Genomic DNA, 103449 nt, shown 5'->3' with positions numbered 1-103449 from the left:
ACTAGTAGTACAATGCTGTCCACACAAGCAGCCAACCAGCTGCCCACATGATCCCACAAGCAGGACATACATGAAACGGGACACTCTGGCCCACGTTCCCCAGCAACTGGTGTACACAGGCGCATTGCCTCTGACCCTGGAGGGAGCATCCAGCCATCAGGACTAGTAGGACTGATTTCCAGCTCCTTTTAAAGCCTCTACTTCCTGGCCTCCGCCATTTTATTTTATATTGCCTTACTTTATATTATATATTACATTTCTATACTGCTCAATAGGCCAAAACTCTCTGAGAAGTTTGCAGCAAGGAAAATGATAAAGTACCACATAAGATACACTATGAAAGTATTAAACTATGGGATCAAAGAGAAGCAAGAAGTCAATAAAGATTGAAATAAAGTTAGTAGAAATGCAAAGATTAAAGTAGAATAATGGACTTAAAACAAAAGCAGAAAGACTAAAATGACTGGGAAGTGGGGAGATCTTCCCTTGGCACCAGAGAGAGGACAGTGCAGGCACCCAGCCAGCTTCTCTGGGAAGTTCATTTCACGGCCAGGGTGCCCCAATGGAAAAGGCAATCTTTTGTGTAGGATGCTGGGAGTTGCAATTCAATTCCAGTTAGATTTTTTTCTCCTGCACTTGCCCCAAAATGCTGAGCTTTGTTCCCAGAACCTCCAAAAGAAATCCATTTTACCAGAAATATTCCAAGAGCTGTCTGGGGCAAATTACTAGAACCTTAACCAGGATCTACTGACTTTGAATAAGACTTTTTTTAAAAAAATGAGGAAATGCTAAATGGTTATATCCCTGGAGCATGCGGGCATAAAAATAATTTGCCACTGGAAGGCACCTTTTACAAACTGCTGCTTTCCAGAAGTTGAGACCAAAATTCCCAACTATCAGTTATGCTGGCTGGGGTTGGTGGAAACTGAAGTCCAGAACTTCCACAGAGTACCAGCCTGAGGAAGGCTGTATGGAGGAAATTAGTAAATTAACAATCAATACATTAACAGTTCCTGCAGATAGAACCACCAAATAAATGCATGACGGAGGAACGCAAATATATGAACCAGCACATTAAAGCCGAGGAACAACCTTAAACGCAGATGACTCATCCTACCCACAACCCAATCTTTTCACTAGAAATTTAACTAATCTGATTGCAGATATTTGTTTCCACAGAAACATCCTAAGGACACCATGATCTTCGGTGGTTTTTGCAGCGGTTTGCCAAAATGTGTATACCCATTTTACAGATTTGACCAATCTGCTTGCTTAATAGTGAAAAGCTCTGGCTTTCCAAACAGGAGCCACCTTTTCAGTTGTCTCTGGGGGGCCAAAGATGTTCAAAACAGAAGAGATTTTTTTTAAAGCAGTGCACGAATTCTGTTTAAATAATTTTTAAAATTACCACTTTTGAAAAACACAAATGTGTAGAAAATTCATTTCAGTGCAAGTTATGAAATATGAAAAGTGTTGGCATTCAAGGGAATATTTCAAAGACCCGTCAGGTTCTGGGTAAAACAGCCTCCTTGGTCATAGTGGCAGAAAAATAAGTGGCATATAAGTTGTTTAAATAAATAAATAAATAAATAAATATGCCAACGGACAGGGTTTGGGTTTTGCGGAATTGATGTGACAGGAAAAGCAGAGAGAGAGAGATGAAGCCACTCAGAGCAGACTGAGGGGAGGAAACCCAGGAATGGAATGAAAGATCAGATTACACAGGAAAATATTGTCAGAGCTTCGCATGCTTTCCCATTTCTAGCACCAGATGCAATGTGCAACTCCACCATGAAACTGGGACACCCACATTGTGGGATTCTGTGCATAGCTCTGATCAAAGAAAGCACATCAGGAGAAAAAGCAAGCAAGGAGACCAAAGTGCAGCATAGTTTCCCTGTGAAGAAAAGCGAAAATACTGGGGGCTTTTTGATTTTAAAAAAAGCTGAGCAAAAGGCGGGCATGAACGAGGTGTATACATTAGTTGTGCAAAAGTACATGTGCATTATAATTAGCTGATTGTCTATTCAAGGTGTGTGTTAATATGCATCAACTTATTACACCTGCATGCTTGTAACTACAAGCTCATTAGTTCATTCCTCTCTGACTTCACCTTGCCTTACAACCCCGTCCCATAAAACAACTGGGAGGATGAGATAGGAAGCAGAAAACTTTCTTTAAAGCCAGTTATCTCTTTCTCCCGTTCGCATTCCTTTAGATGGGCTTCATGACTTAGTTATTGGCTTCTCTGTTTCTCAATCACTGAGTAACTTCCTTCACACTGAAGTGGAAAATTATCTTTTTCCCCTCCTTTTTATAGAAACTTTGACCACCAATTAAAAAGGTATGGGCTGAAGAGTAAAGATCGGCGTTCACCTGAGGTGGCCAAATTCCAGGATCTGCGTGGCTGCTTCATCCTCCCACAGAACCCACCGGGAGCTGCCACAGAAAAATGTTCGCAGCAGCCACCATGTTTGCCAGCAGAATGATGCTCCTCAGGTGCTCCTTCTGGGATCCCTGAAATAGATCGAGTGCTATTTCATGTAAAGCGAAATGCATTTTTGGAGTTCTCTGTCACAGCTCTGAGGGATTAAACAGAGTCTGGCTCAGTTACTCATGAGGGCAGTGACTAAGCTCAAGGTCAGAGGCAGGGTGCCACTGAATGATGCTGTCGTTTGCCAGAGGCAAATAATGGAAAATCCATAGCAAACAACCTCCTGCCCTCCAGATACTTTGGACTACAAATGCCATGAGCTCCAGCCAACTAGGCCTATGATTGTGGGTATTGCAGTTGTCATCTAATACATCTGAAAGGCAACTGACAGCCCATCCCCTCACTAAGGGATTCATGTTTTCCTTGTAGGCTGCCAGGCACTTTGGCCATCCTGTGTGGGGACACCGTTGCTGCATAAGTGGGCCCTCGGGCCTGATCCAGCAGGGTCCTAGCAGCTGAGGCCGGGCAACGAATTGGCAAATCCCACTTTCAAATCTCCCTCTCATATGAATTAATGAGTTGGCACTTATTTCAGGCCTCCAATCTTTGCTAGCAGGATGAAACTGACCTTAATAAGAGAACGTTGGTGCTTTGAAGGCTAGGAAGGTGCAAATACTGAGTTTGGAGGTTCTAACGTTATTATTTATTTATTAAAAGTGCATGGTGTGTTGTTGGATCTTTACCCCTCGTGACTGCAAAGAACAAGGTCAAAAGTGAGATGGAAAAACTGAGCAACCTTTACAAAGCCAGGGCGAGTCTGGGCAGGGCAGAGATCAGCACGGTTCATTGCCCTCTGCTGTTTCTTGCAGGATGCAGAAGCAAATAAATAAATTAGACAATGTTGTCTCCACCTGGCAGAATTCAGAGATTGCAGAATGCAGCTTTTCCTTGGATATATGTGCAGAAAATTTTTGTTTCTATTTACAGTGCATCTTTGGGGAGAGAGGCCTGGGGCTCAGTAAGAAATGACATCTTTGCATGTAGAAAATCCAAGCTTTATCTCCAGTTGAAAGGATGAAGTAGGAAGTGACGGAGAATGATCCTTCTCTGCCAAGAAACATGGCTGGTCTGAGTGTCTGATCCAGGATTTCTGTCTAATTTTGGTACAATAAGGCATCTTCCTATGTTCTTATCACCCAGCCTTTGGAAACACACACACACACACACACAGAACAGAAGTGATGCAATTTGTGAGACAGGAGGTCAGCCTACCCTTTGGCTGAAAGGTTTCCATTCTACAACCGAATACTCCCAAGTTGCTTGAAATTCACACAAAGAATTGAGACTCTTTTCCTTGTAAACTTTATTATTGAACTAGGTTTCACATGCGCACAAAAAGGACAGACACATATACACAGAAAAACATTCTAACTGGGTATTTTCCAGACATAAATAAAGTGCACAGATTTGGCAAACAGCCGTGTGTGTGTGAGAGAGAGAGAGGGAGAAAGAGAGAAGGCTTTTCTGCCCTATTTCAATCAGGAAATTAACAAAAGCAGAAGGGAGGAGGGAAGGTTCATCAGTGCTACTAGGATTAATCCTACCAAGAAGCGAATGCCTTCTTAATTATGCTCTAGTGTTTCATATGCTAACAGGCACAATGTTCACGGACAAAGCTGATCCACCTGGACTGACTCGCAATGTTGGAAACCTTGCCCTGAACAGTACGGACGAAAGGAACTACAACTTCTAGGAACGGTTCGAAGTCAAGATGGAGGACAAGATTCCAGGCCTCAGGCTGAAATGTCTGCAGAGGAGAGACTGGCTGTGGAAGGGATGTTACAGGATGCCATGTCTACCATGAGGGGAGGATTGAGCCACCGATGAGCAAGGATCTGTTCCATCTGTGGGTAGAGAACAGCAGAGACACTGATATCACCTGTCCAGTGAGGGCGTCCCGCAACCTGATGTTCACTTTTCTTCTGACCTAGCTCAGCCTTCCACATTCTTCCCCCATGCCATCATAAAACCCCCTAATGCACTTCTCCTGAAACGTATTACCCAAAATACCATTCTATTCTGACTCACCTATCCCTAAAACACCTCTTACCCAGAGCCACCGCCTGCCCATAATGCACTTCTATTCCACCTACCCATCACGCATTTCATACCATCCTAAGAATCTACTTAGGGAAGGGTGATGGCGCCCCTTCTCCCAGCTTGGAGAAATCCTTTTGGAGCTTCTCACAATCCCGCTTGCTTTTAACCACCCTAAACAGCTGGGTGCCATCGGCAAACTTGGCTGCTCCACTGTGGCTCATGCCCCCCTCATTTGCTCTGGGCCCACCACCCACGATGCACTTCTATCCTGACTCAGAGAATTTCAGAGAAGCCATCTCAGGCCAGCAATTGAACCAGTCCGGAGGACAAATGGGAAAAAAGACCAAACTATTTTAGCTTGCAAAAGGGCTAAGCTTTTGGAAAGGAACGTCAACTTGCTCGGACGGGGCACAATGGCACGAAACTTGGGAAAAGATTGGAGGTTGGAGGAAAGGAGGGGTAGCTATCCTTAGAGGCTGTGCAGCAGCTGCTGAAGCAGACTGAATAGTTGATTCTGATTTGGACGAGTGGGAGCAGAGGTGGCTGAAAATGTGAGGCTGCAGCAGTGGGAATCGCACCTGAATGTTCAACGGGCCTTCTGAAATGGTGGGGACATCAAGAGGCAAAAGCGAAGAGGAGGAGGAATTAGAGATCTCAGGGCTACACACCAAGTGAAGAGGAGTTTCTGCATATCTAACCCATTCCAGCTGATCTGCGGGAAAAGATGCTCCTTGAATCTGAATGGGAAGCCTCCAAGAAGGTCCAGATTTCAACTCTCTAATCCATCAGATCAGCTTTATGAAATGCTAGAACGGCTCAGCTCTTTTGTCGCAATGATTTGTGACACAACCTGCCCTGTGGCCTGAAACAAGACTGGCTTGCTTGTCATGTTTTACATAACAGAAACTAATTGATTAGAATTATTTCACCATGACTCATGTCTGGTGGGGCAAGGAGCCAGGGCAGCTTTGGACACATTTGTCCTGAATCTCCCCAGTCCATAATTTGTTTCCCTTTGAGCTTCTGCCCACGACATTCCTACATCCCCATTATCACGGACTTGTGGAATCTGCCCTTGAGTCTCGGGGTGACTCTCCAGACCACACCAAATCGCTTGTCCGTCCTTCCTTCCTTCCTTCCTTCCTTCCTTCCTTCCTTCCTTCCTTCCTTTATTTATTTATTAAAACATTTCTATGCCGCCCCATTCGCCGAAGCCTCGGGGCGGCTCACAACATAAAGTAAAATACAAAAATAACAATATAAAAATAACAATATAAAATGAAGGACGCCAGTCTTACCTGGATGGTGATGAACTTCTTGTCCAAATCCTCACATTCCTCCACTCCCTCTGTTACACAGAGAGTCACCTGGTGCTCTGGCTGAGGAACAAGGCCCTGTTGGTACTGCTCCATCTCTGCAAGCAGAAAATGCGCAAGGTCGGAACTAAGAGGCCTGATTCAAAGGATGAAATGGGGAACGCAGCGGCCCCACAAGCCAGATCCCCTTGAGCTGTCCTCTTTGCTTTTGGCTGCCACCACGGAAACGTCATCCCTTACCTTAGAACAGCCCTGAAATAAAACGTGGCCCTCAAACTGCGTCTTTGCATCTCAGATCCAAACTATCTACAGCAGCGGCCCCAACCTGGCGCCTCATCAGGTGCGTTGTCTGCGCGGACGCCTACTGCAGCTCAGCAACAGTGCTCACCTGACTTGAACATCCGTGCATTGAACAACTTCAGGTAAGTGTTAGGCTCCAGTTTGCTGTGGGATTGGGATTTGTCGGTTCTCCACCACAGGATATTGGCTCTGCCTCGGCACTGGATAAAGATCCCTTCCTGGTTGCTGGCAACCATCACGCCTCTTTCGAGATCCTTCAGCAACCGATCAATGGTCTCCTTCTTTTCAGAGCCCTCCATGAAGACCGGCTGGGGCAGGACTACACGTGTCATGCTGTTTGTGGGAGCTCCTGGAGGGGCAACGACGGACGTGATGAGGAACTCGCCTTCTGGGAGCTGGACTTCCAGCATCAGCTTGCCGCCGTAGAAGATCGAGAGCAGGACACTGGAATCTCCTGGGAACATGGGGGCGAAATGGTTAGTCGCTCGCAACTGGAGGCTCGCTTGAATGTATAAAAACAGCAGCAGAAGGCAGACTGCAGACTTCTCCCCGGCCGGAGCAAACTAAGGCTGCAGCTGGTTGCAGCCGTGGTGGGTGGAAACAGCCCTGCCACCAAAATGATTGCGTGGAACAAGTGATTGCAGGAGGTCCAGCACAGACGGCATTAGCCACAGTGACCCATGCGCCACGTGGCCACACACTGTCTGTCTCAGACGCATGTGCCAACCAGCCACACTCTCTCCGTCTCATACAGACCAGGTTTCCCCAACTGGGCACCCTCTAGATGCCTTGGATGACAACCTCCATCATCAGTGGTGGCCGGGGAGCACAGGAGCTGAAGTCCAGTGGATGTGGAGGGTGCCCAGTGGGAGAAGGCAGCTTTTGAGAAGGACGTTTGCTCTGTGACCTCACCTGTCCCCACAGTGGTGGCAGTGATGGCTTCTGGCAGCTGCGACTGGAGATGACTCTTGGTCACATCTGGTGCTGATGCAACAAAGGAGAGAAGAGTCAGGTTAGGTGAAGCACAGCGCTGCTCCACAGGGCTAAGATAATTTCTGCTAAAATCATACATTTCCCCAAACCCTGCCAGAAATCCCCTTAATACCAGAACGGATGGCAGTTAGCAAATCGGCACATTATTTGGTGCTTTATTCAGGGACGGAATCAAACTGGGGTCTGGATCAAGCACGGTAATAATAAGAAATTCAAGCATGGTAATAATAAGGAATAGCATGCCTACAGGCATGTGCAGAGTGCATTTCACACACCATTAAAAAAATCACACATTCCTGAATTCCTGCCACCCACAATGGGTGGCAATTTGAAAGAGGAGAAAGGTCACCCTGCACATGCTCCGATGCATCCTCTTTTCCCACCTGGTCACTGAACCCACAGGAGAAACAGGTGCTGCCATACATGCAAGAAACCCCACATCCTGTTGGTTCCCCAAGGAGAAAGACTGCAATGGCATCTTCTGCCCCATTCCTGGAATGCAAATATAGCCTCCCTGAAGCCGGAGTCCCACCAGAAGTGAGGGATCACAGTCCGTACAGTGTCGGCTGGAGAAGTCTCCCTCAGCACCTCATGCAAACAGAGCCCCTGCTTACAGGGAAGGGTGAATTCCCCCACCTATTTCACCAGGCTGAGGGCTGGATTCTCCATTCTGGTTGAGTGTGCTGAACGTGTTTGGAATATGGCTAGCCAGAGTCTCTGATCCAGAGCTCTCTTCCTGCGGGAATGGAAAGAGAGAGGAGGATTACACTGGGTTACACTCTGCCCCAAATTTTGCTTGATACTGTCCATCACTGTCCCGTCTTCCTCATGCCCAGTCTGTTCATAAGAAGAAATGCACACAGCTCTAATTATCGTGCTAAAAGCTCCCAGCCCAGAATTCAACACAGTGACAAGTTAAGTTTCTGTCCTCACTTAATACACTGAAGTTCGGACACACAACATGGGGTGAGCAACCTGACCCTTTGCCCAAGGACTAACTGTAAGCATCCCCTTCATGCAATCAGTTCAGATCTCTAGCATTATAATTCATCATGCTGCCCGGGGCATATGGGAACAGTAGTCCCCAGTAAGTCCCAAGTTGCTTACTCTGGCCCAGGTGCTGGACTGATCAAAACGCAATAAAATACAACTGGCATGCGAGGAAAACTTAACCTACATTTCTACCAACTAAATATTATATAATTAGTTGGCGGCATTGAAACATTTCCCCAATTCTCTCTGTGAACCTATAACTTTCCCACCCACACAATCTGCACAAGTACCTAGCCTAGATCAAATGGCAGAAAAAATGTACTTTATCAGAATTCGGGATTTTGCAGCTGAAGAGACGGTGAAAAGAAAGCAGAGTGTGCTTAAAACAACCAGCTGCAGTTGTGCAGTTCACCCTCACACCTCAGCATTGTTAAGCAAGCTTCCCAAGGTCCTGAGCCGTCTCATCCTTGCTGCTCACCCTTTTCAGGACTGGCAAGGAGCCAGGTGAGTGAGAAGAGCTGGTGGCGTTGGCGTCTGTTTTCTCCGAGGACTGTTCCAGCTTTAGCTTTGGTCTCCTCTGCTGTTTAGGTTGGTTCACTTGGAAGAGGACAAGATGCGGACAGGATATCAGACTGAGCTAGCTCTGCACATGTGTCTCCTTCCCGCATATCAAGCCAAATTCCCTCCCAGGAAGACTCTGACTGTGTCTGATTAGCACACTTTTCCCTCTCTGGTTGCACTGCAGAAATTACTGATAGGGCAGCAGGCAGGAAAAGATGCTAACTGCGGAATGTTTCACTTCCTCACCAAACTCTGAATCCGAGAAGTCTTTGGAGGGAAGCTGCAATGGTGAAACTGGTATCAAGCCAATCCTTTAGCAGGATTGGTGATGCCACTCACGGTTTGGTACTACAGACTTGCAAATCAGAGCAGTGTCCTGCTTAGGCAGCTTCCGGCACCCTCCAGGATATCCAGACCTATGCTGGCTAGCAATGGTGGGAATTGTAGTCCAACACTACAGGAGCCAAAGTCGACAGGGACTTTCTGAAGCAGGTGCAGAAAAGCCAAAAAAGGGGAAAACAGATCTGCCCCTCACCTACACGCTGCTCGGAGAACGGCACCAGCCGATACACTTTGTATGGCTCTCCAATATCCAGCCGTGAGCGATGTTTCATCTCCTCAAACTCGGGGCTCTTGCTCAAAGCACAGCGGACACGTGTCTTCCAAGTAGCAGGATCCAAGCGCTCCCCTGGCTTGTACTTTCCTTTAAATATGGCCCAAGCCTAGGGGAAAAAAGGGGAATCAGAGCTGATCAAATGTTGCTAGGACCGAACCAACATCTCAGAGGAATCACCTCCTGCTGGGAATGCTGTTTCAAAGCATGGCCCCCTCACTGCTTGATCTGCTGCTTTTCCACTTGCAGGAATTCTCCCATTCCACCCACAGGAAAGTGATCTGTCCTATCTTCCCAACCTGTAGGCCAAAACCCAGGCTTAGAGAATTCAGCCTAAGTCACAGATCTCTTAACCATCTGGAAGACCAACGAAGCAGGAGCGGCTGAATTCCTCGAGGTAGCTTTGGGCCTTCTGACATTTTAAAGTAGTAGATTCTTTCAATTCCATGGTCACATGCCCCTAACACCGCCCCATTCTTGTGGTTTCATCAGGAATGCTGCAGATCCACTACCTTGAAAAAACCGGCATCCTCTTCATGATGGAATTCCTGCTTGCCGGCATGTTTCCATGGGATGCGGAACATGGTCTTGGCATCGTCATCCCAAACCAGTCCAGGAAAATTCCCGCTCTCCACCTGCTGCACAGTCCACTCTCGCAGCTTCCGGGTGGACCTCATGCCCCGCTTGGCTGTTGCCATCCTTGAAGGAGAAGCAGAGCGCGTTCAGCAGAGAAGAGAAAAATCGGCTGGCCTACTCACGAGGAGAGCCAAAACAATTTGATGGGAACAAAGTGTCCAATTTTAATGCACGATTTTCAGTGCATGACTGCATTTAAGAGGTTTGTTTCCACAGCCATTGCGAAGAAGGGCAAAATAAGCAGCATGGAAAATATTGAATTTTTATCATTGAATTTGAGAGTCCCCCATTAGCATCACAATCTCTGGGCAAAATATGGTTGGAAGTCAATCTATGATAAAGTGAGACACTGCAAAGATTTGGTAATCATTAAGATCTCCGCAGACGGAGGCTGCAGCCAAGAAATTAAAAGACGCTTGCTCCTTGGGAGGAAAGCTATGGCAAATCTAGACAGCGAACTAAAAAGCAGAGATATCACCCAGCCGACAAAAGCGCATATAGTCAAAGCTATGGTTTTCCCAAGTTGCAATGTATGGCTGTGAAAGCTGGCCCATAAGGAAGGCTGTGCGCCGAAGGATTGAGGCCTTTGAACTGTGGTGCTGGAGGAGACTCCTGCGAGTCCCTTGGACCACAAGGCAGTCAAACCAGTCAGTCCTAGAGGAGATCAACCCTGACTGCTCTTTAGAAGGCCAGATCCTGAAGATGAAACTCAAATACTTTGGCCACCTAATGAGAAGGAAGGACTCCCTGGAGAAGAGCCTGATGCTGGGAACAATAGATGGCAATAGGAGAAGGGGACGGCAGAGGATGAGGTGGCTGGATGGGGTCACTGAAGCAGTGGGTGTGAGCTTGAGTGGACCCCGGGGGATGGTGGAGGACAGGAAGAGCTGGAGGAATGTTGTCCATGGGGTCGTGGTGGGTCGGACACGACTTCGTGACTAACAACAATAGCTTAAGGTGCCTCAATTGCAAAAACAAACATTTTTGGCATGCTTTTAAGAGGGCTTTCCCACATTTTATCCTACCTTTTCTCCTTTGCAAGGGATTCTGGGCCGCTCGAGGTAGCTTAGGCTGAGGTTCATATAACACAATTCCCACACTCAAAGGTCAAGTGTGTGCTGTTGCTGAACTGTGGGTGGCTGCTGACACACTGCTTTTCCTGTTGTTGGGATCCAGCCAAGGAACCAAAACATGGTTTGTTAACCATAAACAACCCATGAAGAGAAGCCACCATTTGTTGGACTGTGAACTGTGGATTATTTGAGGTTAACACTTTATTATCTGGCTGGGTTTGGATGATACAATAACCCAGATTGCAATGACAACACACACTCAACTCATATTCAACCCTTAAGTGTGGTTATTTGTGTCTGTGAAGTGCCATGAATTTCATGGCCAAATGGGCAATTAGAACTCAAATCTAGAGTCCCAATACAACACCCCATTATCTATTTATTTTCAAACCTACAGGCTGCTGAACAGCCCTCTAAGGGCTCTTAAATTACATATTACACAACCACTTCTCTAACTTCCATTTTCACTTTAAAACTGTTTACATCTCAAGACAAATGGAAATACAATGTAATAATTGCAACAGCATCTTAAACTTTTGTAACAGTATCCTAGGATAGAAAAATGGCTGGCAACAACCATCCAAATCCACCTAAGCTGTTGTTAGCCATACTGATTGATTCCGCAGGGAACATGTGGACAGAATGTGCGGATTTATAAGGAATAATTATGGGTACAGTTGATTAAATACAGAGGTCAAAGCGACTGAAGTCTTGCCTTCTTTATTTGGCATTTTTAACAGCACTTCTCAGGCACTGCTGCCTCCTGTGGTCACCACAGAAGAGTAACAGCACAGATGCTGAAGAGCGATTCCTCATCTCCGCGAGATGAGCAAAACTAAAGCCAGCTCTTATCAACTGCAGATTTAGAAGGGGTTTAAGGACAGTAAGTGTGGAGAGAAACGAACTTTTTTCCAATTCGGGCAGCTCTCAATTGGATGTCGCCACTTCAAATACAAAGCCTTTGACTCAAACAAAGCACTTCCATGAAGCTCAGACACAACCGGCTCCTGAGGGAAAAGGTTAACGACAGTAGAAGATGTTTACAGCAAGCACGTTTTCCATCCGGGGTGAATATCGCCCCCAAAAGCGGAGTCTGGGCTTTGCAAAACTTTGCCAGCTGTCGAGGGAGGGGAGGGGAGGGGCGCGGCGGGCCACGACCTTTGGACGTCCATCCGGAGTGTTTACCTCGCTCTGTCTACTGTTTACTTCGCATCCAGCCCATGTTTCCCTATCCCTTGACACATTTCAAACAGAGGGCAATCGCTCTAAGCATGAACGCCACAAGCCGCCCGATCCTTTGCAGAGATTCGGCCTGCTGCCTGCAAGGCTACAAGCCGATACATATCCCGATCCCCCAGATTACGGGTGGGATCCGATGCATTTTGGGGCAGAAAAAAGTCCCCAGAGAGACACTGAGCAATGCAAGGGGTTTTTCGGATCAACGTGCGTAGGGCTGGAACTTTTGCCCCATTTAACTCGAAGGGCTTCCTTCTGAGCAGCGAGACAGCATGGGAAACGGCTAACATTTTTAGAATAGCTTTTGCACGCCCCGGCGCTCGGGGGAAACAGGAAAGCGCCGCCAGAAGAACAAAGCGGCAAAAGAAAAACAGAGAAGAGTTGGGCGAATCCTAAGGAAAGGAAGAAGGAAGGATCAGCCAGGCCTAACTTGGGGGCCGCTCGGACGAGTTGCAGCGGAGCTCCCATCATTCGCACTGGCCCAGCTGGCTGGGGAAGATGGGAGGTGCAGTCATCAGGCCAGCGGAGCTCCCATCATTCGCACTGGCCCAGCTGGCTGGGGAAGATGGGAGGTGCAGGCGTCAAGCTAAAGAGCGCTCAAGTGTGGGAGAGCGGCTGAGAAAGCAAACGGGGAGAAGGCAGCCGCGGCTCGAGAAGCATTCGCGCATTTCTGCTGCGCGCGGCGCAAAGTCTTTCGGAGCAACAACTCTCCCTGCCCCGAGCCCCCCACACCCGCCCCGGGCACGGCGGCGGCCCCCGGGGACCCCCTACCTGAAGGCACGGCGCCCCGCCGCCCGCCGCCGCCGCCACGGAGCTTCCTCGCGAGGAAGACTGCCGGCAGCGCCGCCCCGCCCGCAGCGCCGCCCGCTCGCCCCGCCCATTTCCCCGGGTTCCGCCCATTTCCCCGGGCTCCGCTCCCTTTCCCAGAAATCAGGCGGCCGCGCTCGCTCGCCCGGCCCTCCAGCAGGGGGCGGCAGAGCGCGGGCGGAGCGCGGCGGCCGCGGGTTCGAGTCCCCGCTCGGGCCGCCCGATCCCGCACCGAGGCGACCTCGCTGGGCTGCCGCGGGGATTCCGTGGACGGGGCCTCTGCACGCGGAGCAGGCAGATGAGGAGGCCCTCGCAGCCCCAGGCCGGGGGTCGGCAATCCCCGCCCGCACCTGGCCCTCTCATGCCTCTGCTGGGCTCCGTCGCGCAACATGCGCGTCACAGCCGCCTATGAGCGACATCCGCCTGCACCTGATTTATTGCGCTTGTCGACCCCGGTAGGCCAGCCATGGATAAATGCAAGAAAAGAAAAGTTCCAGAAGGAAACAGAGCGTTTAATGGCGCGTGGGCAGATTCCTTTGCTTTCACAGCTGACGAGGCTGGTTTGCCAGTGTGCTTGATCTGTGGTGAGAAATTGGCAAACAACAAAAAGTCGAATGTTGCAAGGCATTTCCAGAAAAAGCACACAGCCTTTGCTGAAAAATATCCGGATGGAGATGAGAGGAAAAAAGCCATTTTGGACCTGATGCGGAAGGTTGATCTCAGCAACAGTCACCTCAAGAAGTGGATTAAGTCTGCAAATTCAACTACTTATGCTAGTTTCGTGGCCGCTCAGGAGATAGTCAGGCAGGGGAAGCCGTTCACAGATGGAGATTATATAAAAGAATCCTTCATTAAGATTTCAGAACATCTATTCTCGGACTTCAAAAACAAGAGTGAAATTGTGCAGAAAATCAGAGATATGCCTCTCTCTGCGAAGACCGTCGAAGACAGAACCGTAAAAATGGCAGAAAACATCAGCAGACAGCAAATTCAAGACATCGATTCAGCTGTGGCGTACTCAATCGCCTGTGACGAGTCCAAAGTCAAAGGTGGTATCGAACACATAGCGCTGTTCTGCCGATATGTGAACTCTGCAGGGCCGCAGGAAGAAATGCTCGAGTTGATACCACTCGAAGGCCGGACACGGGGGGAGGACATCTGCGAGGCTGTCTTGGATTATCTAAGAACCAGAGAAATAAACACCACCCACCTGGTGTCAGTGGCTACTGACGGGGCACCGAGTATGACGGAAGCACAGACAGGCTTCGTGGCGTTACTGCAGAAGTCAGTGGGGAGAAAGCTGCTGACGTTTCACTGCATCCTGCACCAAGAGGCTTTGTGCGCTCAAACATTTCCTCCGGAGTGCACAGAAGTCATGAATGTTGTCATTCAGATTGTCAAAAAAATAATGGCAACCGGTTTAAATCGCCGTCAGTTCCGTTCGCTACTGGACGAGGTGGACAGCACGTATTCTGATCTCCTGTTGCACAACCAAGTCCAGTGGCTGTCCAGAGGGGAGGTGCTGAAGCGCTTTGCCGCGTGTCTGGAAGAGGTGAAAACTTACCTGGGCGGCAAAGGGCTCACCTTTCCTGAGCTGGAACGGCCAGAGTGGCTGGAAAAGCTACACTTCATGGTAGATATGACAGTGCACCTGAACACGCTCAACACAACTCTTCAGGGGAGAGGAGGGACAGCCCTGCACATGCTGGAGGAGGTGCTGGCATTCGAGCGCAAGCTGACAGTGCTTGCCAGAGATTTGCAGAGAGGCACACTGTCTCACTTCCCCTCTTTGCGAGAGTTCAGACAAGCTCACAATACGATAAATTCGGCGTATTTGCAGTCTGCCATCACCGCAATGCAAACATCGTTTGGGAAACGATTCTCTGAGTTCAGGGAGGAAAAAAACACATTATCCTTCCCCGTCACTCCCCTGACCATCGATCCATCCCTGTTGAATATGACTGCATTTGCAGGTGTGAGTCAGCCCGATCTTGAGATGGAGCTGGCCGACATAGCCGGCAAAGATATATGGGTGTCCGAGTTCAAACGCTTGACGGCTAATCTTGAAGATGTCGCCCGTCAGAAGGCCATTCTCGCTCAGAATCACAAATGGAGTGATATTGAAAACCTTCCCAAACGGGACCAACTCGTGTTCGAAACATGGAATGCCATCCCCAACACTTACATGAACATGAAAAAGTATGCATTTGGAGTCCTGTCGATCTTCGGATCTACATACGTATGTGAGCAGGTCTTCTCCAACATGAACTATATTAAAAACAAACATCGCTCACGCCTGACAGACGACAGCTTACAAGGTGGAGGTGACGTCTTACAGCCCTGATGTGCGGACGCTGTGCGCTGAGGTTCAGAAGGAAAAATCACATTAACTGGGTAAAATAAATATTTTAATTGGCTGTTATTTTGCAAATATATATTTTACATTGTTCAGTGAAATAGTCCTTTTTTTATTCGGGTTGACAGCTGACTGCACCCTCCAGTACACGCGATAAAAGGAGGACAGCACACAGAAGCAGATGGCATTTTTGGTTTGATGCAGGTGGATAATTTTATGTTCGGCTTTTTATTTCATAAATACGAGGAGGACTCAAATAGACATCGAGTATTTTATTTGAAAGTAACCTTCAACCCGGCGTCTTTTTTTTGGAGTTCAAAATGTTTTTGTTGCATGCAGTAATAAAAATTTGATTTTTCTGTAGCAGTTCATTGATTTCATAAATGCAACACACTATAGTTTTTTTATACATAGCATAAAGGGAAAAAACAATATATGCAGTGTTATCTTCATTTTACATGTCAAAAGGGTTTTGCTGCTCCCAGTGATTTCTTTTCTGTGGGAAATGGGTCCAAATGGCTCTTTGAGTGTTTAAGGTTGCTGACCCCTGCCCTAGAATATAGGATTCCTGTGTTACTACTCTGGTCCCCCCAGCTCTTTTCTGTTGCCTGGGGATGGTGGGAGTTGTAGTCCACCCAGGTAGGTGGGTGAAAGCTGAGCTACCTATAGGGGCAACAAAACTTTCAGGCTCAGTGAAGAGGTAGGCAAGAAAGCAAGTGACTGGGAGGAACAACCCCATCCATTTGAACAGGCATGTTCCCGGAAATGTGAGTTTTTGAGTCACATGGGGTCCCTCTTGCTATCTCAAGGTGAAAGCGATCTGTCCGACAACACAAAAAGGGGCAGAACAACGCCACAGCCGGAGCTGAAGTGCGGCAGCCTCTGTTTCGCTATCTAAAATGCTGAATTCCAATCTGCCCCACAATGGCAATAAATAACGTCCAGTTTCCCCACAGATCTGCGGCACAAGAAGAGAAAATGCACCAGTTACTAAATGCTCTCAGCTCACGAGAAGACGGTTTACCCTGGAGCCCTGCGCTTCCAGCTCTTCTATGATTCTAAGTTGGGAAGAGCATCTTGTGCTCAGCGAAAGAGTCTCACACAAGTTGCTTTTTTAAATCATGGAACCTTTATTTGGAGGTATTTTTCCCTAAGAGATATGCAGCCTCAGAGAAGAGGTAACAGACGAGAAGGGCACAGATCGGGAGGGGGCAGACCTGAGACTACAACAAGAACGTCTCCAGTGGATCACAGAAACAATGCTGACTCCTTTCAGTCCCCACAACTGAAAACCCCACCATGAAATCTAGCTGTCCCTTTTTCTAAAAAGCTCTGCCTGAACAGGATTCTGCGGAAGTTACAATCCTCCTTTTCCCCTCCCCAACATTCACTGAGACTTTTGTTCTCACAGTGATGGGATTCGGGCCAGGATGTGGCCAAGGAGACCGCCAGTGGCTGGGGGGTGGTCTTAAGACGGCGCTTGGACACCCCAAATCTAGTGCAGCTTTCAAACTGTTAAGTAGGGTCCCCAGCCAGAAGAGGAGGAGAATCCTCTTCCACTTCTTGAGGACACAGGCTCCTCAAGAGGAGTGGATCACCGGCCCCAAGACTGCTTTCCTTCCATGCTGCAGGGGACACTGGCGTCCTGTTACTTCCGCCTGCGTGGAATTTTCGGGCCTAGAGGCACCTCTTCCCTGAGAATCTAGGACAGGAGGCAGGCGAAGAAGGAGAAGTTAGATAAGCTGGAGGCACCATGTGTTTCCCTGCCTTCAGCCCGGCCAGCTTCCCCCGCTTTCCCCAGCTGTGGAGAACGCGGCATCACCTGGACCAAACGCCCACGATAAACCTCCTCCTCAGCCGCTCCTTGAGCAGGTAGCTGCTGCCCAGGCAGGTAGCGGCGACATGTGTTCTCCACTTCGGGCAGCGTGTACAGCACGGCCGGGTCCAGGGAGTAACTGTTGATCAGGTTGACCAGGTACTCCTTGTAGTGTGCCCTGGGGGCGAGAAGGACATGGATCGCTGGCACACGCACGCCTGACTCACACACACATCTGTGGGCGCTTCTCCCCTGGCCAAATTTGCCCTTGCCATCCGAGGGCCGCCTCCGAGAAAGGCAAGTGTCCCGCCTCCGAGAAAGGCAAGCACAGTGAGTCTTGTGCAACAGGGCCTTCTTTGTGGCAGCACCCCAAGCGCTGCATCCTCACTTTACATGAGGGGGAAAGACAATATAGTTCTGCTGGGCTTCTAATAAGCCAACGCCACTCTCCGTTTCTATCACTAATCCTGGATTTCAAAATGCGTTCTTTTCGTAATTTTATTTTATTTTGAAGTGTAATAGTTTTATCATCTCTGTCACTAATCCTGGATTTCAAAATGCGAAGTGCGTTCTTCTTTTCGTAATTTTAATTTATTTTGAAGCGTAATAGTTTTATCATACATTGCCTCCAGTGCTCGATGACTGGAGTGGTGATCTAGAAATATACTAAAGGCCAACACCCAAAAATAGGTATCATAGAGCTGAGAAAAGTCCAGAAAGGCAGCTAAAATGATCACGGGGCTGAGGCACACGGGGAAAGCTAACAACCTCTGGGATCGTTTAGCTTAGAAAAAGGTGAATAAGGGGCGACGTGGCAGAGGGGTGCAGAATTACATGTGCTGTGAGAAAGCGGTTAGGGAGAGATTTTCTCTCCCTCTCGTAAAACTAACATCGCACACAGGTGATGCCTGGGAGACGCAGGGCAAAGACCTCGAGGGACACGAACTGGACAATCCCTCTTGCACAGGATGGGTTGATGCCCCCCATAAAAGCTTGATGGTTTTAAACCGGAAGCAAGAGAGGGAATTCAGGGGGGATACCTGGATGGGTAGCCAACGGCTACTAGCCCTGGGGGTTTTATGTTTCCATCAGCACCAGAGTGAGGGTGCCTATGCATACCAGGTGCTGAGGAACTTGGGCGGGAGGGTACTGTGGGAGGCCGGTGTCTGAACAGAGCCACAGAATCGTAGAACGTGGCATTGGAAGGGGTCATGAAGGCCACCGGGTCCAAATCTCTGCTCCAGCAAGTCAAACCGCCCACTCGGGTGGCTGACCAGCTGCATCTCGAATACCTCCAGTGCGGGGCAGCACATGCTTTCCCTAGGAACTATGCGGGGGCGGGTTTGATGGAGCAATTCTCCCAATGTTCTTGACCCTTTGCATGTTTAGATGCAAAGACGCCTTCGGCATCCAGCGTGTCCCAGCTAGCTCTACCCATCTCGACGTGCCTTCGAGCGAACCTCGTGTAAAGAAAACATGCGTTACCCTTCTCCCAACCCACATCTGCTACACGTCCTCTGTGCAATTCTCCTTTTCTAGAAGCACCAGATCCTTACATGTTTCAAAAGCATTTTCGGAGGACTGCCCAAGCCCCCAGTCTCTCCGAAAACTGGATACTCACTCACAAAGCCCGGCGTATCCAGCCTGAGTCTCCTTCCCGCAAGGTTCGTCTTTCAGGCCCATGAGGGTTTCTTTCTGCTCCATGACGCGGCATCCACCTGAATGGGCAGCGAAGGGGGAAAAGTCTGTGGATGCCGAACGGGCACAGCACCTTCTCCGGAGTATTGCATTTTTTTAAAAAATTATTTTTCCCGGAGTTTTTATAGAAATGCTCACAAAGCACAGAATCGGTGCCAAAGAAGTTTTCAAAATGCTACCCAAAGTCTTAAAGCAAATGTAACTGTTGAAAACTAATGGCAGGTTTCGACCAACAGAACGCACAATAAAAGTGAAGTTCAGAAAAGGAAATAAGTTTCTACAATGTTTGCCTAAAAACAGGGTTTGGCAAACAGAATCGGGCTATGAAGTTTGGAGGATGGAAAAAGCAGCTACTCCTCCAGGAGAGGAGGAAAAATCCCACCCTTGGAGGAACCACAAGACTCAAACTGTGCTAAAATGGACCTTTAAGGACAGGAGAAGCAGCCCCTGGTTTGCCTTCTCCCCACAATATGCCAGAATTCTTTGTTAAAAACCAAGGAGGAGTAACTGAGTTGGCCCAGATCCGTCGCTCAAGATGAGGGGAATGAGAAGGCAAGCATCCTCAGCCGACCATGAATTTCCCAGAATCCTTTGGCAACTCACCTCCAGGTGTGGCTCGGGTCCCAGCCGGGGGATCCGTGTTGAAGACGATGTTGTTATCCTGGAAGTGGAGGGGGGGGGGGGCATCAAGGGTGAGTTCCGAATTTTCACCTCAGACACCCCAGGATTGCCAAACCCCAGGATTAAATTCTCTCCTGTGCACGACCAGCCCCACTGCCTTTCCCCAAACCACCAACTGTTAGTGCTTTCCCCGTTTTGAGCCCTTTTCTCCCGCATTCTCAAAAGCCAAAATGCCTTTTCTAAGGAACGGTTATCGGCAGGGAACATTTGCCCTTCGGGGCACCGTTCCTCAAATGCAGCCTTCCATGAGCTTCTCCGAAATGGAATCTGGCCCTGAAGTTGCTTGACGACCAGAGACAGTTTTGCCTTTCTTCCCCTTTCAGCAAACACCCTGTGTCCCTGCCCATCACGCCAAAGTCCGGCTCACCTGTAAGAGATGCTGCAGGCGTGGAACATTCCAGTCCCGCAGGTAGAAGAGGCAGTCGCGGGGGTGGTGCCCATGGAGGGAGCGCCGGATCGGACAGTCGGCTATCGGGCATTTCTGGCGAAAATGGATTGAGCTAAAGTGAGGCTGTGAGACAGCTCAACGATGCTCAGCTAGCAAGTTTATTTGACACAGAAGCTTCATCACAGCCCTAGCAAAAGCTTAGGAAGGGCCATGGGAGACAACCTGAGGGATGGCTTGTTAAATTCTGGGTGGTTCAATGTGTGAACGCAGCCACACTAATAAACCAGACAGCCTGTGAAGAGAACCCATGGTTTGTGAATTCTGGGGTGTTTAAACTATCATTATGTGCGAACCCAGAACCATGGGCTGTTTGTGGGTTGTTTTCCTGGACTACTGAAGCAGTGGAGAAACAGGTTTTATCATGGAGAGCATTCTAGAATGCCATGAAAACATTTTGGGGAGAGAGAAGCAGTGGGTGAAGAAGCAGGGGACTGAAAAACCTAAGGGACGAGAAAACAGTGAGTTTGCTTGATTGTAGGGCAACAAACCATGGATTATATAAACCATGGATTAGCATTATTATGAACCAGGCATGTAGCCAAAGTATTTGCCTGCTTGCTGTTGGAAGTGGGGAAAAGCATAATTCTGCCACTTTCTGGACTCCGTGCACGAAGCCCCCTTCCAATGCTGCCGATCGGAGACATACAACTGGGTTTTTTTTCTGGGGGTTGGGGTGAGGGGAACAAAAGGAAGTAACAGAACGGTTTCCCCACAGCTTCCACCCCACCTGAGAGTCCTTAAGAAAGACTCGGTTGAATTCCGTCTCTGCCTGTAGCCATGGGGTCCTCATTTCCCCAAAATGGTCTAATTCTCAGAAGCTGCCAGCCAGCCAAAAGCTTCCACGCAGTATCCATGGAAGCAGAAAGGGGTTTACATTCTTTTTTAAAAAACATACACACATACAATCCAACACATTGTATTTTGGAACAATGCTTTTCCTTCTTTTTTAAGATCTGTGAAGTTTGCTATAGCACAATCAAGACGTGCTTGAAATCGAATGCACCCCAGAAGACTTGGCAGGCTCTGGCTGGCTGCGAGTGAAGGGGTTCCAGTCTAGCATTCCTAGAGAGCGCCAGGTTGGGGAACATCCCCACAGCAGCTGCCTGCCAAGGTGGAAATGAATTTTGAACCCTCCTGTCCTTAGCCAGTCCTCATTCCTCTGAGCATGCCTGCAGAAATACCGCCCCCCCGCCACACCCCTTCCCCTATTCTCATGATTTCTGCAACCCCTGCTGAAAATAGCCACATGTGGTCAAGGTTTCCCCCAAAAGTCATGAGGACTAGAAACCAATTTTCTTTCAGCATTGATATTTCAATTCTTAGTATTCTGGGTGGGCATCCTGAGATTGCATCCGAGTCACGCTGTATATTATGGGTTGTATCCTCTGCATTTGGAAGATTATAATCCAATAAGCTGAGACCTGGGCCTTGACCCAAGAAACATGGGTTCACACGCCATCACTGCAACAGAGTCACGATGTGGGTCAGGGCAAATCACACCCCCCATCTCCATTTCCCCCCACATAAAACAGGAATTAAGCTGTCTCATGGCCTGAGGAAGAGTTCCGCAGAATTTGAAAGCTGACAATTTTGTGGGATTTTGGTGTGTCCAAAGAGACTGTGGATTTGACATTTTTATGGCCACCTTTGTGGCTGTGGATGTGTACATTATGCATGATTTAATTGCAAATTAAAAGGGCCAATGTGCAACAGAACTTCATCCCCTCTGTCCAGAGGGTTCCGAGAAGGGAGCAAGCAAATCCTGACCTCCAAGGCCCTCCCGCCCTGCCCCATGATCCCACTCACGTTTGGGGCATAGAAGGCACCATAGCAACCACTGCAGAAATGGTGTCTGCACTGGGAACACTGGAAATGCATGCAGCCTCCGCGGGCCAAGGCGTAGGAGAACTTGCACTTGGGGCACGCTGGAAAGGAGAGAGAATTTAGTGGGTGGCGAGAGGGAGGGAGGGAGGGAGGGACGGACGGACGGAAGGAAGGACTGAAGGAAGGAAGAAAGGAAGGAAGGATGGAAGGAAGGACTGATGGACTGAAGGAAGGAAGGACTGAAGGAAGGAAGGAAGGACTGAAGGAAGGAAGGAAGGAAGGAAGGAAGGAAGGAAGGAAGGAAGGAAGGACTGATGGAAGGAAGGAAGGAAGGATGGATGGACTGAAGGACTGATGGACGGAAGGAAGGAAGGACGGACTGATGGACTGAAGGAAGGAAGGAAGGAAGGAAGGAAGGAAGGAAGGAAGGAAGGAAGGAAGGACTGATGGAAGGAAGGAAGGAAGGAAGGAAGGAAGGAAGGAAGGAAGGAAGGAAGGAAGGAAGGAAGGATGGACTGAAGGACTGATGGACGGACCAAAGGAAGGACGGACTGATGGACTGAAGGAAGGAAGGAAGGAGGGAAGGAAGGAAGGAGCAAGCCACTTGGGGGGTTATTCTGGCAGCCCCCAGCAAAGCCCCCAGCCTGAAGAGGCCTTCTTTGCCCCAGCCGGAATTCAAGACCCATTCAGTCTCTTCCCTCCCGCTCTGCTCACCTACCTGCCCCATTTCCCTGGGGTCGCTCAGCACCTATGCCTGAGAGTGCATTATTCCGACCCCCCTTTCAAGCCCAGGCAGCTGGCTCTCCAGGAGCCAGGATAGATGGACACGGAACTCAGCACTGTCTGCAACGAGTTCAGGCGTGCCCGGAAGCCACACACCGGGCTCTCAAAGTGCGGGGGGGGGGGGGGACACGGACGGGGGCTCCTCACCGATCCCATTCTCCTGCAGGTACATGGCCAAGCCCTGTGCCTGGTACTCCGGGTCATTGGTGCGCTTCCACTCCAGGAATTCTTCGCAGGACAGGCCCTGGTGCTGAGGCTCCCACTGCGGCCAAAGGAAGAGGAAAAGAATCACGCGGGTTTCCCGCCCTTGCATGGGGGAAGAGGCCAAGTGGAAAGAAGGGTGTCTGGGCAGGGAAATATCCCCTCGAAGCAGCCATCTTGAGGAAGGGCCTTCTTGTTGGTGGCACCCTGTTTGTGGAGTACTCTCCCCAGGGAGGCTCACTCAATGCTTTTGGGGACTGTTTGGGTCTCTTTTTGAGCCACTGGTTCCCTCTGGAAGCTGGGGCTCTTGAATGTGGACACAGGGCCAACATCTGGTCACACCGCAAGAACAGAAGCTGGGCTGGGCACTGACAAGCAGAATGGTTTGGTTTGGTTATTTTATTTTATTTTAAATTTTTGTATACCGTCTGCTACCAAATGGTCTTGGGACAGTCTTACGATAAAACCAAGTGGAGCACAACATCTGTTCTATATAGTAAAAACCCACTTAAAATCTCAGTCTAAACATTAAAATACTGGGAAAATAGAAAGGTTTTGGCCTGGCACCGGAAAGAGTCAAGTCTTGGCTCCAGGTGAACCTCTCTGGGGCGTGTCTTCCATGACCCAGGTGCCACCACAGAGAAGGCCCTTCTCTGGGTAGCCACCCTCCTGATCTCCGTCACAGGGGGCTCCTGGAGAAGGGCTTCCAACCCAGATCTTAAGGTGGGGGCAGGCACAGAGGGAAGGAGGAGACGCTCCTTCGGAGGCAGAAGAGACTCAAGGGTCCCTTCCTACCACCAGGGGAAGGAGGCAGGTCTGCCCACCTCCGCAAGGGAGCCTCAAGTGCCTTCTCTGTGGGAAGCCAGACGTGTGGCACGGGCGAAAGGTGCCCCCACACACCAGTCAGCCCCGTGGCGCCTCACAATGCTCCCACGATTGGCTGCTGTGCCGAAACCCAGGACGGCGGGGCCTCCCTCCCGCCTCCCTCGCCACTGCCCCCAGGACGCGCCACGCACCTGCCGCTTGCATTGGACGCAGAAGCTCTTGCGGCACTGCGGACACTTGGCCTCCAGCTGCTCGGACTCGTAGATGAAGCCGAAGGAGCACTGGAGAGAGGGAGGAAAGGGGAAAGGTGGCTTTCCTTCCGTGCTCAGAGGCCTCCCTGGCTCCCCCTCACCCGGCCCGGCGGGCACTTGACACAACTGAAAAGCAGGCGACGGACGGGCAGGCGAGACTCGCATCCCTCGGGAGACCAGCCAGATCTGGTGGTGCCACCTGGCAGAAAATCGGCTAAGCACACCTTTGGGAATGCTTTTAATTTGTTTATTCCATTCAGGGATAAAGGCACACGAAGCCGGGGTGTTCAGTGCAGGAGGGAAGCCGCCCGAACCACAGGACACCCTGCAACTCTCTCCGCCGTCTTGCCCAGCCAGCCCCCTCCAGATGTGCTGCACAACAGCTCCCATCCTGCTGGGTGGGGATGATGGGAACTGAAGCCCAACCCATCAGCCTGCAATGCCCCCGAAGCAGCCATCCCTCCACGGAAGGGCTTCCAAGGCCAAGCCTGCAGCGATGGGACTGCGGGAGCAGAATTCACTGGCTGGTTAGTTAGTTAGTTATTTCTCTCTCTCTCTCTCTCCCCACCTCCACTCCTGCCTTTTTCCTGCAAAGGGCTCAAGGCAGCTTACATCATTCTCCTCCTCCATCTTACCCCCACAACAACAACCCTGTGAGGTAGGTTGCGCTGAGAGTCTGTGACTGGCCCAAAGTCACCCAGTTGGCTCCACGGCCGAGCGGGGACTCAAACCCGGATCCTCTGAGTCCCAGGCCCACACTGTTAACCACTACACCACACTGGTTTGATTCCAGTTGCTTCGTGCCCAGAGAGACCAGGCTGTGCTCCGCGCCCCAACGTCCCAGTGGGCACGGCTTGCCCTCTGGGGCCTTTTACCCCCACTGCCTTCTTTCCTCGCATGCAGCGCCTTTCTCGGTCAACTGAGAAGCACCACAGACTCAAGCTGGCTCCTTGAAGCCAAATCGGAGAGAAATGCAAGCCGTCTCGAGGAAAGCGTTTTCCTTCCAAATCAAGGCCAAGCTCAGGAGGGGGAAATTTTGCGGGGCTTCTGCTTTTCCCTTATTCTACCCTGGACCGGGACCGCCCCAAGCAAGCCGGGGGGAAAGCTGCGTGCCCGGCCCATCCTTGCAGTCACGCTTGAAAATGGCCACGGCAACGAACTTTGCATTCCTCGCACGTCCTTCCTGTCCCCGTTTTTCTGCACATGCTCTTGTTCGCTCTGGACAGAAGGGCTGCCTGAGCTGCTTACTCACGTGTGTGCACCACTGAAACTTTGGATCCCGCATCAGGACTCGCTCGGTCAGCTTCTTGTGGAAGAGTTCGTAGGTCTCCGTGTCCAAGCAGCTGCGCAACTGCAGGGCGGGGAGAGCGATGATTAAAGAAAGCAGAATAAGGGGCAACAGACCGAGACGTTTCAACCTACTTTTCAGAAGAGCAGAAAGAAGAAAAGAAACCAAACGGACCCCCCAAACGAGTTAAAGAAGCAAGGAAAAGAAACTAAAGGGAGGCAGATGTATTGGGCACCTCTAGAGTCTAGAGTCTCTCTCACTGACCCGAACTTTTGGGATCAGTGGGAAGAGTTGGAATTCGAGTGTCGTGGGCGCTTCCACAAAATGGCAGCGACGGTGGGCCCAGCCAGTCGCAAAATACTTGCTTCTCAGAAGGCAAGCTGGTGAGACTCACAAGCCCCAGGACTTAAGTCCGAGGCAGAAGTAGGGCCTCAGCTCCCAAGCAAAAAATGGTTCTTTTGCACCCTCATGACATAAACAACAACATCTTTATTTTTTATTTTTTTTGAGGCCAGTTGAGGCTGTGTGTCCAGCAGGCACGAAAAAGAGGCCTGAGGGAACATGGCCCCACAGCAGCCAGGGCAGGTGACGAGAGGGTGGCCACTTGCAAGCTCAGGGGCCCACATGGCCTGTGGGGAGGACCTGAGGTCGTGCACCCCATGGCACGAGGCCCATTTTCCCCAAGGAGCCACACAAGATGTGCCTCGTCCACCCCACGGTGGGACGCAGCATCACGAGAAGAAGGGGGCGCATCTTTTGCTGAGGCCCACGTGGTCCAAAACAGCACAGGTGTGACGGGCCGAGCATCACGCCTCTCTGAAAGACCACCTGTACTTTTGGGGGTTCCCCCCGCCTCAGTTTCTCCCTGTGCAAAGTGCGGGCAGTGGGGAAAGAATTAAAAGTGAAGCAAAGGTCTGGGAAACGGGCAGCAGGGTGGGCACAGTGCACAACTTGTGCGGGAGTCGGCATGCGGGGGAGGCGAGGAATTTGGGAGAGGCCTCTGGCGTCCGAGCGGCAGGAGGGGAGGCGTCCTCAGGCACCTGGATGTCCAGCGTGGAAAAGTAGTTGAGCAGCTCCTTTTCGTCACTGATCTCGGGCTCGGAGCAGGCGGGACACACGAGGTCCGTGATGTGCTTCTCTTTCACAGCGATGGTGAAGTGCAGGGCGAAGCACTCCGGGCAGATGGTGCACTCACACGAAGTCAGAGACTGCATCTGAAAGCGAAGGGGAGGCCCTGTCGGAAGAAGCCACACTGCCCACCCGTGGCCAGCCGGGCCCCTCCGGGAAGCCCAGCTGCCCCGGAAGGACCCTACCCGCCAGCCGGTTCCCCTTCCTTTCCCAGCAGCCTGGTTTGCACACTCTGGCAAACCATTTGCGCATTCCCCACGAAGCATCGGCGTCGAACCCCGATCGAGGCCACGGGGCTGTTGCAATGAGCACCGCGGGGCCAGAGATGCCCCCATGTGCCGTCGTATCGAAAGAGGCGTTTCGCCCTTGCAGAAGGGAGGAACTTGGTCATGCAAAAGCTGAGCGATGGCCAAACGGCTGGCAGTTCATGGAACGGGCGCCACGACCCTCCGAGGAACTGCGGGGGCTGGCCTTGGCCCGGGGGGCACAGGGCTGGCTCCCGGGGCCCAAGGACGGAAGCTGCGGGGCGGATCCGGCGGTACCTTGTTGCGAGGCAGAACCAGGCTGCAGACGGCACACTCCCAGCTCAGCAGGCGCTTGATGAAGTCGCGGCTCGGGGATGCCTTCACGGCCTCCACGATATCGGCCAGCTCCAGGCCCCCCTCAGCCGGCTGCTCCAGCACCAGGGAGACCACCAGCTCGGCCCGGCCCCAGCTGGGCAGGGAGAGCGAGGCCAGGAGGCGACGGAGCAGTGCCTGGAGAGGAGAGGAGAGGAGAGGAGAGGAGAGGAGAGGAGGGGGGCTGGGAAGGCGCTGGGGCGGCCGTCGGGGGGCCCTTTCGCAGGCCTGGCTCACCTGCCGATCGGGGCTGTGGAAGTCGATGGGGGGCTCCTCGCTCTCCCACAGGCGCTGGTGGAAGGGCTCCAGCCGCTGGCGCTGCAGCTGCACCAGGGCCCGCCACAGGTCGCCCTGGTTCTGGTACAAGGCCTGCAGCACGGGGCCCCGCTCCTCGAAGCCCAGCGCCTTCAGCTCCTGCACCTGCGCGGGAAGAGGCACGGCCACCTCACAACCCTCCCCGGAACAGCCGCTTCCCCGCACCGCTCCGGCCTGCCCCAAGCACTAGCCGTCAGCTCGAAGGGCACTTGGCCCATGCTCAGAGGCACTCCGGTCGTTTGGTGTAACTTGGCACGGTGACCTAAAGGAACCAGCCTTGAAGGAGGGGGTCAGGAACGTGCCCTCCTGCCCCCAGCCGGACCGCAGGACTCCCCTCCGTCCCCAAAGTTGCCACTCTCTGTTTTGCCCCCGTTAATCCTTCCTGCCCTGAAAAAGCCCCGCCTGCCAGTCAGGCTCCTCCCTCCCTCCTCTAGAAGCCCCCAGACCCATGTGCCCGAGCCACGCTGGGCCATCGCTCCCGCCACGGGCCGGGGTCTGCCCCCCACCCCGGCAAGACCCTCCCCGCGGGCGTCCCCCGCCCTCCCCGCTCCCGCCAGCCGCCCTGCTGACCGTTCTGCGCCGCGCGCTCAGGCACTGCCGGACGGCGTCGTCCACGTCTCCCTGGCTCGCCACCCAGGCGGCCCGGACCTCCTTGCAGGTGACCACGCCGAGGCCGCCACCAGGCTCCTGCTCGCCTTGCTGGGTGGCCAGCTCGGCCACCCCCTCCAGGACGCAGGGCAGCTCCGAGTGCAGCCAGGCCAGCGGCCGCTCGGCCCCCGAGTAGTGCAAGGCCGCCGCCACCAGCTCGGGGGCCACCCCTGCCGCCTCCGCCTCCTGCATGGGGAAGACACCAGCCGGCCGCGTCAGCTCAGGGGCCAGCGGCCGCGGACAGGGGCCGGGGCCGGGGCGGGTCAGAGCACGGGGGAAGGAGCCGGCCAAGGGGGCCGCCCAGCCGTCGCCCCGCGGCCTGGTCTCTGCACCGCAGCCCAGTGCCCTGAACCCTTCATTCAGCTCCCGGAAAACACTGGCAATTCCACCGGGGATCGGTGGCAGACGGGGGAGAACCTGCAACTATGCCTTTATTTCCCGCCCTTTCTCCTTCCGAGTCAGCTCACCTAATTCTCTTCGTCGCCTTCTTATCCTCACAACAACAACCCTGTGAGGTAGGCTGGGCTGAGAGTCTGTGACTGGCCCAAAGCCACCCAGTGGGGAGCCATGGCTGAGCAGGGACAGAACCGGATCGCCTGAGTCCCACACCTGTAACCACTATGCAACTCTGCCTCTCACAACTGCACACACCCCCTCCTGCCCTTGCAGGACTGAGGACCCCTTGGGGCAAAATTAACTTCCAGGGGTCCTTTGCGGGACCAAACCGTGGGACACAATTACTCAAGGGCAACCCCGGACCTTTCTTTGTGGTGTGTCCTTTGGGAAACTTCATGTCTGGGAAATTTCAGCATCTTTGCAAAGGCAGGTTGCCCCAATCTGACGCCTTCAGGCTGTGCTGGACCCCAGCTCCCATCATCCCCAGCCTGCATGGCCATCTGCGGGCAGCTACTCATTTGGGAAATCTGCCTTTCCGGGGAGAGGCGGCTCGGCTCACCCGGATCATGGAGACCAGCTTCTGCCCGTCCTCACGCAGCTTCTCCTGCCTCCGGTGCTCCGCCTCCTCGTGGGGGATGGACGAACCCTTCCACAGACTTTTGGGCTCCGCCGCAGCCTCGTCAGGCCCCTTCCTCAGCCATTCAGCCGCCTCTTTCTCCGGCGGCGCACGTGGGTTCGGGGGCTCGGGGGCCCCTCGTGAGCTGGTGCGGTTGCACATTTCGCAGACCCGGCCTCGGATGTTGTTCCAGAAAGTGCAGTGCTCACACTGCCAGCCGGGGGGCTGTCGGGGGGAGGAAGGGGTTCACTGCGCAAGAATGGGGTGGGCTGGGCAGCACCGAACCTCAGCGGTTGTGTGGATGCAGCCCCCATCACCCATCATCCAGGGGAACCATCTTCCAGTATTATCTTCTCAAGCCTGTAGCGGGCCGACTTAGCACGGAAGAGACATTGGGGGACTCAAGCCCTCAGGTCCACAAGCCAAAGATGGCCTGGCTCAATCCCACATGGAGTTCTTAAAGAACCCAAACATGAAATAGCTGCTCTTTTAACAAAAAATATATAGCAAACTCTGGGCCAGAGGATCGGAAAAGGCCCTTGTAATTCCATAAAAAGGAGTCTGAGAAATTACAATTTCAGCTAGAGCATGGTTAAAAATAAAACCAGTAAGCACACAGGAGGACAAGCCCTGCTGAAAAAGGACCATTGTGTTTTCCCAAAAATTAATTCCTGTTTCATATCTGCTGAGAGCGTCCATAAATATGTGGAAAGGGCTGACTCAATTGGCACTGTTTTCTTGGACTTCCAAAAAAATTTCAGCGAAGTCTCTTGCCAAATATTCCTGCGTGAATTTAGCAGTCGAATTTAGCAGAGATCCTCTAACGCATCATTAACTGGTTACTCCTAAATGACTTGGAAATAGGAGTGAGCAGCAAGATGGCCAAGTTGGCCAAGGACACAAAATTATTTAGGGCGTTTGAAACAAAAAGCTCTTGCCAGGAGCTCCAAAAGGATCTCTCCAAACCGGAGAACGGGTGTTAAAAAGGCAAATGTGCTTCAAGGGCCACGAGTAGAAAACCTCCCACTTCAAGAATAAACTGATGGGATCTGAGCCGACAGGGACTGACCAAGAAAGAGACTTTAGGATTGGGGTGGCCAGTTGAATAAAACTGCTCTGAAAAGGGCCACCACCGGGAAAAGAACCGAAACTAAAACCAAGCTCATACTGCCCTTCCGCAAACCTCCAGCACAACCGAAGGCCTGGCTGCCCTTGAGAAAAACCTCGGCCTGACCCACCCGTCGTTCGCCCGATGCACAGGCTCACCTCTTCCTGCTGCGCCCCGCTCTCCTCGCCCCAGGCGATCAGGGGCTTGGCGTCGCCCGTGCCGGGCCGCCCCGCCAGCCGGGGCCTCTCGCACACGGCGCACAGCACCGTGGCCCCCTCGTTCACGAAGGTGCAGGACTGGCAGGCCCACTGGCCCCGGGCCAGGCTGCCCAGCTCGTCCTCGCAGTGCAGCGGCGTCTTGCACCCGCGGGGGCGGTCGCAGGCCGCGCACAGGACGGCGCGGGCGTCGTTGACCACGTGGCAGGCGGCACAGCGCCAGGGCAGCCGCTGGGCCGGAAGGCTGCGCCAGGCGGAGAGGAGGGACTCCATCGGGGGACGCAGGGAGGCGGCGTCGGCGGCCACTCCGGAGAGGCTGCGGACAAACCAGAACGCTGCCCTTAGCGAAGAAGTCGGCCGCTGATCGAGCGGGTGTTATAAAAGGGGAAAGCACTCCAGCCAGCAAAAGATTCACTGCAATTTCGGAAGGGGGGAATGTCCTGAAAGAATGTCTGGAGGAGTTTTTCTTTCTGTAACATGCACCCGACGGTCCTGGTGGTGGGGGACACAGAATCTTTAAGATTTGTTTGAGTTCTATGCTTCATCTTGTACGTTTTTCTTTTAGCTGTACTTTTCTAGTTGTATTTGAGACAGGCAGGGAGAAAATTGGCCAAGCTTATGGGAGCCCTAGACCCATACCAACCTTTCCCATAATGCTTCATTCCACTGGAAATAAAAAGGACTGCTCCCTGGATCCCCCAAGAAAGCAGAGCATTCTGGGATACCATCCTGCAGGTCCTTCCCTTTGAGAATGTAACTCTGAATGAACAAGGCCAGGCAAAGGTAACATGCAGGGCCAGCCCTCCGACAATTGCCTCAGGCAGCAGATTTGGTGGGTCAGAAAAGCAGCAAATTATTGCATCACTTACTGTCTTCTTACGGCCGTCCAACTGCCGGGGACGGGAGGAATTGTGGGATTTTCAGGCACAAGTATGTGGCCAACTTTGGGTACAAGACAACCTGAGTTAGGCAGCAAACAACTCGGTCTGGCCAGGATGAGAAGGGATGCAAGCAGAGGGGCTACCTGGGAGGTGGCGGAGGTGGCGGGGGACTCCAGCACGCCTGGTCCTTCAGGGGCATCCGGTGGTGATGCGTCCGTGAAGGGTGCTTGTGGAAGAGGGAGTCACAGTCGGGGCACAGAGACTGAACGCAAGAGGGGCAGTGCAGAGACGGGGGCTCCAGGCCACACAGCTGGCAGGTATCTGGAGACAGGTAGCCTGCTGGAGGGGGCAGAGGGAGAAAAAATCAGGCGGGATCTAATCCAGACCTTTGCCTGTTCCACGTCCCCAGATCTTGGCCAAGAAAAGTCTAAAAGGTGCCGTCTACAGACATCAAGCAAATCGGGACACGTTTGCAGAGAGGCCAAAGAGCGGTACCCAAATGTCTACGCCCGCATTTAACTTTCAAATTTCAAGGAGCGTATGCAAAAAGGTCTTCCTAGTTTGCATATTTAAAGGTGCCTCGGCCTTCACTAGGAGACGCCACTCATAATTAACTCAGAAGCTGCCTCTTTCACCAGGAAGAGCCTTTCTGCACCCGCGCGGCACTACGTCACCTGTGTGCGATAAAGCCGAGTGCGTTTGCTGAGGCATGCGTTCTTGGACGGGGAAGACGTCAGCCTTGAGACTGACCTGGAAAGAGAGGAGGAGGAGGAGGAGGAGGAGGAGGCCTAGCTAAGCTCCCCCAGACTCAGCCGGTGCCATGCATCCCTCCCTCAGCTCAAGGCCATGCTCTGCGGCCCACCTGCGGCCACCCCGGGGGAGAGACGGGAAGGTGCCGAGTGCGAACGCAGGCACCCTCCTCCCGACGGTGCGTGAGCTGCATGCGTGTGTGAAAAAGCTTTCCAGTGTTGGTACTGAAAGCAAATCCATGGGATGAGCAGATGGCCAAGGTGCCCTTTCCCCTTCATTCTAAGTGACTCCCAATCCCATCAGCCCCAGTCACCCTACCCCATGGTCAGGGATGCTGGGAGGTGTAGTGCAAAGCAGCTCCGACACCTTACCAAGGGTGTCCAGAGACATTCTGCTGCCTAAAAGGACTGTCCCTGCCATGGACAGTCAGACAAATGGACCTGCCTCGGACAGGTGGGACGCCCCCTGCAAGGCACCTGAAGGCCTCGGGCTGATGGAGGAGGTGCTGGACATGGGGGTGCCTCCCCCACCAGGCCTGGCTGTCCCTCCCTGCATGTTGCCCGGCGAAAGCGCTTCTCTCCGCCTCCAGGCAGGGCCAGCCCTGCTCCCGACTCACCTGCATCCTGTTCCCTCCCTGCATCAACTCGTGCAAAATGTGTGGATTGGGGTGATTGTCCTAAAGGGGAGAAGGCTCATGAGTGGTCGCCACATCACTGCAGGGACCGTTCAACGTCTTCCTCCCACGTGACCCAGAGCTCCTTGGCGTCGGGGGCCCACCTTACCGAAAGGAGAAGGTTCAGTTCCGCCCGTAACAGGATGATGTCCACCGTGATGGAGGCCACGCGGAGGGTGTCTGGTTCCTGCAAGTGCTCGGGGAAGCACAGCCCGTCCGTCTGCTCTTCCGAATAGCCATAGAGGCGCAGAACGTCCCGTCCACCCTGCCAGAAATGCGGGACACTCACTCGGAAAACAGTGGGAGCGGGTTGGCAAGTATGGCAGAATTGGGCCCACCCTTTGGATCCGTGCCGAATTTCCCCACAGGCTGGATTGTGCAAGGGTGGCCCTGCCTGGGAACGGGGCCTTATCTGCCGTGGCCCCCTTCTCTATAGCACATGCTGCCAAAAGAGGCTGGCCAGGTTTATTCTGCTGCAGCTTTTCATAACATTATAAACAAATGGGAAAGAGGGGAGGAAGGCCACGAAATTGGGCAGTGTCCAAAAACCCAAAACCGAAATAGGAACCAAGTGGGGAAGCATTTCACAGAGAGGAGGGGGTCGCCACTGAAAATACCCCGTCTCTGTCACTAAATGCTGTGCTTTGGTTGGCAAGGACAACTAAAGAAGAACCGCTGATAAATGACCTGAATATAAAGGGAAGCTGATGTGCAGCTGGTCCCAAACAGAGAAAATATTTATACAGCTTCCCCTGTTTTTGACACTTCACCCCGCATCCCTCGATGACCTCGTCCAGCTGTTTTCTAGCCATTTCTAGCACTTTCCGGTCATTTCCACTATTTCGTCCCTCCCCTTCCCCTCCACCCAGCTTGGGGTCTGATGCAGAGTTTCCTCTTACATGATTAAAAATGGAAGACAAAATAAAACATAGAGGGGAAAAAGTCAGGATGGGAATATGGTTGCCAGAGGGGGTGGACAGGAAGGAGGGGTGTCTCTCTCACCTGAATGGTGTCCACCGTGTCCCGGAAGACGGGGTTGTTAAACTTGACGGTTCTCCAGAAACGGGGCTTGTGGGGGTTCAGTAGGTTGCGCCCATATTTTTCCAGGATGTTCAGGGCAGTGGAAAGTGTTTGAAGGTCTTTTGGGGTCTGGGCAGGGTTTGGAAATGTGGGGAAATCGCTAATCAGACATCTCTTGGAGAGGCGTAGTGCGGCCCCTCTAAATCCCACAGTGCTATGCCAAACTCTCAGGCAACTGATCTCTGAGACTTCCCAGAGAAGCACCTCCATCATCAACCTCATCAGCTAGAATCTGGATGGCCCAGGAGGCCCCTTCTGACTTGCGCTGTTTCTGTGTTTCTCTCTTATCTTAAGGACTAGAACCTTGGAATTGTTTGCTTTTCTAAATGGAAGCTCACTTTCTCAGGATGCTGTGCCAGCAGCTACTCAGTTCTGCCTCTGTGCAATGCACAGTATAAACCCACACATGCCTGATCATTAATATGTATTGCACTAGCATTAAAATGCACATACAAACACACACACACACATTCCTTTCCATCTGCTCCAACCAAACTCCCGGTATCATAAGCAAACACCTCCTGACTTTCTTTCTGCTGTGTAGGTAGGAGGTTAGCCTCCATTCTGCATCTCGGCTAGTTTTCCTGTCTTGCCCAGGCCTGTTTGGCAGCTACGCTACAGGCAAACATCCCACTGGTAAAGCTTCAGCCAGTTGAATTTCTGCCTGTGAGGCAGTGGCTCAAAACACAAGAACTGCTTCAGGGTGGAAGGGGGCAGCCTTGCCTGTCCTGTCTCCCCGTGCACCAAACTGTCCCCCCAATATCAAACCCCTTTCTGCCCCCCAATTTCCAGACAGGCACCCTCCCTGTGCGACCGCTCACCTGCCCCTGGATGTTGGCTTCTACGATGCCTTTCGCGTTGATCTCTTGGTACTTCTGGGCGGGCGGCAAGGCCAACTCCACCAGACGCTGCACAGCCTCGGGGTTCTGGTATGTGCAGCTTTCAATCAAGGCACTGACCAGCTCAGCCCGAAGGGACAGGAACATGCCCTCCATGGCAGCCCAGGCCACACTGGGATCCCCGGCTCTTTTCTCTGTTTAGATATGCAAAGAAAAATATATATTGTCTTCCTCCTTTGAAGCTGCCACCAGATTTTGTTTTGTTTTGTTTTACAAGAAAAGCATCTATAAATAAATATCTACAGGATCAGCAGGGATGGGCTTGTTTAAGGTTAAAAATAAGAAGTCTTCCACTGGGGATATTCCCAACCTTTCTCAGGCATCGAGCCTGCACTTCTAAAAACTAATAATTGCTTCCTTCCCCGGACAAAACGCAGGCAGGGGGGCCTGTCTCCCGGGAACTAACAAGCCCCCTTCCCAAACTGGAGACCCTGGCTAGCGATAACGCAGCCTCGGCAAATCACGGGGACACCGAGCTGGGGACCGCGGGCGCAAGGAGGGGCACACGCCAACCGGGAATCCTAGGCGGGTCTACTCGAGAGCAAGCCCCATGGGGAGCACGGGGTCCTACTCCCAGGAAAGCGGGGGCAGGGGGGATCGCGGGGGCGCGGGCGGGGGCGCAGCGGCTCCTTTCGCTTTCTTTTCCCCTTTGCGCGCAAGGGCAACGCGCACTGCAGGGCTGCGACCGGGCGCCGACGAGAGCAGCCGCGCGTGGATTTGAAGCGGGGGGCGAGGGGCCCGCGGGGGGTCGTACCTGGCTGGGAGGGGGGTCGCTCTCATGCCCCGCGGGGCCGTCCTGCCACAGCTGGAGGCAGCGGGCGGAGGGCGGAGGGCAGCGGGCAGGAAGCGCAGGGCGAGCCGCGGGCCACCCCGGGAAGAGAGAGACTCCCGGAGCCGCGGAGGAAGAACTACAAGGGCGGCTGGCGCTCGAGGGAGGCGGCGGGAGCGAGTTCCTCTGGCCATGCGCAGAGCGCCTTTCGCCGCCTTACCGGGGAAAGGACTGGCAGCCCGTCCCGCCACGATGGCGGGTTGGGGCAGACTCCCGCGCCCGCTCGCTCGGCGCCCTCCAGATGCGCCGGACCACAACTCCCAGCATCCCCCATGCGGTGCCCAAACGCTCTTTCCAGTGGGAAGGTCTTGGTTCCATTTCCAGTTTAGGAGCGCGGCTGGGGACTACGGGGAGTTGTGGTCCGACACATCTGGGGGGGCGCTAAGCATGTGTGCACGTGGTGGTGGTGGGGGGTTGTACAGCAGTGGAGTCCCAATCGGACTGGAGGATGCTGGGAGGTGTAGTCCAAGGGTCTGCGGGCAAAAAACGTCGGGGCAGAGCCCTCAAACTCGGGGTGCTGCGTGGCAGCCTGGGGCGCAAAGGCAATTGAAATGAAAATAAAGCCGGGTGGGGGTCCCGGGCTGGCCGCCCCCGCCCCCCGCAGGTCCTCCGCGTCTTGCAAGCCTTGCAAACTGCCCACTTTTGGATGAGGTTCACACGTGCAGGGGGTGGGCAGGGGTCGGGGTCTGTGCCCCCCCCCCATGCACGGACGCCAAGGACGCCCTTCGCCCGGGAGAGGGCGAGGCAGGAGGCGCGGAAGGCGCCGCGAGGGCGGAACGTGTGAAGGCGAAAGTGAAAGCGACCCGGGCTTCGCCGCGCGGCCTGCAGGTCCTCGAAGGGGCGTCTCCGAGCCGACTTGATTCTCCCTGGAAGCCCCCTGTCCGCCCAGCGGCACCGGCACCGGCACCATGGCCAAATCCTGCACCGCCATCCACGTCAGCAAGGAGTCCCAGGCAAAGGTGGGCGCGCTCTCGGGCGCAGAGGGGCGGGTGGGCGGTGGATCCAGAGCCAGGAGCCTCATGAGCCTGAGCAACAAGTGCTCCCCCAAACACGTGCAGAGTGCCCGCCCCGGTGAAACAGACCCCTTAACCCGCATGCCCTCCTGATTCTTACGTTTCAGGCACGCGGGAAGCTCTTTTGGGCAAAGGCAGCAGGCTGGGGTTCCTCGCGCGGGGTGGGGTGGGGGGAGGCAGTCTGCACATGCTCAGGTGTGACTTCAGCGACTGTGTCCCCCTCTCAGCCAAAAGCAGGCTCTAAAAAGGCTGACCCCCGGTGGCATCTCTGGGCCAAGACAAAGCCTACTTTCGAAGAAGGTGGAGCAAGCTGACAATATAGAAAGAATCTTGGGGCATTTTCCCATTGAATTCAGTGGGTCTGACTCTCAGGAAAATGGGGCATATTTAGACCCTTCATGGGGCTTAAGCCTTTCCATGTGTTTGGGCACCAGAAGACAGAGCTGTTTCTTTCCATTGCAACAGGATTCAACCTGCAAGAAAGAGAAGGTCCTACAACACCCTACACACGCACAGAACTGTGCTCTAAATTTCTCTTCTGTGTGAAGGGATGAGTGTCATTTCCAATTTAGGAGTCCATTGCAATTTTTAGAGGAAAACTTGCAGAAAGGTGGATGTGAGGTTGTGTTCTGCTGGGACCACCTGTGCACAGATTCCCTCCAAAAAGCCCCAATTCGTTTGTGTCCTTGGTCTCATGCCCACACCCAGCCCCAAGGAATTCCCCTTCTTGTCTGTAAATGATTAGCATAGACTGGTACAGGTTTTAGGGAAAGGTTTTTGTTTTCTTACTTTATGGGAAGGACTTGAAGTCAATATTACAATATACTGGTTTATTCCTGGATCTCTCTGGATCTTAAAAATATAAGAGCCTTGCAAAATCAGACACACTCTACATTTTTATTTTTGTCCCTGTGGTAACAAGACAGTAGTTACTTCCGGTCTGTTTGCAGTCCTTACTTGTTTAAAAGTATTAAGATATCAGCCATTTCCCCAGTGATCCTCCAACATGAAGATTCCCTTTTCTGCAGCATCTACACATCTGACATAAAAATGTTTTCATAAATAAATAAAATAAATAAAATTTCAATATGTAAATGTGATGTTTATAGGAAGATTCCTAAACTTGTAAGCAATTTATCCAGCAATGTAGGACAGATCATTTTCCAACCTGGAAAGTATTCAAGGAAATAGCTCCAGCAGTTTCCTTTTTTCCATGGAAAATTTGCCATGCATATAAGGTGCAACCCTATACTGGAAAAGGCTTGTCTGAGGAGCTGTAACAGGAGGGTGGAACTACTTTAATTAATTAATTAGATTTATATCCCACTTTTTTCTTACAAACTCAAAGTGGCTCACATCAGTCTCCTGAAGCTTTCAATCTTATCCCCACAACAACAACCCTGTGAGGTAGGTCAGCCTGAGAAGCAGGAACTTTCAGTGTGCTTTCCTAGCCCTGTATTCCTGCTGAATGATTGATGCAGCTCCTTTTGGCTACTGGGAAAAAGACTTGTTGTGTGTTTTTTTTAAGTTTTGCTGCCTGATCAAGCCTAACCCCAATTTGTTTAGGACATAACACAGAGGGAGTTATGAATCAAGTTTTCCCCACATTGCTGGTGACCTTTTTATTTAAACGTCATTTTAATTGTTAACAATATTTACTTATTTATCTGGCCAGGGCGACTTCTTTTCTTTTCTTTTCTTTTCTTTTATAACTTTTCTTTTATAACTTCTTTTATATCGTTTATATTTTTATTTTATATTATTAATTTTAATTTTATATTGTTATTTTTGTATTGTATTGTATTTTATTGTGTTGTAAGCCGCCCCGAGGCTTCGGCAAGGGGCGGCATAGAAATGTTCTAATAATAATAATAATAATAATAATAATAATATTCAGATTGGAGGCATGAAAGTGGGGGATAATATGAGAAACTGCAGAGAGGGGCTTGCACGAAATAGAAGGACAATTGTCTCGTCCTGCAAGACTTCTCTGGGGTTCCTGCTCAACCTCGGGAAGGGGTGCATTTAATCTTCTGCTTTAATTTCCCTAGATGGCGCTTTTCAGAGAGTCCCTTTTTAAAGAGGTAAGGTCTCCGCAGCACCATGATGCCTCTCCCACTTCTCACCCACCCCCCCTCCCCAAAACAGCTTCTTTCTTGCTTTTTCATTTCCCTGCTCACTTTGCAGGGTGAAGAATTTCTAGTCGCATTTTTGCCTAGGAAAATATCTCAACTGGATCAGTTTTTGAGGGTAAGAGAATTCCCCCACAAGTACCCGTTTAGACAGAGGCCTTTCCTTGGGATGGATTTATGTAATTCTCCCTTCTCCCCCCCCCTCCCCCATTTTAACACTGTCTCCTTTCCAGGAAGATTCAATGAACATCAAAGATTTGACTTCTCTCCGAGCGCCCTTGGATATCCCCATTCCAGACCCTCCACCCAAAGAGGATGAGGTGAGTTACTAAAGGGACCCTCCTGTCCCCTACCCCCAAGAACTCTCACCATGATCTGGAATAAAAGGACTGAAAGATCTTTCTTGTGTTTCCTGTTCAGATGGAGACAGAGAAAGAGGAAAAAGAAGGTGAGACGGGAACGGTGTTGGAAGACGGGGAAAAGGGTTGGCCCATGACGGGACCTTCCAGATGTGCTGGCCTTCCAATTCACAGCCGCCTTACTTCCACTCTGTCTCCCATTCCCAGCTCCAAAATGTGGTTTTCTGAAGGGCAATGAGACCATCATTGGGCTTTTGGATCGCGTCAAACCCGAAGTCAGGGAGTTCAAAGAGAAATGCATCTTGGTAAGCCGGCCAAAGCGCCCCCCTCCCCTTGCGCCTTTGCCGGGGGCCTGTCCTGGGCTTCCCAGCAGCAGTGTGACCGGCTGAAGGGTGTCTGGGTTCCCTTTTCAGCTTTTTCTTTCTGGTTCCTGTCAGGTCACCACCTGGATTCAGCACATGATTCCCAAGATCGAGGACGGCAATGATTTTGGGGTAGCGGTTCAGGTAGGAGAAGATGAGGCATGCAGAGAGAAATTTATCTTTCCCTCAGTCACTCCTCCCTGGACCCTACGTTTCTTTCCTTTACTTCCTGCAGGAAAAGGTCTTGGAACGGATCACAGCCCTGAAGACCAAGGCAGAGGCCTTCCAGACCACCATTGCGAAGTAAGCGGACAGGGTGGCGTGTGAGAGAAAGCAGGGCGGGCAAGGGGAGGCATCCCTGCGGCAGAGCATTGTGGGTAATGGCCACTGGCCCACCCTCTCCTGCCGGCAGTTTTCCGCGACTGAGCCGCTGTGCGGTCACATGAGAACACTTTGCTGTCGTCAGACTTGGTGGGTAAATCGTGTCCCTCTTGGGTAGCACGTGCTCCTTGGGAACCATGTTCAGGGGCATTGTGGGTAATATTCCTTTCCTCCCTGACGAGATGCACAGTGAGCAAGAGTGTATCCAAAGGGCAAGTCTGCTCTGGGAGACCAAACAGTGAGGTTCTGGTGCACTTGATGGAAAATCCCACACCGCTCCAATGGCCACTTGGCCCAAAGCATACTGGGTAATACACCTTCAGTATCCTCAGTACCTTGGAGGCATTATTATTATTATTATTATTATTATTATTATTATTATTAACATTTCTATGCCGCCCCTTGCCGAAGCCTCGGGGCTGCTTACAACACCCCTGATCGGCCATACCAGAAGTGGTCAGATATCACTGGATTCCCAACTCCCATCATCCCTGACATTTTGCCTTGATGGCTGGGACAGATGGGGGTAGAAGTCCAACAACGTCTGGAGGGCCGTGAGTTCTCCACCCCATGCTATGGATTCTTTGGCTGAATGCTGGATGGCTGCCACTCCTACAGTTGGCTACAGAGCTCTTCCGCCGTGACTCTCCACCTGCTTTCCTTTAATTTAGGTATTATTTGGAGCGTGGGGATGCTGTAGCCAAAGCGTCCAAGGAGACTCATGTGGTGAGTAATGAAGTGGAAATTCCACTCTTTCAGGATGACATCTTGTCTCTAATAAGCGGGACATCGGGAGATGAGAGGAGAAGAGAACCTTAGTCAACGTAACTTGCATGTTTAATTCTCTGCAGATGGATTACCGGTGCCTTGTTCATGAAAAGGATGAGGCCGTGTATCGTGAAATGCAGACCATTCTGCTGGATATCCGTGGCTTCTATGTAAGTAAGCGAGGAGGGCTGTGAGTGGTTTGTAACAGTGGAAGGCAGAAGAAAGTGGAAAGGGATGGAGCAAAAACGTGAAAGATCTCTCAGTGCTTCCATCTGCCTCCCCCCCACCCCTCAGGCTGAGCTGTACCACATCGTGAGCAAAAACCTGGAGAAATTAACCAACCCCAAAGGAGAAGAGAAGCCCTCCATGTATTGATGGTACGGGCCTTTTCCGGAGCCAGTGGCCACCAGCGCGGTCAAGCCACCTGCCTTCTTTTGGCTGTTTTGCTGTCCTGGTCGGTGAGGAGACAAGAGGAACAGAGATACCCCTGAATATATGTGTCACTATCTGACACGGAGCAAGAAGAAATAATAATAAAATAAGAGTGCTGATTTAGCTTCCCCTTGCTTCGCTTTTGCCCTGTTGATTTGTGCCTTACAAGAGTTCTGTGCCACTGAGTGTAATTGGACCTAGAAAAATAATGCCTGATTATCCCTGTTGTAAAGTTTTTGATAACCTCTTTAAAAAAGATGCTCTGATACTAAAACTACTGCACAGTCCATAGCTGAATGGGCCTTTCATGGAAATCAACAGTCTGACCTATTCCATCAGGTGTTTAGTCTAAAGAATTGCACACTCTCCCAAGGAACTCAGTAGCTGATGTTTGAAACAAGATGATTTTAATTCTTGTGTGCTGAATTGCTCTACAAATGGAGGTTGTGCCATTTGAATTCTTGTGATGCTTTTTAAAACATGCTAGTTAACAACAAGTCCTTGTTTTCTCCTTTTTCTTTGGGACCAACAGAGGAGATTGTTCACTTGGGCATATCAGTCATAAACATGAAAACAACCTCTTTCTCGTCTTGATCTTGATATTGGCTAAGGGTGTGACCCTATGCTTGTTCAGATGGGGAAAAGACCTACAACAAAGCTGGCTGGATCATGCTGGAAGTTGCAGGGCATTTGTCCATTTGAATATACCTGAGGACCAACGTGGCCACAGATAGTGGATTTATAAGAGGTGCTCATGTGTCATTTTGTCTCTTTCTTTGAAGCACCCAGTGGAGTGGGTATTGAATCTTTCACACCATGTTTGCCCAGTCAAAATGGCCCCGCAGTTGCTGTGGTCGGCATTAACCCTCCGGGTAGTGGAATTGCAGGATGCAAGTATTTTTTCTGCTTAGGCCTAACAGCTGCTCCAGAAGTGAATGGGAGTAAAGACCCATCTCCCAGCAATTGTTCCGAAGTTTTGGGGAGGGCATAAAGAAATCTGATGGTAGTGCTTCCATGTTAGGCTACCAAGAGGCCTACTTTTTCTGATACTGCAGGTAGCTCATAGCCAAAAACATGGGTAGCCCTTTCCACCACCAATTTGCCCAGTCCCCTTTTGAAGCCATGCCAGTTGGTGGCCAAGGGCCTGAGTCTAAGGCCAAGTGGCAGTGAATTCCATAGCTTAATTCCGTGCTGTGTCCTTCCTCATGTTTGTCCTAAATCCCCCACATAGTGATTTACACACAAGCCCCTTTGTCACCAGAGAGGGAGGAAGCCCTGCCTCACACCATATGTGCTGCAGCTGTTGCCATGCCACAGCCCTACCCAGCCAACACGCGCATACATGGGCTTCCCCAGTGTTGGATCACCGCTTGGTGAGGCATGTGGCCAACAGCCTGCATGAAATTCAACCGGTGCAGCTTCTGGTGAGGCGAACGAATTCGTTCCTGCACCGGGTGGGAAAGGTGGGGGGGGGGCGCATCTGACACACTTTACAGCCCTGATATTTTATCTTTGCAGGACAGAACCAACCTTCCTAAATTTTGTTTGCTGGCCTACAACTCCCATTAGCCTTATATAGGCCTGGCCTAGGGTGAAGGCTCATGGGAGTTGTAGGCAAAAAGAAAGCGAGACTCCCTAGTTATGCATTAGTGTCTGATATCCGAGTTTGCAGACAGTGGGGCCGCTCTGGGATGGAATTCTATGATTGTGGGAGGAACTAGTGACGGTCTAGCAACGCTTCAGAGCGCTTATTTCCATGTGTCCCTATGGGCGGAGGAGGTGGCACTCTAGGCCATGTTGCCTCCGTGGTTGAGGGACAGTCTAGCTTCAAAGACTTGGAAGAAAAGCACTCTATGGAGGAAGGGGTTTCTCTAGAGACCGGAAGTGTATTCGAAGGCCTTTCTATGGAAGTCCAATGAGATTGTATAAGAACGTGAAAGACGCAAAAGAGGCGGAAGTCTCTGATTTTAAAGAACTAACCAATCAGAACGCGGGGCGGCCTGTTACTGCGACCAATGACAGCGACAGCAGTGGCCTGAGGGAAAGAGCGCGCCAGGATTGGCTTTTAGCTGGCCAATCAGCGCTTACAGTGGAGAAGAGGGTGCTGCGAGCAGGGGGACTCCGAGCAGCAACGAGGTGGGCGAGGGGCCCGGGGGATCCCGGGGGATCCCGGGGGGGTGCAGCGAGCAACCTGGCGGCATCCACATGCGTCGGACTACAGCTCCCATGCACCGCTTTCAGCCTCCCGAACGCAGCGCCCTGCAGAGGTGTTGGACTACAACACCCATAATCCCCTGCCAGACACATTTCTAAGCAGGCCGGCTTTCTTGCCCGGGGAGGAGGCGGTATTCGTGACAGCTCGCTCGTGCAGGCCCTCTAAGCTCTTTCCAAGCCTCTAGACCTTTTGGGGACCTCGGGGTTAGGCGCGGGGGGGGTGGGGGAGGATTCCTTACAGCTCGTTCTTTCTTCCTCTTTGAAACACGTTCCAAGCCGCTAGATCTGCAAGCTGACCTCCTTCGAAATGTACCTTGGAGCATGGGTATTCCAGTCCTATATTAGGGTTGGGGTAATTAGCCAGTTAGGGTCAGGACTTGAAAATCTGAGGTTCCCACAAAGATGTAAAGAATTCAAACACGTCTAGAATGGGAAGGAAGAGTGAGCAGGCAAGAAAAATCTCCATAAAGCTGGCCTTTTTCAAAACCCACTGTGAGGCATGAGTACTTCAGCCTCATATTTTAGGGGTGGGGTGCAGATCCAGGATAGGGTTAGCGTTCCAAAATGTGTTTCCTACACAGATGTAGATGCTTGGAACATGTTTAGTTTGGGAAGAAATATTGAGCTGGCAACAAGAACCTCCATATATTTTGCCATTTTTGAAGTTTACCTTTAAGTATGCCTATTTCAGCCCCATATTAGGGTTTGGGTGAAGGTCCAGAATAGGTTGGTAAATTTGAGGTCCCCACAAAGGCAGCTGATACCAAGAATCTCCAAGCTTTCCAGACCTTTGCAGGGACCTCAAAATTTCAGGCCTCGAAACCCTAATAAGGGGATGAAATAACTGTTACTCAAGGTGCAGTTTGAAAACATCCAGCTTTACAGAGGTTTTTCCTCTCAGCTCAGTATTTCTGTCCGCTCTAAACTTGTACCCAATAGTCTCTAGACCTGTGAGAGGAGTTCAGCCAGCCAGCCAGCCAGCCAGCCAGCGAAGGAATGTCACTGCAGGATGGCTAGTGACAATTTTTCCTGCCTTCCATGGAAATGTGGAGCATCAGCCCAAGATTATCAGAGCCCAAAGCATGTATTCTTTTCCTGGGTTCCTTGCAAGGAAGAATACCCTTCGATTGGGAAGAAGACGCATCTCCAGATGAATTAGATTTCAACTCCCAGCATTCTTGATCACTGGCCATGTGGTCAGGCTATCATGGGAGCTGAAGGCCAAAACATCTGATGCTCCGTCTTCCCCACCCTCCTTGTAAAAGCCCTGCATAGCAAAAATATTTACCTATATTTATCTTTGCTCCCCTGTAATACTTTGCCATCACCATATGCGTTTTTCATACTATCCTCTGCATTCCCACAGTTGTTTTTAAAAGGTGCAGACGCTCTGATCCCACCACTGGGAGATCTTATGGGGATATGCTGGGTATTTGGAGATAAAGGAATGATCTTAGTGGAAAGATTGGGCTCTGAAAGGGAACTCAAGTGTTGAGGACAGATGACAGCAACACTGGCAAGGAGGAACACACGAGATCTTGGCCACCAGGGGAAGGCAATGCGTGGGGACAGAGAGCCAAGGGCAGGGCTTGAACCCCTGCATGCAAGGCACTTGGGGTGATGGTGTGTGAGGAAGCATCAGCAGTGGTCCTCTTTTCTTGGCAGAATGGGTGAAGTGGAGATCTCGGCCCGGGCCTATGTCAAGATGTGCCTGCACGCCGCACGGTACCCCCATGCTGCGGTGAATGGGCTGCTCTTGGCCCCCAGGCGGCAGACGAAGGCTGGGCAGCCCGAGTGCCTCTGGGTCACGGACTGCATCCCCCTCTTCCACACCAATTTGTCGCTCACTGTCATGCTGGAGGTAGCCCTGAACCAGGTATCCACAAAATTACTGCCTTCAGGGACTGTAAACTTGAGTTAGCCAGATGCGGAACGCTGCCTTCTCCAACCAACACATCTGGAAGGCGCCAGGATGAGGATGGCTTGTGGATCTGCACATTAAAATCCCTTTTAATGGTTGGGTATGGAAGGAGTTGAAAAACTGAAGTACGGTCCTCTTGAAGGAATTCAAGTATTGCCTTCTCTGTTGCCAGTTTTCTTTTCAGGGTAAACTGCTTTCAGGTACTAAGATCTGCAAATACCTGTTGCTCCTGAAATTGATACTGAATGCATCTTTTAAGGGGGGTGGGGGTTAAATAAAGCACGGTGATGTTGAATTAGCATGATCATTCTTTTCAGCAGCCAAAATGACTAACACAGATTAAGACTAGGCCTGGCGTAGATGAAAAACGGAGTGCTAAAGAGGCCTCAACTGCGAAAAAGCTACCAATTCAGTGCAGCGTTTGGCCAGCGCTCTAGGCAGCTCTCTCCCTTCCCACACAGATCTGCAAGTTAAACCTTCATGGCAGTGCCTTATTGTGTAGATGCCTGTAAACGTCCCACTTGGAGGCGGGTGGATCTCCTCGGCAGGGTGCCAGGAATATCTCCATTTCCCCCAGACTGCTGGTTTTGGTTATCCGGATCATAGAGTTGGGAGGGGCCAGAAGGCCACCGGGTCCAAATCCCCACAGGGCACAGGGTTAAACGTCCCTCTCAGATGGCTGTCCAGTTGCACTGAGGAGGGGCCTGGGCCGCTGTTTGGTTGGAGACACACCTTTGGCCCTGTGCCTCTCCCAGCACGAAGAAAGGGGCCCGGGCTGCCCCCCAACTGAGGTCATGGCAGAGGTCTGATGGGGGTCACCGGGCCTCTTTACCCATCTTTGCAGGTTGACATTTGGAGTGCCGGGTCAGATCTGTTCCTTGCCGGGTATTACCAGGCCAACGCTGGAATTGACGACAAAAGGTGAACCGGGGGGATCCCTGCAAAGGGGAAGGGGCAGGTGTCTCTTCTTTCCTGCCCCTGTGGTCTCTCACGCCACCTCTCCTCTGCTCCTTGCAGCCCGCCTCCCCTTGCCCAGAAGACTGCCGGACGCGTTGCCGAACTGTACGACGATGCCGTGCTTATCATGGTGAGAGCTGGGATTGGTACGTGGGAAGAGTTTGGTCTCCTGGGTGCTGGAAATCTCAGGGTTACTTTAATCTCGTGTGAGGATAAGGGACGCCTGCGCTGGTAGCCGTTGCAACAGCTGGCAACTTCCAAATCACACGTCATATTGGACTTGCCCACAGATACGTTTCCTTTCCTTTACGCTTGTTTGGTTGCTTCTTCTGGATGACAGCCCTGATCCGTGGCAGCACCTGCTTTTTACACTGGAAGTGCAGAACTATTTTAAGTGTGTGGGGCTGGATTGCCTCCCACGGGCCCAGCTATGGGATGGATAAAGCCAGATCCTTAGAGGTCCCATCAGCAGGTGTGGCCCCACCTCTGACATCACGATCTTTCTTCCTACTAGAAGGGGGGACGGCACTGTGCCTCCTCTCCCACCTCTGAGATCGTAGCAGGGGAGAAGTGCGGTAGAATGGTAACCACACCTAATCCCTCCCAGGTCTCTTCCCAGCAGCGCCAGCGGGTTCTGCCAAGCTGCTGCTGTGTCTGATCAGAGACTGGGGAGGCCCTCAGGGGAATTCCTCCAGGGTTGTGGCTTGGAGCATCATCTCAGTGGAGGAACCCAAACAGACCGAGCGGGCTGGATTTGGGATGTTCTGCGCTTCTGCTAGAAACCAAATAGAAGCAGCGTTTCTTGCAGAATTTCCGTGCCTGAACTCCAGGCTATCTAGCTTGCTGTGTGCAAACCGGAAATGCGGCACCTCCTGCTCACAGTCGCGCAAACTTCCAAACCTGACTGCTGCTCAGGTGGCCCTTCCTTATCCTGGAGAAACCGAAGGGTGAGATGAAGATGCTTCTCCGTGCAAAAGTCAAGCTTCAAACTGCTTTCCTGACTTTCTGGTCTCTTCCACAGGTGGACAACCGCAAGTTCATGATAAATGCTCGTCTCCCTCCCATCACTGTGTTGGAGCAGAAAGATCGGCAGTGGGTCCCCAAAGACAAGAACCTGTGAGTTGCCGCCACCTCATTCACGCAGTGCCGGCTTGCAAACAGCACCCCATGGTTAACTTCTTTGTCCTTGCAGAAGACACAGAGCAGGGCTGTTTCCCTCATGTTACAGCTTGGGAACAAGTCCCAGAGATAGGGGCATGCCTGAGACAGCGTCCTTGGCAGAAATGGATCTGTGCCCCGTAGACTTTCCATGGGGACAGTCTGGCACTCACCCAAGGCAAAGAGGACAAAAGACAGGTCATCAATGCAATTCAATAAGAATCATTCTATATAATGCTCCATTTATCATCATAGCAAGAGGGAGGGAACTGACCCCTCTTGCAAACTCGGTGCTGTTAAGTCCCTAAAAGGACCAGTGTTGCAAATGATACACACAGCAAACTGGGAGCCTGCAGTGTGGAATGCATCACCGCCAGCAAAATTCCAGCAAGCCATGTTCTCTTCCCAGGGTTCTCCATTCCACCCTCTATCCCTGTATTCCATTCCTGTCCCGCAACAGAAGGAAGCCAAAACGCAGTGGCCTCTTTTGGGTTCTGTTCTCCTCCCACCCAACTCATTAGGATTTTTTTCCTTTTAATTGTCCTTTTTTGAACGGGACATACTGACCTGACTGAACCCCTTTGGCCTGTTTCAGGGTGATGTGGAGCGACTGGGAGTCGGCTCGCCACACCTGCAAATGTCTCTTAGAAGCCAAAGCCTACTCCCAATTGGTCGACTTCGACATCCACCTGGATGACATCAGAGAAGACTGGACCAACCAGCGGCTGAACACAGAGATCGCCCAGTTGGTGTCAGTGGCCAATGGCAGCCCGTGAAGAAGTGCATTTGGCCAGCAGGGGGAAGCAAGGAGAGGGGGGAATCAACTTTCGGGGTGCCTGGTTGCTCCCCACCCAGCACATTCTTTATTACGGCCGAAGAAACTGTGGATTTGTAGTGGGTGACATTTTTTATTCTGGTTTCCCCCCTGCAGAAGAGGCTTGCCCCAGATATTAGTGAATGCAAAAAAGGGACCGGCCGACCCAATTTTTGCTGCACTGATCATTAAAGGAAAGACGCTGCTCCAGAGACAGCTGTATGTTTTCGTTTGTTTGCACCTCTTGTGATGAAATGGAATTCAACATTTGCTCTGCATTTCTTTAGTTTTGTAACTTAATTAAATTTCAAAACTCTTACCAAATCTTAAAATCTCTTTATTTCAAGTGGGAGGGGTGGAAAAGACAGGCAGAGGAGGCGACTGCTGGATACCCTCTCCCTTGAGAGGGGTGGCAGTTCCTTTCGTTCTGATCCCTGAACATCCCTTAATAGATCATTCCCTTGTTTTCATCTCGGGGCTTCTTAATCTTCTCAAAGTTCTTCAGGACAATGTCGAAGACGACGGCCTGGGAAGCGCAGACAGCAAATTGTGGGTCAAGGCTGAGGGAGCGCAGCAGGTTAAAAGTGACAACCTGGGGCCCTTCTCTTTGGGGCGGTGCTCCTTCAGCCCAGATGTGCGTAAAATGGAGAAGGGAGGTAACCCAAGGGCCCCAGACTTTAGCCTGCTCTCTAGGGCAGCTGTCCCCAACCTGGTGCCCTCCAGATCGGCTGAGGTGCGACCCCCACCCCCCAGACTCACATAAATGTTCCTAAGTTCGTTGACCATGAATCGGATTTCGGCATACTCGGCCTCGTCAATTTCATGCACGAGGTTGCGGTAGTCCCCCTGCAGGAATGGAGGAGAGGCAAAGAGTAACGGAGGGATCCACACACGGCGAGAATATTCCCGCTTTCCCCACATGATTGAACCAGGCTGGGACTCACCACATGCGGACTCTTGGCTGCTTTTGCCACCGCGTCTCCCCGTTCAGAATAATACCTGAGGAACAAACAGAGGGGAGAAAGCCCAGGTCAGAAGCGAGATGGAGAGCAGAAATGCAAGGGGTCCTCCAGCTCTTGGGTCCTTCACACAGTACAGGACGGCTTCCCGGTATCTCCTAGTGATAAGGCTTCAGTTCTGGACCCTACAGCGGCAGGTCGGATCCGAATCCGCTGGCAGAAGTCTGGAGGACTTGCAATCGGTGAGAAGGGGCTCGGACCCCCTCCTTGTAAACTTCGACCCGGCATCCCCAGGCCGGTGCCGTTGAGTCCCTAAAAGGACCAGTGTGGCAAATGATACACAGAACAAGCTGGAGTGTCACAGTGGGGAATGCCCCAATTCCAGCAAGCTGCGGCCTTTCCTTGGACACGCCGTTCCCACTCTGCTAGCAGAGGGAGCCAGAAGTGTGTCCACAAAGCTACCGTAGACCTCAGTGGCTCCTTGTGGGTCATGTTCTCTCAACCCCATGAAAGAGGAATTTTTTTCTTCAAGTCTTTTTTTAATTATCCTTTTTTGAGCCAGAAACCTCCTGTTGGTGCTTTTCCCTCTGGCCTGTGCCGTTTTGGCTATGTGAGAATCCAGGCTCAACAGAAATGAATGTTGTTTGAATTTTCAGCCTTTTGTGGAGTCCCCAGTCTCTGTCACGCTTTGGACAGAGAGGCTTAAAAAGCAGGCTGTTAATTTATATTGTTTTACTGAATTCTATTTATTTATGGGTTGTGAGCCGCCCCGAGGCTTCGGCGAATGGGGCGGCATAGAAGTCCCCTGAATGAATGAATGAATGAATGAATGAATGAATGAATGAATGAATGAAGCAAGCAAGCAAGCAAGCAAGCAAGCAAGCAAGCAAGCAAGCAAGCAAGCAAGCAAGGTTTATATTCCAGTAAGTGGAATTAACTGATAAAATCAAAGTATTTGGAGCAAAGGAGCAATTCATCACTGATTAAAGGAAAAAAACAGGCACAACAGACCAATGGTGAGAAATAGAAACAGCGTGGGAGGTTGTTCCAGCCCAGTTCATGAAGTAAAGACTCTCTTGAAATAAAACAGAAAAATGCCCCCAGGAAGTGGCACACAGATCACAACCAATCTCTGCGGCATTTTCCGTCACAAGGTACTTTTTAAGAACTGGGGGTCCTTTGAAAAGGCAGAAATGGTTTTGGTGGGGAGGCAGAAGCTCCGGTGTCATGAGATGGCTGTTATGTCTTACGTGGGACGGTTTCTTCAAAGAGGAACTGGAAGTGAGGATTTACTGCCGGGCGTTTTTGCAAACCTGCGTGCTGTGGAGCGGCAGATGCAATGACGGCAAGCCAGGAAAGAAAAGGCCCGACATGCCTGGCTGAGATCCAGCTGACAACCTTTAATTATGTCTGAAATCAAGCTCCTCTGTAGCGTTAAAAGTGACTGGTTTGCCCAGATTTAAAAGGTGCGTCCCTTGGGAAGGAGGACGGGTGTGCTAGATTTTCAGTCAGTTAAATATTTGCCTGTTAATGACTGGGAAGCAGTATAGAGTAGTGGTTAGAGCAGCAGTCGCTCTACATTGCTATATTCAGTGATGGGGTGTTGTGGGCCATCAGAACTGGAGGGCACCAGGCTGGGGGAAGCAAGACTAGGACTTGAGACCTGGGTTCAAGTACTCACTGCACTCAGAAAGTGGATCGGATAAGACTGGGTCAGTCCTGCAGTCTCTTGTGCTAACCTACCTCGCAAGGGTGTTGTGAGAATAAAACGTCAGGGAGGAGGGACCGTACACAATCCATCTCACCCTTCCTCTGGAGTGTTGTGTGTCGTTCGTTCCCGCACCCTGGTTCCCCAAATTATTCTCACAATAACCTTGCAAGGCTGAGTGGCGATTCCAAAGTGAACAGCAACACCTGACTCTTGGTCTGATCCTGTACCTGTAAGGATCACGCTGCTTTTGCAACTAAGTCAAGCCCTGATATTTTGTTTCCACACGCAACAACTTAAGCAATTTCTTCTGCTTTTCCCTTCTGTCCCTGGGTTACGAAAGCCTGTAACCCGATTTCAAAGCCGTGGCTTTGCTGGGCGTGTTCTCCCTCACCTGGACACATTTACCTACCTACCTACGCACACAAATACTCCCTTTTCAGCCCAGGACAGGCTCCCCCAACCTGGCACCCTCCAGAACTAGAACCCTCGCCCTTCTCTCCGGGATCACAGGAGTCCCAGTGCAATCAGTCTGCAGGGTGGCAAGCTAAGGACAAACTTTGAACGACACCTGTCCGATTCTGCACCGTGCCATATTCAGGGCTTCCAGCAATACCCAGTGAGCCTTTATTTGGCCTCCCCAAACTGCACTGAAGGCTCAGGTGCCCATCTAGAGGAACTAGGAGGGGCAGGGCAAAGAAGCAAGCAAGTCCAAGGTTCAGCCTTCCAGGAAAAAAATTTCCAGAAGGCTGAGCAGGGGAAAGGTTTGTTCTGCCCGAGATGTCTGCAGGCCTGCACAGGTGAGGCAAGACTGGGCTACGCAGACAAGCCCTCTGCTACCTTTGCCCACACTTTTTTCAGATGAAAATGGTTTTTCAGAGGCAGTGTGGCCTAGTGGTAAGAGCACTGACCTGGGACTTGGGAGACCCAGGTTTGAGTCTCCACTCAGCCATGAAGCTCATTGGGTGGCTTTGGGCCAGGCACTGACTCTCAGCCTGACCTACCTTGCAGGGTTGTTGTGAGGACAAAAATGGGATAAGAAAGCAGACTATATAGACTGCTTTGGATTACTCACAAGTAAAAAGGTGGGATAGAAGCATAATAAATCCAGTGCTTACAACCAGCTGAAAACCTAGCTAAAAGATCCCAATTTCCCTGGCTGATAATGAAGTTGGCTACAATGCTTATTTTCTGCCATCCCGTCATATAGGACAGAAAAAGGAAAGCGGACTGAAGAGGAAGGGAGCCAAGGTGATTGCTACAACTTGTGGCCCACCAGATGTTTGAACTACAGTTCCCATCATTCTGCTGGATGTGGCAGATGGGAGCTGTCATGCAACAGGCCGAGGACAGCTGCTGCAGGGAGACAAAACTTCGATACGCTTTCTAAGCATTTTGCGTTGCATCTGGAGCCGCTCCAGGCTGCAAAAGCATTCCTAGTGCTTGCTCCTTTTTGTCCGTCTATCAATGTCGCCGAAGCTTCCTCTCACCGTAATTCAAGAAGGAAAACATACGAAAACTGAAAGGCAACGCCAGCCGTTCCCCGTGGCTGATTTTGGACTCACTTGGAGATATGAGTCTGAAAAGCTTCCAGCTTCGTTCGGGCGGACGTCAGCAACTCATACACCTTTTCCTAGATGGGAGAGAGAGAGGGAGATGGCTGCAAATTGGGAAGCTCCTTGTGTCTCTCCTGCAGGTGCGGAGACTTGAAGGCGAGCTACACAGGGGTGCTGTTCTGCTGGCTGGCACTCGGTTTTAACCCCAGGAGCAATCGATCAAGGAGAAAGCGAGCGATGTACTCTACACATGCTCTGTGGCATGCTTTTAACGGATTTTCCCGGTGATCTGCATGCCATGAGGAACATGTGTCCAAATGTCAGTTTTCTGGGTAGACTCAGATGCACCCTAATTGTTTCAGCCTTGACTGATGAGGCTGACCCGAAAAATCCATCCCGGTGCTCAGAGCTGGTGGCCCTCTCCCCATATTAAGATTTACGCCCTGTATTTGGGCAAGGTGAGGCATGCGTGGCTGCATCAGGTAAGGAACTCACCTGGACCGCGACCCCAAAATTATTGCCGTCCTCAATCCGTGGCACCAGGAGCTGCAGCCACAGAGAGATCTGGGAAGGGAGAGAAAGGAGAAGCCCAGGTGAGCGTGTATCACACCACACGTCTTTAAAAGCGAGATGGGTGCCACCTGCTTAGCATCTCACCAGGTTCAGTTTCTCCTTTGTGCCCTGGATTTCGGGTTTCACACGGTTGAGCAGGGCTGTGATCTTCTCATTGTGGCAAACGGGACCACACGGTGGGGCTGGGGAAGAGAGAGAGAATGATGGAGACACCAAGTCCAGCAACGAGAAGACATAAATAAGTACCTCAACTGCTGTCACAGAGAGGAAGGAAACGATCGCTTCTCACTCATCCCTGAGTGCAGGACACAGAATAATCAACTCAGGTTGTGACAACCCAGATTCAGGCTGGACAGCAGGAAAAGCTTCCTCACTGGCATAGCACTAGGACAGTGGAACTAGCTTCCCGGAGAGGTGGGGGGCTCTCCCAACACTGGACAGCCTTCTGAGTGGGTTGGTGTGAACTGGTGTCCTGCGACAGCAGAGGGGTGGACATGATGGCCTTCATGGCCCCTTCCAACTCTACTATTCTATGATTCTGTGATTTGCTGGCAGACTCACATTATAGACTAACTTCACGTTGGAAACCAGTTTGGGACTTGTTGAAAGAATGCCAAGTGGTCCAGAAAAGTTTTGAAATACTAAATACAAGATGGTGTCTTGACAAAACAGACGCCATCTTGGATGAGGCATCCCATCTTCCATGAGACAGAACGGGCATACCTCTTCTAAGAGGTGCTCCTCCAGGTGGATTTTTGGGGTAAGTACTAGAACGTTATTTATTTATGGATTGCTGGGGGGGCACTAGCCAACAGACCCAAAGTGTGTCACTACCCCCTTTTCTTAGGGTCCTGACCAGGACTCTGTGGGGCGCTGGCCACTTTTCATAGACAGACAGAGGCCCCGTGCCAGTGAAAGCAGGAATGAAACAGGAGAGCAGAACCTGTTGGATTCTTCTCTGCAGCCTGGTGGAATAACTTCTCGGACTGCACTTCCCATCAGGCCATGTGGCCAAGGGTGAGGGATAAAGGGAAAGGCAAGCCAGCCATTTCCATAGCAGTAAGTATATATCCCATTAGGAAGTAAGTATGCCCATGGTAGAGAAAGGAAGGGTGTCTTTGCCAAAGTTAGAAAGGCTAACCTGAATAATCTCTCTAATCTTTATGGCAAAGTGGGAAATTCATGAGCCCCAGAAACCCCGACGTGATGAGCTGCCCGCTTCGCACACGCTTGTGTTCTAGCAAAAGCACCATTCCCCCCGGACCCTGAGCCCTAAACTCTTCCTCTCTCACTGACCCCACAAAGAAGGGATGCTGGAAACCATGAGATGAGCTTTTGCATTCGCCAAGAGTCCAGGGTTCGGTCTGCTAACCAGAGCCCTTGAATAAACAAGGAGGGACACCCCACCCCCTTCCCGACAGTCCATCCACCTGAAGCTCGGCTGCCTCAACTAGGACACTGGCTCAGGAAACGCACGGCAAAGCCGGCCCTCGGCTTGGACAACCTGGTGTCAAAACTCTGTTTATCAGTCGGTATCGTCTTTCAAATGTCTAAGGTTCTGCATGTCAAATGTCTAAGGTCTGCATGGAAGTCATTGACGGCATTTCTGAATTGTCTTCTTGGAAGTCACCGAGGCAGCGCGCAAAAGAAATGTGAAAAATGAAACAGGAAATGGGATAAAACCTAACAAAGCAATAAAAAAACCCATGGAAACAATTTGAAGAGCCACATCCGAGAGATGCCTCTTGACCCCCTTCTGGATCACAGAGAAAGGGAGGCCAAGGGTGCCTGGAGGGGAACGTCGTTTGCGCCCCGTACCAGGTGGAGAGCCCCGCATGTCTCCTTTCTGGACTTCACAGGTGACCCTCGTATGCCAAAGTACCTTTGTCCTCATCCTCCGATTTCTTCTTGTCATCCTTCTCTTTTTTGGTGTCTTTCTCTTCTTTCTACATCAGAAGAGCAGGAATAAGCGGCATTTATTTAAGTGGCATTTTAACTGTTAATATTATTGGATTTTATCTGGCCAGGGCAGCTTATTTTATATTGGTATTTTTGCATTTTTATCTAATGTTTATATTTTTTAATTTATTATTATAATTATTTTTAATTTATTATTGTAAGCCGCCCCGAGGCTTCGGCGAATGGGGCGGCATAAAAATGTTTTAATAAAATAAATAATAATAAATAAGGGAATGCAAAATGGGCACGTCAATACATATTCCCGACTGGACTACTGTAACGCGCTCTACGTGGGGCTGCCCTTGAAGACGGTCCGGATACTTTAATTTGTTCAGAATAGAGCTGCCAGGTCGTTAACAGGGACCAGCAGGTACGAACATATAATGCCAGTCCTTTTCCACCTACACTGGCTACCAGTGGAAGTTCAGGCCTGATTTAAGGTGCTGGTGATGGCGTATAAAGCCCTAAACAGCTTAGGACCTCTTTACCTGAAGGAGCGCCTCCTTCCGTATGTGCCTGCTCGCCCCTTGATGTCTGGGGAAGAGGCCCTTCACTGGGAGCCCCCCTCGAAGGAGATGAGGAGGGTGACTACATGAAGAAGGGCCTTCTCTGTGGTGGCTCCCTGATTATGGAATATGCTTCCCAGAAAGGTTTGCCTGGCACCAGGCTGAAACCCTTTTATTTCCCCAGTGTTTAAGGTCTGACTGTTTTTAATATGGTTTTTATTGTTGTCTGGTTAAGAATTTGACTGGGATGCTGTGTTTTGTTTTATTTTGTCTTATTGTTAAACTGTTTCAAGACGAAAGTAAGGGCCGGTCTAAAAAAGTTTTAAATAAAATAAATCCATAAATAAATATTTGTGTACAGCTTTGCTTGAAAAGAGGTGGTGACCTTTAACGCAGATTAAGGCAGAAGCTGAAGAATTTTTAAGACGTGCAGATCAGGCGAGGGGCTCAGAACACACAGCTCCCAGGCTAGATTTGGCCCCTGAGCCTGTTTTTTTTGGGGGGGGGGGCTCCCATCCTCACTGCTGCGTTTGTCATGGTGGGAATGGCAAAGCAAAAAAATCCACATTCCTGGCCAGCTGGTGCTTCCACCAGAAGCCACAAGTGTTGAGCTTCTCCACCCAGCCCATGTCTGGCAGCAGCCATCGCTTCCCTCGGGGCTGCTGGGTGTTTGCGTCTTTCGCAGTTGGCAAAGAAATGCCAGCATCTGCCAGGAGGACATTTGAAAAATACGCCCGGGCCTTTCTTTTAGATCACGTGCAAGAGCTCATGAAAAAGACACCAGCAGGAGGGAGGGGAAGACCTCAGGTTCGTCCTTGAACGAAGGGGCTACTTTTGCTTACATACCGTGATGGGGAAGGAACATTGATATAATCTGACCAGAAGGAGGGGAAGCCCATAGCGAGTCAGGTTTCCATCTTAGAGTGGAGAAGAGCCAGATGGGGAAAAGGTGTGGGAGGGCACCGAACATCTCCCCGTTCTTGGAATTTCCCAGGGGGCAGGGAGGGGCCAGAACAAAGCCTTAATTAAAATGGGAGATATACAGAACTTCAAAACCTCCTCCCTTTATCCCTGTAAGTACAGCAAAGGTACAAATTAAGATATAATCTTAAAATAGCTACTCCTTCCTCTGGTGGCAAAGCAGGTGGAAATGAGGGTGAGACTTGGCACCTCGGCTTCCTTGCAGAAAATAGGAACCACTTTGTCCTTCCTCGCAGGGTTGTTGTGGGGGAATTTTCATTCCCACTCAGGATGCAAAGGGGGAGGCAGCCTTGCCCAACCTGGCAGCTTCGAGATGTGTTTGGCTACCATGCACATAATCCCCAGCCAACCTGGATGACGGGATCACAGTCCAAGGCATCTCAAAGGCACCACCTTGGGAAAGGCAGGGGAAAAGGAAAGCTGGTCCTTGGATTCTACTGAGATGTGGATACAAAAAGCCCTGCTGTGCAGCGGTTTCTGCAGAAACTTGCGAATTAAGTTCTCCAGGCACAAGAAATTCAAAAAGCTCGTGTCGGATGGCGGAAAGGGGTCTTGGGCGTTTGAACCTCTGCGACCCACCACCCCACTCACCTCCCGCTGTTTGCGACGCTCCTCGTCCTTCTTGGGGTCAGGCACTGGGATGTCTAATTCGACGCGGAGCGAAATTAGGTCGGAGACATTCAGCTCAGGGGCCTAGAGACAGGAAGAGAGACGGTGCTTTATTTCCTGTGCACCAAACTTGTCCCCGAACCTCTGTGGGATCAGCCTTCTGAACCCCGTGCCCTTCTGGACTCTTGGATTACTGGCCTGCTGCAAGCAGTAGCCCACCCATCCAGGTGATGCCAGGCTGGGGAGGCTGACCTGGCCACAAGCCAGGTGGGCAACCGCCTCCCGCCACGGAGAGGCCCCGCTCTCTCCGCTGTTGCTCTCCCCTCCAAAAGGGGCAGCTCGCTCTTGCCAGGAAAATGCGAAAGCTTGCAGGTGGCTGTTGCTATTAGAACACAAGTTGCCCAGCTAGGACTACACCCTTGCTTCTAATCCCTTAATTTTTACAAGAATGGCATCTTTTAATTCACGTATTCGCTGACTTTTGCTTTGAATCTGGGAAGCCACTTCCCAGGTGAAAATCCACAGAAAGAAATTGGCTGTGCAGTTCTCTCCTCTCCACCCCATCAAAATCGGCATTTGCAGCTTCAAGCCAAACTTCCTCAAATTTTGCACATCGGAGTAAAGGATGTATGGGAACTGGGTGGGTTTCAGGGCTGGACTGAGGACCTGGGAGATCTGGGTTTAATCTCTGTTCAGCCCTGGAGCTCATCAGGTGATTTTGGGCCAGGCACTCACTCTCAACCTAGTCTACTCCACAGGGTCGTTGTTCTGAAGAGAAACTGGAGCAGAGGAAGAAAACTGTGTAACCTGCCTTATATTCCTCACAAGAGGGAAAAATGGCAGGATATAAATCCAACATAATAATAATAATAATTTGCAGCTGATTAGGAGGTAGTATTTTGTAAGCTGCTAATTACTGACACAGAAGTAATTCTGTCCTCAAAAGAGCCTCTATTTCCTGCTTCTCTCCCTCCCTCCATTTTTCCTAAGGACTAGCAGCTCAAACTTACCCACACCTACTCCCAGGTAAGAGTGGTGCCAAAGATACCCTTCCCAAAAAAAAACTTCCTCTGGTTCTAGCCCCCTCACCACATTTTTTAAACCTTCTGTTTAAATGGATCACAATTTAAAACTGTAATTCTGCAATGCCAAAACACCCATCCAATTCTCCCAAACCTCAGCACAATTGCAAAATTCTACACTTACTTAGTTTAATTATTCATCTGAGTGATATTCTACCTTTCCACCAAAACATGGTGCACAAGATTGCACTCGGTAACAGCCAAGATGAATTAAACTCAATTAAAACAATAACAGAAACAGATGACCCTAATAAAATTATTGCCTGACCATGAATTTGCAGATAACACCATTTCCTTAGCTTGAAGTGCAAAGTCTGTCTCCTTCACCTCCTCTCATTCCCATTTCCTCTTTTTCCCTTAAAAGTTTTCACTGCCAGCACAACAAGGTCCTTTACTCCATGCCAACAATCCAAAATTGTATTACCTTCAGAAAATCAGTGAGTTCTGCAATTTTTTCTGGGAAACGGCAGGCCACAAGCTCTTCAGCCTAGGGAGTTATGTGGAGTGGGGAAAAAGGCATGACAGACAAAAGAAATATGTAACAGAAAGACAAAAGAAATATTTATGGAACTGAAATTTTAGCAAATTTAATGAAAAGAGGGGAAATGGACACACACTGTCACAGCTGAACTGAAAAGCCAAAGAACCATGGTGTAAAAATGTCTACAGTCTGGCAACAAGCTTATTTAAGATAACAAACACTGATCCCTACTTACTCCCAGGGGGACTGGAATCTTGTGCAAACTGTGTGGTGTCAGCAACCAAACAGACATTTTCTCCACCCCACCAAAAAGAGCGAGGATGAGGGGGGGGGTGCTGCGTGGACACTTAAATCTGTTTAGTTCATATACGATGGCTCTTAATCCCACATGCATGAGGAGTGAGCCAGGGCAAATGCACTCTGTGTATGCTCAGAGGTGATCATCAGTTCCTGCTTCTCAGGGTTCAGTTAATACTGAAGCTATCTTCCGAGGCTGAGATTTCCGGGACTGTGTCCCACTTCCTGGATGGGTCGGTCAAGGGGCAAAGCATTCGGGTCTGGGGGCCGGGGCACGCGGAGGCAGGCGAAAGCCCCCCACCCGTCCTGAGCCCGGGGCCTGAGGCATCTCTCACCTGGGCGCAGAGCTCTTTCTTGAAGGAGTCCACCTGCAGAAGCGGAAGGGAAAGGGAAAGGGGAAGCTGCCTTGGTGAGGACGGGAAAGGGCACGCAGGGGCCGCCGCGGGAGGCCGGGCGCCCGGCCAGCGCCTCCGCCGCGGCGTCACCCGATCCCGCCGCGCACCTGTCGGCGGGCCGCGCACCTGCGTGGGGGGGGGGGCAGGGGTCTCAGCCCGCGCCCGCGCCGGGTCTTCCGCCTCGGGGCCGGGCGCTGCCGCCTGCGCGGGGCTGCCCGAGCCCAACCGGTGCAGCTTCCCGGCCCCCAAAAGTTTCGCCGGCCGGGAAGGGAAGGGAAGGGAAGGGAAGCCCGCCGGATTTCTGCCCGCCGCCCCCCGCCCAGGGTCCCGCCGGGCGCATCCCCGCGCCGCGCCGCAGCGCCGCCGCTTGCGCGGCTGCGGATCAGAGCCCCCGCCCCGAGGGGGCCCGCGCCCTACCTGCGCTTCGCATTTGGGGGGCACTTCCAGAGCGGCCATGGCGCCGCGGGGCAGAGGGCGAGCCGCGCGTCGCGTCGGGGTGCGGGCTTGCGAGAGCGGCCGCCGAGCCGGGACTGGGCGAGACTCCCCGGGCCGCGTGGGAGCTGCGCGGTCGAGCCAGGCGCGCGAAGCGAAACCGAAAGGAGCGCGGGCGGCGGCGAGGGAGGCGCCACTTCCCCCTCCGGGGAGGGCCGGGCCAGGGAGGGGCGGGGCGGGGCGGCGGCCCCTCAGGCGGCCGTCCCACCGGTCGAGCGCGGCGCCGCGCGCTGCGAGACGGGAAGCTCTGCGCTGGGATTTGTCCCCTTTGTTGCGCGGAGGAGGAGCAAGCAGCTTGCGGCCGCCTTGGGTGAGTGTGGCTAGCATTAGCACAGTTCCCCTGTATTTTATTATTATTATTTTTTTTTACATTTGGGCACCCCGTTTTTCTTCCAAGCTCGGGGGAGGCTTCCCCCGAACTTCAACACGACAGCCTTGCAAGGTAGACTTTGCACGGGCGGGGTCAGCGAGGGACTCCCAAAGGCCCGGGCTGCCCTTCTGGGGCTTCTGATCATGCACAGGTCCAAGGTTGAAGGGGCACAGAAAAGCTACAGGCGGTTTAAAGCAGAGGGTCACATAACATGCGGTTCCTGCAGCGGAGAGAATGTCTGTATTTTCCAACGCGGGGCAGAAAATGGAGGTTGGGCGATTTCTGAGAAAAGCTCACAAGCTGAGCATCAACAGGGACGGAGCTCTCTGGCAAGTGCCACTGTTGACATGGTGCAAATGCACGCGCAGGGTTCGTTTTTCCTCTTTGAAAACACCCTTTCTGCAAATACTGCACAGCAGCCTGAAGCAAGGAGTTCCACAGGCTAAATTCAGACCACACGGGCTGCTGCGTTTCCATCATTTAGTTTACTCCTTTTCAAAAGCAGCTTTCACAAACTTGGTGTCCTTCAAGTGTATGTGGGTGTGCCAAGTTTTACTCCAACACATCCGACAGATGCTGGGTTGAGGAAAGCTGTGCCAGAAAACCCACCAAAAGTTAGCTGCCATTACTCCACGGCAAGGATACATACTCTGTACATGCTCAGAAGCATCGCTGTGCATTTTCCAACAAAGATCTACTAGAGGTCTGACTCTCGGGGAAGTGATAAAACTGCACCACTTAAGCCCCAGGCAGAGAAACATAGGATTGAAAACCGCTACACTGAAAACAAAGAAATGAGCTCATTCTGTCCCTAGAGAACAAGCAGGTCCCCAAAGCATTTCCTCCAATGCTAGATTTCTAGTTGCAGATCTTAAATATATCACTGAAATAAGAAATATAACCATCCCTAACATTAAAAAGGGCAAATCAGGCAGCACAGGAGCCTGGCTTTGGAAGTGATCTGATAACGGCGGTTTGGCTCCTTGATGTAAAACTAGGCCTGAAAAGCCAGGCCTGCCCTCCATTCCCAATTCCCAAATGTCTAGGTCTTTCCCCACCCCAAGAAACCACACAGACACTCAGTGGGCAGTGGAGTGGCCGGAGAGGTCCTGTCTTTATTTGTCTCCTGAGGACGGGCGCCTCCGCCCAGGGCTGCTCGGCCGGGGCTTCAGACGCGGGGCGACGTGGTCAGTTCCGCTTCTTGGCTTCTCCCGGGGCCGCCTTGGCGAAGAGGCCGGTCCCAGGCCTCCCTGGAGACCACGAGCAGCGGTACCAGCCCCGGTAGGTGAGGTACCAGCAGAGGGTCGCGACGGCGGCCCCCACGACCTTGTGGCTGTATTCGTAGAGGTACACGACCGTGCAAGCCAGCAGGAAGTTCCAGAGGGTGAGGAGGAGAATGTTGAGGAGGAAGATGAGCCGCAAGGGGACGCCGGCGGGGTAGCCCTGGGCCAGGTAGCGCCGGAAGACGGAGGTCTCTTCCACCATGAGGAGGCAGCAGAAGGTCAGCAGGAAAGTGTGGCCCGAGACGTCATAGCCACGCCACCGGTGGCCTTCGCGCAGACACGTCCGCTTGTCTGGGAGACTGTTCACCAGGATGCCCTCGGGCACCGGGTCGAAGCAGTAGCCGGTGAGGTTCTCTATCAGCAGGAAGGCCTCCGTGGCCCCGAGCCACAGCCCGGCCCCCACCAGCAGGCGGGAGAGATGGCGCAGCGTGAGCAGGATCCGGGAGGTGGCCAGGTACACGACCAGAAGGATGAAGCCGCCCAAGAAAATGCAAGTCCAGCCCCAGGCTGACCTGACAAATTTTCTGCAAGGGAACGGAAGAGGCGGGTTAGGCTCTCGGGCAGGCAGGGAGAGCAACCCCCACTGCTCACGCGCACCCGTGTCACTGCGTCTCCAGTGGATTCAGTCCGTGTCCGCGGCTCCACAAACAGAAAGCAAAGCCTGCGAGGCAGCTGCCGACAGGGCTGCGTGACTCGAAGATGCGACCCGAGCTGCATCCGGCACCCCAAAGATCATGCAGCAAATGCAGTCAGAGAGAAAGTCTAACTCTTCGGAAGAGATTTGGAGCAGGCCATGTTACCCCTTGACCATGTTTGGGAGACCTCGGCCCTTCTAATGGTCCCTTTTGTACGTTCGCTGTTTTTTAACAAATGATCGAGCACGGTGAGGAGAAATATCTAGGATGGTGGCTCCATTGCATCCCGCCATCTCGCCAAGACAGCGAGCTGGGGTATACCAGGAGCCAGTCCATGAGCTCTGGGGGGCCCCGCCTGGAGGGCTGTTCCAAGAGATCCCCGGTTGCTCCGCTCCCTGGAGCGCAAGAAAGGGCAAGGCGGCTCTTGCTGCAAAGACTCGGGGGGCCAAAAGGGAGACGCGGCGCCCTGCCACGTCCGTTCCTCCGGGCCGCTGCCCGGCACCGGAGGGGTGCTCCTCTCCCCGCTCCCTGCAAACCTCACTCACATGTTGAAGAAGTTGTGATGGTTGGCAAAGATGGCCCGCGGGTTCACGTGGAACTGCAGCAGGGGGCCGAAGATGACGACCGCCGCGAGCCAGAGGTGGTAAGCGCGCCGGAGGCACGCCACGCCCAGCAGCCAGGCGCACTGGTTGCTCCAGAAGTACACCAGGGCCCGGCCCAGGGCCTGGGCCCAGCGGGCCGCTGTGGCCGGCAGGGAGGGGGGCTTCCTTGGCCCCGAACCCTCTGCCATCCCCCCGGATCGGCACACCTGCCCGGCGTCCCGCGGACGCGCGATGACCTGCCCTCCTCTGCCGGAGCAGGAGGGAGGGGAAGAGCCGGGGGAAACGTCGCCCGGGCTGACGCTGGGCGACAGCTGCGGGGGTCATTTCTGGCTTTGGAATGGGCAGCTGACTTGGGAGCAGGGGAAGGGAAGGGAAGAGAAGGGCCAGGCAGCAGACAGGCCGGGGGGGGCAGGCCAGCCTGCGACACACTCAGAACCCGAACGTCCACTCTTGGAAACGGAGAGATAAAAAGACACTTGAGCGGCGAGAAAATTCCAACGGTTTTTATTGACAATGACACTGCTTTGCAGGTGCCCTTTGCTGGATGAGACGGTGCGCTCCCCCCACCATGGAGGGCCCCCTCCCTTCCGTTACATCTCATACGAGCAGCCCCTCTTCACTGAGGGGTGTGAGGGACAATTCCCTACTCAACTGGAGAAACTAAGTCAGAGCTTCCCCTGCCTACCCCAAACTTGAAAACATGAACCACGCCTTTAAAAAAGAAATGGGAAACAGGACACGCCTGGCACAGAGGGACGCCTTCCAGAAGAGTCCCCCCGGCCTCACCTCCCCCTCGCGCACGGCATCTACGGTGCGAGCAGAGTGGCAGCTGCGGCCCCTCCCCGGGGAGAGCAAGCGGGATTCCTGCGGCCCCCCCAGTGTAGCCCTGGACCAGGACGCAGAGTCAGACCTCCTTGACCCGGGCAGGAAAGGGGGGCGGGCCAGGACGGAGATTCCTACCGTCACCCGCAGGCAGGCAGATCTGCCGCCTGAGGAGGAGAGGACGGGGCGGGGGCTGCAGGAGCACTGTCCCCAGAGAGGGGGTGTCACGTAGGCAGGGGAGGGGAGGGGAGGGGAGGGGTGGCCGGCCGAGGGTTGCGGAGGGGAGCTGGCGCTTGGCAGCAGGCAGCCTTCCCTCAGCCCCACGGTGCCCCTGCTGAATCCCACCCCACCCAGCAGGATCTGCGTGGCCTAGGAGGAAATGGGGCACGTTCACCCCAGACAAGAAGCCGGGCCCTCCTTTCCACTGCCCTGCGCCTACGCCGGGATGAAAGAGGGACCCCTTTTGCCGAAAGATGCCTGAAGAGCCTCAGTCGCGAGCGTCTGCTTCGAAGCAGCAAGCGGCCGCCATTGCTGGGCCCTTGAGGGGAAGCCAATTAAGGAGCCCAGTGGGATCGAGGGGGGAGGAGAGGGAGGGGTTGCAGAGCACCTGCTTGCTCCCCAGAGCAGGCGAAGCCCCACTGCTGGTGGGGCGGTTTTGTCTCATGATTGTGAGACTGGGAAGAGGACAAAACTGCAGGACGCAACCCCGCAGAACCTCAGGAAGGCGACGATCAAAGGGAAGAGTTAAAACACCAGGCCTGCTTCACTGAACCCATCCTTACCTAATCCCCTACCCCCCCCACCCTAGCCCCTCTCACAGCTGTCTGCCAACCTTAAGAACGGCTGGGGGGGGCTGCTTATCCCCCCCGACCCGCAACCTGAGCTGCAGAGGCAGAAAAGTGACTGCTTGTGTGTGTGTGTGGGGGGGGGGAGTGCCCCAGAATTGGCTCCCTCCCCTGCTTCCAAGTGTTGCAAGGCCACGAGCCACACAAGGTAGATTCCCCCCTCCCTCCCCCCCCATCCCCAGCAAGTCCAAAATCAGAGTGGTGGCAAGCAGCGTGAAAAGACTACTGATCAGAGGCTCCGGAGGATCTGTGCTGCGGCGTTCGGGCAGGGGGGAACTGCCTGGGGTCCCCGAGATCATCCTCATCGTATTCCGTCTGGTGGTATTCCCACAGCCATATGTTCCCATCCCACTGTGAGCCAGAGAGAGAGAGAGAGAAGGCCAAGTATTACATATGGTATCTTCTCCTGTGAGCAATGCAAGGCAGCTTCCTTATCTCAGTTTTGGCCTCAGGCTGAGCTGGGGGTCTGTGGCCGAGTCACCTGAGAAGCTTCATGGCCCAGAGGGGCTAGAACCCGGGGCCTCCTGGAGCCGGGGCAGAGGCTGCCTGCCGCCTCCGAATACTTGCCGAGCTGCTGACAATCTTTGCCTCGTAGGGGTGCCAACTGACGTCGCGGACGCAAGCGGTGTGGTTGATCAGCTTCTTCACGATAAGGCCGCTCAGGAGGTCATAGACTTTGGGCAGTGGGGAGGAAGTGGAGAAGACACGCATCACCAACAGGCTCCCCAACCTGGCGCCCTCCAGAGATGTCGGGACACAGCTCGTGGCAACCCCAGCCAGCAGGGGCCGCTTGAGGCTTCCGCCCCGTCCCACCCCCAGCGTGGATGCATCCAGCGTCACCCCTTCTGCCCTGCATATCCAGGCTGGCGCTGCCCACCCTCCTGGGCCACGTATCCAGGCTGGTGCTGCCCGCACTTGGCAGCAGCCACGTAGACGTGGCCATTACGTGGCCTGGGGGTCCCTGCCTGGAGGAGCTTAGAGGCAAAGCTCCAGCCTCTGGGGGAAAGGCGGAGGGGAGCGGAGGGGCGTGCCGGGAAGCAAGACTCAGGAGTCCAGCGATACGTGCTCGGGATCAGCTCCACGCTTGGCCACAGGAGACCGCCCACCCTGCAGTGGACTACAGCTCCTATCATCCCAGAGAAAGGCGAGGCGTGCAGTCCGATGCCGGCAGTTTCCCCGTCCCCAAGCAGCCTTCTGTGCCCGAGCAAAACGCCACCATCCTGCGAAAGGGAGGCCCCTGCGTCCCCTTGCCCCCCCGCCCCCCATGTGGTGCCGCCCTGCCCGTTCCGGGGGAGGCGAGGCCATGCCTGGCCCCCCCCCCCCCGCCCCCCCCCCCCGAGCCACTCACCCACGACCTTGCCGGTGGAGCACCCGCTGTAGATGTACTGCTGCCCGGTGCTGTGGGCCGGCGAGAAGCGGCAGCGGATGAGCGTGTGCAGCACCCCGTGGCCCCGGTAGGTCATGAGGGACGTGTCGCCCGGAAGCCGCGATTTGCGCCGAGCTGGCGGTGGGCGGGGAGAGAGAGCGTCAGGCCCCAGGCGGTCGCCCCTGCTCAGCCCCCCTCTGTGCGGGCGGGGGAGGGCGGGGGGTTCCTCCGCACCGTCGGGGCTGCCCACCTTTCTTCGGCACCTGCTGCCAGCGGTAATCCCAGTTCTGCTGGGTGACGGCTTGGCGGGACGCCTCCAGCCCCTCGCTGCCCGAGAACCTCCGCATGTCCCACAGCTTGATGGTCTGGTCCTTGGAGTTGGAGATGAGGTACCGGGCGTCCCCCTGGGAGAAGAAGGAGAGGCGGTGGAGGGGGGGCCGCTGAAGGTGCCACTTGCAGCGATCTTACCCTGTAGCCCCTCCTGCTGCTCCTCGGCGGGATAAATGCGTGGAAGCGCCCGTCCGGGTGCTCCGTTAAAGGAATGCGTAGCGCGACAAGGTATGTGCGCAGTAAGCAGGTCCCTGTGATTTCCCTCGAGAGTGCAGTGGACTTAGCTGAGCGTCTCTGCAGTGCCTTGAAGGGCACCCTGTGGACGTTTCTGATAAAAGCAGCGGGTGTGATCGGGGCAGCCCACTCTACTGCGAGGGGGGAAGCCCCCAGGAGCACAGATCGCCGGCGCGCCCCCCCCCCATTCTTCTCGTCCAACCCAGCACGGCTGCCGTCCCTCCAAGGGGCACGAGGTCAAGGGAGGCAGGGTGCCTGCCTACCTTGCTGTCTATGAAGGTGATGCCGTCCTGGTGGCCGGCCAGGATCCCCACCGGCCGGGGATCGTCCTCCCGCATGGTCCGCCGGTCCCACACTTTGCAGATGGCGTCGTCACCCCCGGAGAAGAGGATGTGGGAGCTGCTGTCGGCAAAGGCGACCGCGTTCACGTCATCTTCGTGGGCCTCGATCTGCGGGGACGGCAGGTGCTTAGGGGGGGTGAGGGGGGCTTCTGCTTGCAGGGTGGTGGGACGGCTGAGGCATGTCCGGAACCGCGGCTCTGAGGACCCCAGACCTCCTCGATTCTGCGAGTCCTAGTCCAGCACACCTGCAAGCTGCAGTGCAGCGTTGAGCTACAGGCCAGCAGCGGCTTAACTTCCCACACGCGAGATGCGAGGATGCGGATATATCGAACGAAAGCTTTCTGGGCTCAGGCGGAGGGACCTCCACTCAGCAAGTCCTGGCCTCACCAGTTTAGAAAGGGCAGGGCAGGCCAGGCGGGGCGGGGGGGGGCACACAAAGTACTCCACGGACGCAGGGAAAAGGGGAGGCGGGTCGGGCACCCTCAGACGGGCACCCAGGGAAAAGTTCTAGAGAGGTCCCTGGATCCTGTCCTGTGGGGACCTGAGTTTGGAACAAGGTTCTGCACGCGACAGGAGTGGATGTTTGGGCGATACCCCTGCTGGGAACTCTCGGCCCAGTTTCTGGAACTGCCTGGGTCAGGCACCACACAGCAGCCTGGAACCCGGCGACAGCGGCTGAAATGATGGCTGCTGGTCCGTGGAGAAGCTGCAGGGCCTCCTCACAACATGGAGCACAGAGATGGCAGCACGTGAGGGGAGGACACTGGGAAACGAGGCGAAACAGGCTGTTCACGGTGCTTGGACCTTCCTGATCCAACAGTGACATTAACAGCTATTACTTTACTTAGCGTTCCCCAGCCTGGAACCCGCCAGATGCGCTGGGCTACGCTAGCCACCCAGCAGGGACGGCTACGGGTGCTGACAATCACAGTCACACACCTCTGGAGGTTGGGGAAGGCAGCGTTCACTTAATGCACACTGTCTGGTAAGATTGGCCTATTTATTATGATAGCTATAAGCCACCGCAATATTTCTTTTCTGTGTCTTTGCCCTTCCCTTTGCTTCCAGGTTTTGTATTTGAAGAGAGACAGAGAAGAAGGAGAAGGCCATTATTTTCAGAGAAGGGGAGAGGCAGGAACAGGGAGGGGATGAGTGGGAAGGGGAAAGCAAGGCGTGCCAGGGCAGGGCGAGACATAGCTACCTTGAGGGTCCGCTTATTCTGCTCCATATCAAACACGTAGACGCAGCCATAGTTGGCCCTAGGTTTAAAACCAAAAGGGAGTGGGTGGGAGAATCAACACAGTGCAGGCAGGGGGGAGAGGCGGACGCGAGGACACGAAGGCCAAGCTGGCCAGTGGGCTTGAGGGGATGTCTTCAAATGAGGAAAAAAAAAAGTAACTCTAACTCACGTAAGACATTTTAATCTAACTAGGGTGCCATTTAGCACACGTTCGGACTTAAAGCACAATGCCGGGGAAGCTTAGAAGACAAATGTCACAGAGCTCAGGTCTGCGTTGTGTCCTTTGGCCACTGAAGGGGAGGAAGAGCCGGCCGTCGATCCTAGTGAAGCTGAGGCGGGGAGGCCGTGCCGTCTCGCCTCTTGCTCCAAAGCAGCCGGACGAGAGCGGCTCGGGGAGGCAGACGTGGGGAGCAAGAAGCAGGGGTTTCTCAGCGCCCTCTTGGCCCGTCGGGGCAAGGGGGATGAGGCGGCGGCGAGACGGTCCACATGGTCAGAGAGCCGCAGCACGGATGTCTCTCAGCCCGAGGGCCGAAGCCCATCCTGGGCAGCTCTGAGGGACCACATTGCAGCGGTGGGTGGAACCAAAGGCCAGGCAGCGAGGCCAAAACAAAAGGTCGCAGCCCACAGCTCTTCTCGCTATGAACCGAGCCTGAGGAGAGGCAAGTCAAGCTTTGAAAATGGGGGAAGCCACCCACTGACTGATGCTTCAGGAAAGGGAGCGGGACCAGGAGGAGGGGGCACCGCCATCCAAGGAAGCCCAGGGGGCTGAGCGGGCCGGAGGCGCCCCGCTTCTCTCACAGAAGAACGCCTCCTTCCTGCATCCAGGTGTCTCCTCAGTCCGAGCACAAAAGCTTTACGCAGGCTCTGTGCCGAGAGCAGAGCTTGGGCGGGGACTGGGCAGCAGGCACACTTACCCACCCAGCACTTCCCTGCCATCTGAGGAGACGGCCAGCGAAAAGACGGCAAAGCGGCGCTCGTCAGGCCTGTGGAGAGAAGGACGTTGGGACCGGGAGCGGGACCCCTTTCATTCCACTAGGGTGGCTGGGCTCTCCGCATTACCTCAGATCCAGCGCTGTGTGGGTGTCGCTCTCCCCATAGATATTACAGATGTGAACTAAGGAGAAAAACCGATCCGGGGGGTCAGGCGTGCAGCGAGGTCAGGCGGATGCACAGGGGACCCTCCTCCGCCCCAGAAGGGGGGAGCCGCACTCACTGTAGTCTGACCAGCTGGAGTAGAGGAAGTGGGCCCCGTCGGGAGTGAAGGCGACATCCAGGATACTCCAGCCCACGTCTCGGGCTTTGATGCTCCGGAACTTCCGAAAGGCTCCGTAAGTGCAGTCATACAGGCGGATTCTCTGATCTGGAGGGGGAGCGGGAGGGGGAACAGAAGAGAATCTTGCCCACAAGGCCTTGCAGAACAGCCTTCCTTATCCTTCTCTCTGCCTGGATGAACGCCGAGGCAAAGTGACTGGGCACTGGGCACTGAACTCTAGGCAGGAACTTGCTACAGGTGATCAACCAAAGCACCCTGGGTAGTAAGTCAACTGCCACCCAAAGGACCAGACTCTGAATATTTAATTTCATTGATTCCATTGATTTCCCTATTGGGTTTTTAATTGAATTTATTAATTGTTATTAGATTATTATTATACTGCCCATAGCCAAAGCTCTCTGGGCAGTTTACAGCCATCTTCATAGAATCTTACACGCAAGTCATCCATCCCAATTCTGACCAGGCCTGACCTTGCTTAGCTGCCAAGATTAGGCAGGATCAGGAGCTTCCTGAGCCAAATAAGAGGCTGTTGATTGCCTTTGGGGAACATGCAAGGGAACAGGCCTGTGCAGGGTGGGACAGAAAAGGTCCTTCAACTCCCAGCATCCCGTTGTGGGACTTCTCCTCTGCCGTGCTTGGGATGCTGGGATTCCACGGCCCAGAGCTGCTCGTCTGCTCCCTGCCATTCAAGGAGAGCATGCTGGCTTGAAACGGCCCGGGAATGCCCTAGGATGGCTGTGCTCCAGCACACGCATTACCCACAATGCCAGTGACTTGTACTGCTGAAGAACATTGTGGGAAGCTGCCAACAACGGCAAGCAGGGAAAGCGGCGTCCGAAAGGAACGGCAAAACTCCCCGAATCCTAAAAACTGCACGGTACCTTGACAAGCAGACATGAAAAGCTGCCCATCACGGGAATAGATCCCGCAGAAGGCCTTCTGGGCATACGAGTCTGTGAAGGCCAAGCGATTGGGGAGAAAGCTGGAAAAGGAGCACAAAGGAGCTTTCGGTTATTCTGGAGGAGGGTCGCCCTGAGGCTCACAGGCCCCCTCAGCTCTAGGACACGAGCCCCGGGCCTCCCCTGCCAGGTACTCACTGTGACACCATGCGCGAGCACTCCCCAGGGGAGAAGCTGCCGTTGTGGCAGAGGCCTCGCTCCCTCTGTGTGTGGGGGGGTGGGGTGGAGGGAGAGGGAGAGGAAGAGGAAGAAGAAAGCACCGTCACGCCCCTCATAGGGCCTGCATCACAGCCATCCTTCCCCCCTGCGGGGTGGGCCACTTCCCTGGCAGATCCTCTATGGGGGCCAACGCTGATGCTGAGCAGAGCCAGGGCCAAAAGCAGGTGGGCCGCCCCTTTCCTCTCCCCCACCCCACCCAGCAGGCTGCTGGGCAACACACGGCCCGTTCCTGCTGGACTCTGATTCCACGCGGGGGGCTTCTGAGATGGTGCCCACCCTCTACTAGAAGGGAAACGATCCAGGGCAGGCCAGTGCGATGCTCCATCTGGTTATTATTTCCTTATTATTCCAACTCCATTGTTTCTTCTCAAATATTGAAAGCAAAGCAATCTCAGGGCATATTTCTCTATCTAAACATACTATTTACCACTCTCCTTAAAAAGCTCCTTCCAAAACTTAATTATATATTCACACTCCCACCCATATGAAAATATGTACTACTTCACAACCACATCTCCAACATAAATTGGAGTATTTGTTGTCTATTCCATTCAACTTCACCAGAGTTAGGTACCATTTCCATATGATTTCATAAAAATTTTTCTTTTATTCTTACTGACATATATTTGACTATCCTCTTCATCTAAGTATTTTCCCAATCTCCATAAGTGACGTTCTTCCTCAAGTCAGTTGCCTGGGAAAGTGTTTCAAAGCACATAGGCCACAGCTAAGAAGGCGCAATGCTCTCATGCGCAAGCACACCACTGGCAGGGCTTCCTCTGAAGCCCAAGTACGTGGGTGGAAAGTGACAGAAGGACCAAGATCAGCTTTCCTGGGCCCAAACCTCAAAGTCATCTGCTAATCAGGGTCCTGCCTGAACATGGGAAGCGAAGGGTCGCAGAATGGTTCTCCCTCCAGGTGCAGAGTTTATTTCAAGCACATCCGAATGCAGGACACCAATTCAGATTAGAGACACCACATCCGGACAGGACAGATGTCAAGTGTCTCTCTTTCCCAGAATTAAGCATTGCCTGCAGCTGGGGAACCGGAGGAGGCTGCTTCCCAGCTTCAGATCTGCAGACTGCCACTCTCTGAGGCTGCCCTCTCTGAACCACCTCTCAGCACCCCAAATAAATCAACGTGGCACCTGGCAAAGCAGCCGGGGAAAGCTGCGGTCATCTCGCCCAGAACCCAGCCTGCCTGTTGCCAACTGGATGCGTGTTTTGATCTCGTTGCACTCCAGATCACGGGTATCTGGTGTCAAATCCACTGCAGAAAATGAAAGTATGAGAGAAAGAGATCAGAGAAAAGATGCTGCCCCTACTTCACCTAGGCAACACCTAACACATTCACCAAGTTAACTTTGTAGCCTTGAGAGTCAGGGACTTTATTATTATTATTATTATTATTATTATTATTATTATTATTATTATTATTTAAAAGCAGAGATTTCAGAATCCCGCAAGGAACTGTGGACCGCATGCAGCCCTGGCTAGAACTCATTAGGTTCCCGTCCTCTTCAAACCTAGGGGTAAAAAGCTCAACTCCCAGAATCCTCGCCTGATTTCCTAGATCAAACTCTCCACCAACAACTGGGTTTCAATCCCACTGGATTTACTGCTTTGTAACTCAACAGAAAGCAGCCTTCAACCTGTGAGCCTAACCTGGCCAGTTCGTGGAGCTTTCTCAGGTCATCACTCCCCCTCCTGAACATCACTGCATCGTTCACCACCCACGACTGAAGCTAGGCTCCGATCCTCGTCAGGATCACTTTTTCCTCTTGCTGCCTCTATTTTTACCCCAATTTTAAAAAGTACCATTGACAAGAATTCTCTAAAAAAACCACCAAAAGGCAGCAGAGCCTCAGCAATAACAAAAAAAGCACGAGAGAGACAGAGAGAGACAGAGACTGACCACAAGCAAGCTTGCCTGCCTGCCTTTAGTTTGTTTTCTACTGCATGGAGTTCACTGCAGCTTGATTCTATAAACACAAATAAAATTGAACTGTGTTTCTGGTAGTTTTGTTTTCCTTCTGCGCAAACATACACACAGTATATTGTGAAAGCTCCAAGGGATTAGTCTGGCAACATTTTAAAAATAATCTGTGCAGCCCCCAGGAACCTTCGATGATTTAGGCCTAAAATGGTTCCTCGCTCTGGAGTTACACCTTGAGAAACACGCCAGTGGGAGGCCACGGATCCTTGGCTTCCGTGCGCAGCAGCTGCCTTGTACCTGGGGGTTTATACTGGTCTCCTAATCGCCCTTCCCATGCACTGTCATTGTCGTCGTCCGAGTCGGAGAGTGTCTGGAAGACCCGAACGCTGGCTGCTCCTCCACCCTGCATCAGGTGGAACTGTCCCCTGGGAAGAGCAGGAGAGAAGCAAGGATTAGGAATCGCAGATCCGTCTTGCCACCTGGCGCAAACCCCCAATCACAGGACGTGTGCGATGGAACACTCGGGAACTATTTTCACTAAAGCGTCTGGGGAGCCCCCCACCAGGACAGGGCCTTGTGGTTGAGCAGAGGGGAGACCAACGGATCCTTGTGTCTCCTTGACTCCCCATGCCAAGGTTGGGAGTCAATAAAGACGCCCTGACTTTACACTGGGAGGTCCAGGAGGCTGCATGTGAGGAGGGAGGAGAGAGGCTGCCATCTGTTTAGAACAGCCTTCTCCAACCTGGTGCCCTCCGGACGTGTTGGACTGCAAGTCCTATTTTATATGCAGATATAAGGTTTTCAGTATTTTTAAGCATCCCAGAGAGCTCTGTGGCCCACTCATGAGATCATGTGGAAGAAAGATGCAGAAAGCACGCAGGGAGGTGTCCCCTTCTAAATGTCTCTGAAGACTTACCAGGCCTGTTTCAGGACAAGGGCACAACACTATGCACAACCTCCAAAGTATGTAGTCATATTCTCTACCTTTCGCATGCAGAGGCCCCCTTTTCCCATTTACCTGGAAGGACTCCTAGAATCATGATGCTACATGCAGAATCCTGTTTTAAAAAACCTGGATTTTTTTCCCATTCTGTGCAATAAATTTGCAAGTTAACACCAAGGGTTGCCTAGAATTACTGCACACAAACACACAAGTTATCCCTCACTTTTGCAGAAGTGGCCATTACACACATTATAATATCAAATAACACACAACATCAGACTCAGATACAGCCTCCACTCAGCTGGAAACGCATCCCAGCGAACGAGCTAAACAGTTACCTCGGCTTAGACAACAGACATATCCCCTCTTCCAATCTATTCCTCCTCTGCACTTTTTACAAAGGAGTCATGCAATGTTCAGCCATGGTGCCTGTATCATTAAATACACCCATATTTCCTTACAAATATGATACACTGCCTCTCAGATACACACAACCTAACTTCAAAATTCTATATTCCAGCAAGGAGAAAAAAAATCAACCACGACTGACTATTCCTACAGGGTCTCAAAAGATCACAGGCCAAAGACTACCAGATCTCACTTGCTAAGAAGGCTGGGCTTTCTCTGACCAGCGTTATTAGTCTACACATGAAAGGCACAATCAGTTCCTCAGAAGTTACAGGACGGCCTCGGCAGTTAAAGGCAGCCTATAAATACACATTTAAATAAATAAATAAATTCCTCTTCACTTCCTGTCTTGCAGTCCTGCAGGGAACTCTCCTTCCTGGGATGGTGGTGCCTCACATTCTGTTCCCAGTCTTTTTGAAGTGGCTATGTCATGTGACAATATTTCCATCAAAGGAAATTTCTAAGCAACGTATTGCATATTATAACTGCATGCTGAAGATAAGATGTGCCTTTCTAGAAATGCTCGATGCAGCAACTGCATTTCCATAAGCTCTGGCACCTGTCTAATCCACACTGGTAGGGAGTTCCATGAGTGAGCACTAGGATACTAAAGACCAAGCCATCAGGGCCCAAACCATTGGCATCTCAGCCACTGCCAGCAGACTGCCATTTTCATCTGGAGGAGTCTCATGTCCTGCTTTCCACGGGCTGCTGGATCAGCAGAATGCTGGACTGGATGGCCACTTGGTCTGATCCAGCACTGCCCTTCTTGCATCCTTGAGATATCCCCCATATCCATCATTTGACTGAAAAGGGGGGCAGGGGGGTGAGTTACCTGCGCAGTAGATATGCCAGTACCTGGGCCAGATCCACATCCTCGTCGTCTTCTTCCTCACTACGCAAGCTCCCTGAGTTCCTTTGAGACCAGCTGCCCTGGTTATCCCGGCTCCCGGAGCCAGCGTTGCTACTACTGCGGGAGCCCATGTCTTACGGCATTCTCCAGGTCAGACCCTCCTGATGTTCAGTAACCAAACGGGGGGACAGAATCCTTCCTGAAAAGGAAAATCCTGAGCCACTAATTAGAGAACTTTTAACATGGGGTGGAGGGGAGTATTTTGCTCTTGCGGCGGCGCCCGGCCACTTGCCAAGCACGTCCCTCCTTATCCAGGAGGCAAACCTGATCCTTCCTGCTACACCACGGCTCCCCTCCCATCAGAACTTTGGACTCAATGCTGCCACTTCCAGAAACGGGCAGACACTACTCTCCAGGTGAAGGTTTTCCATGCCCCCCATTGCTCCCCCGACCTCTAACCTCAACCCCTGCCATCTCCACCAATCACCGCATTCTGCACTGAAAGGGCTGCACGGCTCCCTTTGGGGTTCAGCCCCATATCTGCAAGGGGCTCATCTAGAAATTACCGCCCTGGCTCCCCACAGAGCTTCCCGAGAACTCTCCTACATCGGTCAATATACAACAACCGCAGGTCTCCAATCAAGACCCACTGTAGCGACTGGGCCAATAAAAAGCACTTTTCAGGCGTTTCCGTCCTCTCAGCCAATGGGCACGCCCCATGCTCACAGCTCCTCCAATCAGCAGTGCCCATAGTGGGGGGACACTCTTGCTACCCCTTCAACGTTCTATGCAAACTGCCCAGTCTCCCCACCAATCAGAACGCCCCTCGCACTGTCTCACGTTCTTACCGAAGCTGTTCCCCTTACCTCCCCCTTCCTTTGCGAGCACAACTCGACCAATCCAAAGCGGCTACGGCTGCCCCCTCCCTTCCCGCGAGCGCGAGACCCTCCTCACCCACTAACGGCCGCCGCGCGAGGCCTTGTTTACATCTTAAGGAGACAGCCGCCCCGAACCGGACTGGAGAAGCGAGTGGGAGGGGCAACCCGGCTGCTGATTGATTGGCTACTAGTCACAACCCCACGTGGGTCAGCTTGTGGCTTTTAACAGCTCTGCGTTTCTTTGATTGGCTGCTTTAAGTCCTTTCTAGTTTGAGGTAGGGACAGAAAAAATTCCGTCACGCCAGAAGCCAGGTGATAAGGTAAACCAGTCGCCAATTGGGCAAATAAGTGGATGACGTGGAAGGAAAGGCGGGCGATGGACTGAAGAGTCGATCTCGAATTGGTTCTATTGATTTTGACCGACAGTTCGTTGTTAGTTGTGTAATCTGTGCCAGCTATGGGCCGAATGATCAACGACAAACCGATAGGAGGCGGGCTTCTGAGGCGAATACGTGGCCTCTGATTGGGTACAGTTGGAGGCGGGCTCTGACGATACAAATAATAAAACTTCATCGCAATTCCGCTTTTTTTCCTCAGAATGACCCTTTATCGCTCAGCATCCAGCCCCTAAACTATATTACTTTCTCACTGGACATGGACTGCTTCCCCAGTCACAAAGTACATTCACACGTTACGTACACGTGCAGGCTCTTAGGCAAAAGGAACCCGCTTGGCATCTGCCCCAGGAGATGGGGACTTCTTCAACCTGGCGCCCTCTCAGAGTTCCCCCCCATAACTCCCAGCGTGGCCAACGGCGAGGAATGCTGGGAGGTGTAGTCCAAGCAGCTGAAAAGGCCCCTGGCTATAACTGAAATAATGCGTATTTCTCCACTCACCCTTGTTGCCTTCTCTGTGCTTTGAATTTTTTTGTAGCTTTTGTTAACCCTCCAAACAGCCTCGGCTATTGGGCGGTATAAAAATAAATAAAATTATTAAAATGAAATTCTTAATCCCTTCGGGCCTGTCATACTCCTTACAAAATTATTGTTGTAAGCCGCCCCGAGGCTTCGGCAAATGGGGCGGCATAAAAATGTTTTAATAAATAAATAAATAAATAAACAAAAATAAAAAAAATTCCTTCCTCAGGGATTCCCGGGAGATGGCTGGCAGCCCACCCACCTCTTCAAACTGGTGTTGACTTTGATTTTGTTGCGAAGAAGCACTCAAAATGCTTGAAAACATCCAGTGGGCACCAGCGTGGGTGCTGCAGGCACCCTGAGCCCACTGGCCTCTTGTGGTGGCTGCCATTCCCCTAGCTTTTAGTATTTCTTTTAATGCACTTTGTTTTTCCAACTGGGAGGCTGGCCTGCTGCAAGCCAGGGACCTGTTCTCCAGCACCAGCTACATTTGGGTTCAAAAGCATGGTTTTCTTGGATGTATGCTTAGGTTCTTGGAAAAGCTGATTTTCCTTGAGGCTTCTGAGAAATGAATGTTTTGAGGCTGACCAGGGCCCCCATAGTAGCCATTTTATGAATTAGCAAGCCCTCTCCCATGGCAGTCATTTTGTGAGAGTCTCCGCAACACTTTCCAAATGCACCCACCTACAAAAAAGGTTGGGGTCTTCAACACAGACCCCCTCCCCACACAGACTGACTTTGCAAGGAATCAGCACGAGCACAAGACATCAGTTTAGAACATCCACTTCTTTTTATTTCTTGATACTTCTATTCTCATTCATGTTTGTTATTAGTAAAAATAGTATGCATTTTTATTTTACTTTTAAAAAACACACAAATTGTCAAATATCCAGCTCACATTCTGGGTTCTATTCCAGCTGCTGCTTCATTTCTGCTTGAAACTGCACCACTAAATGTGTAATCCTAAAAGGACAGCGATCATATATTGACATTTTGGCCCACCCTCATTCCCCTTTTCTACTTCCCCCTCAGTCTTCTCTCACTCACTTCCCACCCCAACCCTGATGGACTGATTCTCCAGCCAGGGGAGGAAAGGAAGAAAAGTAAAAGCTGATTAATCATTGGCATCGGCTAATTAATTGAAATGTTCACATCTAGGAATGTAAAAACAAAGGCACATTTAGATTACGGTGGTGGACACCAGTAAAGAAAACACCGTCTCTGATCAGCATCTGGTGGTATTTTTTGCTGGCAAACTGTAACAGAGTCATGTATTTGGCTACAAAAAGGCACATGTTTGTAACTCCCACCTGATGCTGGCTACCCTAATAGGACTAGATTATTGTTGCCCTGCTTGCTCTTGGTTGCACTGCTGTGATGTCATTGAATTTTCATTGACATTCTGAGTGCTTAAGGGAAAGCTACGCAATGTTAAGAGCAGATTAAAGCGATCAGTGGCCCTCAGTTAGGTAAACAGTGATCTGGACAAAGGTTGATGATGGAATGATAGGGAGAGGGAGCCAAAATTCTGTCCAAAGATAAAACAAAGTAAGTTTCATTTTAATAGCATATTTTGGTAAAGAATTAGTCTTCTTTTGGTCTCATTTGCCCCCACAACAGCCCTATAAGGTAAGTGAGACAGAGTGGTTTTGCTGAGGTAAGCATAATTCAAGAGGAGCCCAATTCAAGGATTACCCCAGTCCATACACAACACTTTCATCTCCACACTGCTCCCTTGCTCAGGTTTCATGGGTAGCTTAACTAAAGCCTGACAGAGTTCTTAATTTTCCTTAAACCAACTTTGATGTATTATTCTTCCGGGGAAAGACAAATGCTTTGCAAGGGAATTCCACTGAAGTTTGAAACAGGATAATGCAAAGGTTGAGAGTTGCATTTGGACTGTAGCTCCCATTATCCCCCAGGCAACATAGCTAATAGGATGGTGGGGATGACACTCCCACGCATCTGGAGGGCACCAGATTGGTGAACGCTGGTGTGGACATCAGTAATAAGGGACACTGGGCTTTATCATCAGCACTAAGCTTCCAGTCATGGAATGTTCATAAATATTCTAACTGTGAGAGGAAAACTTCCAGCCAGAGAAAACTGAGACATTCAAATTATATAGCTGTGTTAACTGTTTTGCTGTTGGATGGGGCATGTTGGAGTTGTTGGGTTTTCTTCCCTAAATGTACATAGCATTGCACTTTAAACTACGCAGAACAATTTTTTGCCTGACACAGAAAAGCAGCCAACTTGCTCCCTGTTTGCAGAATGTATAAATCATAAAATCTATTGGAGCTGGGGTGGTATGCAGGTACAGATTAGCAGCAAGCCCAGAAAGTGACGGAGGATTAGCACCTACTGTTTTGTCAGATTTGAGCTATTTTATAGGAAAGCTGGTCTCAAGATTCTGCTAAGGAACGGACCCCTGATGTAGAATCTTATCGATGGAAGAGCTTCCAGTGCTGTCAGTATCACAAGCTAACTATCAACTCGTTTTCCATTCATGCTCCCAAGCGGAATGAGTCTAGTGGGCATTCAAGCTGGGATCTGAAGATGTGCACCAAGCTAGCTTAAGGTTTCCTCACATATCTCCCCCGCACACACACCGTTTTTGCAAAGTAGTCTTCACCAAAAAGAAAAGGCAGTCTGTGGCAGGTCAAAACAACGACTCAGTAACAAGGAAAGACACACAGACAAGTAAATTAGCCTCAGAAGAGAAGAACGACACACATGAGGAAAGAAGATGGCGGATCCTTTCCACCTCGTTTCTCGGCAACCAGGCAAGGAGAGTGGCACAGAAAGGAAAGCAGATGTATCAAGAAAACGGACTCACAGAGAGGAACTAGGTATGGCTCAGGTTGCCTGAGAAGCCAGATGGCCACCTTGCGACCATGGAAAGAAGAGCGCTGACTCCCAGTGGCCAGAAAGGGTTAGCTGGCAAGAAGTGGGGAAGGGAAATTCTGTAAACATGCTCTCTGCTATCTCCTCCCTCTCCCCATCGGAGATACAGAGGACGTGTCTTTGGTTCTTTTCTTCTTTTTCCAGGTCCCTCACATCTTCTTCACTCGGTCCTCCAGAGCCTCCAGTTCCTTCATGACTTCCTTGGGCAGGTCCTGGGGAACTTGTTCTGTCAGGTACTGCCTTATTTCCCGGACTTCTTGTTGCCAGAATTCCTTGGGTAGTGAGAAAAGCTCTTGATGGCTGACTTTGCTGAGGCCTGACATGTCTAAGGCGCCTTCTTTTGGGATGTACCCAATGGGGGTTTCCTTGGCGCTCGCTTCCCCATCAACACGGCGGAAGATCCAGTCGAGGACTCGAGAGTTCTCCCCGAAGCCTGGCCACAAGAAATTCCCGGCTGCATCCTTCCGGAACCAGTTGACATGGAAGATTTTCGGAAGACGAACACCCTTGCGTTCTTCCATGCTCAACCAGTGCTCCAGATAACGGCCAAAATTGTACCCAAAGAAAGGACGCATGGCAAAGGGGTCGTGCATGATGACCTTACCTGTAACGATCGGGGACAGGGAGCAGAGGGGCAAAGAGAGGTGTGCAAATCTTTAAGTTGGTAGTGTTACCTGAAACATACTCTCTCACAACACTTAGGCTAACCACTTAGTCAGAAATCTGCAGCCATGTTGTACTGCCTGTCCAGGAGGGAGTGGGGAGGTATGGAGAACCCTGGGTGAACTCCTGGGACAGGATGACTGGATGTCAAAGAGGGTAAATGAGAAGGATCTTTGGAGCCTGGGACCGGTTGGAATCCAGGTGAAGTCTCAATAAAAGTAGCAAATTGCATTATAAATTACTAGTAGGTGAGAAACATAGAGCGGGTGTGAATAATTCAGAGATAATCAACAGACACACGAGAAAGGGGAGTCTCTGGATAAATAAAGAGTTTTCTATAAACTAACAAATAGAGCAAAGAATAATGGGGAAATGAATTTACTTTGTATCCGGACAACATGTTATGACGTAGGGTATATAATGTATGCTCTCTGTACCTCTTTCGAGACTCTGATTTGGGAAGCATCTCCCCTTTGTCTCCATTTATTCTATAGTGCACCAGAATAAAACTGCTATTAGCTCTAAGTCTCGTCTCAGGCTCTGTTTGGCTTTGGGTCTGGGGTCCACCCGGGGTTTGCCCCAGCTGGTAACAGTAGGTGTGCATTGGCGATGGCGCAGGTCCCCAGATTGAGTCTGTGGTCCCTGCCTGCCCCATGGCACCCGCCACCCTTGCTGACCCTCCTCAACTGCATTTGGATTTGCAGGTTTTTAAAGGTTGTTTTGCATTCGGAAGCTTGGCGTATCGCGAAGCAAAGGGGTCTCCTCCAGTGCCGCCTCCATTTCAGTTTGAAACTGTGGTTTGCGCTTCAGAACTCAGCCCCACCTCTGCCTTGCACTGCGGTTCTTGCACAAAAGGACACACATTTTAGTCTACTAGCAAACGTTACTTTTAGTCTCTTCTAGCAAACGACGGTTTCGTACCTGGCCCTCTCCGCTTGGCAGGCATTCTGTGCATGGGCAGCTTGTGCCCTAAGGCAGCCATCTTGTGGGAATGCCTACGGCACCCTCATAATTCCAGCATGCCCACGCACCCACAAGGTTTGGGCATTCTTACATTCCTACTGCCGGGAGCTGAAGATATTCCCAACAGCTTTATCGCCATCTTCCATGGGCAACCATCTTAAGAGCCAAGGAGAAGTAACTGAGAAATTGAGCAAATGAACAGAACTGGCGGGCGGAGGGGGGGCTCACCTTTGTGTTCAGCTGCTGCAGTGGACTCGGATCTCATGGCACTGCCCACGAAGACGCCGTGGCGCCAGTTGAAGGCCTCGTACACCAAGGGGACACCTGTGGGGGAGAGTATGTGTGAGGGGAAACAAGCAGGTCACTCCGTGGATGCACCAGGGCTCCGGAGATCTGGAAGAGGCACGTGGCACATGGCTCACCTGCTGGCCTTCTGCCCCCGAAGATGATGGCATCAATCGGGACACCCTCGGGAGACTCCCAGTCCGGGTCCATGATGGGGCACTGGCGGGCCGGAGCGCAAAAGCGGGAGTTGGGATGAGCTGCGGGTCCCGGATCACCTGGCCAGGGAGAGATCCAAGAGTTCGGGTTTAGGGAACTCAGGAAACAACGGCATCTGGGAATCAAGCTTTGCTGAGAAGAGACATCCCAAATTTGCCAGAGCGGGTACTTTGTGATGAGAGACAAGGCATTCTGTACATGACTAGAGAAACTCTCTTCTTTCTTACATCTTGCTGAAACGTGTTGGTTCAGAACACCCGTCAGCTCTCGCCAGCATGGCCAGTGATGGATCTTGTTTTACCGCCAACGTCTAGAACCATACGCCCCCCACCCCTGCCCTAGAAGGCAAGGGAGGCCATATTCCCTCCCACCCCTCCACCCACCCCCAGAGGGGCCTGAACCTCTGTCTCTGAGCTCCGAAGCCAGTGCCCGAAGCAGGGGGGACTTGGCCACCCAGTCCCTAGGCCCTCCCGTGGCCACCCAGACACGAGCACACCAGCGCTTACCTGGCTTCCAGGGCTTGCCCTGCCAGGTACTGATGGTCACCCCAGGTGGGATCATCTGGTCGATGCCCTCCCAGTAGACGCCCCCTTCACTGGTCTCAGCGACATTGGTGAAGATGGTGTTGCGCTGGATGGTGTGCATCGCATTGGGGTTGGTCTTGGTGGATGTGCCCGGTGCCACCCCAAAGAAGCCGTTCTCCGGGTTGATGGCGCGCAGGCGGCCTGCAGGGGACAGAAGAACTGCATTCACGCCTGAGCTCTTGCAGGGATGCGGCCTGCTGGCCTGGCTTGCCTTTCCGAGGTATTCCCTTCTCCACTGTGGAAGCGGAGAAGCCCTCTGAAAACTGGAGAAATCGAAGGATATGATCTCGCAGGAAGCCCTGCGGATGGCGGCTCCCTCTTCTCTTTCGTTGTTGTTTAGTCGTAAAGTCATGCCCGATGGATATCACAGCCCCATGGACAACATTCCTCCAGGTTCTCCTGCCCCTCCACCATCCCTTGGAGTCCACCCAAGCTCACACCCACTGGGTCAGTGACCCCATCCAGCCACCTCATTCTCTGCCGCCCCCTTCATCTTTTGCCATCTAAAGAGCAGTCAGGGTTGATCTCCTCTAGGACTGACCGGTTTGATCGCCTTGCGGTCCAAGGGACTCGCAGGAGTCTCCTCCAGCCCCACAATTCAAAGGCCTCGGTTCTTCGGCGCTCAGCCTTCCTTATGGCCCAACCTCTTCTCTTAGCTTTCTTTAACCTGGCATCCTCAGGGTATGTTGGACAAATGTTGGCTGGAGCATGCGGGGAGTTTTTGTCCAACACCCCGAGGGTGGCAGGCTAAAGAAGACTGTCTTATGCATCTAAAAACCATAAGCCCTTCACCCCACACCCCACATCTGCAAAGAGCGGGGGCCGAGATTCAGCCAGTGGCACTGAACCGGTTTGCGCAGGACTGGCCAGGCAGTTGGCCCTCTTGCGCACCTGCCCACGTCAACCAGGCAAAGAAAAATACGCGATTTAGTCTATCGATCCGTTATATTGTCTCGCCCAGCCACCAGGGAGTTCCTGGGGCACGTTGCTGGCGATGATCTGATCTGGCCTCGATGACACGCATCTCACTTCTGCATCGCGATGCGCTCTCCATGGTGCTGCCCGTGCAAACTGGTGGAAACATCAGTTGGTCCAACGTGTGGCAGCCGGATTGTTCACCAGGGCCGGTAACAAGGAGCGTGCGGCTCTCTCGTTCAGCAACAGCTCTGTGTGACTTTTAAAGGCCTACATGGCGTTCCCCAAAGGACAGCTACACGGCGTTCCTCAAAGGACAACATCCACCCACTAGAGCGTGCCGAGATTTCAAGATCCTTTGCAGAGAGTTGCTTTTCTGTCCTGCAGCCACTGCCTGGTCCAAGTTTTCCGAGCCCCTGGACAATGTCTCCCTCCCAAGACAACCAGCAACCGAGATGGGTCTATCCTGATTACGTATTGTTTACATCAAATATCGATATATCACAATTCATTACAGAAGCATTCATTACTGGATTGATATATTTTCATTAGAATTTCCTTATCCCCTTTGTCTTTTGTTGGTAGCTGCCTCGAGTATCAATTTTAGCAGAAAATGAGGATTGGTATTTAATAAATATATACAGTGATATAAACACATGAAGTTCCTCTTTGCAGACTTTCGTCCACACAGCAAAATGTGGGTTATATGAGAAACGAAGAGAATGGCCAGAGATTTAAACTCGAGATCTTTCAGTCTAAATCCAGGACGCTGGCCACTTAAACACACACACAGATCCAAAACAAGTTCACAAAATAAAGTCATGATCAAGGTCTTGCTCAAATAATTTGGGGCAGCTCTCGGGGTCCCGAGTCGGGAAAAAGCTGCGTTTCTCCGCCTGTCCGAATGCGCCACTCACCTTCGCTGTCGAACTTCATCCAGGCGATGTCGTCCCCCACGCACTCCACCCTCCAGCCCGACAACGTGGGGTTCATCATGGCCAGGTTGGTCTTCCCACACGCACTGGGAAATGCGGCAGCCACATATTTCTTTTTGCCGTCGGGGTTCGTGAGCCCCAGGATCTGGAAGGCAACATGAATTGTCTGTCAGTGGCAGAGGAGCTCTGCAGGGAAGCAACGTGTACCCCCCATGGCCTGCAGGGAGCTCTTTCTTTGTGAGAAGACCTTGGCCCGACGCACGACCCAGTTCCTCGCCTATGAAAGCGTGGCCAAATGCAAGCACAAAGAGCTTTGTTCACTGTGCCAATCAAAAAATGCATATTTCAAGATGCCGTATTCTAAGCAAGTTTAAACAAAACAAAGCCTACAGCTTGAAGGATGTGCCAGCCAGTTAATCAGATTGGGTGGCTTCCCAGCCTTCCAGCAGTTCCTAACAGAAAGGGATTTGAGTTGAAACAGGCTGCCATTTTGGGGCTTTTTGGTGCCGCCCCAATTTCCTGTAGCCCCGCCTACCAGAGGAATCAAAGCCCCAGAGCTTCTGTGAAATTGAATTACCTGCTCAGACTAAAAGGGGTTCCCCACCTCGGATCTATTAGGAAACTTTTGATTGATTAGAAAGTGTGCCTTCAGTTATCCAAGCATCACCTCTTAAAGAGCTTACCTATAGAATATGTGTGTGCATTTGTAAGAAGCAAAGAAATAATGCTTTTTTTCTTCTTGAGAAATACTGTATTTGTACCCACACTTCTACACATTTAATTAAAACTGCTTTTAAACTGTACAGGGGCAGCAGCTAAGATCACGTTGAGTAATGACCCAGAAAAAAACTTTCATTTGATTCTCCATATATACATTAACATAAGAATGTTAAGTAAGCATTTTAAAATTGTCCTTTCCAGAGGAGTTAGGATTGGATCAAGACTAAGGGTGCAAATCTTATGCACAATTAGACTTGAAAATTCCTATAACTCCCAGCATAATAGGACTTGTAGGCCATTTTTGGTCCCAATGTGCATCCAGTTGTGCCTTTAGGGATACCTAATGTATACCCATTGACATCAATGGGACTGAACTCCGTCATAACAGATCATGCCAATTTCAGTGGCTCTGTTCTAGGAGAGACCAACACGGTTAGATTGTCAGACAGACTAATCCGGAAATGCATGACAAATGTTAAAAGAAAATAAGAAAGCAAAATTGTTTTTGTGTCTGTGGGGCATATGGAACACGTCCAAATTTCAAAGGAGCTTTTTGTTTTAAGAAACAAATGTTTATTTCAGAATGTGCATGAGTAATAGGAAATTCGCCATGGAAAATTTCATAAAGTCATAAAGCCTAGTTTTGTTTAATGGGTAGCGTTTACTGCTTTTCCAGCTTTTTTTTTTGGCATAGCTTCCCCCAATGTACCTTCAACATGCAGAAATTCAACCCCTTATCATGGAGATGCAGCCATTTGTAGATCTTCACCTGTTGAATTTCTGCCTGACACACAGTTGTTAAATACATGTGGTGGGATGGGGTGGAAAGTCCTGGCTTTTCAATGAGGCCTAAAACTTCCAGACTACATTGCAATATATTCCTTCTACCACAGTTTGACAGAGGAATTATTTTAGAAAATAAAATGCTGCATTTTGCCATGATCTTCTGATATTTTTGATTTGAAGACATCCTCGTAACTCCAGTGGCTGGACTTGAAGCTGTGGATTGTGGGCTGTTTTCCCATCATGCAATACTGCGTGATGGACAGACTGAAATGGCCCAGCGGTCCCGAATTACCCACAATGCCTTGCGACCCATTTTCTCACCCTACTCAGCCTTCCATGGCATGTGAATGGGCACAATCCTGGGCAAACGGTCCTACGAGGCTTTCTGCTAGAGCCTGAGGGGGCCTGAGGACGTCTGCACAGAGCCACCCCCAATGGGCCAATGCCCTCGCCACCTTCCCTTCGTGCGTCAGACTCATCTTCACCCATCCGGGATTTCAGCAGGCCTCTGTCACTCATTAACTAATTAATATTTGCTCGTTAAATATTCCTCTGAAGCAGTGTAAACAGCTGCCGGGCTTTGGCCTTGTGCCTGCTGCTTCAGCCTCCACCCCCCCGCCACCCCCCCGCCCAGCCAACCATCTTGGCCCTTCCGCCCCACCCTGGAGCTCCCAGAATGCTCTGCTACAGGCTGCAAGACCAGCTCTGGCCAACCGGGTCCCTTCCAAGCGGCTTGGGCCCCGACACCCATCAGCCCCAGCCAGCAAGGCCGGCCATCAGGAATGCTGGGAGTCGTAGTCCAAAACAACCACTGGTCGCCAGGTTAGGATAGGCTGCACTAAACCCCGTTCCCCTACCCAGAGCAAAATGGAGGGCCAGACTGGGGCTAAGGCAGTCCCAGGGGCCCCAGTCATAAAGAGTACCTCTGAGCACGTCAAGGAGGTGCTCTGAGGCCAGCCTCGCCGTACCCGGCACGAGAGAAGGGGAGAGTCCTAGGGTAGGGATTCATGTGTACCTTAACCAGCGACATGGCTCCTTAACCCCCAGGGAACCCCAAGGCGGCCCTACAAGTCTCCTCGCGCTCCCCCCCACCTCACCAGCATATGCTCGGCCAGCCATCCTTCATCTTTGGCGATGCACGAGGCGATGCGCAGGGCAAAGCACTTTTTCCCCAGAAGCGAGTTGCCCCCGTAGCCGCTGCCGAAGGAGACGATCTCCCGGCGTTCGGGGACATGCGCAATTAAGGTCTTCTCGGGGTTGCAAGGCCAGTGGTTCACCAGCTCGCCTGGGGGTTGGGGCGGAGGAGAAGAAGCAAAGGTCAGAGACTGCACATCTCTGGACAAATTCTGCAAACACTTCCAAATAACTGGGACTTTCAACCAAGGGCCATTCCAGCGGCCCTGCTGTAGGGAATCAACAACCGGTGCCGAATCTCTTGCTGTCTTTACTCAGACTAAATGTGTACCCATGGAGGCCTTTCTACGCAACCTCTCTGTCACTTCGACGCACGAGGCAGTCTTGCGAAGGAGAAGCAAGAAACATCCAGCGACCTGCAGCACAGCGTGGCTGAGCCTGCAGGACGGACTGCGTGAGGGTTAATACCAACTCCGCCAGTAGCAGTCATTCCACAAATCAATAAAGTTTTGCCTGAAACAATTCAGGGGCATAAAGTTTGTTCTTGAAAAATCTATGAGGCTTGCAAATGCTCAACACTTTTAAATTCTCTTTCTGTGATCGAGAGATTAACAGACAGACTGCAAACATGGACTTTAAAAGCCCTGGGAGTTGCAGAGAAACTTATCCATATTTAGTGAAAATGTCCTACAACCAGCCAGCCATGCTGGGAGTGGTAAGATCACCCTCCTGCCCCATCTAACTTAAACTGCAGCTCAGGTGAGATAAGCATCAGTCTTCCTGTATTCACCAGTCTAAAGAACTCACAGTTCTTGCGCCACTGGAATGCAGACCCTAGCGTAATCAATTCCATCCTTCGGATGTCAAAGTATATAAAATGCAACCATCGAATCCTTTTTCCTTCTTTGCATTAAGGATTATTGTGCATGGAGGATTATTGTGCATTAAGGATTATTGTGCTTGGGTCGTGTTATTATTGCATTATTATTATTGGGTTATTATTTGCATTAAGGATTATTGTGCTTGGGTCGTGCTTGCCTCTGTTTCCTCTCGCTTCCATCGCTGTTTTTGTCACGTTCGCAACGAGAAAGAGAAAGGAGAGCGAGCAGGGAGGGTGTCCCCAGAGGAGGCTCACTCTTGACCCGCACAGAGAAGAGACTTACCATCCAAGGGCAGGGGGCGCCCCACGGAATGCAGGCACCGGACAAACTCGCCGTCCCCCAGTGCTCGGAGGGCCGCGGCGCCCATGCGGGTCATGATGCGCATGCTGGCAACCACGTAGGCCGAGTCCGTGAGCTGGATCCCGATCTTGGAAAGGGGCGAGCCGATGGGCCCCATGCTATAAGGGATGACATACATGGTGCGGCCTATGGGGGAAGACGGAGTGGGTCAACAGAGGGGAAAGCAGGAATAGTGCTGGAGACAAGCGGGCGGGAATGGAGGGGAAGGGAAGAGTGTGGGAATATGAGAGGGCGGCTTCCTGGATGGATGGCGCAGAAGAAGGATTCGCGGTCGGGGAAGAGATGATCCATGGGCGTTCGGAGGAATGGAGACATGGAACACAAAGGGGCAGGGATGCAGATAAAGGAGAAACGGAAGGAGGGCCGGTAAGCGAGGAGCCAAATATTCAGCCACTCATCTTGTCCCACTCAACAAACTGGGGTTCAGGCGGGAGCGCATACTCCATAGACCAGGAGTGGGGAACTCTGGAGGGCTGGGGGGCTGCCCCACAGCCCGGCGGGGGCTGCATCCCTTCCTCCTGCCAGAACTGGCTGCATTGCTGAAATTCCAACAGAACTGGGCTTTCAGCTTTTATTATTTCACAAGCTCCGTTCCGTGGAGATCAGCTGGGAAGGAAGCGATACGGGGAATTGTTTTGGGGGAGGGTTGCTGGGAGCCCCGCTTTGCTGGGGAACATGGGCACATGTCCTCCACATGTCTTGTTTCGTAGAAGAATCGCTTGGATTTGGGGTTTGGGGACAACAACTAGAACTGGTGGCGGGGGAGCTGCATGCAGCCAGCCCCCCGTCCTGATGGAAAAGCCCTCCCTCGTAACCCTCTGCCTCCCACATCCATCTCCTCTTCACCTTTCATGCAACCCGGGAACCGGTCATGCACTGCCTCCTGGAACGTTTGGGGGCTCATCCAGTTGCCCAGTTGCCCTTTGACCCCCGGAGCAGGGATGGGCACGGTGTCCCGCTGGTTCTCGGTCACTATGACTGTCCGGCTCTCCACACGGGCCACATCCTTCGGATCAGTCTTGGCTAGCCAGCTACAGAAAGACACAGAAACGACTGAGCGTCAGCTCCGGGCTGCATCGCAAGGACTCCCCAGGGGGCCTCCCGGCAGCTACGCAAGGCCGGCCGGTGCTCAGCTCCAGCACCCAGCCCTGAGGGGCTCACCAGTTTTCATATTTGGTAAGAGGTTTGATGATTCCTTCCGACTCCAGGTGGTTCAAGATCTTGTCATTCTCTTTCGCAGTCCCGTCGCAGATGTGGACGTTGTCCGGCTGGCAGAGTTTCACCCCGTGCTCCACAAATTCCTGCACCCGCCCGGAGAGCTTGCTGAGGTCTCCGTGTAGAACCCGTGGCGCATGGGCCCAGCGCACTGGGCCGGCAGCCCAGCACCGGAGGGAGGAAGCTCCTAAGCTGCAGCAGAGCAGAGGAGGCCTCGGGTCAGGATGCTATCTGCTCGGACGCCACACCCCGGGCGTGCAAGACTCGTGCACAAGCAGATCCAGGCACACCCCAAAGTGCCCACGTTCCCCTACAGCCCCTCAAGCACGCGAGAGCCTTGCGCAAGCCTGGCTGTGCAACCTCACAAAAACAAACCGGAAATCCATGCGTGGCAATGTGCGGTGGAATCACAAGTGCGCACACAGACGCAACTTTAAAGACCCGTGCAAAAGAGAGCCTATGGACCCCTGTGGGTCGGAGTGGTATTAGATACCATATGCCATGCCCAGACTTCCTCAAACTGCCGCCCCTTTCTCAAGCGGGAGATCACGAGCAGGAGTGTTGGAAATCAGCACTTTTACTTTATTTAGAGAATTTGTATGCCGTCCCATCGCATCGCCTCGGGACGGCTTGCATAAATAAAACAAAACATAATGCACATAAAATCCAGATCCACCCTGGATCCACATCTTCCAGGGAATATAAGCACATGTCTAAGCTTGGTGTTTTTCTTTCCAACGATGCCTCAGAGGCAGTAACTCATTTAGAGCAAGGTTAAGCCAAGGATCAGTGATTTCTGAGAAAACCGGGGGCGTGGGATCACGGGAACCACCTCCGAAAGCAGCCACAAACACTCCAGGTTTAATTGTGCAGGGAGGCACCAAACAGCCTTCTGTCTGGGACTGTAGAGGAGGTATCCCAGAAGCCTTTGCAGACTTTCCCACAATGCACAGCAGCCACATATTGGTGGTGATGGTGGGGAAGCAGCGGCACGCACAGTCCCAACAGGCAAACCAGCAAAGAGCAAGACTGGGGCGCTGTCGATGTGAAGGGGGTACATATCCCGCCTCGCAGAGATGTGATTTCTCGGGGATCGTGAGAATAAAATTCACGCAGAAGTGATCAAAACTTGCGCACGCTTTTCATAGCAAGCCGCGACACTTTTTGCCTATGTGCCACACACATGGGCAAATCAACTTTTGCACACACACCTCCAGGGTCAAGCGAAGCTGGTGGCATCGCTCTCAAGTGCCCACTCCGTGCCTTGCATGTATCTGGAATCCACTTCATCGTTTAGCTCAGTCTTTGCCGCACGCACGCAAAATCCCACCCGTGTGGTGTGTGACAGAGCAGAGTCCAGCAACAACACCCCCCCGCCCCAGTGTCCCAGCATGGTGCGGCTCCTTTGAAGCACACAACTCCCTGAGCCTCGCAGGGCAGATCTGGGGTTGAGGTGAGGGTGCGCGGATCCCCTCACCCCCCTGCCCCCCCAGTTTGGCCGGCGGCCCGGGAAGGAGTGGAGCAACTCTGGCCCAGCGCCAAACGCAGAGTAAAGGGCAAAGGGGCAGAGCAGCTTGGAGTGGACTTTCACCCAAGCCAAGGATTCGCACAAGCAGGGAGGGAGGCCCGGCAAATGCCCCGGGGGCACGGGTCCACGCGGGAACAGGCTGTTCCCAGATCTAGATCGCCCTCCCCCTGCCACAGCTTCCATTTATCGTCCTCTCCTTGCTTTAGGGAGCTTTCATAATTAAAAAAAAAAAAAAGCGGGGTGGGGGGGGAGAGAAGCCACTTGGCTCAGCAAATTCACAGGGTGCTTCTCTTAAAATAGGAACATGAAGTTATCTACCATGCTGACTCAAGATATCAGAAGAGCCAGGTTCCAATCGTTCCACATCTCCACCTCGTCTGAGCCTCAGTGTCCCCATCTATAAAATGGGAACCTGAATGGCCTCTGCAGCCGATCGAGGAAGATGCACAGCTGGATCATTTTTTGCAGCAGACCAATGGTGCAACTCCAGATGTGTTTGCTCAGACATAAACCCCACCAATCTGTGGGATCTACTCCCAGATGAAATGCACTTTTTTTTAGCAAGAACACAAAACTGCTCCATAGCAACCCTGGGATGTCACTCAACAGGGCTCACATTTTAACAGCGGGGGAAATGAGGCTGAGAATGAAAGAGGCTGAGAAAGAATGTGATTTAACTAAGGCCAAAAAATGACTCCAAGGCAAAGATGCCACTGGGAACCCAAGACCTCTTTGAAAAAGGCATCCTTGGCGAAAGGTAATTTCTAATTAGTATTCCGTTATCTGCTTATAAATGGGCTTTATAGTCTTCCTGCTCTCAAATCCTCAATAATCCCTGGAACTGCATACTCTCGCTTCATCCATCAAACAAAGAACCAAGTGTCACAGAACACAACACCCGCTGCCTCTCAGGCAGAATATTATGGCATGGGGGAGACCAACCCAGCCCCATAGATTAGCTAGCGAAGGAACAGCTATTTGGAAGCTTGCTTTGTTACCCATAAAAACTCTGAAACTAAGAACGAATGTCTAAATTTTGCTTTATTTTTCCTCCTCCCTCCCCATCCCTCTTCCTTTAGTGCTGTGCCTTTTGGATTTCAAGTCTCCCTACGCAACTCCAGGAGTCGCAGAGCAGGACGGGACCAGTGCAGAGCAGATGTGAGATACGGCTGAGGGAGCCCAAACAGAAGGCTGGTTTTGAGGCTTTCGGTCTGGGTGCAGGAGTTGGAGGAAGAGCCAGGAGCCGCAGGTTGGGGGCAGGAAAGGTCTCTATCTTTTTAGGGTCGAGATTAGCCCCGGTTATCTGGGCTGGAGCGATTGCAACGAACATAAAACCGAACGTGAAGCCAAGCGGACGTGAACCGGCTCACAAGACTGGCGTTTCCTCTTCAGGGTGAAAGGTTGCAGGGAGGGGGGCTAGTCCCTGGGGAGGAGAGTGCGGGTGACGTGGAGGGCGAGAAGAGGAGGAAGCGAAGGGCCCAGGATAGTCCGGCAAGCAAGGGAGGCATTCCCGGGCGACGGGGCCTCGTCCTCCCGTCCCAGACGCAGGCCCGTCGCGGCGACGCGGGGGCGCTTCCCTGCACGGCCCCGCCCCGGCGGTCCGCAGCGCATTCACACGACCAGCAGGGCGGCTCAAGGACGGGCAGCGTGCAAAGGCACGGGGGAAGGAGAGCAGGCCGGCGTGCAAGTCAGGAGCTGAGCGCAAGGCATGGGGTCGAGCCAAGGCGCCGGACGAGCCACGAGGAGATCAGGCGCGGGAGGGGCGGCGGAGGGGCCGGGCGACGCGCGAAATCGGGCTGGGGGCAAGGGGCGAGCCGGGGCGAGCCAGCCTGCGGAGCGCCACGGGCGGCTGCAACGGCTTGCCATTTTGCAGGCGGTAAACCGAGGCCGGGCGACTGCTCCCGCGGAGGGGCGACGGCATCCCGCCGCTGTGCAACCATCGCGTGCTGGGGGGTCATATTCCCACGCACGTTACGAGCGTGCAAAAGACGCGAGAGGGGGAGAGAGAGAGGCACGCTCAGGGTCATTTTGATGCGGACTATTATTGCAAGGCAGGGAAAGCCTGCCCCGCCCCGCGTGCGCCATAGCGGGGACCCTCGTGCAGCGCCCCCTCCTCCAACAGGGTCGGGGCCGCAAAGGCTCGGTCGGCGGCGATGGAGATGGCGAGAGGGGCGCGCGAAGGAGAGGACGGGGCCGCCCCCCCACCTGGTGCTCCCCGGAGGCGTCGCCCGCCAGCCAGGGATGCTGGGAGTTGTAGTCCAACACATCTGGGGGCGCCGAGTTGCGGGGAGACTAGGAATTGGGGGGGAGGCAGGTAGCAAGGGGCGGGGCGGGGAAAGGCGCGCTCGGGCGGGGGGCGAGGGGCGATGCGGCCGGCGAGGGGAGGGGGAGGGCGGCGGGCCCGGGGGCCCCGGGAGGCGCTCACCCCACGATCCGCGTGTACGGCGCCGGCATGCTGTCCCCCTGGCTGGCTGGCTGGCTGGCTGGCGCGCGCGCGCAGCCCCCTCGCGCCTCCGCAGGATGGACCCAGGCGTCCGGGAGCAGGGTTAAGAAGCCAGGGGGAGGAGACCGGCGGCGGCGCGGGGAGGCGCGAGGAGCCTTCCCGGGCTCGGCGCGGGCCCGCCCGCCGCCGCCCTCATAGGCCACGGGGGGACCGGCCCCGCGCCCGCCCCGGCTCCACGTCGCCGCCTGCGGATGATGAAACCGCCGCGCGCTCTTGCCAGGCCGGGGGAGGCGCGGCCCGGGCGCAGCGCGCGCCCGCCCGCGATCCGGCGCGGCCCGGGGGAGCGGGACCGAGCGCCCCTGGGCATGTGCGGAGCGAGGGGCAACGGAGCGGGTGCCTTCGCGGAAGGGTCGGGCCACCGCTCCCCGCATCCCCCAGCAGAGCGGAAGCCCCGAGGAAAAATAAAACCCCTGAGCGTGTGCAGAGCTCCTGTCATTGTGGAAAAACCACAAACAGTGCCCCCTCCCAGATGCATTGGACTACAACTTCCAGCAGTCTGGAGACATCTGGCGCGCCCTTGCCCACTTGGGGGGGGGCGGGGTGAAGGGGGAGGCCTTGCCGGTCAGAGGAGAGATTCCTGGGGGGAGGGGGGGCTTTTCTCGCTGCACCACCCTGTCTCCTTTAAACATGCCCACCTAGCATCACGCTCTGTCTCTTGCAGCCCCACCCCTTCTTTCTAGAGCCAGAGCTGCAGGCATGAAAGACTTCCCTGAGCATGCACAGAGTAATTTCTCTGCAGCTGCACATACACCTAACATTAAGTGCAGGCCTTTGTGTTCCAGGGCAGTGGAGGCAGCATCAACACTGGCCAGAACCCCTGAACCTCTCTTTATAAGTCCAGGAAAAGACCTGCTACCCTGGACAACATTTGGAGAAAACAGTCCCAGAGGGAAACCCTCTGCTTCCAGGGTGACTCCCTTCTGCTTCTTGGGCTTGTGCTTCTTGCCGGGTGGCTGCTAACACCAGAGCCTCCGGGACATACCTCCTGTGTTCACATCCAGGTGTTCACATCCAGGTGTTCACATCTGTTGGAATTGCAGCGGCCCACGGAGAAGCCGCCAAGCCCTGCTCAGCAACGCCTCTCGGATGTGCTGTGGGCATCTCTGGGGATGCTTCCTTTGGGCGGGAATTTGCGGCTGCTGTGCATTTTCTTCTTGAGAAATCAGTGATAAAGGCAGATGTGCACGGGCTGTTAATTTACCGTCCAGTGATGCAACCGTGAACAGCATTAAACCAAACTGGCAGGGATTCCTGAGGCTCTTTAAGATGCAAAGAGATTTAAGGTGCAGTCTGAGGCCGGCTTAAGACCAAAACAAGTGGGGGGGTTTTCCAGTCTACAACTGCATAGGTTTACACCCTCACCCTTCATTCTCAAAGGATAAAAACAAGCACCTATAAGAATGAACTTCCTGTTTGCCAATTTGAATGCCTTTCCTGAACCATCAATTTCTTCTGGATATTTATTTAGCTATTCAGACATAGACTGCTTTGAAATGGAAGCAGAAAATTCTCCTTGGAGTTCAATCCTGACATCCTGCATTTTTTTTTAAAGGATCAGGTACCAAATGTGTTACTCTTGTATCTGTATTAAATTACATTAATTAAAGAAACAGTGTTCCACAGTCAGACAAGCTCAAACCCTGGAAGGGAAGGGACGACGCACCATTTGGGGACCCTGGAGAAGCTTCAAGTTACGGGGTGGCATAGAAATGGAGTTAAATCAGTAAATATAGCGGCTTGTCTGCAGGAGGGCCAGTTTTCCCAACCCCACTAGTCCAAATCCGGTGACACAAAGGCCCTGAAATGCCAGGATGCAGCTCAGAGGAGACCAGCCGCCCTCCACCTGGTGCTCGCCAGAGGTTTGACTGCATTTCCCATTGACCGCAGCCAGTCTGACCTCCGTGTAGCCCAGGGATGTGGGTTGTTTCCAGGGGCCTGAATCCTCCCCAGAAACAGTATGGCAGGCCAGAGGGCCTGGCACTCCTCTGACCTTTATCCATGGCTCTCTGTGCCCCAACGCCTGGGGTCTTGGCTCCACCCTCTTTGCTTTTGGTTTCACCCTTGAGCCTGGGGGACCTACCCCCCCCCCCCAACCCCCGCCTTGCCGCCCCCCCACCGGGGGGGGGGGGGGCCCCCCCCCCCCCCCCCCCCGGCTGAGTCCCAAACCATTTGCCTTCCTCAAGACCCAGTTCACTTGCTCATCATAGGTAATTTTCAAGGGAGGTTGTGGCTGGACGGGCAAGAATCAGCCCTCTCTCCCCAAATGCACCCGTGCAGCCATTCAGCTTCGGAAAAAAATCTTTCCGTTGGTCTCAAGCAGGGTAGGGGGATTTCCAAGGGAATCAAAGCTGGACTAACCCCCCCCCCCCCAAATCCCTCTCCCCATGGCAGCTCAACTTGGAAGAGAAAACTTTCCATTGGTGCTGGGGGAACCATTGAGTGCCAAAACTTGTAAAGAGCCTAGCAACGCCCCAATTAAAAAGCAAGAAAGCACCCACCAAAGGCAGCCTGGGCATTCAGGTTTAAAGAAAAGTGCCGAAGTCTAACAACCTAAGGATGAGGAATTTTTCAGTGCTGCTTATATAGGTTTGCTTGGAAGTAAACACTGCTCGTGTCCAGGAAAGCGTGTGTGTCCAGCGCCACGGCCTTAACTAGGCTAGTAGGTGGAGGCAGGGGCGAACAGAGGTGAGGGTATCCAAAGGTTATTGGGACAGAAAAGTCAATATATTCCTGTGATGACACGACTGTGGACTGCAAGGAACAGAATGTGCCTCTAGCACTCACTGGAACAGAGTACCAAGAGCAGAATACAGAAAAAGAGCCATCCTTCCCTTAGCAAGGCTGGAAGTTTTAAAGGAAAATAGGCGATTATTAGAAAGATCTTGAAAATAAATGCAGTGTAAGTGACTCGTGCATGAGAAAATGTACCAGTCTTCCTACTCACGTGGACCGGGATTAATCCTTCCAGGCCTCAAAGCAACCGAAAGAACCACCGTTTGTTAGATTTCCTGTTCTAGTCACCTACAGACGACTCTCAACACACCACAGGCGACTAGGCCAAAGGCTGTTTACAGATGTGCAAACTTTCCTTTTTGACGGGGGGGGGGGCACTGCCACGGGCCAGCCAACTTGGGCAATATTCCTAATGGGAAGGCACAATAAAATGGTAATTAATAACCAACTGCAGAAGCAGCAAGCATTCCTTGGAAGGTTCCAGTCCTCAGAATATCTGGGAAGTAAGCTAATTTTGTACACATGGAAGTCTCCCTCTTTCAGCCCTTTGAGCACAAATCCGGTATTAGGCGGCACAGAAGAACGGGATTTCCAGGCTATTAAACACTCTGCACTTCTCACTCTGGAAAGGGAGCCCCACTTCTGTAAGAGTACCCCGTAAGCACTCCTGCTGCATCAGGCAACATCTGGCCGCCAGGTGGCATTGCCTGCCTACGAGTCGGAGAAGGCCGGGCTGGTGGGAGAGGCAGATCCACCATCTGGGTGGATAACTTCGTGGTCCTGCAACTGCAGGAGCTCCCTGGACTGACCCCGGCAGCGGCCTCCACCGCTGCTTGGCTGCAGCACGCTCTCCGCAGCCCCCTTTCAGCTGGAGGAAAAGCGGCGCGGGACAATGGAGGCTTCCCCTTACGGTGCACCCCGTCTTCTGGGGCCCGCTTTGCAAAGAGGGAGTTTGGCTGGGGAACCTTCTCCTGGATCAGGGCCTTGGCCAAGTCTCTGCTCTGCAGCGATGCAAGCCCCCCCGCCTCCACACACCTACTCACGTGTGTCCTTTCCCCCCAAAGAGTACATTGCTGGCTGGCATCCAGGAAACCAACTGGAAAGAAAAGGAGTGAAACGGAGGGAAGCGATTCTCCACGTGGAAGCAAGCAATTCCCCCCTTTCCTTTTTGGCTCATGTCAAACCCCTTTCGGCCAGGGCCAGGTCCATCTTCATGGGGCCCATCGTCCACAGGTGGGCAGGGCCAGAGACAAAAGGGGAGCAGCTAAATTACCCCCAATCCCCAGCAAATTTTAGTTTCACGTTCTCACTGCGTGTCACGGAAGGGACACAGTGCAGCCTTTTGGAGCAAGCCGATGCAAAAAATGGGAACCATGAAATGATCAGTGGACGGGGAAAAGAGATGAGGCCCTCTGATGGGGAAGTCACCATCTCGGGAACCTTCTGTGGGTGAAATTTGAGCAGTAGGTCTCTTTCCAACCCCCTGTTCTACAGGCTTTTACCAGTGCAGGATCGCAAACAAAGCATTGTCTGATAATAGGGAGAGAATTTGCTATCGGCATGGTAGCAAAGCTGTCGCCTGCCCAGATGATGGCAGAAGATGCAAACCCCTATTCTGGTTTGCACAGTTACTATATTTTGTTTATATCCCACCTTTTCCTTCTGGGTTTGTCTTTTTCCACTTTTGAGATATTCCATTATCCAACCACTAGGTGGCACTGTGATGCAGTTGCCATATAGTAGAACTGCGCAAATGCATTAGATTCTCATTCCAGTTTATTCCTTTGTTCAAATGTAATAGCTGGGGCTCCGCACTCTAAAAAAAGCCACAGAAATGGATGGAAGACATGGAAGAGGCCTGGGGGTCATAAGCAAGCAATAAAGACCTTGTGCAAAAAAGACCCACATCTCTAGACACACAGATGCAAGGAATCAAATGAAACGGACCCACAACAGACCAGATCCAAGCAAAGCTGGATCACCCTGCGCATCTCTCCAAAGTGAGCCACCCAGGACAAGAACAAGACCACACCCAATGAATTTCTATGAGCTCAGTCTGAAGTCAAACATATCCCAAGATCTCTCGGACTACATCTATATGGACTCGCAATTATTAGGAAGATAATTGCTCTTCCTAAATCTCCCCACACCCTTTTAGTCAAGCTGGCCTTCCATTTTCTTCAAAAATACATGCGTTCTCCAGCTGCCACTCTCTCCCAGAGCAGTTAGAATGTTTATGCGTGTTCCATGAAACCCCATTTTGGCCAAAATGGGAACATAACCAGTGAATGGTGTGAAATAAGCCAGCATCTACCAGACTGCAGGTGGCACAGTGGTTTAAACTGCTGTGCTGCTGGGCTGGTAGATTGAAAGGTCGCTGGTTCAAATCTGCACAACGGGGTGAGTTTCCATTGCTCGGTCCCAGCTCCTGCCAACCTTGCAGTTCGAAAGCCTGCAAATGCAAGTAGATAAAAAGGTACCACCTGGGTGGGCAGGTAACAGCGTTCCGTGCACCTCGGTGTTTAGTCATGCCGGCCACATGACCACAAAGACTGTCTGGGGACAAGCGCTGGCTCCCTCAGCTAGGAAATGGAGATGAGCACCGCCCCCTAGAGTCAGGCATGGCTGGACTTAATGTCAAGGGGAAACCTTCACCTTTACCTTTTACCAGACTGTCCACACATCTAATTGCGTCTCATCTCACTCTTGTCCACCCCATGGGACTGCTGTCCTTTTTCTTCCACGGCACTTTGGATCGCTACATGATCAGCAGAGGATTCGCATTTTTCTTAGCGCATCATCCGGTGGGAGGTGTTTTCCTTTGCTGGAAGAGGTGGCATTTGGTCGGTACAGCACAAAACCAAACTGTGGAGCTCTGGAGTCTGTAATATTTTACAATTCTTTGTGTTTGTTACTCGCTTTCTTCCTCACCACCCCCAAGCTCCACTTTCTATTTTCTGTGCCACAAGCTGCCTTTTCTCAGTGCTTGAAGTTCCTCATTTTTCGGCTGCTGACTTCTGCAAGAAGCGGGTTTCACCCCTTCTCGGCTGAGGTCATCCTGGTCCCTGGAGGAGAGATCACGAGGGGCTCAGCTGAGCTGACTGGACAGCACCAACTCCCCCATCTTCACCTCCAGATGCCTCTCTTTTGAAAAACTGGCAGTTCCTCCTGGCTCTTGAGCATTCTTGCACCAGCCTGGCCACCCTGTTCTTCCTTCACAGCTCCTCGCGGCAAAAGTCTAGCCGTTTCCATGCGTTCCGCCGGTGGCGGCAGCAGAAGCCTTGCATGGAGACCGACGGAGATTAGTCGGGGCTTAGGCTGGGCCCAGCCCGCTGGCCAATCTTAAGGAGGCTCCGTGCTGCAAAATGTGGAGCGATTGTGGAACGGATCTCTAGGCACGTGCGAGGAACAGGGCCGGGTCCAAGCTGACCTTTCCTCCGCGGTCATCATTGCATGGCCGTCCTCCTCATCCTCTTCCTGGCCACTCAGAGCCACTGGGAAAGCAGGTCGCCGTGTCCTCGGCTTCTGTTTCTCCCAGCATCCTGGTCTGGACCAGAGCAAAAGGCAGGCGAAGGAGGAAGCAGCACTGGGGAAGAGCGGGGGGGGACCCTTTCCTGGGGGGCCCTGAGGGGCTTGGGCCTGGGGCAGGCACCCCACCTTTGATGCTGGCCCTGGGAAAGAGCCTTCCTTGGATCAGTGACAGCCAACGGCTGGCCAGCCAGGCGCGATCACCCTGCGCACGTCCACACACAGGATGCAAACAGAGAGCATCACTCAGTGGTCCATCTCCTCCCACATCCTCATCTCACTGGGGCAACGAGCTGCCCACAAGATCCCACAAGCAGGGCAGGAGGGCCACGGCCCCTTCTGCCCATGCTCCCCAGCAGCTGGTGTACATATGCAGAACACTCCAGCCACAGGAGGGCCACAGAGCCACAAGGACCAGTAGCCACGGATGGTCTTCTCCTCCAGGAAATGTCCGATCCTCTTGTGAAGCCATCCAAAGCAGAGGCCACCTCAAAAACACGAGCATCTAAATTCCAGTTTTAGCTCTGCCCCATGCAAAGGATCCCTCCCTGTACCTGTCCGAAATATCTCACCAATCAGCTTTGTTGGCGCATCCTGGGCTTTACTGAAATAGGAGAGGGGACAAAAAGCCTCCTGTTCCACTTTTTCCACACCAGGCATGGTTTTGAACACTTCCTCATGCCTCCTCTTCCTCCCCGTTTCCCCTTAAACTGAATGTGTCACAGGGAAAGCCGGACTGCAGCTGAATAGTCCGAGAACAAAAATCATGACTACAAAAGAATGACACAACTTTAATATCGACAATTAAGAAACTGAAATTGTGAAAGATTTTCCATACCTTGCTCGGATGAAACATCAATTTGAAGGAAGCCTGCAGCCCAGAAATTGGAAGGGCAGCAATGGAAGGAAGATAAAAAAAAACCTCAAACATTAAGGTTGTGTCATTAGTAGACGAAGGCCACACTATTGTATTTGTGATCGCTCGGTGTGGGTGTGAAAGCTGTGAAGGACGCTGAGCTGACAGGAAGAAAATGGATGCTTTCCAAACATGGTGCTGGAGAAGAGCTTTGGAGACACCGTCGGCTGACAAAAATCATGTCAGGGTTTTCCCCAGAAGCAAAATGGCTAAACAGAGGTTGCCATACTCTGGGCACATCATGAGAAGGCAAAAGTCCCAGGAGAAGACAATCGTGCTAGGAAAAGTGGAAGGCAGAAGGAGAAAAGGGAGGCCAAAAGTGAGACAGAGCGACTCCCTGGAGGTATTGCTGCCACTCCATACGACTCTGGTGTGTCTGCAACTGGAGAATTGTGCTCAGTTTTGGGCCCCTCATTACAGGAAGGATATAGCCAGGTTAGAGTCAGTGCAGCGAAGGGCCACAAGGTTGGTGGCCAGTTTGCAGGGGAAGCCGTATGAGGCGAGACTGAGGGAACTGGGTCTCTGCAGCCTGGAGGAGACTCAGAGGGGATCTGTTGGCGACACGCAGGTATGTGAGGGGGTGTCAGAGGAGGTGGGTAGAGACCTGTTCTCCCCTGCAGAGGAAGGCAGGATGCGCTCCCACGGAGCAAAGCTCAGGGAACCCAGGTTCAATTGGGATGTCAGGAAGCACTTCCTGACAGTCAGGACCCCCAGGGTGTGGAATGGGCTTCCACGGGAGGTCGTTGAGGCCCCATCGGTGCGGGTGTTCAAGGACAGGCTGGACATCCACATGGTGGGCATGTTGTGAGTGGAGCCGGCTGGAGCCAGGGGTCAGACTAGATCGTCCGGGAGGTCCCCTCTGACTCGCTCTTTTTCTATGCATATAAGAACAACAACTCAATCCCACATTTTGTAACCTTTCCTCACAGAGGAGTTATTCAGTTCCCTTATCAGTTTACTTATCCCTTTCTCCCTTTTCCCAGTGCAACAATATCTTTTTTTAGACGTGGTTACCATAACTGCACACAGAATTCTAAGTGTGGCCGCAAAATTGATTTGTATCAAGAATGTTCTTGGAAGTGTTATTTTCAATTCCTTCCTAATTGTGCCACACACAGAATTTGTCTGTTTCACAGCAGCTGAACACAGCGGATCAACATTTTCACCCAGCTGCCTGCTGGAACCCCAAGATCTCTTTCGTGGTCATTGTTGGTTCAGATCCCTTCAGCCTGTACTTAAAGTTGGGGGGTTTTCCCCACACTTTCTTCCACTGAACTGCATTTGGCCAACTTATGCACGCTCCCAGCTTGAAGAGATCCCTCTGGGAGCTGCAGGCCCCCTTTCCCAGCTTGCACTCTTAATTATGGGAATTTTACAGTGTTACTGATGCCTTCCAGACCCAGCCACTGCTGCAGAAGTCTCAGGACAGACATCTGGAAAGCGGATGGTTCCTGGCAGAGTTCTGGAGCTTCAGCTGTTGGCCACGGGTGCAAGATCCTTTGCAGGCAGGAAGGTGGAAAGACAGCAGATGCTGCAGAACAGATGCGAGCTTGTTCAACGAGGGGCGAAGGACCCCCAAGTGCAAAGAGATGTTTGCTCCATCCTCCATTTCCATATTTATTGCTCAGGTGCTACTCACTGCGAGGGTGGCCAGCTTTGCCAACGGTGCCTGTTCCTGCGCATTCGGAGTGGTGCTTCGGCTCGGGCTGCTGATGGCCACTGGCCAGGTGCCCTTAGAGGCGGAAGGTGGGGTGGGCGAGGCTTTCCTCCTTGGTCTCTTGGTCCCAGTCGGACAGCGTCCCTGCTGAAACATGGCTTCCCCTTCTCCTGTGGGTTGACACCAAGCAGGCCCAGGCAAGATCTGCAGATGGCACTTCTTGCTGAGTAAGGCTGGCTGGTCAGGGAAGGCGCTGAGTCACTGTTTGTCCGGCCACAACCTGTTCCCGCTCGGGTTCCTCTCTCTCGTCTTCTGCTGATTTCTCCCCCACATTGGGGTTTTTTTGTTTTCTGTTTTGTCATGCATTTCTTCCGAGTCACCAAAATAGGCCCTGGGAAAAGGAGTGTAAAGGTTTCGTCCTTCACCCCTCTGGCCGCACATCAGAGGAGGCACCCAACTAAATTTAAAGAAAGCAAACCAATCCACGCATCCATATCCAGACAGAATCCACGCCAAGGATCCCTGGCATGGATCTCTGTGATCCTGTGCACCTTCAGACAAGAAAAAAGCCCTACAATCTGGAAACCGTAGGGCTTTTCCCTACCTCAACATGCATAGTCTAGCACTGCAAGTCTCTCTTCTGACTGCTCTGTGTTGTGGAAGCTCTGAAGGAACAGAGGGCCCTTGAACATGTGCAGAGTGCCTTTGTCTCTTGTCCGACCAGTCCTGGCCACCCTGTGCAGAGCCAGGATTAAAGTGATAAAGAGATATTTGGAGGTAAAGCTGTTTTCCTCACAGTTTACAATGGAAACATAAGGCCCTGCTTTTCCTGTACTTTGAGCGAAGAAAGCTGAAGCCATGGAGCCGAATGCTAATACACCATCATCCTGCTGATGGTTCGTTAGCCCTTGAATTTGCCCTTCCCGGGGGTAACCAGGTGGCTGCAGGAAGGCGGGGGGAGACCCTGGGTAAGATCCCCGTTCTCCCAACAGCCCACATCTGGAAGGCCATTCCCAAATCAAACCAGTCCGCAGCTTTGCCTCCGCAATCCACGGCTCGACTTGCTTGACCGAGGCGTCTTGCACCATCTCAGTTCGTACACAGAGACTCACATGGGCCAGTTTTCAAAGCCTCACAGAACACAGTCGCTCTTGAGATGTCACTGCTTTCCCTCACATGCTTTTAAGCCATGAGGACTAGAAACCTAGTTAAAGAGAAAATCCGGGAGGGGTATCTTTGGAAAGCCAAGGGATGGGCAAGCTGCCCCAATAAGCGGTTTACGGAGGAGCACCAAATGTCATGCTGGCTGGGAGTGATGGGAATTGCAGTCCAGCACATCTGGAGGCTACCCACTTGGGGAAGAATGTAGAGAGACGCACTCATGGCGTGGGGGTGGGGGGGAATATGGCTTCTCCGGCTGAGGGGACATGAGTTTATATCCCCCCCCCTCATGTTCCCATGTCTAGTGGAGACGACTAAGGAACAATAAAAATAACTGAGCCGTTATGAGCCGATTATCAATACTAGTCCTTCGCCCTCACCTGTTGGAAGGGATCAGAGGTAGACAAGGGTGATGAAGGCAACAGCAGTGACCCCAAAGGAGTGTGATCCCAGGAGACCTGCCCCACAACTTGACAACATTCACCTCTCTGGCGCCGGGACCCCGTGCTGTTCCCAGGGGGCCCAGGGTCCCCCGCCTCAGCCCTCCTGGGCCAGCCACACCACTAGGCTCCGCTCCCCTCCCTCCTTCAGAGTGGCAGGCCTTGCAGCTAAGAAATCTCTCCTGTCTAATCCCAAAGCAAGTGGCACCTTTAATGAGTGCTGATCTGCTCCAAAGCCGATCGGCCACCCCGACCCCTCCTCTCCCGCCCACCTGATCCCCGCAAAAACAAACAGGGAGCTTAGCCTGCTGGGGAGACTTTTAATGGGATCCGTGTTGCAGGGGGGCAATTTCTCCTGCCGGATCAGCCAGGGTCCCAGGGGGTTAAACTTTTAACCCCTGTAATCTCCCCACGGGCGTGGAAGGGGGGAAGCTATGTCTGCAGGGAGAACTCCTGAGGACCACACTGC

General features: G+C 52.5%; 9 protein-coding genes across 16 annotated transcripts; 3 read left to right on the top strand and 6 right to left on the bottom strand.

The window, feature by feature from the left end:
• Nucleotides 1–3782: 3782 nt before the first annotated feature.
• Nucleotides 3783–13083, bottom strand: IRF9 (interferon regulatory factor 9). 3 transcript variants are annotated; one of them, XM_044420951.1, is made up of 9 exons: nucleotides 13027–13083; nucleotides 9823–10009; nucleotides 9233–9419; nucleotides 8616–8733; nucleotides 7780–7883; nucleotides 7063–7134; nucleotides 6239–6604; nucleotides 5816–5948; nucleotides 4351–5667 (listed from the first exon to the last, which is right to left on the bottom strand). In XM_044420951.1, the coding sequence occupies exons 2-9, from the start codon at nucleotides 10006–10008 to the stop codon at nucleotides 5460–5462; spliced, it is 1374 nt and encodes a 457-aa protein (XP_044276886.1). In that variant the 5' UTR covers nucleotide 10009; nucleotides 13027–13083; the 3' UTR covers nucleotides 4351–5459. The 3 variants fall into 3 exon arrangements, with proteins under 3 accessions (XP_044276889.1, XP_044276886.1, XP_044276888.1); XM_044420954.1 differs by lacking the exons at nucleotides 4351–5667; nucleotides 13027–13083 and adding an exon at nucleotides 3783–4338 and having other exon boundaries at nucleotides 5833–5948; XM_044420953.1 differs by lacking the exon at nucleotides 13027–13083 and having other exon boundaries at nucleotides 4352–5667; nucleotides 7780–7879; nucleotides 8615–8733.
• A 682-nt stretch (nucleotides 13084–13765) lies between these two features.
• Nucleotides 13766–15571, top strand: LOC123018621 (general transcription factor II-I repeat domain-containing protein 2A-like). The gene is made up of 2 exons (XM_044420891.1): nucleotides 13766–15456; nucleotides 15539–15571. The coding sequence occupies exon 1, from the start codon at nucleotides 13766–13768 to the stop codon at nucleotides 15404–15406; it is 1641 nt and encodes a 546-aa protein (XP_044276826.1). The 3' UTR covers nucleotides 15407–15456; nucleotides 15539–15571.
• A 957-nt stretch (nucleotides 15572–16528) lies between these two features.
• Nucleotides 16529–35555, bottom strand: RNF31 (ring finger protein 31). 2 transcript variants are annotated; one of them, XM_044420948.1, is made up of 22 exons: nucleotides 35314–35555; nucleotides 34482–34693; nucleotides 33583–33729; nucleotides 32690–32845; nucleotides 32524–32583; nucleotides 31832–31907; nucleotides 31301–31496; nucleotides 30220–30592; nucleotides 28897–29178; nucleotides 27864–28127; nucleotides 27216–27398; nucleotides 26904–27116; nucleotides 26274–26447; nucleotides 25198–25296; nucleotides 23886–23975; nucleotides 22816–22930; nucleotides 21868–21986; nucleotides 19981–20094; nucleotides 19536–19593; nucleotides 18856–18952; nucleotides 17241–17412; nucleotides 16529–17120 (listed from the first exon to the last, which is right to left on the bottom strand). In XM_044420948.1, the coding sequence occupies exons 2-22, from the start codon at nucleotides 34653–34655 to the stop codon at nucleotides 17067–17069; spliced, it is 3216 nt and encodes a 1071-aa protein (XP_044276883.1). In that variant the 5' UTR covers nucleotides 34656–34693; nucleotides 35314–35555; the 3' UTR covers nucleotides 16529–17066. The 2 variants fall into 2 exon arrangements, with proteins under 2 accessions (XP_044276883.1, XP_044276884.1); XM_044420949.1 differs by having other exon boundaries at nucleotides 31301–31493.
• A 637-nt stretch (nucleotides 35556–36192) lies between these two features.
• Nucleotides 36193–41332, top strand: PSME2 (proteasome activator subunit 2). Its single transcript, XM_044420950.1, has 11 exons — nucleotides 36193–36347; nucleotides 38453–38485; nucleotides 38589–38651; nucleotides 38767–38853; nucleotides 38954–38981; nucleotides 39100–39197; nucleotides 39330–39398; nucleotides 39490–39557; nucleotides 40307–40361; nucleotides 40487–40573; nucleotides 40698–41332. The coding sequence occupies exons 1-11, from the start codon at nucleotides 36297–36299 to the stop codon at nucleotides 40776–40778; spliced, it is 720 nt and encodes a 239-aa protein (XP_044276885.1). The 5' UTR covers nucleotides 36193–36296; the 3' UTR covers nucleotides 40779–41332.
• Nucleotides 41333–42776: 1444 nt separating this feature from the next.
• On the top strand, nucleotides 42777–48223 carry EMC9 (ER membrane protein complex subunit 9). The gene is made up of 6 exons (XM_044420947.1): nucleotides 42777–42971; nucleotides 44715–44925; nucleotides 45815–45891; nucleotides 45988–46057; nucleotides 46949–47043; nucleotides 47681–48223. Exons 2-6 carry the CDS (start codon nucleotides 44716–44718, stop codon nucleotides 47859–47861), a joined length of 633 nt encoding a protein of 210 aa, XP_044276882.1. The 5' UTR covers nucleotides 42777–42971; nucleotide 44715; the 3' UTR covers nucleotides 47862–48223.
• Nucleotides 48219–59590, bottom strand: PSME1 (proteasome activator subunit 1). The gene is made up of 11 exons (XM_044420946.1): nucleotides 59423–59590; nucleotides 58946–58978; nucleotides 58257–58319; nucleotides 56733–56834; nucleotides 54578–54641; nucleotides 52780–52877; nucleotides 52618–52686; nucleotides 52132–52199; nucleotides 48844–48898; nucleotides 48659–48745; nucleotides 48219–48425 (listed from the first exon to the last, which is right to left on the bottom strand). Exons 1-11 carry the CDS (start codon nucleotides 59459–59461, stop codon nucleotides 48345–48347), a joined length of 759 nt encoding a protein of 252 aa, XP_044276881.1. The 5' UTR covers nucleotides 59462–59590; the 3' UTR covers nucleotides 48219–48344.
• Nucleotides 59591–60978: 1388 nt separating this feature from the next.
• FITM1 (fat storage inducing transmembrane protein 1) lies at nucleotides 60979–62805 on the bottom strand. The gene is made up of 2 exons (XM_044420945.1): nucleotides 62331–62805; nucleotides 60979–61674 (listed from the first exon to the last, which is right to left on the bottom strand). Exons 1-2 carry the CDS (start codon nucleotides 62573–62575, stop codon nucleotides 61056–61058), a joined length of 864 nt encoding a protein of 287 aa, XP_044276880.1. The 5' UTR covers nucleotides 62576–62805; the 3' UTR covers nucleotides 60979–61055.
• A 70-nt stretch (nucleotides 62806–62875) lies between these two features.
• On the bottom strand, nucleotides 62876–75222 carry DCAF11 (DDB1 and CUL4 associated factor 11). Of its 5 annotated transcripts, none has more exons than XM_044420941.1 (15): nucleotides 75110–75222; nucleotides 74138–74354; nucleotides 72249–72376; nucleotides 71164–71285; nucleotides 69936–70000; nucleotides 69720–69820; nucleotides 68779–68925; nucleotides 68625–68679; nucleotides 68480–68548; nucleotides 67527–67584; nucleotides 66248–66433; nucleotides 65671–65824; nucleotides 65403–65555; nucleotides 64622–64728; nucleotides 62876–64405 (listed from the first exon to the last, which is right to left on the bottom strand). In XM_044420941.1, the coding sequence occupies exons 2-15, from the start codon at nucleotides 74284–74286 to the stop codon at nucleotides 64277–64279; spliced, it is 1623 nt and encodes a 540-aa protein (XP_044276876.1). In that variant the 5' UTR covers nucleotides 74287–74354; nucleotides 75110–75222; the 3' UTR covers nucleotides 62876–64276. The 5 variants fall into 5 exon arrangements, with proteins under 5 accessions (XP_044276876.1, XP_044276873.1, XP_044276877.1 ...); XM_044420938.1 differs by having other exon boundaries at nucleotides 74138–74369; nucleotides 75110–75127; XM_044420942.1 differs by having other exon boundaries at nucleotides 74161–74369; nucleotides 75110–75127.
• Nucleotides 75223–78185: 2963 nt separating this feature from the next.
• PCK2 (phosphoenolpyruvate carboxykinase 2, mitochondrial) lies at nucleotides 78186–92619 on the bottom strand. Its single transcript, XM_044420937.1, has 10 exons — nucleotides 92468–92619; nucleotides 88461–88706; nucleotides 88146–88330; nucleotides 87222–87425; nucleotides 86022–86209; nucleotides 83401–83563; nucleotides 81491–81709; nucleotides 80906–81043; nucleotides 80712–80807; nucleotides 78186–79461 (listed from the first exon to the last, which is right to left on the bottom strand). Exons 1-10 carry the CDS (start codon nucleotides 92494–92496, stop codon nucleotides 79007–79009), a joined length of 1923 nt encoding a protein of 640 aa, XP_044276872.1. The 5' UTR covers nucleotides 92497–92619; the 3' UTR covers nucleotides 78186–79006.
• Nucleotides 92620–103449: the final 10830 nt, after the last annotated feature.

The sequence above is a fragment of the Varanus komodoensis genome, unplaced genomic scaffold, assembly GCF_004798865.1.
Source record: "Varanus komodoensis strain SLA01 unplaced genomic scaffold, ASM479886v1 scaffold112, whole genome shotgun sequence".
Lineage (NCBI taxonomy): Eukaryota > Metazoa > Chordata > Lepidosauria > Squamata > Varanidae > Varanus > Varanus komodoensis.
This window is presented reverse-complemented; position numbering and strand designations above follow the sequence as displayed.

Excerpts from the sequence above, each read along its gene's own strand:
- IRF9 (XM_044420951.1), bottom strand. The coding sequence starts at position 10,008 with ATGGCAACAGCCAAGCGGGGCATGAGGTCCACCCGGAAGCTGCGAGAG. Across the intron at positions 9,420-9,822 it reads AGGATGCCGGTTTTTTCAAG|GCTTGGGCCATATTTAAAGG; the intron begins GTAGTGGATCTG and ends TTTTTCCCCTAG. Across the intron at positions 8,734-9,232 it reads GTTCTCCGAGCAGCGTGTAG|TGAACCAACCTAAACAGCAG; the intron begins GTGAGGGGCAGA and ends TCCTCTTCCAAG.
- LOC123018621 (XM_044420891.1), top strand. The coding sequence starts at position 13,766 with ATGCGGAAGGTTGATCTCAGCAACAGTCACCTCAAGAAGTGGATTAAG.
- RNF31 (XM_044420948.1), bottom strand. The coding sequence starts at position 34,655 with ATGGAGGGCATGTTCCTGTCCCTTCGGGCTGAGCTGGTCAGTGCCTTG. Across the intron at positions 31,497-31,831 it reads CTCGGCTTTATCGCACACAG|CAGGCTACCTGTCTCCAGAT; the intron begins GTGACGTAGTGC and ends TGCCCCCTCCAG. Across the intron at positions 27,399-27,863 it reads TGAGCGCGCGGCGCAGAACG|GTGCAGGAGCTGAAGGCGCT; the intron begins GTCAGCAGGGCG and ends CTTCCCGCGCAG.
- PSME2 (XM_044420950.1), top strand. The coding sequence starts at position 36,297 with ATGGCCAAATCCTGCACCGCCATCCACGTCAGCAAGGAGTCCCAGGCA. Across the intron at positions 39,198-39,329 it reads TCAAAGAGAAATGCATCTTG|GTCACCACCTGGATTCAGCA; the intron begins GTAAGCCGGCCA and ends GGTTCCTGTCAG. Across the intron at positions 40,362-40,486 it reads CGTCCAAGGAGACTCATGTG|ATGGATTACCGGTGCCTTGT; the intron begins GTGAGTAATGAA and ends AATTCTCTGCAG.
- EMC9 (XM_044420947.1), top strand. The coding sequence starts at position 44,716 with ATGGGTGAAGTGGAGATCTCGGCCCGGGCCTATGTCAAGATGTGCCTG. Across the intron at positions 44,926-45,814 it reads TGGAGGTAGCCCTGAACCAG|GTTGACATTTGGAGTGCCGG; the intron begins GTATCCACAAAA and ends CCATCTTTGCAG. Across the intron at positions 46,058-46,948 it reads ACGATGCCGTGCTTATCATG|GTGGACAACCGCAAGTTCAT; the intron begins GTGAGAGCTGGG and ends TCTCTTCCACAG.
- PSME1 (XM_044420946.1), bottom strand. The coding sequence starts at position 59,461 with ATGGCCGCTCTGGAAGTGCCCCCCAAATGCGAAGCGCAG. Across the intron at positions 54,642-56,732 it reads AGCGTCGCAAACAGCGGGAG|AAAGAAGAGAAAGACACCAA; the intron begins GTGAGTGGGGTG and ends CTTCTGATGTAG. Across the intron at positions 48,746-48,843 it reads CAGCCAAGAGTCCGCATGTG|GGGGACTACCGCAACCTCGT; the intron begins GTGAGTCCCAGC and ends CCATTCCTGCAG.
- FITM1 (XM_044420945.1), bottom strand. The coding sequence starts at position 62,575 with ATGGCAGAGGGTTCGGGGCCAAGGAAGCCCCCCTCCCTGCCGGCCACA. Across the intron at positions 61,675-62,330 it reads CATCACAACTTCTTCAACAT|AAAATTTGTCAGGTCAGCCT; the intron begins GTGAGTGAGGTT and ends GTTCCCTTGCAG.
- DCAF11 (XM_044420941.1), bottom strand. The coding sequence starts at position 74,286 with ATGGGCTCCCGCAGTAGTAGCAACGCTGGCTCCGGGAGCCGGGATAAC. Across the intron at positions 68,549-68,624 it reads CACACAGCGCTGGATCTGAG|GCCTGACGAGCGCCGCTTTG; the intron begins GTAATGCGGAGA and ends TTCTCTCCACAG. Across the intron at positions 65,556-65,670 it reads GCAGCAGGTGCCGAAGAAAG|CTCGGCGCAAATCGCGGCTT; the intron begins GTGGGCAGCCCC and ends GCCCACCGCCAG.
- PCK2 (XM_044420937.1), bottom strand. The coding sequence starts at position 92,496 with ATGCCGGCGCCGTACACGCGGATCGTGGG. Across the intron at positions 88,707-92,467 it reads CCGTACACGCGGATCGTGGG|CTTAGGAGCTTCCTCCCTCC; the intron begins GTGAGCGCCTCC and ends GCTCTGCTGCAG. Across the intron at positions 80,808-80,905 it reads CGGGGGCAGAAGGCCAGCAG|GTGTCCCCTTGGTGTACGAG; the intron begins GTGAGCCATGTG and ends TCTCCCCCACAG.